Below are 144,179 nucleotides of genomic sequence, written 5' to 3'. Positions count from 1 at the left end.
GTCACTAGCTCATGGACTCTTGACAATTACATGAAAGAAAACATAATTTATGTAAGAACTTACCTGATAAATTAATTTGGCAAGAGTCCATGAGGCCCGCCCTTTTTTATGGCGGTTATGATTTTTTTGTATGAAGCACAATTATTTCCAAATTCCTTTGTTGATGCTTTTTACTCCTTTCTTTATCACCTCACTACTTGGCTATTCGTTAAACTGAATTGTGGGTCAGGTGACGGGTGTATTTATAGGCATTTTGAGGTTTGGGAAACTTTGCCCCTCCTGGTAGGATTGTATATCCCATACGTCACTAGCTTATGGACTCTTGCCAATATCAAAGAAATGAATTTATCAGGTAAGTTCTTACATAAATTATGTTTTTTTATGTGTAAAATTCCCTGAATGTTATCTAAACGTGTATGTTTTGAGCACTTATGTACGTGCTCAAATGGTATGCAACCATTGGTCAGAGTTGCTTATTTATTTGTACATATTTAAATCTTTTATTGTAAATTATCGGTACTAGAATAGTTGTACATAGTTAATTCTTTGCCCTTAATGGACAGAAATATATTCCTAGATATTTAACCAACGATCATTATGCCACTTATATATAGAATTGAATTGTATGTATGGTTTTCAATGCTACTCAATATTATTTGTTTTAACAGTTTCCACTGATTTTCTACACATTTTGCAAGTCCAAGTGTGCAACCGTTAGTCAAAGTTGCTTGTTTACTTGTACATAATTAAATCTTATAGTGTAAATTATCAGTATTTGTATGTCCTCAGTGTTTATACAAGTCCTTATTCAATATGCAAACGTTAGTCACAATTGCTTATCTAGTTGTACATAATTAAATCTTTGCCCTTAATGGACAGAAATGCATTTCTAGATATTTGACAAACGATCCTTATGCCACTTATATATAGAGTTGAATTGTAGTTGCGGTTTTTAATGCTACTCAATATTGTAAGTTATAGCAGTTTCCGCTAATTTTCTATGTATTTGCAATCTAGATAAATATATATCCCACCAGGTATATTAGCCTTAGATGCATAAACAAATAAACATTCAGTCTCCTATTAATACTTGTGTTTGTTTCTTATCGATTGTAACGTTATTTGTGCATATGCTTCTTGTGTCTAACTTGTCAGCCTCATTATGGATATTATATTTTGCAACATATGTTGCTGTTCAAATTTAAACAAGTTACTACCAAGCTAGCTTCCGGTGTTATTCGCTTGTGGCGCTCTCTCTTAAATAGTTGCGGCAATTCTTATTTTGACAGCACAATTATTCTAATAATTAAAATAATGAACATTGGGACCCCATCGTCCCACACAACCCCCCTGACACGTTTCGCCAAAAAAAACTTGGCTTTATCAAGTGCTCAAGTATTTGAGGAGCAAAGTAAAAATTAAATTAAACCAATGCTAGAATTAAGGAATGAAAGACACAAATTCCATATTTAAGTTTATCCAATCTGAAGTATTTATACCCTTACTATGAGTGAATAAACATAAGAGTGTACACAAATGCCTAATTTGTGCTCATATTATAAACTATAAAGGATAAAAGAGAAGAATACACACCAATATCTCACTCATGCTTCATCACAAAATAAGACAAAAAGAAAAAACACCTGATAAGGGCCACTTGATACTATTGGAATTTAACCCATAAGTCAATTTGGAAATTTATGAGTATTATAATATACAGAACCCAAATCCCAAAAGTCCAGAGACCAGAGATAAGCCTGGGCTTGTACCCGATAAGTAAATATAGCGACTATTCTAAAATAATCAATCATAGTGTTTCAGAAATATTACAAAAATAGAAGAAGACGGCAAAAAGGAAGTCCCCGAACGAAGGTGCATATATAAAATCTTCAATCCATTATTACATCGTAAAAACATCAATTCTCAGTAAAACAAACAAGTGTGTTCAGGCCACATCGTCTTACGCGTTTCAGCTATTACAGCCATACTCACAGACATAATCTGTGTCTGACTAAAACCATTCATTTATGTCATACATCATTAGAAAAACACCTGAACATCATTAGTATTTTAACTCCTAGTTTTACTCTTGTATCATACTATTTGGTAACGTGTTATATCTAGCAATTGCAAAAGTTATCCATAATATAGAGAACCGCTGTTACACTGACAATGAGCATGTGTTAAATAGTGCTGTTTCTATTTCCCTAAATCTTATGTAAATATATCACATAATTTCTAAATGTTTTTATTTCTTCACATATTAATATAAATATAATGCTGGTAAAAAAAAAAATATAAATATTTTTTACCGATGTGAATAGATTATTTTACATGATATTTTGTTTATGTCTTCTAAATTTCTCTCCTGCATAAACTAAAGCCCTTAAAGCAGCCCTTTACCGACTGTCCACATTGAGCCTATGAAGATTAAATGTGACTATACCTTATAACTAGTGATGTCGCAAACTTAAAATTTTCGGTTCGCGAACGGCGGACTCGAACTTCCGGTATTATTCACGAACCCGCGAACCGCCATTGAATTCAATAGGCAGGCGAATTTTAAAACCTACAAGGACTCTTTCTGGCCACAATAGTGATGTAAAAGTTGTTTCAAGGTTACTAACACCTGGACTGTGGCATGCTGGAGGGGAATCCCTGGCAAAACTCCCATGTAAAATTACATAGTTTATGCAGAGTCTGCTTTTAACCCATAAAGGGCCTAAATCACCTAACATTCCCAAATTGTTTGCAATAACGTGCTTTAAAACATCAGTAATGATGTTGTATCTATCAGGTAGTGTAAGGGTTACGGCCGCATCACAGTGACAGAGCAAACTCCAAGTGTAACGCACCGCAATCAACCGCAAACAGTCCACTTGTAGAACCACGTAGGGCAGCAATTAACAACAGTATGCTGTGTAAGTCAGATAGACAGTTAGACACAGGCCTGATAGAAAATAAAATTAGATTACACTAGCATAATGATTTAGACTTTTTTTTGGGAATTTAAAGAAAAAGGTTAAGCACATACATATGAGTCGTGGCTGATAGCCTTGGAAGGGCAGCTATTAAAAACAGTAGGCTCTGTAAGTCAGATACACACACGCCTGATAGAAAATACTATTAGATTACACAAAAAAAATGATTTAAATTATTTTTTTGGGGGGGAAATTAAAAAAAGGTTAAACACATATGAGTCGTGGCTCATAGACTAGGGAGGGTAGAAAGTAAACACAGTAGGCTCTGTATGTAAGCAAAACACACAGGCCTGATAGAAAATGATATTAGATTACACTATCAAAAAAATTTAAACTTTTTTTTTTTGATATTTAAATTATGGTGAAGAAAATATATGTGGTGGCTGCCTGGCACAGACCGATTAACCAAAAGACTGAAAAAAAAGAGGTATATTAATGCTGTGTGAGCCTGACAGACACAGGCCTGATAGAAAATATAATTAGATTACACTAGCAAAATTATTATTATTTTTTTTTTTAAATTTAAAATAACGTTATAAACGGATATTAACACTGGTGGCTGGCACAGAGCAATGAACCAGAGTATATGCTGTGTGACACAGGCCTGATAGAAAATGAAACAAAATTACACTAGCAAAATAATTAAAAATATTGGTTAGTTAAATTTAAACTAATGTTGTTAGGGAGATATCAGTGGTGGCAGTAATCACAGTATATGCTGTGAGCCTTAAACACACAGGCTGAAAGCCAGGCAAATGCTAATAAAAATACGAAGAAAAAAAAACGGCACGAAATATAGCGCTAAAAAGGGCTTTTTGGGGTGCTGTCCTTGCAGCAGAGATGAGTGGAGTCCTTCTGGACTGTAGTGGACACTAAATACACTAGCCTAGCTATGTATTTCCCTATAATGTCAGCAGCGCAAACACAACACGTCCTCTCACTAAGAAAGCAAGGTCGTTATGAGTATAAAATGGCGGCTTCCGAGTAGCTGGGAGGGTCTGTGAGGGAGTGTCTGATGTTGATTGGCTCTAATGTGTCAGACGACTGTGACATACAGGGTCAAAGTTTCCTCAATGATGACACATAGGGGGCGGATCGAACATCACCATGTGTTCGCCCGCAGCCGCGAACGTGAACAAGCTATGTTCGCTGTGAACCGTTCGCGGGCGAACAGTTCGGGACATCACTACTTATAACATAGGAATGAGTATTTACTTGTTTACCATTGCATGACTGACTACGGATATTCAGGATTTTGGAACTTTTTTGTTTAATTTACAAATAGAAGAAGGCCACATTGTATTAATCAGTGAGACACCATTGGAATAACAGCACAGTTATTTCTGATAGGGATTTTAATTTTGTATGTGGTGTCCCATCTTTTAAAATAAAACAATAAAAGTTATATTTTATTTATATAAGTTCCTGCCTCTACACCAGTCTGGGCATAGAGTGCTACCCAAGCATTTTCTTTCTGGGGAACACTGTTCCAACAGTTTTTTGCATGGTTTATGTTTAATATTTATTTTTATTTACTTAGATTATTTTTTGATAACTTAGGGTGTTTAGTTTAGAGAGGGGTAGATGTTAGGTTAGTTTGTGTTTGGGGTCTATGGCGGCATAGGGGTTAATAGTTAGATATTTGCAGTGGGTATATGAGAGCATAGAGGTTAATAGATACTTGCCGTGGATATGTGGTGGCATAGGGGGGTTAATAGTCAGATACTTGCGGTGGGTATGTGGCAGCATAGGGGTTTATAGTTAGCGACATCGACATTAATAGTTAGTTTATTGCAGTGGGTTTATGGCAGCATAGGGGTTAGTAGTTAGAGTTTTGCGGTGGGTATGTGGTGGTTTAGATTTTTATTAGTGTAGTGTTAGATTGTGATCGTGGGTTACTTCGGTTTTGGGGTATAAGGATTAGTGGTTAGGTATACAATGGCATGTATAGTAAATGCCTCTCGGCAATACCGCTTTGTCAGGAACTTGAAATACTTCAACAGGCTAACTCGACATAGCAACGGATCCCTTTCAATATTTCGCTGCCTTGTAGCACTTTTGATCATCAGAGCCAGAATGAGCTGAAAGAGTTTTCAATACCAGCTTAATACTTGATCCATTTTACCCATCTAGCTAATGTTGTAGAAAAGACAGGTTTGTAAGGAGTAACAGAGGAAATCAAGAGTTGATGCCTAAGAGAGACAGTTCTGAAAGACAATTAACTACACATAAATTAGGATGTTTGGGAAAATAAGGATAAGGGATAGAAGAAGAAAACATTTTAGTCCTCCTGGAAAGAATAAAAGTAATCCCTTGAGGAGAAAACATTTTGGAATTAAAATCAATTGGTCTGACATCAGATACTTATCTAAAAGATAAAAGACAAAGTAGTGTGGCTAATTTAGTAGACAGCTGTTTAACAGAAAGATGACTATAAGAAGGCCAATTCAGAAATAAGGATAAAACCAAATTAACATCCCAAAAAGATGAATATCTAGTAGTAGGGGGTTTATTAATATGTTTTCCCTTGAGAAGTCTGCAAACTTAAAAATATTGGCCGACAGGAAAATTATTCATTGGTTCATGACCAATACAGAACAAGCTAGACCAATAGCCCAGGCCAGATTCAAATAAATGAGTAAGATAATCTAAATTGCTAAAGATGTTGAAAAGGGATTAAAATCTATTAGAAGACATCAGATATTCGATTTTAACCAAGCTGAGGAATTATTTTTTTTTAGTTCCAGGTGTCCAAGAGTCTTGGAGGAGACTCCATGAACCCCTGAAATTGACCAAGCCACTAGTGAAAGTGACTGAAATTCTGTTAGATGGTGAGGATTGCCCAGTGGGTCTGAAAGAAGAGTGAAAAGAGGGGTATCTTGAAGTAAAAATTCTAGAAGGGAAGGATACCAAGGCTGGATCGACAAGAGGGGTGTTATTAGAAGCAGAGATACTTGATTTCTTTGAAGAAAGGCTATGGCCTTGGAAATAATAGAAAAGAGAGGGAATCATACCCATCCTGAAGAGGCCAAGTTTGAAAATGGGAATCTACAGCTAAAGCTAAGGGGTCTGGTCTCCAACTGAAGAATGTAAGAAGGCCCTTGAAATTTCCTTCTTGATACTTTTTATTTTGTCTGGGGGAACTCCAGATAGAGGAGATGAATGGGAACTGTCAAATAAGCATATGTAATGTTCGATCCGCCCCCTATTCATCATCATTGAGTAATACATTGACCCCCTACCTCACAGTCAGAAGACACATTCCAGCCAATCAGCAGCAGACACTCCCTCCCAGACCCTCCTACCTCCTGGACAGCATCCATTTTAGATTCATTTGGAAGCTGCATTCTTAGTGAGAGGAGGGACAGTGTAGCTGCTGCTGATTTATTAGGGAAATTGAAAGCTAGGCTAGTGTATTCAGTGTCCACTACAGTCCTGAAGGACTCATCTGATCTCTGCTGTAAGGACAGCACCCCAAAAAGCCCTTTTTAGGGCTAGAACATCAGTCTGCTTTTTTTTCCCCCTGTGTAATCTAATTGCAGTTGCCTGCCTGCCTGCCAAGCCACTTGCCCAGTGCCACCACTCATATCTGGTGTAACAGTAGTGTAAATTATAAAAAAAAAACTTTTTTGACTGTGAAACATCAGTCTGCTAGTGTAATCTAATTGCAGTTGCCTGCCTGCCAGCGTGTGTGCCAGGCCCACTTGCCCAGTGCCACCACTCATATCTGGTGTAACAGTAGTGTAAATTTAAAAAAAAAAAACTTTTTTGACTGTGAAACATCAGTCTGCTAGTGTAATCTAATTGCAGTTGCCTGCCTGCCTGCCAGCGTGTGTGCCAGGCCCACTTGCCCAGTGCCATCACTCATATCTGGTGTAACAGTAGTGTAAATTTAAAAAAAAAACTTTTTTGACTGTGAAACATCAGTCTGCTAGTGTAATCTAATTGCAGTTGCCTGCCTGCCTGCCAGCGTGTGTGCCAGGCCCACTTGCCCAGTGCCACCACTCATATCTGGTGTAACAGTAGTGTAAATTAAAAAAACAAACAACTTTTTTGACTGTGAAACATCAGTCTGCTTGTGTAATCTAATTGCAGTTGCTTGCCTGCCAGCGTGTGTGCAAGGCCCACTTGCCCAGTGTCACCACTCATATCTGGTGTAACAGTAGTGTAAATTTAAAAAAACAAAACTTTTTTGACTGTGAAACATCAGTCTGCTAGTGTAATCTAATTGCAGTTGCCAGCCTGCCAGCGTGTGTGCCAGGCTCACAGCGTATACTGTGCCCACTTGCCCAGTGCCACCACTCATATCTGGTGTAACAGTAGTGTAAATTAAAAAAAAAAAAAATTGACTGTGAAACATCAGTCTGCTTGTGTAATCTAATTGCAGTTGCCTGCCAGCGTGTGTGCCAGGCTCACGGCGTATACTGTGCCCACTTGCCCAGTGCCACCACTCATATCTTGTTTAATAGTAGTGTAAGTGTACATTTAAAAAAAAAAAACTTTTTGGACTGTGAAACATCAGTCTGCTTTTTTGTGTCAGGCTCACAGCGTATACTGTGCCCACTTGCCCAGTGGCACCACTCATATCTTGTTTAATAGTAGTGTAAGTGTACATTTAAAAAAAACAAAAACTTTTTGGACTGGGAAACATCAGTCTGCTTTTTTGTGTCAGGCTCACAGCGTATACTGTGCCCACTTGCCCAGTGCCACCACTCATATCTTGTTTAATAGTAGTGTAAGTGTACATTTAAAAAAATAAAAACTTTTTGGACTGTGAAACATCAGTCCGTTTTTTTGTGTCAGGCTCACAGCGTATACTGTGCCCACTTGCCCAGTGCCACCACTCATATCTTGTTTAATAGTAGTGTAAGTGTACATTTAAAAAAATAAAAACTTTTTGGACTGTGAAACATCAGTCTGCTTTTTTGTGTCAGGCTCACAGCGTATACTGTGCCCAGTGCCACCACTCATATCTTGTTTAATAGTAGTGTAAGTGTACATTTAAAAAAATAAAAACTTTTTGGACTGTGAAACATCAGTCTGCTTTTTTGTGTCAGGCTCACAGCGTATACTGTGCCCACTTGCCCAGTGCCACCACTCATATCTTGTTAAATAGTAGTGTAAGTGTACATTTAAAAAAATAAAAACTTTTTGGACTGTGAAACATCAGTCTGCTTTTTTGTGTCAGGCTCACAGCGTATACTGTGCCCACTTGCCCAGTGGCACCACTCATATTTTGTTTAATAGTAGTGTAAGTGTACATTTAAAAAAAAAATGACAGGCAGAGGCAGGCCACCCCGCAGGTGCCGTCGTGGTCGTGGTGCTGTGATTCCCTTTGGCCCTAGAATAATGCCCAGTGTTCAGAGGCCACGTACCATGAACTCGAAAGGTTCTGAGGACATAGTTGACTTTTTAACACAGGACACCCAATCTTCTATAGCTTCCGCTCCGAACCTTGACGCACCATCCTCCTCCAGCTTTTCTTCAGGCAGCACCTCTCAAGTTACCACTCGCCCGCCTGCCGCCACCACCACCAACACTAGCACCACAGCCGCTTCACTTGATCTGTCAGAGGAGTTATTTACACATCAGTTGGAAGAAATGAGTGATGCACAACCATTATTGCCAGAGGATGTAGATAACAGGGATATGTCTCAGTCAGGCAGCATTACACACATGGACGTACGGTGTGATGATGATGATGATGATGTTGTACACGCTGCGGGAGTTTGGTCTGTCACTGTGAAGCGGGCGTAATCCTTACACTACCTGATCGATACAACATCATACCTGATGTTTTAAAGCACGTTATTCCAAACAATTTAGGAATGTTAGGTGATTTATGCACTTTATGGATTAAAACCAGATTCTGCTTCAACTATGTAATTTTCCGTAGGAGTTTTGCCATGGATCCCCCTCCGGCATGCCACAGTCCAGGTGTTAGTACCCTTGAAACAACTTTCCCATCACTATTGTGGCCAGAAAGAGTCCCTGTGGGTTTTAAAATTCGCCTGCCCATTAAAGTCAAAGGGGATTCGCCCACTTTTGCGGGAAATTTTTAGGTTCACAACATCACTAGCTACCAACAGGAGAGCCAATGAATTTAATTATATTAGGATCAATCATAGGTGTAATAGTAGCATTATAAGGCAGGCAAGGGCGAGGGTACTCGGCTTTAAGTGTAAAGCGAGTATACTTAGGTAGAGGGTATCAAATATAATAATCTACGTAATCTGCAATTTCTTTAGAGGAATTCCACTCAGTAGAACTGGGATGTTCGATGTAATTAGATTTAAATAAAGGTTTACCCAAAGAGTCTTTAAAACAAGGTGTAAGGGAATCTGGTAAATCTGAATTGGACTATCTTCCATTAACATATACTTGTGCTAAATGGGCTAATACATGTAATCTCACACATCAAACGTAAACCACTGGAAATGCAGAAAAACAATAAATATAAGAGCAACACTTTGAAAACATATTTGCAGAACAGTGTTTATAAATGTGTGTAAATCTAGTCTTGTTGGATAGAATGGTATTTGTCTCAACAATCTCACAGAAGCCAAAAAGGATTGATGGTGGGCGTTCCAGGACGATCTTCAAGTGTGGTAAGGATTTTTCACCTAAACTGCTTCTCAGCATGCAGGATTTAAAAAGATGTAATTGCACAAATGAAATATCTTATCTCGCAGTCTTACTATATCAAATTTGCTAAGGTTGTCTCTTTTTTTTTTATATAGTGGCTGATGTTTTGTGTTTTTTGTTTTGTTTCATTTTTATTTATTTGCTTAGCAATCTTTTAAAAAATTTTTTGTGATGCCACTATCTTTTATGGTGAAAGTTGTTTTATGCAATGGGAGGCGAACAATTGTGAAATAAAAGCAACTTCCTTGATTTCATCGGTTCTGATCTTGCCACTCGCTGCTCTGACAAGAGGAGAACAAAAATCTCCTTGATTCTCACCATTATCCACAGGTGAGGATGCAGCAAGTTTCAAAAGTTTTATTGAATGTAGATGAATTTTCTTGTAGATTCAGCTGTGTTTTCCTTTTTCAAGATATTATTGTCTGATCTTTTGTATGTGTTTCTGTTGTGGAGTTAGCTCTACTGCTAGTCAGCTCCTTTACTTGAATCATGCTGTTCTGACTTACGGCCCGATGATCTAAACCAGTGTTTCCCAAATCCAGTCCTCAGGACAGATATTCACTGATGGGTGAGCTGATTGTTTCACCTGTGCTCTATTTAAGATATAATGAATATCTGGCCTGAGTAAGTAAGGTTCCTGAGGACTGGGTTTGGGAAACGCTGATCTAAACCTTGAAGTTAAGACATGGTTTTCCATGCAAACCCTTGCAGGGGCTGCCCTAGTGGAATTATTGTATTAAAGGGGCAGTCCTTGCGAGTGGCGAGATGTCTCCTATTGAAAGCAATAGTGCCCACTGTAAATGGACATTGCACACCGTGGAGCAAAGTTAGCAGTGAGCAGGGGACGCACATTAAAAATTAAATCCAGCAGCCAATAAAAAATCAAATTACGCTGCTTTCTGCGTATAGCATCTTACAAATGCCTATATTTTTGTGTACATACAGTATGTATTTTTCTATTTAAATATGATCTCGTCTGAACAAAAAGACTCCTCAGCATTACGAACGTTTATAAATTTAACCCAAAATTTCTATAATCCTTACAAACAGATAAACGGAATCTCAAGAACTGTCTTGCTTCCATCTTAGTCTCTTTATGGAATGGGCATGGCTCAACCTGGAAAGATTCCTCTGAAACAGTCACAAGTGTAAATGGACTGCTGAAAATACATTGTAGATGGGGTTCCACTTAGACTTACTGTCCACAATAAGGGAAGGTGAGCCTTAATAACGGAAGCTGACTCAGGGTCCACTGTTTCCTGGCACAGCATACAATTATGTATAGGAAAAAGCAGTGAATAAAGTCTGTAGGAACAAAAACATAAATTATGCTTACCAGATAATTTACTTTCCTTCTGTACAGGGAGAGTCCACAGCTGCATTCCTTACTAGTGGGAAATACTGAACCTGGCCACCAGGAGGAGACAAAGACACCCCAGCGAAAGGCTTAAATACCTCCCCCACTTCCCTCATCCCCCAGTCATTCTGCCGAGGGAACAAGGAGCAGTAGGAGAAATATCAGGGTGAAAAAGGTACCAGAAGAACAAGTGAAAATTTAGGGCCGCCCATTGGAGAACACGGGCGGGAACTGTGGACTCTCCCTGTACAGAAGGAAAGGAAATTATCTGGTAAGCAACATTTATGTTTTCCTTCTTAATACAGGGAGAGTCCACAGCTGCATTCCTTACTTGTGGGAAATTATAACCAAGCTCTAGAGGACACTGAATGCTAACGGGAGGACAAAAAGGAGAGGAGGCCACAATCTGAGGGCACCACAGCCTGCAAAACCCTTTCTCCCGAAGGCTGCTTCAACAGAAGCAAAAACGTAATAAAAATTTTTGGAAAAAGAATGTAAGGAAGACCAGGTAGGCGCCCTACAAATTCGATCCATAGAGGCCTCATTTTAAAAGACCCAAAAGGACGTCACTGCTCTCATAGAAAGAGCCGTAATCCTCTGAGGAGGCTTGTGTCCCGCTGTCTCATAAACGGAAGATACTCCTCAACTAAAAGATAAGGAAGTCGAAGATGCCTTCTGACCTTTACACCTCCCAAATAGATAACGAACAGAGAAAAAAAATCTGTCTATTCCTATGTAGCCTGAAGATAGAATTTCAAGGCATGACTCCATATTATATAGTAAATTTTCCTTCAAGAAGAAGGAATGGAACCACAATTTCTTAATTGAAGTTGCTATCTGACACAAACCTTAGGAAGAAATCCTAACTAGGTTTGCAGAATAGCCCTTTTATTGTGGAACACCAGATAAGGAGGGTTGCATTGCAAGACCGCAATCTCAGAGACTTCTGCATGCAGAAGCAATATTTAGACGGAAAGGAATCTCCCAAGATAACAACTTAATGTCAACCTTATGCATATGTACAAAAGAAACCTTAAGAACAAGATCTAAGCACCAAGGAGGAGCATCAGATCGACACCGGCCTGATTGTAGTCAGAGACCTAATAAAAAAAACTATACGACCGGAAGCTCAATGAGCCTCTGTGTAGTAAAAACAGACAGGGCCAAAACTGTCCCACCAAGGAACTAGCTAAGAGTCCCTTCTCCAGACATCTTGGAGGAAGAAAGGGATCTTGGCAGACTAGAATAGTGTGCCAGGATGAACCACGCTCTTCACAGAGGAAGGGGGTCCTCCACACATGACAGATGGCGAGGAACCGTCTTACGAGCTTGAAGGAGAGGACCATATTCTCTCAGAAAACCCTCTCTTGGCTAAGACTAAGCGTCATCTCGCAGTCCGCCTAAGCAAAATAAGATTTGATGAAGCAAATGGGCCTTGTTCCAGCAGATCCCTGCAACAAGGTAACTTTCCTGGAGGGGAAGACAACATCCCCACGAACCCCTAAGTCACAATTTTCCCGGCCGCAATGGAGCAATCAGTATCCCTGACGCCTGCTCGGTTCAAGCCACCACTCGAGGAAGGAGTGATACAACAAAAAATAAATATTGTATTGAACCTCCAAGGCACCGCTAATGCATCCATTAGCTCCATCTGAGGATCCCTGAACCACGACCCATCTGTGGGTAACTTGGTATTGAGACGGGACACTGAGACTCTCATCCAGGGTCCCCACCCAGATACAAATATCCAAAAACCCCTTTGGATGGAGACCTTATCCCCAGATAAAGGGAATGTCTGTAGAAAACATCCGTCCCGGATGACCACACCCGGAGAGTGGATCGCTGACAGCGAGCAGTAGTAGGTCTCCGCCCTCTACCAAACCCAAGATACTACCCTCATCGCTAGGTAGTCTTTTGTTCTGACTAGACTGTATAAAATGGGACTAACCTTGGCTAAGACTAAGCGTCATCTCGCAGTCCGCCTAAGCAAAATAAGATTTGATGAAGCAAATGGGCCTTGTTCCAGCAGATCCCTGCAACAAGGTAACTTTCCTGGAGGGGAAGACAACATCCCCACGAACCCCTAAGTCACAATTTTCCCGGCCGCAATGGAGCAATCAGTATCCCTGACGCCTGCTCGGTTCAAGCCACCACTCGAGGAAGGAGTGATACAACAAAAAATAAATATTGTATTGAACCTCCAAGGCACCGCTAATGCATCCATTAGCTCCATCTGAGGATCACTGAACCACGACCCATCTGTGGGTAACTTGGTATTGAAACGGGACACTGAGACTCTCATCCAGGGTCCCCACCCAGATACAAATATCCAAAAACCCCTTTGGATGGAGACCTTATCCCCAGATAAAGGGAATGTCTGTAGAAAACATCCGTCCCGGATGACCACACCCGGAGAGTGGATCGCTGACAGCGAGCAGTAGTAGGTCTCCGCCCTCTACCAAACCCAAGATACTACCCTCATCGCTAGGTAGTCTTTTGTTCTGACTAGACTGTATAAAATGGGACTAACCCAGTAGTCAAAGCCCGCAGAGCAAAAGATTGCCTGAAGATCCAAAAAGTTTATTGGAAGGGAAACTTCTTGAGACCACGGGCCCCATGCCCTCTTGGCACGCCCTCACCATCCTCTCTCTGTCTGAAAGACAGGAACAAGAGAAGGAAAATTGTCCTGGAAGGCTGAGATTTGAAGCCTAGCTATGACCTATAGGACCCATGGATCCTGTACATCCCTGAATCAAGCGTCTGAAAAGAGCGAAGGTCAGTCCCCAATGCGATCCAAAATAGGACCTGGAACTGGTCCCTCTTGACAACCTAGGTTAGGCAGGCCTCTGCTCTGCTTAGACTTATTCTATGACTGAGTCGGCTTCCAGAAACACTTGGAATGTTCAGGTTTAGCGGAGATCTCAGACGCTGGGCTTTAACCGCATTAAAAGAACAAGAGAAAAAAAAACCTCTCTCTCATTAAACGGTAAAAACCGCAGAATAGCGGAACCAAAGGAAAACTTTCTCTCAAGCAGAAGAAAGATTAGATTCAGAAGTCATATCTGTCAGAGCGATTCAAAGCCTGAACAAAACAAACCTGAAGCCCTAGCTTTGGGGTTAGTAATCTGCGAAACTCACAGATAAAAGAATTATAAGCTCCAAGGCCTTATTTTCTAAAATATTGAGGGATCATCACCTCAAATCAAGAATTATAAGCTCCAAGGCCTTATTTTCTAAAATATTGAGGGATCATCACCTCAAATCAAAACTAAGAAGCTTCATTAGGAAGTCTCCAGAAACTGCGACAATCTAAGTCGACAGTACATAAATATTCCACATGACGAAACATCTTCAGAAAAAGTTTCCTTTTATACCCAAGAATAAACTATCCTTAAACGGAACAGTAAAACGAAAGGCAAGCGCACAAAAAGTGATAGCCATGTAGGGATGGGCAACGACACAAACCCCCTATAGAGCCTGGAACTGAGAATCAGAAAAAGAATAGACGAAAAGAGGATCCCCATCCTTCCCTACCTGCCTTATCAAAATCGCCATCTGATTTAGTGTTCTGAGATTCGACTGGAAGATCAGTACTAGGAATCTCTATTATCACCAAAACTTCTCTTAGAAGCAAGCGCAGGCGTGCTTCTCTAAATCTAAAGGCGAAATCCTCCGCCGGAGTAGAAGCAGCAGGCTCCGACCCAGGTCCGTACTCTGAAGCCTCAGAGAGAACCGCATCCCCAGATGACTGATCGAATACAACCTTCATCTTACACAACGCTCACTGGGCAGGAGTGCATGGATTAACCCTTCATTTGCGAGTAGCAGTACGAGGTAAATCGGCTAAGGCCGCAGACATTGTCACAAGAAACTGCGCAGTAACGTCTGGTGGAAAAAGGCCCCCTCCAGGTGAAGGAATAGAGGTGCAAGGGGAAGCTGCATGTGTAGGATCAGATGACTGTAGGGAACACACCTCACGGGAAAGAGTCCTCAGAGGTGGAAGGCTCAGTGGCGTCTAACATCTCAACATTGTTTGATGAAAACACTCTGTTGCGGCATATGGAACATAATTGAGAGGGCTGGACTACCCGGGCCTCCTCACAATATACACAGGTATCAAATTCTGTCGTAGAAGGATCCCCCCAAAAAATCAGAATCCGCCATAACTAGGTAACATTATTGAAATCAAAGAAACAACCGGCACCTATACCTCAAATGGCTGGGACACTCACCACCTCCTATGACCCAGACAGTAAATAGAAAACTTGCTCCTCTCCGTAGTCACTCAGTCAGGAATAGGAAATGGAAACCGTGACCACTCCCGGTCACATGGTGTGCATTGCCGGCCCGCCCCTGATAAAGGAAAGCACGCCAAACTGTGCAGCTCCATAAAAAAGCAACTTGTACGTTCCATATTAGCCTATGAGCCCAAAACATCTCACACATATAAAGCAGCAGAAATCACATAAACAAATATGATTAAAGTGAAGGTCAATTTTGATGAATTAGTGCCCGGTTTTTAATAATCCTATTAAAAACAAGGGCACTTTAATTCATCAAAATTGACATTTTACCCGTTTTCTTCAAAAAATTACCTTTTAATCCTGGCAGCCGCTCCAGCACTTTCTCCGCCCATCGCAAGCCGTCTTCGTGAGTCCAAAATGACGAATCCGGCTTCCTCCAATCACGGCATTGCATCAGGCCAAGGGGGGGGAAGCCGTGATTGGAGGGAGCCGGATTCGTCATTTCTGACGTCTGCAGAGGCTTCCGACGGCTGTGGGAATAGCTGGAGCGGCTGCCAGAATGAAAAGGTTTTTGAAGAAAAAGAGTGAAATGTCAATTTTGATGAATTAAAGTGCCCTTGTTTATAATAAGATTATTAAAAACCAGGCACAAATTAATCAAAATTGACTGTTCAACAATCCCCCTCAGGAGATATTAACCCTTGATTCCATAATGATAAAGGAGTCCCACTGTGACCCTGTCTTCCAGCGTTAACATATGTATAAAAAATTAAACAATTTTACCGGAATCTATGCCGTAGAACAGAAACATCGCTTCTGACATGGACTTGAGTGATGAAAAACATAATTTATGTAAGAACTTACCTGATAAATTCATTTCTTTCATATTAGCAAGAGTCCATGAGCTAGTGACGTATGGGATATACATTCCTACCAGGAGGGGCAAAGTTTCCCAAACCTCAAAATGCCTATAAAACATAATTTATGCTTACCTGATAAATTTATTTCTCTTGTAGTGTGTTCAGTCCACGGGTCATCCATTACTTATGGGATATATTCTCCTTCCCAACAGGAAGTTGCAAGAGGATCACCCAAGCAGAGCTGCTATATAGCTCCTCCCCTCACATGTCATATCCAGTCATTCGACCGAAACAAGACGAGAAAGGAGAAACTATAGGGTGCAGTGGTGACTGGAGTTATAATTTAAAATTTAGAACCTGCCTCAAAAAGACAGGGCGGGCCGTGGACTGAACACACTACAAGAGAAATAAATTTATCAGGTAAGCATAAATTATGTTTTCTCTTGTTAAGTGTGTTCAGTCCACGGGTCATCCATTACTTATGGGATACCAATACCAAAGCTAAAGTACACGGATGATGGGAGGGACAAGGCAGGAACATTAAACAGAAGGAACCACTGCCTGTAGAACCTTTCTCCCAAAAACAGCCTCCGAAGAAGCAAAAGTGTAAAATTTGTAAAATTTGGAAAAAGTATGAAGTGAAGACCAAGTTGCAGCCTTGCAAATCTGTTCAACAGAGACCTCATTCTTAAAGGCCCAGGTGGAAGCCACAGCTCTAGTGGAATGAGCTGTAATTCTTTCAGGAGGCTGCTGTCCAGCAGTCTCATAGGCTAAGCGTATTATGCTACGAAGCCAAAAAGAGAGAGAGGTAGCCGAAGCCTTTTGACCTCTCCTCTGTCCAGAGTAAACGACAAACAGAGAAGAAGTTTGTTGAAAATCTTTAGTTGCCTGTAAGTAGAACTTCAGGGCACGGACCACGTCTAGATTATGCAAAAGACGTTCCTTCTTTGAAGAAGGATTAGGACATAACGATGGAACAACAATCTCTTGATTGATATTCCTGTTAGAAACAACCTTAGGTAAAAACCCAGGTTTAGTACGCAGGACTACCTTGTCTGAATGAAAGATCAGATAAGGAGAATCACAATGTAAGGCAGATAACTCACAGAGTCTTCGAGCCGAGGAAATAGCCATCAAAAACAGAACTTTCCAAGATAAAAGCTTAATATCAATGGAATGAAGGGGTTCAAACGGAACACCCTGAAGAACTTTAAGAACCAAGTTTAAGCTCCACGGAGGAGCAACAGTTTTAAACACAGGCTTAATCCTAGCCAAAGCCTGACAAAAAGCCTGGACGTCTGGATTCTCTGCCAGACGCTTGTGTAAAAGAATAGACAGAGCAGAAATCTGTCCCTTTAGTGAACTAGCGGATAAGCCCTTTTCTAAACCCTCTTGTAGAAAAGACAATATCCTAGGAATCCTAACCTTACTCCATGAGTAACTCTTGGATTCACACCAATATAAATATTTACGCCATATCTTGTGGTAAATTTTTCTGGTAACAGGTTTCCGAGCCTGTATTAATGTATCAATAACCGAATCCGAAAACCCACGCTTTGATAGAATCAAGCGTTCAATTTCCAAGCAGTCAGCCTCAGAGAAATTAGGTTTGGATGGTTGAAAGGACCCTGGATTAGAAGGTCCTGCCTCAGGGGTAGAGACCATGGTGGACAGGACGACATGTCCACTAGGTCTGCATACCAGGTCCTGCGTGGCCACGCAGGCGCTATCAGAATCACTGATGCTCTCTCCTGTTTGATCCTGGCAATCAGTCGAGGTAGCAACGGAAAAGGTAGAAACACACAAGCTATGTTGAAAACCCAAGGGGCTGCTAGTGCATCTACCAGCACCGCACCCGGGTCCCTGGACCTGGATTCCTAACAAGGAAGCTTGGCGTTCTAGCGAGATGCCATGAGATCCAGATCCGGTTTGCCCCAACGACGAATCAGTTGAGCAAATACCTCCGGGTGAAGTTCGCACTCCCCCGGATGAAAGGTCTGTCGACTTAGAAAATCCGCCTCCCAGTTCTCCACGCCTGGGATGTAGATCGCTGACAGGTGGCAAGAGTGAGACTCTGCCCAGCGAATTATCTTCGAGACTTCCAACATCGCTAGGGAACTCCTGGTTCCCCCTTGATGATTGATGTAAGCCACAGTCGTGATGTTGTCTGACTGAAATCTGATGAACCTCAGTGTTGCTAACTGAGGCCAAGTTAGAAGAGCATTGAATATTGCTCTTAATTATAGAATGTTTATCGGGAGGAGTCTCTCCTCCTGAGTCCACGATCCCTGAGCCTTCAGGGAGTTCCAGACTGCTCCCCAGCCTAGTAGGCTGGCATCTGTTGTTACAATCGTCCAATCTGGTCTGCGAAAAGTCATTCCTTTGGACAGATGAACCCGTGACAACCACCAGAGAAGAGAATCTCTGGTCTCCTGGTCCAGATTTAGCAAAGGGGACAGATCTAAGTAATCCCCGTTCCATTGACTTAGCATGCATAGTTGCAGCGGTCTAAGATGTAGGCGCGCAAATGGCACTATGTCCATTGCCGCGACCATTAAGCCGATTACTTCCATGCACTGAGCTACTGATGGGCTTGGAATGGAGTGAAGGACACGGCAAGCATTGAGAATCTTTGATAACCTGGACTCCGTCAGGTAAATCTTCATCTCTACAGAATCTATAAGAGTCCTTAGAAAAGGGACCCTTGTGAGTGGTAACAGAGAACTCTTCTCCACGTTCACTTTCCACCCATGCGACCTCAGAAATGCTAGAACTATCTCTGTATGAGACTTTGCATTTTGAAAACTTGACGCTTGTATCAGAATGTCGTCTAGGTACAGAGCCACCGCTATGCCTCGTGGTCTTAGTACCGCCAGAAGTGAGCCCAGAACCTTTGTAAAAATTCTTGGAGCCGTAGCTAACCCGAAGGGAAGAGCTACAAACTGGTAATGCCTGTCTAGAAAGGCAAACCTTAGGTACCGATAATGATCTTTGTGAATCGGTATGTGAAGGTAGGCATCCTTTAAGTCCACTGTGGTCATATATTGACCCTCTTGGATCATGGGTAGGATGGTCCGAATGGTTTCCATCTTGAACGACGGAACCCTTAGGAATTTGTTTAAGATCTTTAAGTCTAAGATTGGTCTGAAAGTTCCCTCTTTCTTGGGAACCACAAACAGATTTGAATAAAACCCTTGCCCCTGTTCCGTTTGCGGAACTGGGTGGATCACTCCCATCACTAAGAGGTCTTGTACACATTGTAGAAATGCCTCTTTCTTTACTAGGTTTGTTGATAACCTTGACAGATGAAACCTCCCTTGTGGAGGAGAAGTTTTGAAATCCAGAAGGTATCCCTGAGATATAATCTCCAACGTCCAGGGATCCTGTACATCTCTTGCCCAAGCCTGGGCGAAGAGAGAAAGTCTGCCCCCCACTAGATCCGTCTCCGGAAAGGGGGCCCTGTCTTCATGCTGTCTTAGGGGCGGAAGTAGGCTTTCTGGCCTGCTTGCCCTTGTTCCATGACTGGTTGCCTTTCCAACCCTGTCTGTAACGAGCAGTAGTTCCTTCCTGTTTTGGAGCGGAGGAAGTTGATGCTGCTCCTGCCTTGAAATTACGAAAGGCACGAAAATTAGACTGTTTGGCCTTTGATTTTGGCCCTGTCCTGAGGAAGGGTGTGGCCCTTACCTCCAGTAATGTCAGCAATAATTTCCTTCAAGCCGGGCCCGAATAAGGTCTGCCCTTTGAAAGGAATGTTTAGTAGTTTAGACTTAGAAGTTACATCTGACCAGGATTTAAGCCATAGCGCTCTGCGCGCCTGTATGGCGAATCCGGAATTCTTAGCCGTAAGTTTGGTTAAATGCACTACGGCATCCGAAACAAACGCATTAGCCAGCTTAAGGGTTCTAATCTTGCTCAAAGATTCATCCAATGGTGCTGTGCGAATAGCCTCTTCCAGAGACTCAAACCAGAATGCCGCTGCAGCAGTGACAGGCGCAATGCATGCAAGAGGCTGTAATATAAAACTGTAAGGTGTATAATCCCACGGGGGGGTGTCAGCGCAGGCCAAAGCCTGGGGCCTAGTGTACCACCTGAGGCATATGTAGATTATCTGATAAGGGCCCCTTAGAATGACTCAGACCACGCAGCATTATGATCGAAAGCCAATTCTGTTTATTGCACAGTGCAAGCCTTTCTTATAGTGACATACAGGGTTAAGGGGATGACACGTTAGGACCGCGTCATCTTACACAGTTATACAGAGCAATTTACAAGGAAAAACTGGAGCATGAGTTTCTCATAACAATATTTACAGAGTCATAACAAACTACCATCTGCAGAGACAACCGAGTGTCTGAAGCCTCTTGTTTACATTATCTTATTCTATCTTACTTCTAGGCATTAGGCCAGGGTACATTGGCAAGGCCGAATAGCTAAAGAAACTCATAACATGCATATAATTCTCACTGCATAATACCCCAGTATAATAAAGTCTATTCATTACAAAATGGCTGCGAGGAACAAGATGGCTGCGAAGAACAAGATGTCTGCCATCAGGTTCATATTACCCCTAACATACCATCCTTTTATTCTAACAGAATAACATAAAAATAGACAGGCATAGAAAATTAGTAAAGCCTTATATTATGGTAACAGAACTCTATAAGAATACTAAAGAGAAAAATATTCGCATGTCGTGATATACTTTTATAGGCTAATTGTTACTGCATATAGGTACAGTCCCTCCAATACCTTCCATCTATCCTCCAGCCCTCCCAAAACTACCGGTCTACCAGCACAGAGACCCAACCAGCCCCCATCTACCCCCAAACAACGCTGCATCTTCTATCTCTCCACCTGCATTGCTAGCACCCCCCAATATGTCCAACAGTTCCTTTTCCACAGTAAAGCATGACATAGCAACAGCACAACTGTCTCTAGGTGGCCTCTGATCACTTTAAGAACAGTCTTTGTCCATTTGAGAGCGCTGCACCTTGACACTTTGCTATAATACAGTTCTCCAACAGTTCATTTGCAGTAGGGGTGCTTATCCACGGTTCTTCCGCAGGGAGATACTGGAAATCTGATGGTTTGTTCATGGGGTAGACAAGGCAACCAGTGGATACCCATGGCAAGCAGACACTCGAGTCACAGGGAGCCTAGGAAGCAAACAGAAACAGTACAGGATGAGTACACACCGCAATACAATCACAATTATGTCCAAATAAAACGTCACTTTCATCCTATGTCATTTAAAATCAAACAAAACATTGTTGATATATAATACATTGACATTTCTCAGAGAATAATTTACAACTTCTCTATACACTTTTAAATGATACTTCATGAATACTACGCAAGTGAAAACCTGTCAGACTTCCTCAAGGGCCTGAATGTTTATGCTAAAACTTATGCTAAGGCCTGCCCTGTAGTAAGAATGGAAAAAAAAAAACAGTCAATGAAAATAAATGAATTTCTTTACAATATCACTTTGAACTTCTAAAAAATAAAAGAACCTTGTGTTGCTTTATTCTGGATGGCTGCTATCTATAATGCTTATAATTCTCCAACCATGATCCTAATATTCAACAATCTCATCTGATATAAACACTACTAGTTTACTAATTATTTTATGCAACCTAAATTCTCTCACACTCCTATATGAGGAAAGCATACAAACAGAACATCATTTAAAACTACAAGCTCTTTTAAAGGTAAACACATCTTTATGGTAAGAATTACTCTCTTTGACAAACATCAGGAATGACCAAATTCACTTTGCAGATACCATACTAATTAATAAAAGGGAAAAATACATTTGCTTTCATAAACTATAATTATGCTATTCCCTGAACAAACATTTCTCTGTATATTTACTATAAACTTCACGATGTGTCCTCCTTATGTTCTAAAGGGTGAAGGGTCTAAAATATTATTCTATGTTGCAGCATTTTCCTTAAACCTATTTTCTATACTCAGTGGGCCATTCAATAGAGTACAATACTGCGAAGTTCACAGTTACACTTATCTAAAGGGTTACTTTGTTACGCACATAAACTACCATGTGCACTAATACCAATGAAGCATATGATTTCTTAGACCAAATATGATCAATAAAAATAAAACAAATACAAGAAAATACAAAACAAGCAATATAAGGAATGGAGTTAAAACAATACTCCCCTAATTTAATTGGTTGATCCTGTAACAGCATAACAGGACTTCCATATCGAGCGGTAAGGCACAGTCCAGAGAAGGATAGTCTTTATGTCCTGAAGACACACATCAGAGAAAACAGTCATGGATTACCCAGAGTCCAGTTCTGGGGCTGGTACCAGCATGCAAAGCTAAGAATGGATCCAAAGATAGTTCAGTAACTTTTTTTTTTACTGCAGTATGATGGTTAAAACAAGCTTGATAAAAGGTCTTTCATCTTTATCTTTTCTTTCTTTAAAGGTTTACTTGCTTTCAATCTTTAATCTTTTGAAGAGTGCACTTATGGAATTTTGCCTGTACAGATTTTACCTAAATATGGAAACTCAAAAATAATTCAGTTAGTGTGTTTCAATCTCTGAAGACAGCATACTCTCATCCTGCAAATACAAATATAGTGTTAAGAACCACATAGAAAAATAAAACATTTTAGGCATCTGAAATTAACACAATAACATTGTACGAGGAGATTCAAAACGTTTTAGGTTCACCTCCTAAAAATAATCTCCTCCATTACATAAAGATATTCATCAATACTCATCAATACTTCCCCCATGTTTGCGTAAAACATCTCATGTGACACGCAAACACAAGATAACAAGAAACTAAACGATAAATCATGCACTCCACTCATGCAGAGACAATTCTCAATAGCAAGCAAAATGAAATACACTTCACAATTCAATATGCTGTCCACAAAAGAGAAAAACATAACAAACAATGAAAACCAATCGTTCTTGTCTTACACAAAATGCAACATTAGCTGCTGACACAAATTTCAAACAACCACAATTAACTTAGAATGCAACACATATTCTGACATTCGCTGAAATGCAACACACTCAGAACATGACAAACAATTAAAAACATCCACTATGTACAAAACTTTAATATCACACAAAGAAAGCAATCACAGCAGATGCCCAAGAAACTTAAGTTGCAGATTGCACAAATAAAATTGCGCTTATTTGGGAAAGATCAGATAACCACAGTAGCCACTGTTAAAGGGACATTCTAGGATAAATGAAAATTCATTATTCAGATAGGACTTTTAATTTTAACCAACCTTCCTAGATTAAACCAAACATAGGTAGGCTTATATGCTAATTTTTTTAAACCTTTGAGGACTGCCTCTTATCACCGGCTGTATAAATCTCATTACAACACCAAGAGACAAAATACACGTAAGCCATATAAATAAAACCAAAACTGTGAACAGATAAATTAGCTAGTTATATAAATGCAGTAGAATCAGATAAACTGTGCATCATTTGTTTTCGGGGTGTTTAATTCTAGACACCTTATAGACCACGGCTTAACTGTTAAGCAGCAATCAAAGTCATTGCAATAATAGTGGTAGACTATTTAATAACCAAATAACTATATATATTTTAAAGTGTCACTGAAATCACTTCATTAAATAATATCTCATTTATTTATTGAACGCAGTGGGGGTTATTTTAAATAACAAAGAGTTATATCTGTGAGATACAGTTTGACAGCCACAGAAATAAAATTATCATTTTTTAAGCTATATTCTATGACAGAATATAATATAAATACTTGTTTCTTTGTAGTGAGCAATTTATAGTTATCATTTTTTATAACATAGAACACCAGTACTGCCGCTTTAAATGTACAGTGCAAATTGTTCTCTCTGTAACAAAGCCAAACACAAGAGAGAAACTTCTTTTCTTTTTTTTTTTAAAGAAAACCAAAACATGCACAGTGTTATCAGTCTTTCTCAAGGATAGTGAGGCAAGCTCAAAGTTTCATTTCTACTTAAAGGAGAAACACTGTTTACTGCTTAAAAATATAAAATTCACACTAAAACTTGATAAATGCTAATTAGTTTAACCACAACAAAATTATTGGATTTAACGTTGTATATAATTTGATATTCCCCATTCTGCAGCTCTCCAGCCAAATATAACAACCGCATATAACACAAAAAAAAAATAAGCTTTCTGAAAAAGAAATACTAATACAATTTCCCCTTTAAATTAATCCCAATGATCCTTATAATAAAAAAAAATGTATACTGACGTTCATTAAATAGCCTAAACAAGCATAAGCAGCATAAGAACGCACTCACAGTGGGATGCAGGCTAATTAAAGGGACATTTTAACCAAATTAAAAATAATCTTTAATTGAAACTGCTAACACAGTGAAATATACTAGTGTTAGGCTTACAGTAAACCTCATCGTCTTTTATGTAAATATTCCCTTAAATTCTCAGATGTTATACCAGTTTTCCTGTATCCCTTTAAATATTTTCACTCCTCTGTTTTTTCTCGTTTTTTTTTTCTTTTCTGTCCGCTAGTCTCACGGATCCCTACACTAAAATTGTAGACAACTTATCACTTCAGTTTGCATTACAGAGAGAATTAAGTTATGCTGCAAAAAAAATATCTGCTATCTGAACAGCAACTTTAAAATAAATATATACAAAGAAAGGTCTCTAAAAATATATTTAGCAAACTACTAATACAGGGTTATTGCACTGGTTCTTTAACTAATAAAATGACAATTTTCTATTGCTCCGTCTACGTACTGAGCTCTGATTTTCCAGACAAATATAAGATAATATGCCGCTTGTATAACAAGTCATGGACAATACATTAATAGCAACACCTTGTTACAGTGAACCGTCCCTTTAAGGACTAACCATTCATCACGCAAATTACATATGTATATCCTAACCACAATCTAGGCTGCTTGTATGATTTACCACACCAATTTCACCTCTGTACTGTAGCATGACCTGCAGATTAATTTACTTGCAACAAAAACAGACGCCCTTTTAGAAAAACTTTCAATTACAGCCTATAAATATATTTCATTGTGTGCACCCACGCCGTGCACAGACCTTACAAATACAACATACGTTAACCCATTAATCATACCAGAAACAATTTCATATTTACCAGAGCGTGACAAAAAATCCCATACCATCGCACTTTCAAAGCCGTTACTTCCGAACAACAATTATCACTTAAAACTAAAACTGCATATGAATACCACATACTTAAAACATGCTGGTGACTTTAAAATACAGGTATATAAAATAACATGACCAAATATCTTCTAAAAACGTCTGATTTCCCAGCAGAGAAACAGAAAGAAACATTATTACGATACAGACACACAAGTTCATTTCATCTCGCATACCAAAGATTCACTCCCTTTTTCCTTTCTCAGAAAAACATCTAATTTATAGCGTACGACATACATATAAAATTTACCAGATTACCCTATCACCAAATCCAAAATGCATTCTTTATTTTTCCGAAACCCCACAAAATGGCCACTTTTGCAGGGTTTGAGACAATCATTTTCAAATAATACATTCTGTTCCTGGTCCAAAGTAAATCTGTTACACGCATACCACAGTGAGAACCTACAGACCATCACACATTATGCATCTCAATATACAAAATTTCAGTTTTGTTACTGCAAGCAAACAAAAAAAATCTTACAAACGGAGACAGGATTTCTTTTCTCTCTTTTTTTTTTTTTCTGAGCTATGTGCGCGCTCAGTGGTGGCCCCCCTTCTTTGCCTGCTACATTCTTTAACACAGAGATTTCTCTATTTATCAAACAGCAGTACTTACTGACAGTGTTTTAAAAAAATATTTCTGTCTTTTGCAGAAACTATTAACTCTTCTTTTCTTTTACCTTATACATGTAATTTTCTCTGTGCAATCTTATCTATGAGCAGTTCCCCTTTCTCAATACAATAATAGCCACAATAATAACATGCACAGCCACTTAATATTTTCTACGCACAGCATCATTTTATATAGCAGCAAAAGCAAGCATCAGATATCAACATGAGCTTCAGGTGGGTAACAAAACTCTATTATGGGAATGAATATGGGAAACTTCAACACACATGAGACTTACTCACTTCACTGCCAAGTTCGCCCGGAGTAACTTATCTTAAAAGCTCCCCGTCAACTGGCATTCATATATTACTTGCGCGCTTATCACAGACAGGACTCACAATACCTGTCGTGTCCCAGCACAGGACTGATTACCTGTCTGGAGGGGTATCACAACTGCCGGCAGGACTCTAACCTCCGCAAACCTGTGCTTCAACCACAGGAACCCCTTTAACCTTATATCATTATCATATATTACACCTTTTTTTTTTTTTTTTTTTTTTTAAAAAAACACAAACAACTAAATTTAGGTTCAGATTCACAGAAGGAAAGCATGGTAAAAGCACTCATACTTACGCACTGTGAATCCCACAAACTGCCACCAAGAATTGTAAGGTGTATAATCCCACGGGGGGGTGTCAGCGCAGGCCAAAGCCTGGGGCCTAGTGTACCACCTGAGGCATATGTAGATTATCTGATAAGGGCCCCTTAGAATGACTCAGACCACGCAGCATTATGATCGAAAGCCAATTCTGTTTATTGCACAGTGCAAGCCTTTCTTATAGTGACATACAGGGTTAAGGGGATGACACGTTAGGACCGCGTCATCTTACACAGTTATACAGAGCAATTTACAAGGAAAAACTGGAACATGAGTTTCTCATAACAATATTTACAGAGTCATAACAAACTACCATCTGCAGAGACAACCGAGTGTCTGAAGCCTCTTGTTTACATTATCTTATTCTATCTTACTTCTAGGCATTAGGCCAGGGTACATTGGCAAGGCCGAATAGCTAAAGAAACTCATAACATGCATATAATTCTCACTGCATAATACCCCAGTATAATAAAGTCTATTCATTACAAAATGGCTGCGAGGAACAAGATGGCTGCGAAGAACAAGATGGCTGCCATCAGGTTCATATTACCCCTAACAAAAACCTTGTTGAACAAACATTTTCTTAAGGTAACCCTCTAATTTTTTATCCATTGGATCTGAGAAAGCACAGCTATCCTCCACCGGAATAGTGGTACGCTTGGCTAAAGTAGAAAACTGCTCCCTCCACCTTAGGGACCGTCTGCCATAAGTCTCGTGTGGTGGCGTCTATAGGGAACATTTTTCTAAATATCGGAGGAGGGGAAAAAGGCACACCGGGTCTATCCCACTCCTTGCTAATAATCTCTGTAAGCCTCTTTGGTATAGGAAAAGCGTCAGTACACACCGGTACTGCATAGTATTTATCCAGCCTACATAATTTCTCTGGGATTGCCACCGTGTCACAATCATTCAGAGCCGCTAACACCTCCCCTAGCAACACGCGGAGGTTCTCAAGCTTAAATTTAAAATTTGAAATTTCTGAATCTGGTCTCCCCGAATCAGAACCGTCACCCACAGAATGAAGCTCTCCGTCCTCATGTTCTGCAAATTGTGACGCAGTATCAGACATGGCTCTCGTGTCATCGGCGCGCTCTGTCCTTAACCCAGAGCTGTCGCGCTTGCCTCTTAACTCGGGCATATTGTATAATACTTCTTTCATAACATTAGCCATATCATGTAAAGTGATTTGTAAGGGCCTTGATGTACTTGGCGCCTCAATCTTACGCACCTCCCGAGCGGGAGACAAAGGTACTGACACGTGAGGAGAGTTAGACGGCATAACTTCCCCCTCGTTGTCTGGTGATAATTTCTTTATCGGTACAGATTGACTTTTATTCAAAGTAATATCAATACAATTGGTACACATATTTCTATTGGGCTCCACATCGGCTTTTAAACATAATGAACAAGCAGATTCCTCTGTATCAGACATGTTTAAACAGACTAGTAATGAAGCTAGCAAGCTTGGAAATTACTTCAATAAGTTTACAAGCAATATAAAAAACGCTGCAGCGCTTTTTTAAAAAACACAATTGAATAACAAAGAACTAGTTCAGTTATAGTCAACAATTCTTTAAATGTATTAATTAGCAGAGGATTGCACCCATTAGCAAAAGGATGATTAACCCCTCAGTACCCAAAAAACGGATATCAAATTAAGATTTAACGCTTTTATCACAGTCAAACACACTGTCACAGGTCTGCTGTGACTGATTACCTCCCTCAAAAACGAATTTTGAAGATCCCTGAGCTCTCTGGAGACGTCCTGGATCAAAGAGGAAGAAGCAGGAAGACTGTGCTAGAATTTTAACTGCGCAACAAGGCGCTAAAAAAGGTCCCTCCCACTCCTATTACAACAGTGGGAGACCTGATATAACGGTTTCTATGCAGACATATACGTTAGCCGTGTGGAAAAAAATCATGCCCAAAAAGATTTATCACCAAAGTACCTCACAAAACGATTAACATGCCAGTAAACGTTTTAAAAAACAAAATTTCAGATGCTGTGTAAAGTTATTACTAAGCCTGCTACCAGTCGCTTCTACTGCAGTTAAGGCTCACACATTATATCAGTATTAACAGTATTTTTTCAGTCAAATTCTAGTCCCTAGAAAATAACTCTACTGTGCATACATTTATCAGCCTGATACCAGTCACTACTACTGCATTTAAGGCTGTACTTACATCATACGGGTAACAGCAGTGTTTTCTTAGTCAATTCCATTCCCAGAAAATATTGTACTGCACATACCTCATTTGCGGGAGACCCCGCATGCTATTCCCATTTTCTGAAGTTACCCCACTCCTCAGAATGTCGAGAACAGCCAGCGGATCTTAGTTACGCCTGCTAAGATCATAGAAAACGCAGGCAGTTTCTTCTTCCAAATACTGCCTGAGATAGAAAAACAGCACTTTTGATTGAAGAATAATTAAGTAAAAACTCCAGCTCCTCTCGCGACCTCCTTCTTTGTTGAGGGTTGCAAGAGAATGACTGGGTATGACATGTGAGAGGAGGAGCTATATAGCAGCTCTGCTTGGGTGATCCTCTTGCAACTTCCTGTTGGGAAGGAGAATATATCCCATAAGTAATGGATGACCCGTGGACTGAACACACTTAACAAGAGAAATACACCCCTCACCACACCCACAAATCAGTTTAACGAATAGCCAAGAAGTGGGGTGATAAGAAAAAAGTGTGAAAGCATAAAAAATAAGGAATTGGAATAATTGTGCTTTATACAAAAAAATCATAACCACCACAAAAAGGGCGGGCCTCATGGACTCTTGCTAATATGAAAGAAATGAATTTATCAGGTAAGTTCTTACATAAATTATGTTTTCTTTCATGTAATTAGCAAGAGTCCATGAGCTAGTGACGTATGGGATAATGACTACCCAAGATATGGATCTTTCCACGCAAGAGTCACTAGAGAGGGAGGGATAAATAAAGACAGCCAATTCCGCTGAAAAATAATCCACACCCAAAATAAAGTTTAAATTTTATAATGAAAAAAACTGAAATTATAAGCAGAAGAATCAAACTGAAACAGCTGCCTGAAGTACTTTTCTACCAAAAACTGCTTCAGAAGAAGAAAACACATCAAAATGGTAGAATTTAGTAAAAGTATGCAAAGAAGACCAAGTTGCTGCTTTGCAAATCTGATCAACCGAAGCTTCATTCCTAAATGCCCAGGAAGTAGACACTGACCTAGTAGAATGAGCTGTAATCCTTTGAGGCAGAGTTTTACCCGACTCGACATAAGCATGATGAATTAACGATTTCAACCAAGATGCCAAAGAAATGGCAGAAGCCTTCTGACCTTTCCTAGAACCGGAAAAGATAACAAATAGACTAGAAGTCTTTCGGAAAATCTTAGTAGCTTCAACATAATATTTCAAAGCTCTAACTACATCCAAAGAATGCAATGATCTCTCCTTAGAATTCTTAGGATTAGGACATAATGAAGGAACCACAATTTCTCTACTAATGCTGTTAGAATTCACAACCTTAGGTAAAAATTTAAAAGAGGTTCGCAACACCGCCTTATCCTGATGAAAAATCAGAAAAGTAGACTCACAAGAAAGAGCAGATAATTCAGAAACTCTTCTAGCAGAAGAGATGGCCAAAAGAAACAAAACTTTCCAAGAAAGTAATTTAATGTCTAATGAATGCATAGGTTCAAACGGAGGAGCTTGAAGAGCCCCCAGAACCAAATTCAAACTCCAAGGAGGAGAAATTGACTTAATGACAGGTTTTATACGAACCAAAGCTTGTACAAAACAATGAATATCAGGAAGATTAGCAATCTTTCTGTGAAAAAGAACAGAAAGAGCAGAGATTTGTCCTTTCAAGGAACTTGCCGACAAACCTTTATCCAAACCATCCTGAAGAAACTGTAAAATTCTCGGAATTCTAAAAGAATGCCAGGAAAAATGATGAGAAAGACACCAAGAAATGTAAGTCTTCCAAACTCGATAATATATCTTTCTAGATACAGATTTACGAGCCTGTAACATAGTATTAATCACAGAGTCAGAGAAACCTCTTTGACTAAGAATCAAGCGTTCAATCTCCATACCTTTAAATTTAAGGATTTGAGATCCTGATGGAAAAAAGGACCTTGTGACAGAAGGTCTGGTCTTAACGGAAGAGTCCACGGTTGGCAAGAGGCCATTCGGACAAGATACGCATACCAAAACCTGTGAGGCCAAGCTGGAGCCACCAGCAGAACAAACGAGCATTCCTTCAGAATCTTGGAGATTACTCTTGGAAGAAGAACTAGAGGCGGAAAGATATAGGCAGGATGATACTTCCAAGGAAGTGACAATGCATCCACTGCTTCCGCTTGAGGATCCCTGGATCTGGACAGATACCTGGGAAGTTTCTTGTTTAGATGAGAAGCCATCAGATCTATTTCTGGAAGTCCCCACATTTGAACAATCTGAAGAAATACCTCTGGGTGAAGAGACCATTCGCCCGGATGTAACGTTTGGCGACTGAGATAATCCGCTTCCCAATTGTCTATACCTGGGATATGAACCGCAGAAATTAGACAGGAGCTGGATTCCGCCCATACCAGTATTCGAGATACTTCTTTCATAGCCAGAGGACTGTGAGTCCCTCCTTGATGATTGATGTATGCCACAGTTGTGACATTGTCCGTCTGAAAACAAATGAACGATTCTCTCTTTAGAAGAGGCCATGACTGAAGAGCTCTGAAAATTGCACGGAGTTCCAAAATATTGATTGGTAATCTCACCTCCTGAGATTCCCAAACCCCTTGTGCTGTCAGAGACCCCCAAACCGCTCCCCAACCTGTCAGACTTGCATCTGTTGAAATTACAGTCCAGGTCGGAAGAACAAAAGAAGCCCCCTGAACTAAACGATGGTGATCTGTCCACCACGTCAGAGAGTGTCGTACAATCGGTTTTAAGGATATCAATTGAGATATCTTTGTGTAATCCCTGCACCACTGGTTCAGCATACAGAGCTGAAGAGGTCGCATGTGAAAACGAGCAAAGGGGATCGCGTCCGATGCAGCAGTCATAAGACCTAGAATTTCCATGCATAAAGCTACCGAAGGGAATGATTGTGACTGAAGGTTTCGACAAGCTGAGATCAATTTTAGACGTCTCTTGTCTGTCAGAGACAGAGTCATGGACACTGAATCTATCTGGAAACCTAAAAAGGTTACCCTTGTCTGAGGAATCAACAAACTTTTTGGTAAATTGATCCTCCAACCATGATCTTGAAGAAACAACACAAGTCGATTCGTATGAGATTCTGCTAAATGTGAAGACTGAGCAAGTACCAAGATATCGTCCAAATAAGGAAATACCACAGTAGCCTGTTCTCTGATTACAGACAGAAGGGCACCGAGAACCTTTGTAAAAATTCTTGGAGCTGTTGCTAAGCCAAACGGCAGAGCCACAAACTGGTAATGCTTGTCTAGGAAAGAGAATCTCAGAAACTGATAGTGATCTGGATGAATCGGAATATGCAGATATGCATCCTGTAAATCTATTGTGGACATATAATGCCCTTGCTGAACAAAAGGCAGGATAGTCCTTACAGTTACCATTTTGAATGTTGGTATCCTTACATAACGATTCAATATTTTTAGATCCAGAACTGGTCTGAAGGACTTCTCCTTCTTTGGTACAATGAAGAGATTTGAATAAAACCCCAGCCCCTGTTCCAGAACTGGAACTGGCATAATTACTCCAGCCAACTCTAGATCTGAAACACATTTCAGAAATGCTCGAGCCTTCGCTGGATTTACTGGGACACGGGAAAGAAAAAATCTCTTTGCAGGAGGCCTTATCTAGAAGCCAATTCTGTACCCTTCTGAAACAATGTTCTGAATCCAAAGATTGTGAATTGAATTGATCCAAATTTCTTTGAAAAAACGTAATCTGCCCCCTACCAGCTGAGCTGGAATGAGGGCCGCACCTTCATGTGGACTTGGGAGCTGGCTTTGGTTTTCTAAAAGGCTTGGATTTATTCCAGACTGGAGATGGTTTCCAAACTGATACCCCTCCTGTGGATGAAGGATCAGGCTTTTGTTCCTTATTGTGACGAAAGGAACGAAAACGATTATTAGACCTAAATTTAGCTTTAGATTTTTTATCCTGTGGTAAAAAAGTTCCTTTCCCTCCAGTAACAGTTGAGATAATAGAATCCAACTGAGAACAAAATAATTTATTACCCTGGAAAGAAAGGGAAAGCAATGTTGACTTAGAAGACATATCAGCATTCCAAGTTTTAAGCCATAAAGCTCTTCTAGCTAAAATAGCTAGAGACATATACCTGACATCAACTCTAATGATATCAAAGATGGCATCACAAATAAAGTTATTAGCATGTTGAAGAAGATTAACAATGCTATGAGAATTATGATCTGTTACTTGTTGCGCTAAAGCTTCTAGCCAAAAGGTAGAAGCTGCAGCAACATCCGCTAAAGATATAGCAGGTCTAAGAAGATTACCTGAACATAAGTAAGCTTTTCTTAGAAAGGATTCAATCTTCCTATCTAAAGGATCCTTAAAGGAAGTACTATCTGCCGTAGGAATAGTAGTACGCTTAGCAAGAGTAGAGACAGCCCCATCAACCTTAGGGATTTTGTCCCAAAACTCTAATCTGTCAGATGGCACAGGATATAATTGCTTAAAATGTTTAGAAGGAGTAAAAAGAATTACCCAAATTATTCCATTCCCTGGAGATCACTTCAGAAATAGCATCAGGGACAGGAAAAACTTCTGGAATAACTACAGGAGATTTAAAAACCTTATTTAAACGTTTAGATTTAGTATCAAGAGGACCAGAATCCTCTATTTCTAATGCAATTAAGACTTCTTTAAGTAAAGAACGAATAAATTCCATTTTGAATAAATATGAAGATTTATCAGCATCAACCTCTGATACAGAATCCTCTGAACCAGAGGAACCATTATCAGAATCAGAATGATGATGTTCATTTAAAAATTCATCTGAAAAATGAGAAGTTTTATAAGACCTTTTACGTTTACTAGAAGGAGGAATAACAGACATAGCCTTCTTAATGGATTCAGAAACAAAATCTCTTAAATTAACAGGAACACTCTGAGTATTAGATGTTGACGGAACAGCAACAGGTAATGTAACATTACTAAAGGAAATATTATCTGCATTAACAAGTTTGCCATGACATTCAATACAAACAACAGCTGGAGGAACAGCTACCAAAAGTTTACAGCAGATACACTTAGCTTTGGTAGATCCAGCACCAGACAGCGATTTTCCAGTAGTATCTTCTGACTCAGTGTCAATCTGGGACATCTTGCAATATGTAATAGAAAAAACAACATATAAAGCAAAATTGATCAAATTCCTTAAATGACAGTTTCAGGAATGGGAAAAAATGCCAGTGAACAAGCTTCTAGCAACCAGAAGCAATAAATAATGAGACTTAAATAATGTGGAGACAATAGTGACGCCCATATTTTTTTAGCGCCAAAAAAGACCCCCACATTATTGGGCGCCTAAATGCTTTAGCGCCAAAAAATGACGCCATATCCGGAACGCAAACACTTTTGGCGCAAAAAAAACGTCAAAAATGACGCAACTTCCGGCGACACGTATGACGCCGGAAACAGAAAAAAAAATTTGCGCCAAAAAAGTCTGCGCCAAGAATTACGCAATAAAATGAAGCATTTTCAACCCCCGCGAGCCTAACAGCCCACAGGGAAAAAAGTCAAATTTCAAGGTAAGAAAAAAAAATTGATTATTCATATGCATTATCCCAAATATGAAACTGACTGTCTGAAATAAGGAACGTTGAACATCCTGAATCAAGGCAAATAAATGTTTGAATACATATATTTAGAACTTTATATAAAAGTGCCCAACCATAGCTTAGAGTGTCACAGAAAATAAGACTTACTTACCCCAGGACACTCATCTACATATAGTAGAAAGCCAAACCAGTACTGAAACGAGAATCAGTAGAGGTAATGGTATATATAAGAGTATATCGTCGATCTGAAAAGGGAGGTAAGAGATGAATCTCTACGACCGATAACAGAGAACCTATGAAATAGACCCCGTAGAAGGAGATCATTGAATTCAAATAGGCAATACTCTCTTCACATCCCTCTGACATTCACTGCACGCTGAGAGGAAAACCGGGCTCCAACCTGCTGCGGAGTGCATATCAACATAGAATCTAGCACAAACTTACTTCACCACCTCCATAGGAGGCAAAGTTTGTAAAACTGATTTGTGGGTGTGGTGAGGGGTGTATTTATAGGCATTTTGAGGTTTGGGAAACTTTGCCCCTCCTGGTAGGAATGTATATCCCATACGTCACTAGCTCATGGACTCTTGCTAATTACATGAAAGAAAGCAGGCAGTGAAACTTGTCAACACTGATTGTCAACACTGATTGCTTAGGACCAGTTAATATGAGTCTGGATGGTTTTGCAGAAAGACTCTCCCTGCATCTCCAGACTCTAACTTTCATCAATGCTCTCACTGAGAGGCTGACAAGATTACTTAAAACTCCAGTCCCATATCGAAGGGTAGATACCCTTCCTAAAGAACTACTTCAAAATCTTCTGACACTTCTCTGCCAACCTCCTATGACAAAAGGCAAAGAATGACTGGGGGATGAGGGAAGTGGGGGAGGTATTTAAGCCTTTGGCTGGGGTGTCTTTGCCTCCTCCTGGTGGCCAGGTTCAGTATTTCCATCAAGTAAGGAATGCATCTGTGGACTCATCTTGTATTAAGAAGGAAATAGATATTAAAAACAAATTCAGAGATACGCAAGTAATAAACTAACACATAAAGCCCCTTACCTAATGCCAAATTAGGTAAATGGAGACAGGAACATGACCAATTAGTACACAAAATAACATAGAACATACAACCTGAGGCACAGAACGGTGGTATCAGAGACAGGAATGGACTGCTAAAACACAAAGTATATGAGGCCAGCAAACAGTGCAAGTTACCCATTTATTTATTAAAAAGGGATTTGAATCTACGATACTTACAATTGGATTTAGCTGCTCTATCCTTTAAAGGGACAGTCAACCTAAAAAAACCAACTTATTTAGATAATGTTTGCAACGATTAGTACTGCAAACATGATCCCAATGTGGATAGATATGTAGTGTGAAAGTAAAAATAGTTACCAGTTCATCTTTGGCTGTTTTGAGATGTCCGCCTGAGCCCTCCTACCCCAAGCGTCATCCTGATTATGTACTAATCTCCACCATGAAACTACTCAATCCTGCGTGGTCCCATGATTTGCGCATGCGCCGTTTATGCTGAAGGGGGATAATTCTGTAAGTAACTAAAAATGGGACTAAATCAAACTAAAATCTGTGGCGCTTTAAGCAGCTAAACTATGTGGCTAAACCAATTATAAGATGCCAAGTATATATAAGGCTAGAGATTATGTACTATATACGGATAAGTGAATTATCCAATTCTAATATTTTAAAATGGATGATATTCAAAAAAATAATATTTTAATTAGCCAAAAGTAAAAAACACCTATGTGATCGTCAAATTAAAAAATTACAACACTCAAAAGTAAAAAAATCACATATCACAAAAACATAATTTATGCTTACCTGATAAATTTATTTCTCTTGTAGTGTATTCAGTCCACGGGTCATCCATTACTTATGGGATATATTCTCCTTCCCAACAGGAAGTTGCAAGAGGATCACCCAAGCAGAGCTGCTATATAGCTCCTCCCCTCACATGTCATATCCAGTCATTCGACCGAAACAAGACGAGAAAGGAGAAACTATAGGGTGCAGTGGTGACTGGAGTTATAATTTTAAAATTTAGAACCTGCCTCAAAAAAGACAGGGCGGGCCGTGGACTGAACACACTACAAGAGAAATAAATTTATCAGGTAAGCATAAATTATGTTTTCTCTTGTTAAGTGTGTTCAGTCCACGGGTCATCCATTACTTATGGGATACCAATACCAAAGCTACAGTACACGGATGATGGGAGGGATAAGGCAGGAACTTTAAACAGAAGGAACCACTGCCTGTAGAACCTTTCTCCCAAAAACAGCCTCCGAAGAAGCAAAAGTGTCAAATTTGTAAAATTTTTAAAAGGTATGAAGTGAAGACCAAGTTGCAGCCTTGCAAATCTGTTCAACAGAGGCCTCATTCTTAAAGGCCCAAGTGGAAGCCACAGCTCTAGTGGAATGAGCTGTAATTCTTTCAGGAGGCTGCTGTCCAGCAGTCTCATAGGCTAAACGTATTATGCTACGAAGCCAAAAGGAGAGAGAGGTAGCCGAAGCCTTTTGACCTCTCCTCTGTCCAGAGTAAACGACAAACAGAGAATAAGTTTGCCGAAAATCTTTAGTTGCCTGTAAGTAGAACTTCAGGGCATGGACCACGTCTAGATTATGCAAAAGACGTTCCTTCTTTGAAGAAGGATTAGGACATAATGATGGAACAACAATCTCTTGATTGATATTCCTGTTAGAAACAACCTTAGGTAAAAACCCAGGTTTAGTACGCAGGACTACCTTGTCTGAATGAAAGATCAGATAAGGGGAATCACAATGTAAGGCAGATAACTCAGAGACTCTTCGAGCTGAGGAAATAGCCATCAAAAACAGAACTTTCCAAGATAAAAATTTAATATCAATGGAATGAAGGGGTTCAAACGGAACACCCTGAAGAACTTTAAGAACCAAGTTTAAGCTCCAAGGAGGAGCAACAGCTTTAAACACAGGCTTAATTCTAGCCAAAGCCTGACAAAAGGCCTGGACGTCTGGATTCTCTGCCAGACGCTTGTGTAAAAGAATAGACAGAGCAGAAATCTGTCCCTTTAGCGAACTAGCGGATAAGCCCTTTTCTAAACCCTCTTGTAGAAAAGACAATATCCTAGGAATCCTAACTTTACTCCATGAGTAACTCTTGGATTCACACCAATATAAATATTTACGCCATATCTTATGGTAAATTTTTCTGGTAACAGGTTTCCGAGCCTGTATTAATGTATCAATAACCGAATCCGAAAACCCACGCTTTGATAAAATCAAGCGTTCAATTTCCAAGCAGTCAGCCTCAGAGAAATTAGGTTTGGATGGATGAAAGGACCCTGAATTAGAAGGTCCTGCCTCAGGGGTAGAGACCATGGTGGACAGGACGACATGTCCACTAGGTCTGCATACCAGGTCCTGCGTGGCCACGCAGGCGCTATCAGAATCACTGATGCTCTCTCCTGTTTGATCCTGGCAATCAGTTGAGGTAGCAACGGAAAAGGTGGAAACACATAAGCTATGTTGAAAACCCAAGGGGCTGCTAGTGCATCTACCAGCACCGCTCCCGGGTCCCTGGACCTGGATCCGTAACAAGGAAGCTTGGCGTTCTGGCGAGATGCCATGAGATCCAGTTCCGGTTCGCCCCAACGACGAATCAGTTGAGCAATTACCTCCGGGTGAAGTTCCCACTCCCCCGGATGAAAAGTCTGGCGACTTAGAAAATCCGCCTCCCAGTTCTCTCATGCCCAAAAAGGATTTATCACCAAAGTACCTCACAAAACGAATAACATGCCAGTAAACGTTTTAAAAACAAACTTTTTCAATGTCATGCAAAGTTATCACTAAGCCTGCTACCAGTCGCTTCTACTGCAGATAAGGCTTAAGCATTATTTCAGTATTAACAGTATTTTCTCAGTCAAATTCTAGTCCCTAGAAAATAACTCAACTGTGCATACATTTATCAGCCTGATACCAGTCGTTACTACTGCATTTAAGGCTGTACTTACATCATATGGGTAACAGCAGTGTTTTCTTAGTCAATTCCATTCCCAGAAAAAATTGTACTGCACATACCTCATTTGCGGGGGACCCCGCATGCTATTCCCCTTTTCTGAAGTTACCCCACTCCTCAGAATGTCGAGAACAGCCAGTGGATCTTAGTTACGCCTGCTAAGATCATAGAAAACGCAGGCAGATTCTTCTTCCAAATACTGCCTGAGATAGAAAAAACAGCACACTCCAGTGCTATTTAAAATAACAAACTTTTGATTGAAGAATAATTAAGTAAAAACTCCAACTCCTCTCGCGACCTCCTTCTTTGTTGAGGGTTGCAAGAGAATGACTGGATATGACATGTGAGGGGAGGAGCTATATAGCAGCTCTGCTTGGGTGATCCTCTTGCAACTTCCTGTTGGGAAGGAGAATATATCCCATAAGTAATGGATGACCCGTGGACTGAACACACTTAACAAGAGAAAACATAATTTATGCTTACCTGATAAATTCCTTTCTCCTGTAGTGTAGTCAGTCCACGGGTCATCCATTACTTATGGGATTATATCTCCTCCCTAACAGGAAGTGCAAGAGGATCACCCAAGCAGAGCTGCTATATAGCTCCTCCCCTCTACGTCATACCCAGTCATTCGACCGAAAACCAAACGAGAAAGGAGAAACTATAGGGTGCAGTGGTGACTGGAGTTTAATTTAAAATTTAGGCCTGCCGTAAAAACAGGGCGGGCCGTGGACTGACTACACTACAGGAGAAAGGAATTTATCAGGTAAGCATAAATTATGTTTTCTCCTGTTAAGTGTAGTCAGTCCACGGGTCACCCATTACTTATGGGATACCAATACCAAAGCTAAAAGTACACGGATGACGGGAGGGACAGGCAGGACCTCTACACGGAAGGAACCACTGCCTGAAGAACCTTTCTCCCAAAAACAGCCTCCGAAGAAGCAAAAGTGTCAAATTTGTAAAATTTTGAAAAGGTGTGAAGTGAAGACCAAGTTGCAGCCTTGCAAATCTGTTCAACAGAGGCCTCATTTTTAAAGGCCCAAGTGGAAGCCACAGCTCTGGTAGAATGAGCTGTAATTCTTTCAGGAGGCTGCTGTCCAGCAGTCTCATAGGCTAAACGTATTATGCTACGAAGCCAGAAGGAGAGAGAGGTAGCCGAAGCCTTTTGACCTCTCCTCTGTCCAGAATAAACGACAAACAGGGAAGAAGTTTGTCGAAAATCTTTAGTTGCCTGTAAATAGAATTTCAGGGCACGGACAACGTCCAGATTGTGCAGAAGTCGTTCCTTCTTTGAGGAAGGATTAGGGCACAATGAAGGAACAACAATCTCTTGATTGATATTCTTGTTAGTGACTACCTTAGGTAAGAACCCAGGTTTAGTATGCAGAACTACCTTGTCTGAATGAAAAATCAGATAAGGAGAATCACAAAGTAAGGCTGATAACTCAGAGACTCTTCGAGCCGAGGAAATAGCCATTAGGAACAGAACCTTCCAAGATAACAGCTTGATATCAATGGAATGAAGGGGTTCAAACGGAACACCCTGTAAAACGTTAAGAACTAAGTTTAAGCTCCATGGCGGAGCAACAGTTTTAAACACAGGCTTAATCCTGGCCAAAGCCTGACAAAAAGCCTGAACGTCTGGAACTTCTGACAGATGCTTGTGTAAAAGAATGGACAGAGCTGAGATCTGTCCCTTTAACGAACTAGCAGATAAACCCTTTTCTAAGCCTTCTTGTAGAAAAGACAATATCCTAGGAATCCTAACCTTACTCCATGAGTAACTCTTGGATTCGCACCAATGTAAGTATTTACGCCATATTTTATGATAAATTTTCCTAGTAACAGGTTTCCTAGCCTGTATTAAGGTATCAATCACTGACTCCGAGAATCCACGCTTTGATAGAATCAAGCGTTCAATCTCCATGCAGTCAGCCTCAGAGAAATTAGATTTGGATGTTTGAAAGGACCCTGAACCAGAAGGTCCTGTCTCAGAGGCAGAGACCATGGTGGACAGGACGACATGTCCACTAGATCTGCATACCAGGTCCTGCGTGGCCACGCAGGCGCTATTAGAATCACCGATGCTCTCTCCTGTTTGATCCTGGCAATCAGTCGAGGAAGTATCGGGAAGGGTGGAAACACATAAGCCATGTTGAAGACCCAAGGTGCTGTCAGAGCATCTATCAGAACCGCTCCCGGGTCCCTGGACCTTGACCCGTAACAAGGAAGCTTGGCGTTCTGGCGAGACGCCATGAGGTCCAGATCTGGTTTGCCCCAACGCCGAAGCAGTTGTGCAAATACCTCCGGGTGAAGTTCCCACTCCCCCGGATGAAAAGTCTGGCAACTTAGGAAATCCGCCTCCCAGTTCTCCACGCCTGGGATGTGGATCGCTGACAGGTGGCAAGAGTGAGACTCTGCCCAGCGAATTATCTTTGAGACTTCCATCATCGCTAGGGAACTCCTTGTCCCTCCCTGATGGTTGATATGAGCCACAGTCGTGATGTTGTCCGACAGGAACCTGATGAACCTCAGAGTTGCTAGCTGAGGCCAAGCCAGAAGAGCATTGAGAACTGCTCTTAATTCCAGAATGTTTATTGGAAGGAGACTCTCCTCCTGAGTCCATGATCCCTGAGCCTTCAGGGAATTCCAGACAGCGCCCCAACCTAGTAGGCTGGCGTCTGTTGTTACAATTGTCCAATCTGGCCTGCTGAAGGGCATCCCCCTGGACAGATGTGGCCGAGAAAACCACCATAGAAGAGAATCTCTGGTCTCTTGATCCAGATTCAGCATAGGGGACAAATCTGAGTAATCCCCATTCCACTGACTTAGCATGCACAATTGTAGTGGTCTGAGATGCAGGCGTGCAAAAGGTACTATGTCCATTTCCGCTACCATTAAGCCGATTACCTCCATGCATTGAGCCACTGACGGGTGTTGAATGTAATAAAGGACACAGCAAGCATTTTGAAGTTTTGTTAACCTGTCTTCTGTCAGGTAAATTTTCATTTCTACAGAATCTATAAGAGTCCCCAAGAAGGGAACTCTTGTGAGTGGCAATAGAGAACTCTTTTCTACGTTCACCTTCCACCCGTGCAACCTTAGAAATGCCAGAACCAACTCTGTATGAGACTTGGCAGTCTGGAAACTTGACGCTTGTATCAGAATGTCGTCTAGGTACGGAGCTACCGAAATTCCTCGCGGTCTTAGTACCGCCAGAAGAGAGCCCAGAACCTTTGTAAAGATTCTTGGAGCCGTGGCTAACCCGAAGGGAAGGGCTACAAACTGGTAATGCCTGTCTAGGAAGGCAAACCTTAGATACCGATAATGATCCTTGTGAATCGGTATGTGAAGGTAGGCATCCTTTAAATCCACTGTGGTCATGTATTGACCCCTTTGGATCATAGGTAAGATTGTCCGAATAGTTTCCATTTTGAACGATGGAACTCTTAGGAATTTGTTTAGGATCTTTAAGTCCAAAATTGGTCTGAAGGTTCCCTCTTTTTTGGGAACCACAAACAGATTTGAGTAAAACCCTTGTCCGTGTTCCGACCGCGGAACTGGATGGATCACTCCCATTAGTAAAAGGTCTTGTACACAGCGTAGAAACGCTTCTCTCTTTATCTGGTTTGCTGACAGCCTTGAAAGATGAAATCTCCCTTTTGGAGGAGAAGTTTTGAAGTCCAGAAGATATCCCTGAGATATGATCTCTAACGCCCAGGGATCCTGGACATCTCTTGCCCAAGCCTGGGCGAAGAGAGAAAGTCTGCCCCCCACTAGATCCGTTTCCGGATCGGGGGCCCTCACTTCATGCTGTCTTAGGGGCAGCAGCAGGTTTTCTGGCCTGCTTGCCCTTGTTCCAGGACTGGTTAGGTTTCCAGCCCTGTCTGTAGCGAGCAACAGTTCCTTCCTGCTTTGGAGCTGAGGAAGTTGATGCTGCTCCTGCCTTGAAGTTACGAAAGGCACGAAAATTAGACTGTCTAGCCCTTGGTTTGGCTCTGTCTTGAGGCAGGGCATGACCCTTACCTCCAGTAATGTCAGCGATAATTTCTTTCAAACCGGGCCCGAATAATGTCTGCCCTTTGAAAGGTATGTTAAGCAATTTAGATTTAGAAGTCACATCGGCTGACCAAGATTTAAGCCACAGCGCTCTGCGCGCTTGAATGGCGAATCCTGAATTCTTAGCCGTAAGTTTAATTAAGTGTACTACGGCATCGGAAATAAATGAATTGGCTAGCTTAAGCACTCTAAGCTTGTCTGTAATCTCATCCAATGTAACTGAGTTAATGGTCTCCTCCAGAGACTCAAACCAGAATGCCGCCGCAGCCGTGACAGGCGCAATGCATGCAAGGGGTTGTAATATAAAACCTTGTTGAAGAAACATTTTCTTAAGGTAACCCTCTAACTTTTTATCCATTGGATCTGAAAAAGCACAGCTATCCTCCACCGGGATAGTGGTGCGTTTAGCCAGAGTAGAAACTGCTCCCTCCACCTTAGGGACCGTCTGCCATAAGTCCTGTGTGGTGGCGTCTATTGGAAACATTTGTCTAAATATAGGAGGGGGAGAAAAGGGCACACCAGGCCTATCCCACTCCTTGTTAATAATTTCTGTAAGCCTTTTAGGAATAGGAAAAACGTCAGTACACGTCGGTACCGCAAAATATTTATCCAGCCTACACATCTTCTCTGGAATTGCAACCGTGTTACAATCATTCAGAGCCGCTAATACCTCCCCTAGCAATACACGGAGGTTCTCAAGCTTAAATTTAAAATTTGAAATGTCTGAATCCAGCTTACTTGGATCAGATCCGTCACCCACAGAATGAAGCTCTCCGTCCTCATGTTCTGCAAAATGTGACGCAGTATCAGACATGGCTCTAATATTATCAGCGCACTCTGTTCTCACCCCAGAGTGGTCGCGTTTACCCCTAATTTCTGGCAATTTAGATAATACTTCAGTCATAACATTAGCCATGTCTTGCAAAGTGATTTGTATGGGCCGCCCTGATGTACTTGGCGCCACAATATCACGCACCTCCTGAGCGGGAGACGAAGGTACTGACACGTGAGGAGAGTTAGTCGGCATAACTTCCCCCTCGTTGTCTGGTGAAATTTTCTTTACATGTACACTTTTATTTAAAGTAGCATCAATGCAATTAGTACACAAATTTCTATTGGGCTCCACATTGGCCTTTAAACATATTGCACAAAGAGTTTCCTCTGTGTCAGACATGTTTAACAGACTAGCAATGAAAATAGCAAGCTTGGAAAATACTTTTGAAATAAATTTACAAGCAATATAAAAAACGTTACTGTGCCTTTAAGAAGCACCAATAAACTGTCACAGTTGAAATCACAATGAACCAAATTTGTTATAGCAACCAAATTTTCACAGTAAATGCATTAAGTTAGCCAAGGATTGCAGCCAAGGATTGCAAATGGATGATTAACCCCTTAATACCCAAAAAACGGATAACAGAATATAAACGTTTTAACACAGTCAAAAGCACAGTCTCACAGGTCTGCTGTGAGTGATTACCTCCCTCAAAACTAGTTTTGGAGACCCCTGGGCTCTGTAGAGACGTCCTGGATCATGGAGGAAGGAATAGGAAGACTGTGAGTGAATTCTTACTGCGCAAGAAAGCGCCAAAATAGGCCCCTCCCACTCAAATTGTAACAGTGGGGAAGCTCAGTAAACTGAATTTATTCATAAATAAACGACAGCCATGTGGAAAAATAATGCCCAAAATTTTTTATCACCAAGTACCTCAGAGAAAAACGATTAACATGCCAGTAAAACGTTTTAAAATAAAATTATGAAATAATACTAATAAGCCTGCTGCTAGTCGCTTTCACTGCAGTGGGGGCTCAAATATAAGTTAATGTATACAGTATTTTCTTAGTGAAGTTCCATTCCCCAGAAATACCTCAGTGTAACATACATACATATCAGCCTGATACCAGTCGCTACTACTGCATTTAAGGCTGCACTTACATTATATGGGTATTAGCAGTATTTTCTCAGTCAATTCCATTCCTTAGAAAATAATATACTGCAACATACCTCCTTGCAGGTGAACCCTGCCCGCTGTCCCCTGTTCTGAAGTTACCTCACTCCTCAGAATGGCCGAGAACAGCAAATGGATCTTTGTTACGACCGCTAAGATCATACACAAACTCAGGTAGATTCTTCTTCTAATGCTGCCTGAGAAAAAACAACACACTCCGGTGCTGTTTAAAATAACAAACTTTTGATTGAAGATATAACAACTAATTTTAATAACCACAGTCCTCTCACACGTCCTATCTATTAGTTAGGTGCAAGAGAATGACTGGGTATGACGTAGAGGGGAGGAGCTATATAGCAGCTCTGCTTGGGTGATCCTCTTGCACTTCCTGTTAGGGAGGAGATATAATCCCATAAGTAATGGATGACCCGTGGACTGACTACACTTAACAGGAGAAATGCAATTTATAAAAAGTGATACATAAAAAGCAATTCATAAACAAATTTCAAACAATAAAATATTTCATAAAAAAACACATACAATAATAGCCCAAACACTGGGTTACAGATAATGAGAGGAGTGCCGTAAGTTGGACACCCTACACTAATGAAGTGCAATAAACAAAAAAGCAGTCTGAACTGACCATTTGCGCTTACTTGAAAGAGGCAAGGCCGTCAACATTTCAGATACTGTAGAATGAATAAAGTCCTTCACAGGAGCAAAATCTGAATAATTCTCCTGTAAAGAACAAACAGAGGGAACAGTAACACCTTTAGAAGCAAGAGCAGCATTAGACTGGTCAGAATGCATTAAAACATTAATTATATAAGTTTGCTGGAAGTAAAACCTCAGCCTGCTTACAATACAAACACTTAGCACTGGTAGGAATGTGTTCAGATGACCCAGCTTCTAAGGTAGATTTATGGACAGAATCAGAAGGCTCCATAACTGCAGAAAACTAATATGTATAAGTTAAATGTAGAAAAAAAAAAACATACATATGAATGGTAATATCCCCATTAATGAGCTCTTGAGGAAAGTAGCTTTAAAAAAAAAAAAATTACAAACAGAGGCGGTAGGACTCAGGACACCTGAAAACCAAATAGCATACAATAGAGGGAGTGCATGCCAAACTGACATCATATAAAGGAAAAAGTGCACCAAGACTACATACGCTATGATGCCGACATACGCAGGCTCAAAAAAAGAAGTGCATTAAAAAACGTATGCGCACGAAACCTGGTATGTGTTTAAGAATATACGCACAAACCCCCCCCCCCCCCAATGAGCAGTCAAAATAATATATGAATGTGAAAACTTGACTAGCGTTAAAAATGCATAAAAAATACTTTTTAACAGGGAATTACCAAAATATATAAAACTGTTGCAAGGTTATATACATATATAATAACTATAATAAAATAACCTAAGAGGCTTACAGAGTGACAAACAATAAAAAAATATATTACTAACCAATAGGCACCCTACTACTGGAGAAAACCAGTAGAAAGCCAAACCAGCGCTGAAACATAACAGCAGAGTATCTGGAATAGGTGTATATCAACAACCCAACAGGAGGAGGCAAAGGACAAGTACCTGCAACACTCATGGAAGGATTGTGACTAAATTCCAACAGGTGAAAAATATGCCACTGCCCATATTCCAAATACATCCCTTCGCTAAAACTGTACTCTGATGATAAATGGGCCTCAACTCAATCTGGGAACCCCTCTAACTGAAGAATTAAACTGCACATCTTCACCTTCCTCCAGTGGAGGCAAAAACGGAGTTACCAGTAAAGTGGGAGGGGTTTTATAGAGCTCTCAGGGATTGGGAATCTTTGCCTCATTCTAGTGGCAGGGAAGAATAATTCTCTGGAGTAATGAATCAAGGACTCTCACCACCTGTATGAAAGAAAATGTATGCTCTATCCAAATCATGAAAGAAAAATTTTGAGTTTCATGTCCCTTTAATGAGATACCTGTCACTGCTTTTATTTTTATAGTGAATGAAGCAAGCATTAACAAATGTATTGATTTACGTTCTCACTGAAATACAATCGTCATTAATACCATTTGTTTGGGGTATATACATTTGTTTATTTTTACCCAATTCACCCACACTAAAGCATATGCAATAGAAAACCAACAAAATGCTTTCTGGAATAAAAGGGCAAATATGAAAAGGACATTCTAGTGTAAAAATAAAATACTAAACTTTTCCTCTTCCTACACAATCTGTTTACCATATCAGTGTTCTCCACACAAACTTTTGCCAGCTGGGTGAGGGTAGTGTAATACTTTCTAATTTTATAAGATTTGCTGCTACCCAAAGCACAAATTAATTGCATAATTTAACATATATTTATGAAATGTAACTTTAGCTAATTTTAGCTTAATATTGGCTAAAGTTTCAGTGGTTAGCACTCCACTCCATCAGCATTTGCATGCTAATTGCCACTCATAGATTTCCTGGGGTTTGCAAATAAGAACCCATTTCAATCCATTTGAGAAACTTAAAGCAATGTTTTAAGGATTTTTGGACTTTTCAAAAAAACATTTTTATCTCTTTTTCAAGCAGCACTCTTTTACATTTACTTTTTCAGTTATGTTTAGCTCATGCTTAGTTCAAGCAAAAACCGAAGGTGCAAAATGAAAAAACAAAATTTTTAAAAAGTAAATTTATGCTTACCTGATAAATTTATTTCTTCTACGATATGACAAGTCCACGGATTTCATCCTTACTTGTGGGATTTATCCTCCTGCTAACAGGAAGTGGCAAAGAGCACCACAGCAGAGCTGTATACATAGCTCCTCCCTTCCCTCCACCCCCAGTCATTCGCCGAAGTAAGGAAGAGAAAGGAGAAGCCAAAGGTGTAGAAGTGACTGAAGTTTATAAAAAATATAATATAATATAAACCTGTCTTAAAAATAACAGGGAGGGCCGTGGACTCGTCATATCGTAGAAGAAATAAATTTATCAGGTAAGCATAAATTTCCTTTTCTTCTACAAGATATGACGAGTCCACGGATTTCATCCTTACTTGTGGGATACAATACCAAATGAAAAACAAGTTTAGAGTGAGTGCACCTGGTGAGTGTTAATATTAAGGAAATTGGTTTATATAACCACGCTCTAAACCCTACAAGTGTGACAGTCGTTCCTTCAAACGACTGTCAAAGAATGAAGTGCAATAACCAAGGTGAGGGGAGCTAAAGGTATAATTTGTGGTGTTTGTATGTTGCTGTGTAACCTAAATAAGAGTTTATGCTTATACGTTTTGATTGAAAAAATAATATATTTATTTTAAAACACTTTAAAACATTTTAAAACATGTGCATAATAAAAGTATAGAGCTCTATTACTTTAAGACATATAAAACAATATACCATATATAATTTGTAATAACAATAATGGAGGATAGAAAATAGTTGCTATAATATTGTACACTTTTTGCTTGCTTCTGTGGTCTAGATAGTCTCTTTTGAGGCTTTAAAAGTTTCGTATTATTGTTATTCTGGTACTCACGATTTTGTCTTGAGTGTAAAAAGGCTTTTTAGCTTTATGGGGTCATAAAAAACCGTTTGGAGTGATTACAGCCTTTAATTTGACAATCTTGCTTTTTTGTTTTTTGTGGCTTTGGAGATTAATAGGAACAAGTAGAAGATTTGTTTCTGTTTCCTTTGTTAGGAGTTACAAAGTTTTAAAAGAGGGTGATACAATGTATATCTCCATTGGCTGTGCTAAAGAAAAATCTTAGCCGTTTTATCGTTGTTTTGGTGCTTGAAAGTTCCTCGATGTTTAGCGGGAGTTCAATTTGAAATATCCGTTGGTCTCTGAGACTGTATACCCTATTTTTGCTAGTATGGTGTTCAGGGTTTGCAGGAGTCTCTAAGAGGCTTATAGCGTTTGAAAATTCCTCGATCTTTAGCAGGAGTTTAATTAGGAATATCCGTTGGTCTCTGTGACTGTTTACCCTTATAATTTTGCTGGTAGGTGTTCAGGGTTTGCAGGAGTCTCTAAGAGGCAGTTCTGTCTGTAGTCCGGTGTTTTGTTTTGCTTCTTTTGCGCTTATTATTTCAAGCGCTAGATAGAGTTGAATCCGTTGAAGGGAAGATAGTTCTTATCCCACAGTGTGGGCATAAACTGTCAAAGAGGATGCACACTCAGGTGGGCAGATCTACGCGTTTCGGCGGGTTCCTTTATCAAGATGCCTCTGAGAGTGTTCGCGGTCCTATTTAAAAAGAGGTAGGTAGGTCCTGATTGGTTAATTAGAGATTCTTTGTTGACCAATCTTTGTGCAGATATTTGAGCAGTGTGTTCGGTTACATTTTTAGCTGTAGTACAGATTTGTGAAATGATATGATAACGTCAGCTTGATTAAAAATTTTAACATATAAAGCTACTCTTAATTTTCTAAACATAGTTGATCTGATTGTGTGTTTAGTTTGTGTGTGCGCCCTCTATAAGACATTATAAAGTTGTAGGAAATAAACTATATAAATTTGTGAATAGGAAAAAATAAACTATATATAATTGTGAGTTGGAAAGAAGGGGGGGGTGTGTTTGGACATATGTGATAACTTTGAATTTTTGCATCAGCATAACAATGCTTTAATTATTTTGCAGTTTTGTAGCTGAATGCTGTTAAAAGTTGCGACAAATTTCGAAACGATGATGTAATATGATATATTCCTCTTTGAATATATGTAATTATAGGATTGTTTAAGTTTAAAAGTATTAGATCAGAAAGTTTAAATCAAACTCCATATTTAATCCATGTGGATATAAAGTTTTAAAGGAGTAAATATATTCCGCTTCTTTTCTAAGTAGGAGGTTTTCTAGATTTCCCCCTCTGGGATTAAGGAAAACTTTTTTGACTCCCCAATATTTCAGGTGGTGGATATTGCCATTATGATATTCAGTAAAATGTTTATATAGATTGGTGTTAGTTGATTTATGTTCGATATGGTGAAGGTGTTCTCTTATGCGGTCTCTGAGCATACGGCTAGTTTGGCCAAAGTATTGGTAACCACATAAACATTGTAAACAATAGATGACATTCTTATCAGAACATCGTATGATTTCTTTGATATTGATATATTGATTGTTATTATTAGATTTCAGGGTTTTGATCTTGCTACTATGTTTGCATGATTTACAGGATATACAAGGAAAGAAACCTTCAACTTTTTCTTTGTTAAGATCGAATGTATTGGGGTTGTGGATTTCCTTATTTTTAAATTCACTTGGTGATAGTATGTTTTTCAGATTTTTTGCTTTCTTAAAAATGATGTCTGGATTATTTTTCAATCTATGTCCCAAAATTTGGTCATGTTTTATATAGTGCCAGTGTTTGTTTAAAATCTTTTTGATTTCATGATGTTGTGAGTTGTATTGCGTTATAAAAGGTATAAATAAGGGATCGTTTCTGTTTTGGTTAGGTTCTGATTTTTGTTTTGGTGCGAGTATCAAGTTCCTATCCATTTCTTTTACCTCTAATTGTGTTTTCTCCAAAGTGTGGATGTTATATCTTTTTTCAATGAATCTTTGTTTTAAGGTTTCTGATTGGGTGGAGTATTGGTTAATATCTGAACAATTTTTCCTGATTCTGGTGAATTGATTTTTGGGGATATTTGTTTTCCATTTATTTAGGTGGCAGCTTTTATTGTGTATGTAGTTATTGGCATCTGTTTTTTTAAAAAAGGTTTTGGTTGTAATCATCATATTTTTAATTTCTATTTCTAAGTCCAAATAGTGAATTGAGTTTGTACTGAATTCATGAGTGAAATTAAGGCCTAGTATGTTGTTATTTAAGTCTTCTAGAAATAATTCTAGAAGTTCAGGTTCGCCTCTCCAAATTATAAATAGGTCATCTATATAGCGGTAATATAGCACAAGGTTCGCCCCCCATGGGCTAGAATTGATGTAATTATGTTCAAAATAACCCATTAATAGATTAGCATAACTGGGGGCGAACCTTGTGCCCATAGCAGTCCCCTTGTGTTGTAGAAAAATCTCTTAATTAAATAAAAAAGAGTTGTTATATAGTATAAAATGGATACAATCAATTAGGAATTTATTTTGTTCTTTATTTAAATTTGGATCCTTGTCTAAGAAGAATTTTATAGCTTTAAGCCCTTTTTGGTGATCTATGTTAGTGTATAGGGAATTTACATCACATGTTACTAGAAGGAAGTTTTCTTCCCAAGATATATCTTTTAGGATGTTGAGTAATTGAGTGGAATCTTTTAGATAGGAGGGTAACTGGGAAACGTATGACTGTAAGAAGAAATCGACATATTGCGAAAGATTTGATGTGAGGGATCCTATGCCTGATATGATAGGTCGTCCAGGGGGTTTAGTTAAGTTTTTATGGATTTTGGGAAGTATGTAAAAAGTAGGTGAAATAGGGTTAACAATGTTTATAAAATCAAATTCATTTTTTGTAAGTACTCCTGAGTTTAATGCTTTTATGAGAAGATCTTGTAGTTTTTTTGTTTGGTTTTTTAAGGGGTTAGATCTTAATTTTTTATATGTTGTTTGGTCATTTAGAAGTCTGTAAGATTCCTCTAAATAAAAAGATGTGTCCATAAGGACTATTCCTCCGCCCTTGTCAGCTTGCTTAATAGTGATTTCGTTATTATTTTTTAGATCTTTTATTATTTTTAGTTCCTTTTGAGTCATATTCCACTCTATGAATTTGTTTTGATCTAGTTTGTCTATATCTTGTTTGACCATTTTCTCAAAGAGTTTAATGTCTTCGCTTTTTTCATTTGTGGGATAGAACGTTGAGGGGGCTTTTAGATTTGTGTGTTTAAATTTTTGTTCATTTTCTTTGAGGGTTTTGTTCTCGAGAGGGTTCTTTATGAAATATCTTTTTAAGGTGAGTTTACGTATGTATTGGTTTATGTTTATGAGGGTTTCAAATTTATTTAATTTGCATGATGGGGCAAATGATAAGCCTTTACTTAGAACTGATTTTTGAAGAGGATTTAATTGGTATTTACTTATATTGAATATTCCTGTATGTTTTATTTCTGTCTTTTCGGGATTTTGTCTAGGTTTTCTTCCATTTCTCCTACCTCTAATCCTCGTTTGTTTCTTACGATTCTTTTTGGGAGGATGCGGTGTGTGTTTGTTTTTGATGTTCCTTCCCCTAAAGGGGCCTGTTCTAAAAAAACTTTCTGTTGTTCTGCAATATGAGGTGCGGGGGACCTTGTGTCTTGTTCTAATGGTTGATATCTATTTCTTGTTTGAATTCTCCAATCTGAGTTGGAGTCAAAATGGTTTCTTTTGTGATTAGTGTAATAAGAGTTCTTATTTTTATTCTTGTATGTGTAGTGATCAGATTGGTCATAATTGTATCTATAAGGATATTGGTTATCTGGTTTGTAATTCCATTCTCGGTTATCCCATCTATGTTCATAGTTATTTCTTTGATTATAATTATTTCTGTTATGGTTTGAATTGTGTTGGTATTCTCTATATGAGTAATTTCTCCTCGGGGTATAGCCCCAATCTATGTTTGAATCGTTATTCGACAAATCATAATTGTTATGTGAATATTGGTTTGAAAAAGAATGTTGGTTTGAAAAAGAATTTTTGGGTGTTCTTGTGTCATATCTATTTTGACTGACAAATTTTTCTTCTGTTTGTACTTTTGTGTGGTATTGGTCATCAGGGTAGTTAGTGTATTGTCTTCTATGATAGTTTTGTTGTTTATTAGATCCTTCTATATTTCGTATGTCTGATGGAATTTGATTCCTAAATGTCGTGTGATTCGATTGTGGGGGTTTATTTTGGTTTATATTTGTATGGTTAGATTTCCCAAATAAATATGATTTGTCTAAAGTTTTTGGAATTGGAGAGGCGACTATTTCAGCTGTATTCTCGTTAGTGGAATCTATTTCTATTGGAATATCAATATCTAGAGTTTCAGAGTAGTCTTCCAGATCTCTATTATATTTAGATGATTTCGTTGCTAGAATATTTTCTTTAAAACTTGAAATGGTGTTAAAAATTTCTTTTTGATTGTTTAGGAACTCGGTATTGTTTTTATAAATTTTTAAAATGTTTTTTTGTTGGTCTATTTCCTTTTTAGTCTCACTTAATGTGATGTTTCTAGACTTGATTATTATTTTCATTAATGTTAGAGAAGCGTTTTCAAGGGTCTCAAACCATTCATTAGATAGTTCATCGTTTAGGTTGAATGTACAATTTTTCTTTAATCTAAGTCCTCTTGGGACCATGTTATTCTCAATATATTTTTCTGTGTATTTGATTTCTATGGTATTTTTTAGTTCTTTAATCAGAAGTTTTTCCAAGTTATCACATAGTTCTGTCAAATTTTTAGGAGTATTTGTGTGGGGATTAATATCTTGGTTTTGGTGTTCTATAGAAATACCTTGTAATATTTCTTCTCTTTGTGCAAATATATCCATATTGGTAGTAAAGTGGAAATATAAAAAGTGGAAATATAAAAAGAAAAGAAAAAGACAAAAATATGAAAAAAGATATAAGTATGATAATGTGTTTTGGGGCCCGAAAATCTTTTCGAAGTTAAACTTTGTCTTTAAGATAACAATTTATAGATAATATTATATATTCTTTGTATATTCTTTTTGAAAAAACGGTGTGTCTCAAACTCAAATAGAAGGAAGTGATTAATGAAAAACAAGTTTAGAGTGAGTGCACCTGGTGAGTGTTAATATTAAGGAAATTGGTTTATATAACCACGCTCTAAACCCTACAAGTGTGACAGTCGTTCCTTCAAACGACTGTCAAAGAATGAAGTGCAATAACCAAGGTGAGGGGAGCTAAAGGTATAATTTGTGGTGTTTGTATGTTGCTGTGTAACCTAAATAAGAGTTTATGCTTATACGTTTTGATTGAAAAAATAATATATTTATTTTAAAACACTTTAAAACATTTTAAAACATGTGCATAATAAAAGTATAGAGCTCTATTACTTTAAGACATATAAAACAATATACCATATATAATTTGTAATAACAATAATGGAGGATAGAAAATAGTTGCTATAATATTGTACACTTTTTGCTTGCTTCTGTGGTCTAGATAGTCTCTTTTGAGGCTTTAAAAGTTTCGTATTATTGTTATTCTGGTACTCACGATTTTGTCTTGAGTGTAAAAAGGCTTTTTAGCTTTATGGGGTCATAAAAAACCGTTTGGAGTGATTACAGCCTTTAATTTGACAATCTTGCTTTTTTGTTTTTTGTGGCTTTGGAGATTAATAGGAACAAGTAGTAGATTTGTTTCTGTTTCCTTTGTTAGGAGTTACAAAGTTTTAAAAGAGGGTGATACAATGTATATCTCCATTGGCTGTGCTAAAGAAAAATCTTAGCCGTTTTATCGTTGTTTTGGTGCTTGAAAGTTCCTCGATGTTTAGCGGGAGTTCAATTTGAAATATCCGTTGGTCTCTGAGACTGTATACCCTATTTTTGCTAGTATGGTGTTCAGGGTTTGCAGGAGTCTCTAAGAGGCTTATAGCGTTTGAAAATTCCTCGATCTTTAGCAGGAGTTTAATTAGGAATATCCGTTGGTCTCTGTGACTGTTTACCCTTATAATTTTGCTGGTAGGTGTTCAGGGTTTGCAGGAGTCTCTAAGAGGCAGTTCTGTCTGTAGTCCGGTGTTTTGTTTTGCTTCTTTTGCGCTTATTATTTCAAGCGCTAGATAGAGTTGAATCCGTTGAAGGGAAGATAGTTCTTATCCCACAGTGTGGGCATAAACTGTCAAAGAGGGTGCACACTCAGGTGGGCAGATCTACGCGTTTCGGCGGGTGCCTTTATCAAGATGCCTCTGAGAGTGTTCGCGGTCCTATTTAAAAAGGGGTAGGTAGGTCCTGATTGGTTAATTAGAGATTCTTTGTTGACCAATCTTTGTGCAGATATTTGAGCAGTGTGTTCGGTTACATTTTTAGCTGTAGTACAGATTTGTGAAATGATATGATAACGTCAGCTTGATTAAAAATTTTAACATATAAAGCTACTCTTAATTTTCTAAACATAGTTGATCTGATTGTGTGTTTAGTTTGTGTGTGCGCCCTCTATAAGACATTATAAAGTTGTAGGAAATAAACTATATAAATTTGTGAATAGGAAAAAATAAACTATATATAATTGTGAGTTGGAAAGAAGGGGGGGTGTGTTTGGACATATGTGATAACTTTGAATTTTTGCATCAGCATAACAATGCTTTAATTATTTTGCAGTTTTGTAGCTGAATGCTGTTAAAAGTTGCGACAAATTTCGAAACGATGATGTAATATGATATATTCCTCTTTGAATATATGTAATTATAGGATTGTTTAAGTTTAAAAGTATTAGATCAGAAAGTTTAAATCAAACTCCATATTTAATCCATGTGGATATAAAGTTTTAAAGGAGTAAATATATTCCGCTTCTTTTCTAAGTAGGAGGTTTTCTAGATTTCCCCCTCTGGGATTAAGGAAAACTTTTTTGACTCCCCAATATTTCAGGTGGTGGATATTGCCATTATGATATTCAGTAAAATGTTTATATAGATTGGTGTTAGTTGATTTATGTTCGATATGGTGAAGGTGTTCTCTTATGCGGTCTCTGAGCATACGGCTAGTTTGGCCAAAGTATTGGTAACCACATAAACATTGTAAACAATAGATGACATTCTTATCAGAACATCGTATGATTTCTTTGATGTTGATATATTGATTGTTATTATTAGATTTCAGGGTTTTGATCTTGCTACTATGTTTGCATGATTTACAGGATATACAAGGAAAGAAACCTTCAACTTTTTCTTTGTTAAGATCGAATGTATTGGGGTTGTGGATTTCCTTATTTTTAAATTCACTTGGTGATAGTATGTTTTTCAGATTTTTTGCTTTCTTAAAAATGATGTCTGGATTATTTTTCAATCTATGTCCCAAAATTTGGTCATGTTTTATATAGTGCCAGTGTTTGTTTAAAATCTTTTTGATTTCATGATGTTGTGAGTTGTATTGCGTTATAAAAGGTATAAGTAAGGGATCGTTTCTGTTTTGGTTAGGTTCTGATTTTTGTTTTGGTGCGAGTATCAAGTTCCTATCCATTTCTTTTACCTCTAATTGTGTTTTCTCCAAAGTGTGGATGTTATATCTTTTTTCAATGAATCTTTGTTTTAAGGTTTCTGATTGGGTGGAGTATTGGTTAATATCTGAACAATTTTTCCTGATTCTGGTGAATTGATTTTTGGGGATATTTGTTTTCCATTTATTTAGGTGGCAGCTTTTATTGTGTATGTAGTTATTGGCATCTGTTTTTTAAAAAAAGGTTTTGGTTGTAATCATCATATTTTTAATTTCTATTTCTAAGTCCAAATAGTGAATTGAGTTTGTACTGAATTCATGAGTGAAATTAAGGCCTAGTATGTTGTTATTTAAGTCTTCTAGAAATAATTCTAGAAGTTCAGGTTCGCCTCTCCAAATTATAAATAGGTCATCTATATAGCGGTAATATAGCACAAGGTTCGCCCCCCATGGGCTAGAATTGATGTAATTATGTTCAAAATAACCCATGAATAGATTAGCATAACTGGGGGCGAACCTTGTGCCCATAGCAGTCCCCTTGTGTTGTAGAAAAATCTCTTCATTAAATAAAAAAAGAGTTGTTATATAGTATAAAATGGATACAATCAATTAGGAATTTATTTTGTTCTTTATTTAAATCTGGATCCTTGTCTAAGAAGAATTTTATAGCTTTAAGCCCTTTTTGGTGATCTATGTTAGTGTATAGGGAATTTACATCACATGTTACTAGAAGGAAGTTTTCTTCCCAAGATATATCTTTTAGGATGTTGAGTAATTGAGTGGAATCTTTTAGATAGGAGGGTAACTGGGAAACGTATGACTGTAAGAAGAAATCGACATATTGCGAAAGATTTGATGTGAGGGATCCTATGCCTGATATGATAGGTCGTCCAGGGGGTTTAGTTAAGTTTTTATGGATTTTGGGAAGTATGTAAAAAGTAGGTGAAATAGGGTTAACAATGTTTATAAAATCAAATTCATTTTTTGTAAGTACTCCTGAGTTTAATGCTTTTATGAGAAGATCTTGTAGTTTTTTTGTTTGGTTTTTTAAGGGGTTAGATCTTAATTTTTTATATGTTGTTTGGTCATTTAGAAGTCTGTAAGATTCCTCTAAATAAAAAGATGTGTCCATAAGGACTATTCCTCCGCCCTTGTCAGCTTGCTTAATAGTGATTTCGTTATTATTTTTTAGATTTTTTATTATTTTTAGTTCCTTTTGAGTCATATTCCACTCTATGAATTTGTTTTGATCTAGTTTGTCTATATCTTGTTTGACCATTTTCTCAAAGAGTTTAATGTCTTCGCTTTTTTCATTTGTGGGATAGAACGTTGAGGGGGCTTTTAGATTTGTGTGTTTAAATTTTTGTTCATTTTCTTTGAGGGTTTTGTTCTCGAGAGGGTTCTTTATGAAATATCTTTTTAAGGTGAGTTTACGTATGTATTGGTTTATGTTTATGAGGGTTTCAAATTTATTTAATTTGCATGATGGGGCAAATGATAAGCCTTTACTTAGAACTGATTTTTGAAGAGGATTTAATTGGTATTTACTTATATTGAATATTCCTGTATGTTTTATTTCTGTCTTTTCGGGATTTTGTCTAGGTTTTCTTCCGTTTCTCCTACCTCTAATCCTCGTTTGTTTCTTACGATTCTTTTTGGGAGGATGCGGTGTGTGTTGGTTTTTGATGTTCCTTCCCCTAAAGGGGCCTGTTCTAAAAAAACTTTCTGTTGTTCTGCAATATGAGGTGCGGGGGACCTTGTGTCTAACACCAATCTATATAAACATTTTACTGAATATCATAATGGCAATATCCACCACCTGAAATATTGGGGAGTCAAAAAAGTTTTCCTTAATCCCAGAGGGGGAAATCTAGAAAACCTCCTACTTAGAAAAGAAGCGGAATATATTTACTCCTTTAACCCCTTAATGACCGGACCATTTTTCAATTTTCTTACCCTTAATGACAATGGCTATTTTTACATTTCTGCAGTGTTTGTGTTTAGCTGTAATTTTCCTCTTACTCATTTACTGTACCCATACATATTATATACCGTTTTTCTCGCCATTAAATGGACTTTCTAAGGATACCATTATTTTCATCATATCTTATAATTTCCTATAAAAAAAAATATAAAATATGAGGAAAAAATTGAAAAAAACACACTTTTTCTAACTTTGACCCCCAAAATCTGTTACACATCTACAATCACCAAAAAACACCTATGCTAAATAGTTTCTAAATTTTGTCCTGAGTTTAGAAATACCCAATGTTCACATGTTCTTTACTTTTTTTGCAAGTTATAGGGCCATAAATACAAGTAGCACTTTGCTATTTCCAAACAACTTTTTTTCAAAATTAGCGCTAGTTACATTGGAACCCTGATATCTGTCAGGAATACCTGAATATCCCTTGACATGTATATATTTTTTTTTAGAAGACAACCCAAAGTATTGATCTAGGCCCATTTTGGTATATTTCATGCCACCATTTCACCGCCAAATGTCATCAAATAAAAAAAAAGTTCACTTTTTCACAAATTTTGTCACAAACTTTAGGTTTCCCACTGAAATTATTTACAAACAGCTTCTGCAATTAAGGCACAAATGGTTGTAAATGCTTCTTTGGGATCCCCTTTGTTCAGAAATAGCAGACTTATATGGCTTTGTGGTTGCTTTTTGGTAAGTAGAAGGCCGCTAAATGCTGCTGCGCACCACACGTAAATTATGCCCAGCAGTTAAGGGGTTAAATTAGGTAGCTTGTAGGGAGCTTGCAGGGTTAATTTTAGCTTTAGGGTAGAGATCAGCCTCCCACCTGACACATCCCACCCCCTGATCCCTCCCAAACAGTTCTCTTCCCTCCCCCACCCCACAATTGTCCCCGCCATCTTAAGTACTGGCAGAAAGTCTGCCAGTACTAAATAAAAGGAGTTTTTATTTTTTTTAATAAAAAAAAATAAAATGTTTTAGCTGTGATGGACTCCTGCCTTAGCCCCAACCTCCATGATCCCCCCCCCCAGCAATCTAACCCTCTCCCCTACCTAATTGCCGCCATCTTGGGTACTGGCAGCTGTCTGCCAGTACCCAATTTGCCCCCCAAAAAAGTGTTTTTAATTATTTTTTATTACTAATTTATTTTTTTCTGTAGTGTAGCAGCCCCCCACAATACCCCAACCCCCTCCCCCTCCCAGATCCGCATATATATATATTTCCCCCCCTCTTCCCACTCATTGGTGTCAGTGTGGGTAGGTGATCGCGGGCGTGCGCGCGCACCCGCGCGCGCATGCGCGCCCCCGCACGCTCCCGGCACCCGGCGTGCACATTGCACTAACAGGAGCCGGATGCCGGGTAGCGATGGGCCGCCCACCCGCCTCCCAGTTGCGCTCCCACCCACCAACGAACCGGCCGCATCGCTACCGGTGCAGAGAGGGCCACAGAGTGGCTCTCTCTGCATCGGATGCTTTCTAAGGGTATTGCAGGATGCCTCAATATCGAGGCATCACTGCAATACCCTGAGAGCTGCTGGAAGCGATTGCGATCGCTTCCAGCACTCTCTTAGACAAGTGACGTACCAGGTACGTCCATTGTCACTAACTGCAAGTTTTTGCAGGACGTACCTGGTACGTCACTTGTCATTAAGGGGTTAAAACTTTATATCCACATGGATTAAATATGGAGTTTGATTTAAACTTTCTGATCTAATACTTTTAAACTTAAACAATCCTATAATTACATATATTCAAAGAGGAATATATCATATTACATCATCGTTTCGAAATTTGTCGCAACTTTTAACAGCATTCAGCTACAAAACTGCAAAATAATTAAAGCATTGTTATGCTGATGCAAAAATTCAAAGTTATCACATATGTCCAAACACCCCCCCCCTTCTTTCCAACTCACAATTATATATAGTTTATTTTTTCCTATTCACAAATTTATATAGTTTATTTCCTACAACTTTATAATGTCTTATAGAGGGCGCACACACAAAATAAACACACAATCAGATCAACTATGTTTAGAAAATTAAGAGTAGCTTTATATGTTAAAATTTTTAATCAAGCTGACGTTATCATATCATTTCACAAATCTGTACTACAGCTAAAAATGTAACCGAACACACTGCTCAAATATCTGCACAAAGATTGGTCAACAAAGAATCTCTAATTAACCAATCAGGACCTACCTACCCCTTTTTAAATAGGACCGCGGATACAATACCAAAGCAACAGGACACGGATGAAAGGGAGGGACAAGACAGGAACCTAAACGGAAGACACCACTGGCTTGAAGAACCTTTCTCCCAAAACCAGCCTCAGAAGAAGCAAAAGTATCAAATTTGTAAAAAGTGTGAAGAGACGACCAAGTCACAGCCTTGCAAATCTGTTCAACAGAAGCATCATTTTTAAATGCCAATGAGGAAGCCACAGCCCTAGTAGAATGAGCCGTAATTCTTTCAGGAGGCTGCTGTCCAGCAGTCTCATACGCCAGATGTATGATACTCTTCAGCCAAAAAGAGAGGTAGCCGTAGCTTTCGGACCCCTATGCTTTCCAGAAAAAACAACCAGAAACAAAAAGACTGAACATACCTCAAAGTTGCTTGTAGCAACACACCGGTCTCTACCCTGAAGATTTTCTTACACTATCTTCCAGCAGCTGTGGGAACCATCATGGATCTTAGAAAATGCTTGCTAAGATCATCAACATCAGGGCAGGAAGCATCCTCACTTTCCCTGAGAAAAAAATAGTACTCACTGGCACCATTTGAAAATAAAAAAACTTCTTGATTGAAGAAACTAAACTAACACCTCACTTTACCTCTTCCTATTACTATACAGGCAACCTCTTCCTATTACTATACAGGCAAAGAGAATGACTGGGGGTGGAGGGAAGGGAGGAGCTATATATACAGCACTGCTGTGGTGCTCTTTGCCACTTCCTGTTAGCAGGAGGATAAATCCCACAAGTAAGGATGAAATCCGTGGACTCGTCATATCTTGTAGAAGAAACACTATTTTTTCAATAGAATGCCCATTTAAGTTTGTGAAAAAGCAAAAAAATAAAATATAAATTGTATTTTTTTTAAAAGAAATAGAACTTGTGGAAATTATTTAAATGTATGCCTTATAAATTTGAAAAGAAAATCAAAAGGTTGACAATTTGCCAGTTACGCTTCCCTTTGAGTGATCTGTTTTAGATTACAAATTTACCACAAACATTTTAACTTCAAGACTTATTTTAGCCAACAAAGTGATGAATAGTGAGATGGCAATATACAGGAAACAGACAGAAATGGCTCTGGATTTTCCTCAATGATAAAGAAATAAATTAATTTTAATAGCTTTTGAAGACAATATGAAGATATTTTTTGCTCCATCAACACAAAACAAATACTATTTTATAAACAGCTTTAAACATCTAGTTTGGAATATGTATTTTATAATAACTACTAAAATATTTGCTGTAGGCAATGTATTCTATAATACTTCAGAAGAAGCATTATTATTTTTTAAGGTATGCAGTTTAAATTGGTCTCTATTTTTTCCTAGAACGGTTCTCTAGAATTCTAGGCTTTGATGACTATACCTAGCACTAACTTCTGTGATACATTGACAAGTCTCTTTAAAGGCACAACATAGTAATCTATGACGGTGCAATTCATTTCTATAGTTCAACCACAACGTACAATATATCTAGAATACAACAGTTTATTTCCATTCCCATTTCATTTGTCTTTGTGTATTTTAAGGCCTGAATATGAGATATGTTAGGTAAACTGTGCAAATCCATAATTTTCCATTCATTTTTATAGCCTAAAATAGAATAAAGTGCAGTCTGAGTATGATTAACAAAAAAACCTATACAAGACTAGCCATTTGTTGAGGTCTACAAAGTCATTTAATCTCCCTTTGTGTTATTATACAAAATTCAATACATTTTTTGAGATTTATCAATCTCTGAAGTTAGTGTGTGTGAATACTCTGTTAACGATTAAAACATATAACAGTTTAAAAGGATAGAATAATTATTTCAATAACCATAATGGATGAGTGGACTTTGCTGTGATAAAGGAGATAAAACCTTTTAAACTCTGTAGACATTTTTCTTCTAAATCATATTGTTGTATGACTAATGTGATTATATGTCTCCTACATTAGTATTTACTAAAAAGGTTGCATCAAATAACATTGCAGATAAAAAGGAAGAATTATGTTCTGAAGAAACTAGAATACTGGAATGTGTGTAACATTGTACGTATCATTGTGAAACTGTGTTGTAATCTGGCGTTACAATTGTATAGCTGCATTATATGAGCGCTTCATTTCTGTATCTCACAACAATAGCATTTAATAGATTGCAGTTAAATATTTCCTAACAATGATATTCTAATTAATCAGCAATACTTGAGCTGGATAAATACACGGTAAATGTTCAGCCATGGACACAACCTTTATATTGGGCATTTGCCACAGCTTTGGAGTGACGGCATCTCTAATTAACTGTTTGTCCATTACATAAGTTAGAGCAAGGGGTCTATTCAGTCTTATTATGATCCAGCACTTTATAAGGAGGAGAAGATGACGCTTCTTCTGGAACAACAGGAAGAGTGGCTGGAGCATATATTTCCGATAAGCTGTCATTGCTCTCTAGAGCCCCATACGAAAATGAGGTTCCAAAATCTGGCTGTATCGCTGAGCCATTGTCATGCATGCTATGTAGTCCTATAAAAATATATATGCATAAGTTAAAAACATATGATATGCACATTTTAGTATATCAGCATAATGAGATAAATATGTTTTAAAATAATTATGCTACCTGGCATAGAATTCATTGCAACGTAGGGTTCAAAAGATTTAGATTTCTTCCTGTTCCTCGTAATTAAGAAGACTCCAAGAAAAGCAATAAGGCATCTAAGAAATTAGAAATGATTGGTTATAGTACTGATATTTTACCTAGAAATGTTCATTAGTTATCTGATAAGTGCTACAATCGTTAAAGTTTTCACAATCCTTAAATCATCTCGAGGCTTTTTAAATATTATTAATATGTCCCGACATATGACATGAAACCATACTTAAATACCCTAACCTGGAATGTACATAACCCTTTAAATGCTGATCCATTTCTAACCACCTATATGGGATTTATTTTTAAGAGGGGCTTCTGGACTTTAAAACAAGTGGTCATGGGGGACCTGTTATAAGTATCAAAGAGCAAAGTGGCAGACCAGCACATATACTGGTATGTCAGGGAAACACCAAGAGCCACTGCCAAGCTCAAATCCAATATTGAAAACAAAACAAGAGGTGTTCCCATATAGTAAAAATCGCTTTATTAACTCATAAGTAGGGATCCAGAAAACCCCCCACAAAGCTTCGGGGGCATTACCCTTAATCATGTGATACAGGTTACACATACTCTGCCACATTATATAGCCCATTCAATCAAACAATTTGTCTTAATTGACCATACTTTTCTTGTAACACAAGAGGGCATTAGAGTACATAAATAACAGGTATAAAAAGAAACCACACTATTAAAAACAATGTTGGAAAGCATCTTGATTTTAAAGTAGCACACAGTCACAGTCAACGTGGATTACCTAGAAAGTCATACATATCTTTATGTACCAAATTGCATTAAATACGAAAAATTGCATTTAATAAAAAATGTGATTCCCTATTCATGCCTTTGGGTTCCATGGTGTCTAACTTGAAAATCCAATAAACCTCACATTGCTTAAATAGGAGTTCTCTATTGCCTCCCCATCTCAGGGTATTAACCCTTTCAATCACCTGGAACCTTAGCTGATTTATTTGGTGTCCTGCTTCTATGAAATGAGCAGATATCGGGGAAGTTCCTACCTTACAGCAAATGTTACTTTTATGTTCATTTATGCGGTCTCTAACCCGCCTGGTGGTCTCCCCCACATAGCCCCGCCCACACAGGCATTTTATAAAATAAATAGCATAAGATGTCTCACAAGTATAATGTGTATGATAATAGAATTTATAACGAGTTTGTGGATGTGTAAAATAGGGACTCCTAATGATAGAACTAAAATTAATACACCCTAGGCAGGGAAAACATCCTACATTCTTCTTAGAGATAAACGTTTGTTTCAAAGACTTTTTAGAGCCTATATCAGCCTTGATTAAAGTGTAATGTATATTACGACTCTTTTTAAAAGCAGGCATGGAAACATTTCTAAATTCCTCAACATCAGAGATACAGTCTCCTATTAAGTGCCTAAGCTTATGTATGGTTTTCAAAATCTGTTTGCTCTGTGTGGAAAATTCTGAGACAAAGGTCATTGTATTAAATTCTATCTTGGTTTTTTTGGGGCTCTATTAAACTCCTTTTAGGAATATTACTAACTTCTGCAGTTACTTGTTGAATTAATTCCCCTGGATAACATATCTCCCTAAATTTCTGACATATTTATTTAAGTCTTACTGGAACAGTTTCCTCATCAGTTACAATTTTTTAACCCTCAGTTATTGGCTCCAGGGTAGAGATTTAATTAGAGAAAGATGATGTGCATTGTCAAATTGCAGGATACCTGTTATTTATGTACTCTAATGGCCTCTAGTGTTGAAAAAAAAGTATGGTAAATTAAAGGGACAGTCTAGGCCAAAATAAACTTTCATGATTGAGATAGAGCATGCAATTTTAAACAATTTTCCAATTTACTTTTATCATCAATTTTGCTTTGTTCTCTTGATATTCTTAGTTAAAAGCTTAACCTAGGAGGTTCATATGCTAATTTCTTAGACCTTGAAGCCCACCTCTTTCAGAATGCATTTTAACAGTTTTTCACCACTAGAGGGTGTTAGTTCACATATTTCATATAGATAACACTGTGCTCGTGCACGTGAAGTAATCTGGGAGCAGGTACTGATTGGCTAGACTGCAAGTCTGTCAAAAGAACTGAAAAAAGGGGCAGTTTGCAGAGGCTTAGATACAAGATAATCACAGAGGTTAAAAGTATATTATTATAACTGTGTTGGTTATGCAAAACTGGGGAATGGGTAATAAAGCGATTATCTATCTTTTAAAACAATAAAAATTCTGGTGTAGACTGTCCCTTTAAGACAAATTGTTTAATTGAATGGGCCATATAATGTGGCAGAGTATGTGTAACCTGTATCACATGATTAAGGGGAACGCCCCTGAAAAGTTGTGTCTTTCTGGATCCCCACGTATGAGTTAATAAAGGGATTTTAACTATATGGGAACACCTCTTGCTTTGCTTTCAAAATTGGACCTGTTATAAGTGCCTAGAGACTCCGCAGCATGGAAACAGTGTGGGTAAGTGTAGTTAGTTTTTTGAAAAATAAGCGTTTAAACATTATAGCCCCAAGACACCAACTTCTTTAAAGAACAGGAGATTGCCTTTCAAGCGATTGGGGGTTTCTAGGACTTAAAGGGACATTGTACACTAGATTTTGCTTTGCATAAATGTTTTGTAGATGATCCATTTATATAGCCCATCTGGTAGTGTTTTTATAAAAATATAGTTTTCAACAAATTAGGGAGCGCCACAGCTAAAATACAATGCTTGTAACATTCAATTAGCGCAATACGTATAGCAGCAATACATGTGACCGGATAATGAAAAAGTCCATCAATAGTAACTAAACTTAGATAAAAATATTCAGTCCTTCAAAAAGGGTTATACTTAGTCTTTTTTTGAATCTGTGATCCCTGTGTTACTAATATGCAGCTCCTTCTTGGCTCACTGGTGTGTACTCCGTGGCTGAACAATGACAACTTCCAAACAATCAGAAAAAACAGAACAAATGGAGCGCAACAAAGTGCACAGACGATCTAAGTGTAGATGTGCAGAATAACAATTTATTATAAAACAGATAAAAGGTGTACACTCACAAGGATAACCTCAAACATGTGAGGTATGTATCAGCAATGGTTAAAAGTTGATCCACAACGAGTCGTATATCCCAAGTAAACCTTTTCTTTCGTCTGGCATCTACTTAAGTGTGTTCTGGTTTAAACAGCCTACCGTCTCTGTAAGAAACCCCAAACACTTGTGGCACCTCAGATTCAAGGTAATCGACCCCACAGAATAAAAGTTCTAGTCTTAAAAACGGAGATAGTGCAGCCCAGGTAGTGGTCGCTCTGTAAAAAGCCGGCTTCAGATCTGCCGCTACAGAGAGCATACTCGCGTCCTCCGTAACGTATTATGGGTGTGGCCTACCGAGTTTTGCAGGGCCCCTCCCTGCTTCGTCAGAGGAAATGCCCATCCTCTATCTCATCGTTCTCTTTATAGTAGCCATACCCCGGGATCTCCCACATTTATTGGAGCGATCTTATTTGGTCATAGGGTATAGGCAGGTACAAATGAACTTCATATTATTTGACAGTAGCGCAACTCAAATTAACTACATATTGTAATTCTCATTGTATGGTACACATAGTCAAACTTCCAGCTCATAAACATAGCTGTAGTATGAACATATCATATAAACATTAATGTCATCTTCCTACAAACTTAATTATAATTAAAATAAAAATGGATATAAAAGGGAAAGTAGAACCGTTTCCTGCACGGACATTTAAATGTCTGTCCACACTTAAGTGGATGCCAGACGAAAGAAAAGGTTTACTTGGTATATACGACTCGATGTGTATCACCTTTTAACCATTGCTGATACATACCTCACATGTTTGAGGTTATCCTTGTGAGTGTACACCTTTTATCTGTTTTATAATAAATTGTTATTTTGTACATCTACACTTAGATCATCTGTGCACTTTGTAGCTCTACATTTGCTCTGTTTTTTTTTAGATCGTTTGGAAGTTGTTAAAAAATATAGTTTTGCCTATTTTGTAAGAACATTGTGCTGATTTTCAGACTCCTAACCAAGCCCCACAGTGACAGATGTACCGGGTATACACTTGTTTACAGACTCCTGTTTATGTTATCTGTCTTTTCATATGCAGGAAATTGGTGGAGTGTCTGCTCTTTTTGTTTACCCAGCCCATTTCAGTGGGTGTTCCAGACTACCTCATCAACAATGCTAAACTGGGAGCTTCTAAGTAAGTTTTTAAAAGGTTTTATGCTGGATTTTTAGATCAGTATCTGTGCATATTCCTCTTTATAGTAGTGTCTATTACATGCAGTTATATGAAAATTGATGGATACTGTCCTTTTAAGGGAGCTGAGAGGTTAACTTACTAGCTAGCTCCCTTAACCCCTTAATGACCGGACCATTTTTCAATTTTCTTACCCTTAATGACAATGGCTATTTTTACATTTCTGCAGTGTTAACGTTTAGCTGTAATTTTCCTCTTACTCGTTTACTGTACCCACACATATTATATACTGTTTTTCTCGTCATTAAATGGACTTTATAAAGATACCATTATTTTCATCATATCTTATAATTTACTAAAAAAAAATGATAAAATATGAGGAAAAAATGGAAAAACACACACTTTTTCTAACTTTGACCCCCAAAATCTGTTACACATCTACAATCACCAAAAAACACCCATGCTAAATAGTTTATAAATTTTGTCCTGAGTTTATAAATACCCAATGTTAACATGTTGTTTGCTTTTTTTGCAATTTATGGGGCAATAAATACAAGTAGCACTTTGCTATTTCCAAACCACTTTTTTTCAAAATTAGCGCTAGTTACTTTGGAACCCTGATATCTGTCATGAATACCTGAATATCCCTTGACATGTATATATTTTGTTTTAGAAGACATCCCAAAGTATTGATCTAGGCCCATTTTGGTATATTTCATGCAACCATTTCACTGCCAAATGCGATAAAAAAAAAAAAGTTCACTTTTTCACAAATTTTATCACAAACTTTAGGTTTCCCACTGAAATTATTTACAAACAGCTTCTGCAATTATGGCACAAATGGTTGTAAATGCTTCTCTGGGATCCCCTTTTTCAGAAATAACAGACTTATATGGCTTTGTGGTTGCTTTTTGGTAATTAGAAGGCCGCTAAATGCCGCTGCGCACCACATGTGTTTTATGCCCAGGAGTGAAGGGGTTAATTAGGGAGCTTGTAGGGAGCTTGTAGGGTTAATTTTAGCTTTAGTGTAGTGTAGTAGACAACCCCAAGTATTGATCTAGGCCCATTTTGGTATATTTTATACCACCATTTCACCGCCAAATGCGAGCAAATAAAAAAAAACTTTACATTTTTAACAATTTTAGGTTTCTCACTGAAATTATTTACAAACAGCTTGTGCTATTATGGCAGAAATTGTTGTAAAAGCTTCTCTGGTATCCCCTTTGTTCAGAAATAGCAGACTTATATGGCTTTGGCGTTACTTTTTGGTAATTAGAAGGCCGCTAAATGCTGCTGCACACCACACGTGAATTATGCCCAGCAGTGAAGGGGTTAAATTAGGTAGCTTGTAGGGAGCTTGCAGGGTTAATTTTAGAGATCAGCCTCCCACCTGACACATCCCACCCCCTGATCCCTCCCAAACAGCTCTCTTCCCTCCCCCACCCCACAATTGTTCCCGCCATCTTAAGTACTGGCAGAAAGTCTGCCAGTACTAAATAAAAGTTTTTTTTTTTTTAAATAAAAATAATAAAATAATTTAGTTGTGATGGACCCCTGCCTTAGCACCAACGTCCCTGATCCCCCCCCCTCCAGATCTCTAACCCTGTCCCCTACCTAATTACCGCCATCTTGGGTACTGGCAGCTGTCTGCCAGTACCCAGTTTGGCCCCACAAACCAAATTATTTTAAATTTTATTTATAAATATTTTTTTATTTTTTTATTATTTCTGTAGTGTAGCAGCCCGCCCACAATACCCCCACCCCCCCCCCCTCCCAGATCCTTTTATATGTAAAAAAAAAAAAAAAAAAAAAAAAAAAAACTTTTTTTCCCCCTTCCTGCCTTCATTGGTGTCAGTGTGGCTAATGCACGCACGTGCATCGTGCACACGTGCGCCACGTGCGCATCGTGCACGCGCGCGCACGCTCCCTCCTCCCACCCGGACAACGGCACCATTGGCACCATTGCTACCGGTGCAGAGAGGGCCACAGAGTGGCTCTCTCTGCATCGGAGGCTTGTAAAGTGGTATTGCAGGATGCCTCCATATCGAGGCATCACTGCAATACCCTCAGAGCTGCTGGAAGCGATTGTGATCACTTCCAGCACTCTGTTAGACAACTGACGTACCAGGTACGTCTATTGTCATTAACAGTTAGTTTTTGCATGACGTACCTGGTACGTCAGTTGTCATTAAGGGGTTAAAGAGACATAAAACTATTTTTGTCTTTCATAATTCAGATAGAGAATACAATTTTAAACAACATTCTAATTTACTTCTATTACCTAAATTGCTTCCTTCTTTAGCTATCCTTTGCTGAAGAAATAGCAATTCACATGGGTGAGCCAATCACACGAGGCACCTATGAGCAGCCCCCAATCAGCAGTTACTGAGGCTATTTAGATATGATTTTCAACAAAGGATATAAAGAGAATGAAGCAAATCAGATAATAGAAGTAAACTGGAAAGTTGATTAAAACTGTATGATCTACCTGAATCATGAAAGAAAAAACAATGTTTTTTTATGATCCTTTTAAGTATGGTGCAGCTGCCCAGAAATTCTGGAGGTTTCCAGCGCTTGTTAAAGGAATAGTCTAATCAAAATTAAACTTATGTGATTCAGATAGAGCAGACAATGTTAAGCAACTTTCTAATTAACTACTATTATCAATTTTTCTTCGTTCTCTTGGTATTTTTATTTCAATGTAAGCTTAGAAGCCAGCCCATTTTTGATTCAGCACCTGGGTAGTGCTTGCTGATTAGTGGCTACATTTAGACACCAATCAGCAAGCGCTACCAGGTGAAGAACCAAAAATGGTCCGGCTCCTATGTTTACATTCTTGCTTTTTCAAATATAGATACAAAGAGAATGGAGAAAAAATAATAATAGGAGTAAATTAGAAAGCTGCTTAAAATTACATTCTCTATCTGAATCATGAAAGTTTAATTTTGACTTGACTATCATTTTAACATCACTACGCCCCAGCATCCCCCAAATTCCTTTGGCGATGCTGGTCCACTTCTGGCCACTGGGAATGCAGAGTTAAGAGTTCAGGGGGATAACGGCACATGGTTGTCATCCACAGTTAATACATTGTGTGAATGATGACCACTTGTCATCATGAACACTTAAAGGGTTAAATGGCACAAATAACTGCCTCAGTTCTACAACCAAGTCAATGTATCATTCCAATATATCCACTCCCACTTGATTTTTTCTTAATTTGCAGACCTAATGAGAATGCCCTACACGGAAAAAAACAGATAAAGACAAGTGGTTTATTTGGTGGTTACAGCATCTAAATAGTTTCTGCTTTAAAAATGACATGAAATGTATGTGTGGAGGTAGTGTTAAAGTGTTTTTACATAAAAATGAAAATATATATAAGAACATAGTCCATAGATTACTGAGTGCATTTAACCCACATCTCTCATTGATCTTATATAAGGCACCTACTGTATATTGATATATTTGTTAGGATTTCGGCATCAATATCTGTCTGAATCATGAAAGAAAAATATTGGGTTTGCTGTCCATTTAAAGAAAAAAAGGGCTGTTTTTCAGAAAAATTCCATTGACTTATAATTGGGATTTTTGGTCATTACTACAGCCGAAATGGCTAAATGTATTTTCATAAACTTAGCATACTAATATCTTCTAACTTGATCTAATATTCTTTTGTAGATTGATTTTTTTTTTAAGTTATTGAATTCACATTAGCTTTTGTATTGGAACAGTGCAGATTTCACAGTTATGTCGCGACCTGAGAAGCTCAGTAGAGAGCTTTTTCTTCAGCACATTATCAATCTAGATGCAGTGTAGAAGTCTGTTAGCAGGGGAAGCCTGCAATCAGCAGCATCGGTGCTAACTTCACACTTTGCTTTGCTCTGATCTTATGGGATTTTACTGAAATCTTGAAAGATTTTATTGAGAAGTTCCTTAAACTGAGGAGGGAAATAAGAGTCCTAGTGCATCCTGATCGGAGGCTTTTTAAAGCCCTTTTACAATGGGATGTGGCTACTGAGGAAATTTTGAGGTAAAATATCTTTTTTTACATAGAGATGTTCAGGTGATAACATCTAGTGAGCTTTTTACAGATATACTGCATTACTTTCTAGTGCAAAAGACAAAAGGGCAGGCATTGGAAGCCCTAGAGAGTGGAGAGCAAAGTCCCATAGAAAGTAATGAAGCCATCTAGGATACAAAATCTTGCAGGGGAGAGCGAGGTTAACACAGAAGGACCCAGCACTGATATAAATTCTCAGTTTGCAGCAAACACAAATTAACTTGAAATCTTTTCACTAAAGTTTAACTTGTGTTTGCCTCTAGTTTTGGTGCATTACTTTTCTGTCAGTTAAATAATTGCATTGTGAGGTGTGAAGATAAGTTGTGTTTGAGGAAAGAGGGCTAAGATGATGTACAGATGCTGGTGTGTGAGGAATAGTAGGATTGAGAGGTTGAGATGGGTGAGAGGGAGAGGTTGCTGAAAAGATGAGTTAGAGGAAGTAAGAGGTAAAAAAACATGTTGTGTAGGGGAAATAGAGGTGGAAGTGTGACGAGGAGATTGTGTGTGAAATGGGAGGATAAGGAGGTGGTCGCATGTAAGGGAGAGGGGGGATGAAAAGGTAAGCAGTAGCTTATGTAAGGTTATGTCATGTCATTAGTGTGGTCATTGATGATGTCATGCAAAGCTCACAAGGGGTTAAAAAACAGGTACACTCTCTGCTCTGGTGTTTACAGAAGAATAATTCTAAAAACCAAACTCTAAATATACCGCAATTCTCCCAAATACGGTTAGTATGAATCAAAAGAGAAAAAAAGCAGGGTGCTATATCATAACTCTATAGCACCAGTTCGGAGCACCTCTGCTTTTTTTTCTGTTTTAAAACTCCCAAGGGGGGGAAGTGATGGAAGTTTAAGTTAGGAAGTTCAATTCTTTTAAACGTTTGATAAAAATTAAACACACAACAAAAACATAATTTATGTAAGAACTTACCTGATAAATTCATTTCTTTCATATTAGCAAGAGTCCATGAGCTAGTGACGTATGGGATATACATTCCTACCAGGAGGGGCAAAGTTTCCCAAACCTCAAAATGCCTATAAATACACCCCTCACCACACCCACAAATCAGTTTAACGAATAGCCAAGAAGTGGGGTGATAAGAAAAAAGTGCGAAAGCATAAAAAATAAGGAATTGGAATAATTGTGCTTTATACAAAAAAATCATAACCACTATAAAAAGGGTGGGCCTCATGGACTCTTGCTAATATGAAAGAAATGAATTTATCAGGTAAGTTCTTACATAAATTATGTTTTCTTTCATGTAATTAGCAAGAGTCCATGAGCTAGTGACGTATGGGATAATGAATACCCAAGATGTGAAACTTCCACGCAAGAGTCACTAGAGAGGGAGGGATAAAAATAAAGACAGCCAATTCCGCTGAAAAACCATCCACACCCCAAAATAAAGTTTCAATCTTATAATGAAAAAAAACCCTGAAAATATAAGCAGAAGAATCAAACTGAAACAGCTGCCTGAAGTACTTTTCTACCAAAAACTGCTTCAGAAGAAGAAAACACATCAAAATGGTAGAATTTAGTAAAAGTATGCAAAGAAGACCAAGTTGCTGATTTGCAAATCTGATCAACCGAAGCTTCATTCCTAAACGCCCAGGAAGTAGAAACTGACCTAGTAGAATGAGCTGTAATCCTTTGAGGCGGAGTTTTACCCGACTCAACATAAGCATGATGAATCAAAGACTTTAACCAAGATGCCAAAGAAATGGCAGAAGCCTTCTGGCCTTTCCTGGAACCGGAAAAGATAACAAATAGACGAGAAGTCTTTCGGAAATCTTTAGTAGCTTCAACATAATATTTCAAAGCTCTAACTACATCCAAAGAATGCAACGATCTTTCCTTAGAATTCTTAGGATTAGGACACAATGAAGGAACCACAATTTCTCTACTAATGTTGTTAGAATTCACAACCTTAGGTAAAAATTTAAATGAAGTTCGCAACACCGCCTTATCCTGATGAAAAATCAGAAAAGGAGACTCACAAGAAAGAGCAGATAATTCAGAAACTCTTCTAGCAGAAGAGATGGCCAAAAGAAACAAAACTTTCCAAGAAAGTAATTTAATATCCAGCGAATGCATAGGTTCAAACGGAGGAGCTTGAAGAGCCCCCAGAACCAAATTCAAACTCCAAGGAGGAGAAATTAACTTAATGACAGATTTTATACGAACCAAAGCCTGTACAAAACAATGAATATCAGGAAGATTAGCAATTTTTCTGTGAAACAGCACAGAAAGAGCAGAAATTTGTCCTTTCAAGGAACTTGCAGACAAACCTTTATCCAGACCATCCTGAAGAAACTGTAAAATTCTAGGAATTCTAAAAGAATGCCAAGAAAATGATGAGAACACCAAGAAATGTAAGTCTTCCAGACTCGATAATATATCTTCCTAGACACAGATTTACGAGCCTGTAACATAGTATTAATTACGGAGTCAGAGAAACCTCTATGACTGAGAATCAAGCGTTCAATCTCCATACCTTCAAATTTAAGGATTTGAGATCCTGATGGAAAAATGGGCCTTGAGATAGAAGGTCTCGTCTTAACGGAAGAGTCCAAGGTTGGCAACTGGCCATCCGAACAAGATCCGCATACCAAAACCTGTGAGGCCATGCTGGAGCATCCAGCAGTACAAACGAACGCTCCTTTAGAATCTTGGAAATCACTCTTGGAAGAAGAACTAGAGGCGGAAAGATATAGGCAGGATGATACTTCCAGGGAAGTGACACTGCATCCACTGCTTCCGCCTGAGGATCCCTGGATCTGGACCGATACCTGGGAAGCTTCTTGTTTAGATGAGAAGCCATCAGATCTATTTCTGGAAGTCCCCACATTTGAACAATCTGAAGAAATACCTCTGGGTGAAGAGACCATTCGCCCGGATGTAAAGTCTGGCGACTGAGATAATCCGCTTCCCAATTGTCTATACCTGGGATGTGAACCGCAGAAATTAGACAGGAGCTGGATTCCGCCAATGCAAGTATTCGAGATACTTCTTTCATAGCCAGAGGACTGTGAGTCCTTCCTTGATGATTGACATATGCCACGGTTGTGACATTGTCCGTCTGAAAACAAATGAACGACTCTCTCTTTAGAAGAGGCCACGACTGAAGAGCTCTGAAAATCGCACGGAGTTCCAAAATGTTGATTGGTAATCTCGCCTCCTGAGATTCCCAAACCCCCTGTGCTGTCAGAGACCCCCATACAGCTCCCCAACCTGTCAGACTTGCATCTGTTGAGATCACAGTCCAGGTCGGAAGAACAAAAGAAGCCCCCTGAACTAAACGATGGTGGTCTGTCCACCACGTCAGAGAGTGTCGTACAATCAGTTTTAAAGATATTAATTGTGATATCTTTGTATAATCCCTGCACCACTGGTTCAGCATACAGAGCTGAAGAGGTCGCATGTGAAAACGAGCAAAGGGGATCGCGTCCGATGCAGCAGTCATAAGACCTAGAATTTCCATGCATAAGGCTACCGAAGGGAATGATTGAGACTGAAGGTTTCGACAAGCTGAAACCAATTTCAGACGTCTCTTGTCCGTCAAAGACAGAGTCATAGACACTGAATCTATCTGGAAACCTAAAAAGGTTACCCTTGTCTGAGGAATCAATGAACTCTTTGGTAAATTGATCCTCCAACCATGTTCTTGAAGAAACGATACAAGTCGATTCGTATGAGATTCTGCTAAATGTGAAGACTGAGCAAGTACCAAGATATCGTCCAAATAAGGAAATACCACAATACCCTGTTCTCTGATTACAGATAGAAGGGCACCGAGAACCTTTGTAAAAATCCTTGGAGCTGTTGCTAGGCCAAACGGCAGAGCCACAAACTGGTAATGCTTGTCTAGAAAAGAGAATCTCAGAAACTGAAAATGATCTGGATGAATCGGAATGTGCAGATATGCATCTAGTAAATCTATTGTGGACATATAATGCCCTTGCTGAACAAAAGGCAGAATATTCCTTATAGTTACCATTTTGAATGTTGGTATTCTTACATAACAATTCAATATTTTTAAATCCAGAACTGGTCTGAAGGAATTCTCCTTCTTTGGTACAATGAATAGATTTGAGTAAAACCCCAGACCCTGTTCCAGAACTGGAACTGGCACAATTACTCCAGCCAACTCTAGATCTGAAACACATTTCAGAAACGCTTGAGCCTTCACTGGATTTATTGGAACGCGAGAAAGAAAAAATCTTCTTGCAGGAGGCCTTATCTTGAAACCTATTCTGTACCCTTGTGAAACAATGTTCTGAATCCAAAGACTGTGAATCGAATTGATCCAAATTTCTTTGAAAAATCGTAATCTGCCCCCTACCAGCTGGGCTGGAATGAGGGCCGCACCTTCATGTGGACTTGGGAGCTGGCTTTGGCTTTCTAAAAGGCTTGGATTTATTCCAGACTGGAGATGGTTTCCAAACAGAAACCGTTCCTGTAGGGGAAGGATCAGGCTTTTGTTCCTTATTCTGACGTAAGGAACGAAAACGATTAGCAGCCCTATATTTACCTTTAGATTTTTTATCCTGTGGTAAAAAAGTTCCTTTCCCCCCCAGTAACAGTTGAAATAATAAAATCCAACTGTGAACCAAACAATTTATTACCTTGGAAAGAAAGGGAAAGCAAAGTTGATTTAGAAGACATATCAGCATTCCAAGTTTTAAGCCATAAAGCTCTTCTAGCTAAAATAGCTAAAGACATATACCTGACATCAACCATAATGATATCAAAGATGGCATCACAAATAAAGTTATTAGCATGTTGAAGAAGATTAACAATGCTATGAGTATTATGATCTGTTACTTGTTGTGCTAAAGCCTCCAACCAGAAAGTTGAAGCTGCAGCAACATCCGCCAAAGATATAGCAGGTCTAAGAAGATTCCCTGAACATAAATAAGCTTTTCTAAGAAAGGATTCAATTTTCCTATCTAAAGGATCCTTAAAGGAAGTACTATCTGCCGTAGGAATAGTAGTACGTTTAGCAAGAGTAGAGATAGCCCCATCAACTTTAGGGATTTTGTCCCAAAACTCTAATCTGTCAGCTGGCACAGGATACAATTTCTTAAACCTTTTAGAAGGAGTAAATGAATTACCCAGATTATTCCATTCCCTGGAAATTACTTCAGAAATAGCATCAGGGACGGGAAAAACTTCCGGAATAACTACAGGAGGTTTAAAAACCGTATTTAAACGTTTAGATTTAGTATCAAGAGGACCAGATTCCTCTATTTCTAATGCAATTAAGACTTCTTTAAGTAAAGAACGAATAAATTCCATTTTAAATAAATATGAAGATTTATCAGTGTCAATCTCTGAAACAGAATCCTCTGAACCAGAAAAGTCATCATCAGAAACAGAATCCTCTGAACCAGAAAAATCATCATCAGAAACAGAATCAGAATGATGATGTTCATTTAAAAATTCATCTGAAAAATGAGAAGCTTTAAAAGACCTCTTACTGGAAGGAGGAATAACAGCCATAGCCTTCCTAATAGACTTAGAAACAAAATCTCTTATGTTAACAGGAACACCCTGAGTATTAGATGTTGATGGAACAGCAACAGGTAATGGAACATTACTAAAGGAAATATTATCTGCATTAGCAAGTTTATCATGACATTCATCACAAACAGATGGAGGGACAGTTACCACAAGTTTACAACAAATGCACTTAACTTTGGTAGATCCAGCATCAGGCAGCGATTTTCCAGAAGTAGCTTCTGATCCAGGGTCAATCTGAGACATCTTGCAATATGTAATAGAAAAAAACAACATATAAAGCAAAATTTATCAAATTCCTTAAATGACAGTTTCAGGAATGGGAAAAAATGCCAATGAACAAGCTTCTAGCAACCAGAAGCAAATAAACAACGAGACTTAAATAATGTGGAGACAATAATGACGCCCATATTTTTTAGCGCCAAAAAAGACGCCCACATTATTTGGCGCCTAAATGCTTTTGGCGCCAAAAATAACGCCACATCCGGCGACGCCGACATCTTTGGTGCAAAAACGTCAAAAAAATTACGCAAACACAAACAACTTCCGGCGACAAGTATGACGCCGGAAATGACTAAGAAAATTTTTTGCGCCAAAAAAGTCTGCGCCAAGAATGACGCAATAAAATGAAGCATTTTCAGCCCCCGCGAGCCTAACAGCCCACAGGAAAAAAGTCAAATTTTAAGGTAAGAAAAATGTATTATTCATATGCATTATCCCAAATAATGAAACTGACTGTCTGAAATAAGGAATATTGAACATCCTGAATCAAGGCAAATAAATGTTTAAACACATATATTTAGAACTTTATATAAAAGTGCCCAACCATAGCTTAGAGTGTCAAAAAAAATAAGACTTACTTACCCCAGGACACTCATCTACATGTAGTAGAAAGCCAAACCAGTACTGAAACGAGAATCAGTAGAGGTAATGGTATATATAAGAGTATATTGTCGATCTGAAAAGGGAGGTAAGAGATGAATCTCTACGACCGATAACAGAGAACCTATGAAATAGATCCCGTAGAAAGAGATCATTGAATTCAAATAGGCAATACTCTCTTCACATCCCTCTGACATTCACTGCACACTGAGAGGAAAACCGGGCTCCAGCCTGCTGCGAAGCGCATATCAACGTAGAATCTAGCACAAACTTACTTCACCACCTCCATGGGAGGCAAAGTTTGTAAAACTGATTTGTGGGTGTGGTGAGGGGTGTATTTATAGGCATTTTGAGGTTTGGGAAACTTTGCCCCTCCTGGTAGGAATGTATATCCCATACGTCACTAGCTGATGCTCATGGACTCTTGCTAATTACATGAAAGAAACCAACATTTAGATGTAGCTCTCTCTCAAATAAAGATAACTTACCCTAGTGCAAACATGGAAACATGAAGTATATTCTCTCCCCGGAAGTCTAAGTAAAATACTGCACCTATGATAATTACAGTAGAAACATTAAAACAAATTAAATACAGTTTATCTCCTCATCAGTACATATTACTTTTTTAAACCAGTTATATATGTTTTTATTATACCATGAATTTACATAGTGCTGACAGATTAAACTTTACTATAGATTTTATTTTTGATGCAAAAGTCAACACAATTAGTTCAAAAGTGTTTTTTTATCAGTTTGTTTCAATTGTTTTATATAGAAGCATGAATAAAAACAAAATACTTTAAGAAACTATTTTCCATAAGTAACATGGATCAGCATAGCACTATTACACATACAAGTGAACAAGAATTATTTAGGTAATTGGATAACAGTTTTTTATGTGACAATCAAATGCTTCTTTAGAATACTTTGAATAATTCAGTGAAACAGACCAAGAACCATTTTGTAGCTGAATTAATGTATATATTTTCTATTGGAAACTTACCTGCAGATATAGCTATAGTTGTGGACAGGATGTAATTCACACTTGCAATCAGAGCAGAATCATATAGCTGAGAAGCTTGGGTCAAAAATCTATGTTAGATATGAAAAGAAACTGAAATTATTTAAGAAGTTATAAAAAGTTATGTTAGGTATACGTTGTTTAGCTAGACCAATATTTTAAATGATGGTAATATGTGTATAAAGGCAAAGCATTCTTGTATATAAACAAACAGTGTATTAATACAAGTGAAAAGGGCCAGTACGCTCTCCAAAAAAAGTAAATAAACATATTAAAAAAGTTTGTATGTAAAAGGACAGTAAATTCAAAATTAAATTTTCATGATCCAGACAGAGTATGCAGTTTTAACCAACATTTCAAATTACTTCCATTACCAAATCTGCTTTGTTCCCTTGGTATCCTTTGTTAAATAGTATACATAGGTATGCTCAGAAGAAGAAATGCACTGCCAGGAGCTAGCTGCTGATTGGTGGCTGCTCATATATGACTCTTGTCACTGACTCACCAGATTGTGTTCAGCTAGCTCCCAGTAGTGCATTGCTGCTCCTGAGCCTATCTAGGTATGCTTTTCAACAACGGACACAAATAAATTGCTTTGATTTTACTGTCCCTTTAATATCTTTATGAAGTGGTTGTACTTTTGCTTAAAGGGACAGTCTACACCAGAATTTTTATTGTTTTAAAAGATAGATAATCCCTTTATTACCCATTCCCCAGTTTTGCATAACCAACACAGTTATATTAATATACTTTTAACATCTGTGATTATCTTGTATCTAAGCCTCTGCAAACTGACCCTTTATTTCAGTTCTTTTGACAGACTTGCAGTTTAGCCAATCAGTGCCTGCTCCCAGATAACTTCACGTGCACAAGCACAGTGTTATCTATATGAAACACATGAACTAACACCCTCTAGTGGTGAAAAACTGTTAAAATTCATTCTGAAAAGAGGTGGCCTTCAAGGTCTAAGAAATTAGCATATGAACCTCCTAGGTTAAGCTTTCAACTAAGAATACCAAGAGAACAAAGCAAAATTGGTGATAAAAGTAAATTGGAAAATTGTTTAAAATTACATGCTCTATCTGAATCATGAAAGTTTATTTTGGCCTAGACTGTCCCTTTAACTTTCCAATAGTGTAGTCGACTAATGGGAAAGTACGTAAGTGGCTGACAGTTTTGTTTTCTGGAGCATCATAAATATGGACTTACGATGCTTGGGCAACAGCTGTAGCCACCATGCACACAACCATGATGTAGAAGATTGGATACCCCAACTGCATAGTGCCACGAATGGAGACAAAGATCATGCCAGCTAGTGCTTTGACAGTCACAACGGTTGTTGATCCTACATAAAAACAAAAAATAGCACAACCATATTTGCAATGGATCACATATAATATCAAATAATACATTGAAAAATGTATACTACACATCTGTACGTTGTTTGAAAGACAAGTTACATTTATTTTTTTAATGTGCTCAGTTTATATAACAGTATGCAGTGCTAATTCACATTGTGCACTGATATTTATGGAACAGACAGTATCTTTAAAACGAACACCTAAGTAAAGGTAATACATCGGCACAGAATATCTTTACATAGCAAACAGTGCAGTTTTTATTTGACAGCCTTATTTAGTTTAGAAACTTGCAGAACCTTTCATTTGTACTTATGTATAATGTACCCTATGAATTTGATACTGGTGGGTTTGATATAGGCTTTCCTTTAAGGCTGAAAATAATAATAAAAAGCTATTTGTAAAATAGTACAATATACAATATAGTACAACAGACACCTTTGTTTATGTAACAGGAAATTCAATGTAAAGCAAAAAAAATGACACAGTAAAACACAAATGAAATCTGTGTATTTCTCACATTAGTGTAATAACAACAACATGCTCTAACATATAAGAACATATACTTTTTACATTTTATGTCCCATTAAATTAGAATTTGGAAACTAACAGGGAGTGAATGTTTTTTTCCCAAATGATTTTGTGGGATAGGAGCTCACTGACTAACAGTGACAACTTCCAGAATGTTATTGGTAAACTGACACACCATAAGCCTAATTTTTCAGCTCTGAAACATCTGCTAAAAAGTAATAACAAAAACTGAAATATATTTTAGCATCTCCCATTTATAAGCATAAAATATGACAGTAACGTCCATTTAACTTTAAATAAACAATGTTCTCTAACCTTTAAAGGATATGAAACATTTTCTTTAATGATTCAGATAGAGCATGCGATTTAAAACAACTTTCCAATTTCCTTCTATTATCAATTTTTCTTCATTCTCCTGGTATCTTTTGCTGAAAAGCAGGGATATAAGCTAGGGGCCAGCCCATTTCTAGAGCATTATATGGCAGCAGTTTTGCAAGAATGTTATCCATTTGCAAGAGCACTAGATGATGGCAGCCCTATTTCCTGCCATATAGTGCTCTAGATGCCTACCCAGGTATCTCTTCAACACAGAATATTAAGGGGATGAAACAAAATTTGATAATAGAAGTAAATTGAAAACTTGTTTAAATGCTCTGTCTGAATCACAAAAGATTAAATATCCCTTTAAGCAGAATTTATCAAGCAAAGATTAAAAAATATAAAACAAGAATCAAGAGCAATGTAGATATAAGTGCAAACACTTTATGAATCCAAAGGTCATATATGGAAGAAAGTAAAATGAAAGCATTGCTGGGATGCATTCACTTACCTAATAGAGCAACCAACAAGAGGATAACAATCATGTAATTGGCATTCTTCTCTTTGTAGAAATACAGAAGGAAACAGAATGCTAAGATCTCCACCAACTAAAAAACAGGATGAATCATTAACATGTACAGTTTATAAACACAAACCTATCATTTGCAAATATAAATTATAATAAGGAATGCCAACAGGAAATACATTTTAAGATGTAGTAACAATTTTGAAAGTGATATAAAAAACACTCAGCTCGATCAAGTGCTCTTCTGTTTTTGCGCTCCAAGGTAATTTTTTTTTAATTGCTCAAGCGACAGTCTAGGGGGCGCTAACATCTGCATGTCGGATAGCATGGGTGCGCTAAACCGCTCACTAATAGACTTTTTTAGCATGCTTTATACTTTTAATGGGTAGTGAAGGGACCAATATCAGCGTGCGCATTGCGCTTGTATTACAAGTAATGAGTTAAGTGCTATCCTTGAGCACAATCGAAAATACTGCTGTAAAATGTACTGTTCTTTAAAACCAGAAATACTGTAAATCATTAATAGTATGGAACAGAACTACATAAACTACTTCACTACTTGCTCTTAGCGATTGAACGATACCCAACATTCAGACAGTTTAGCAGTAGTGTGGATGGAAACGGATTGCAATAGGTTCTTAAGTCACTATAGCAGAATCCTGTTTTAAACCGATTTATGAACACAACAGTGCAAGTGTGACTTATGTGTAGATATTAGGGTTTGATTTTACTATGGAAGTATGCCCATCATGCCAAAATACATATGGCATTTATATAGTTAATCAGTGATGAGGATGGATTCTGATTACAATAGGTTAACGGGACAGTAAAGTCAAGTGTGGTGAATTTCTGAGGTATGGTGTGCAGCTGCAATTAGTGGCATTCTAATTACCAAAAACCAAAGGCAAAGCCATACATGCCTGCTATTTACAATCGTTTGTGTCATGATTGAACAAGTGGTATGTACATAATTTTAGTGAGAAACCCAAAGTTTGTTGAAAAGTTAACAATTTTATAAATAAGACCGCATTTGGCAGTGAAATGGTGGCATGAAATATACCAAAATGTTTTTTTGTATCTTTGTCATTGTATACATCTATATCTAAACCCAGTGCTACATAATTTTGCAGTGCTCTACAAATAAATGATACTAATAACAACAACAGGTGGAAGAAGACTGGAAGAGATGTGAATATATACACATATCTCACTTTCTTGCTGCTAGTCTGATAATGTCCCCTATGGTCTCTGAAACACGTTTCATGTTACAGCATAGTAAATAAAAATTAAAGGGAAATGATACCCAAATGTTAAAACACTTAAAAGTGATTCAGCATAGCTGTAAAAAGCTGACTACAAAATATCACCTGAACATCTCTATGTAAAAAAGGAAGATATTTTACCTCAAAATGTCCTAAGTATTCACACCTCATTGTAAAGGACTTTAAGCAGCCAGTCAGTATGCCTGTCCCAGGACTTGCAAGGGAGCGTGCCTCATGCACAATCATGTTATTTCCTTATCCTGTTTAAGGAAGTTTACTATGAAATCTCATGAGATCACAGTTCATGACCTCAGCACTGCTGATGCTGATTGGCTGCTGTTCATTTACCTACAGCTGGGCAGTAACTGAAAGATACATTTTTACACAGCACTTACTCTGGTGAGCTGAGGAAATTGTGAGGTAAAATATCTTCCTTTTTTACATAGAGATGTTCAGGTGATATTTACCTGTCAGCTTTTTACAGTTATACTATATCCCTTTCAAGTGATTTAACATATACGTATTATGTCCCTTTAAACATGAATCCAGGAGTGCTGTTTTTTTCACCTCTGTTATGTTAACTGCTTACCTGTAATTCCATGCAACAACAGCAGCACAATATTGCCACTATCAGCTGGTATATGTGTATGTACATGATGCATGTGTAAGGTGAAAACTATTACAGGATCAATTATTTGACAAGGAGAATTCTGCCGGTCTGTAGATGAGCTGCTAGATGCAAAACTTACCATGTAAAGCAAAAAAGGCCAGCTAACTAAATGCTTGACAATATTCTCCCCAGTCATCTTCTCGTGACTGTTGGGCCCAAACGTGATCAGCAAATAAGTTCCAGCAACAGCCAAACCGCAGCCTATAAAGGACAAGATGTAACGTCCTTTGGGGCACGGAAAGAGAAGACACATACATACATATGAGAGGAAGTTTGGTTAGTGATCATGCAGGTGAAAGCGTTAGTGGATGGATTTATGTAATGGCAAAATCACAGAGGAAAGAAATTTCTCATGCATGGTGTGGTTAGAGAGAGGAGAATGATTTGGATAACATAAACTAAAGAGACATTAAAATAATGTTCCAAATATGCATAATATATATAAGTGATTTAAGAGAAATATTGGAAAAGATTTGCATCCAAAATAAATGTGTAAAAATCATTTAAAACTATCCTTTTATTAGCATGCGATTTGCGATCCTTGAATAGGCATTTCAGAATTATCTCATATTATTCGCTAGGCTGGGTAGGGTATAAATATACACTGACTACTGATAAAAGAATCACTATGTAGCATGTTGGTAGGTCAGTTTTTTGGATCCTACAAAATGTAGCTCAGAGGGTAGAGGGAAAAAAACCCTATTTTTTTTAGAGATAAACTGCAGAAAAATCATTAAGTAAATTATTTCATACACTGCAATTAAATGCAATGTCCCTTTAACTCCTTAACTGCTGAGCCATATCCATCCATGTGCAGAAGTGTTTTTGAGTTTTTAGATGCCCTACTGTAGGTAATTTTTCAGTGAGAAACCCACACACAGATCAAAATGTGTGAAAAAAATGCATATTATTATTATTAAAATTTAATAAACAAGACTGTAAACAATTGTGTGTGGGTTTTTTCTAAACAAAATAGTAAAACGAAAAAGGGGTTGCCCTCATATAAATAAGAGCTTTTGGGTATAGTTACATAACTTTGATATGCACGTAGGGGGCTTCACTTGAGCCTCTACCTAAATAAACGCACATTTATTCATGACAGGGGATCACTGGATCACCTGGTTATTAAAGCTATTATAAGGGCTTTATGTCAAAGAGGGGCTTCTTAGCTTTAAAACAAGCGGTCTCTAGGCCTTTTTGCATTTTGATGGCCTTTTATAAGCACCCCCTTATTAATTATATTATATTATATGTATGTATATATATATATATATATATATATATATATATATATACATATACATACACATACATACATATTCACACACACACACACACACAGATATATATATATAAAAATAAATAAACATTTTAACCCTTTAAGGACACAGCTTTCAGTTTGCTCAATTGTTTTATGACGGAATAATTCCGTCATATGTCCTTAAGAGGTTAAATAAACATGGTTGTAAACAATGGTGTTTTGTTTTTCTTCTAAACTCAATAGTTAAGGGAATGAGGGGTTATCCTTCTATAAATTAGGGCCTTTGGGAACTTTCATATCATGTTGATGTGCACGTAGGGCTCCCATGAGCCTCTATTCAAATGAGCACACATTTATTTACGTCAGGTGATCACTATTACCACATTGATTTCCTAGAGATTAAAACTTATATAGGTGTATTATTTTTAAGAGGGGCTAATGGGCTTTTATGATAAGGGGTGATGGCAGTCTCTAGTCCTTTTTGAAGGCCTATAATAAGTGTAAATATATTTGAATGTGTATGTTTTCACTTAACATGCCCAAGACTCACTTAAAATTCAGGTAATTGTCTTTCAAAAGGTGGGTCTTGGGTGTTTCTAGGGCTTAAAGGGATAGTAAACCCACATTTTTTTCCTTCACAATTCAGATAGAGCATTTAATTTTAAGCAACTTTCTAATTTACTTCTATTATCAATTTTTCTTTGTTTTCTTGCTATCTTTATTTGAAAAGGCAGCAATGAAAGCTTTGGAGCTGGCCTATTTTTCGTTCAGTACCCTGGATAGGGCTTGCTGATTGGTCCCTGCATTTAGCCATCCAATCAGCAGAAGTAACCCAGGTTTTCAACCTAAAATGGGGCGGCTCCAAAGCTTTTATTTATGCTTTTTTAAATAAAGATAGCAAGAGAACAAAGAAAAATTGATAACAGAAGAATAATAGAAAGCTGCGTAAAATTGCATGCTCAATCTGAATTATTAAGGAAAAAAATGGTTTTATTATCCCTTTAAGGGAGCTGAGATAGAGGGGTTTGAATACTTACCTCTAAATCCAGCTCCCTTAAGCTTCTAACTGAATTCCAGCACTTCCCGGTCTCTAGGGCTGGTGATATCACCACCTCCATGTGGGGAAATGATAAACGAAATGTACCTTTAATTTTGTAATATAGTAATGCTGGAAGCTAGCTGGGGATTGGTGGCAACACACATTCCTCTTGTCATAGGCTCGCCAGATGTGTTTAGCTAGCTCACAGTAACCTAACTAGGGATATATACACACATTACAAAATCAGTAAATGTGTAAGTAAAAACTCACATTAATGTCAGAGTTTATATTTTCATTCAAATTTCTCAAAGCCAAATATCAATCCTAATTTACCCCAGGAGGTATTTTGTGACATTTTTGACAAAATGGCATCAATTCTCATAAACCACATCTATAATATCATCAGCATTACATGACATATAATATCATCAGCATTACATGACATATAATATCATCAGCATTACATGACATATAATATCATCAGCATTACATGACATATAATATCATCAGCATTACATGACATATAATATCATCAGCATTACATGACATATAATATCATCAGCATTACATGACATATAATATCATCAGCATTACATGACATATAATATCATCAGCATTACATGACATATAATATCATCAGCATTACATGACATATAATATCATCACATTTAAAAAATAAATAATGATTTAAATGTTAAATACTAGTAAATTAGTAACACTACTAAAATGTATTAACTTGACAAAGACAATCGTATATTTTAAAAGTTAGTTTAGAATTCAAGCTATATTATTCTTTTCTATATTATTTCTATTTACACAAAGATGATTTGGAATGAAGGCAAATGTTATCTTTTTCAGTAAAATTCCCCTCTAATTGCACATTCATTACCTTTGTGCTTAAATTTATAAAGGAACCTTATTATTTCATTGCTGGTAATTTCCTGACTGAATTAATTTAAAATGAAAACAAAGACGACTGCCTTGAATTGCAAATGATAGAAAATGATATTTAGCATTTAAGATTTAGGGTAATTTTATACTCACTTAAGAATTCCTTAGGTTTCCATTTCTCCTTAATAAATATAATTCCTATGATTGAGCTGGCTGCAAAAGCAAAAAAACAAAACAAAACCACAACTTGACATTGCACATTTAGCTATTTTTTTAATTTGCACATTTTGGCTCATGTCACATACTCACAGGTGACACGTGTAAGCCAAATATTTATTTCATGACAGAGAATGCAATAAAAAAAAAGTTTCCAATGTACTTCTATTATCAATTTTTTTTTTCTCATGGTATTCTTTGTTAACCCCTTAACGACTGAGGACGTGCAGGGTACGTCCTCAGAAAAAAGGCAGTTAATGCCTGAGAACGTACCCTGCACGTCCTCAGTGTGGAAAGCAGCTGGAAGCGATCCTGCTCGCTTCCAGCTGCTTTCCGGTTATTGCAGTGATGCCTCGATATGGAGGCATCCTGCAATAACGTTTGTAAGCCATCCGGTGCAGAGAGAGCCACTCTGTGGCCCTCTCTGCACCGGAGATCGGTGGCTACCGGCGTTGGTGGGTGGGAGCCGGACCGGGAGGCGGGTGGCGGCCATCGATGGCCATGTGGATCTGAAGGGGGGCGGGATCGTGGGCGGGGGTGGCTGGGGGCGCGCACGGGCGCGCGCGCGCGTGCACGGGAGGGTGGGGGGGGGCGCGTGCACGGGGAGGGAGCGGGTGGGAACCGCTACACTGCAGAAAATGGGGAAATAAAAAATATAATCAAAATAAAATATATACAATCAGCAAGGTGGTGGGGGTTTGTTTGTGGGGGGTGGGGGGTTGGGGGAAGCTACACTACAGAAAAAAACAAAAAACCCCAAAAAAAAGCACTTTTTATTGTAAACTGGGTACTGGCAGACAGCTGCCAGTACCCAAGATGGCCCCCAATAAGGCAGAGGGGAGGGTTAGAGAGCGGTTTTGGGGGGGATCAGGGAGGTTGGGGGCTAAGGGGGGGATCCTACACAGTAGCATATGTAAATATGCTAAAAAAAAATTCATTTTTTTTTAAAAACTCTTTTATTTTAGTACTGGCAGACTTTCTGCCAGTACTTAAGATGGCGGGGACAATTGTGGGGTGGGGGAGGGAAGGGAGCTGTTTGGGAGGGATCAGGGGGTGGGATGTGTCAGATGGGAGGCTGATCTCTACACTAAAGCTAAAATTAACCCTGCAAGCTCACTACAAACTCCCTAATTAACCCTTTCACTGCTAGCCATAATACACGTGTGAGGCGCAACAGGATTTAGTGGCCTTCTAATTACCAGAAAGCAACGCCAAAGTCATATATGTCTGCTATTTCTGAACAAAGGGGATCCCAGACAAGCATTTACAACCATTTGTGCCATAATTGCACAAGCTGTTTGTAAATGATTTCAGTGAGAAACCTAAAATTGTGAAAAATTTTACGTTTTTTTTAATTTGATCGCATTTGGCGGTGAAATGGTGGCATGAAATATACCAAAATGTGCCTAGATCAATACTTGGGGTTGTCTACTACACTACACTAAAGCTAAAATTAACCCTACAAGCTCCCTAAAAGCTCCCTAATTAACCCCTTAACTGCTGGGCATGATACACTTGTGGTGCGCAGTGGCATTTAGCGGCCTTCTAATTACCAAAAAGCAACGCCAAAGCCATATATGTGTGCTATTTCTGAACAAAGGGGATCCCAGAGAAGAATTTACAACCATTTATGCCATAATTGCACAAGCTGTTTGTAAATGATTTCAGTGAGAAACCTAAAGTTTGTGAAAAAATTCGTGAAAAAGTGAACAATTTTTTGTATTTGATCGCATTTGGCGGTGAAATGGTGGTATGAAATATACCAAAATTGGCCTAGATCAATACTTTGGGATGTCTACTAAAAAAAAATATATACATGTCAAGGGATATTCAGGGATTCCTGAAAGATATCAGTGTTCTAATGTAACTAGCGCTAATTTTGGAAAAAAATGGTTTGGAAATAGCAAAGTGCTACTTGTATTTATGGCCCTATAACTTGCAAAAAAAGCAAAGAACATGTAAACATTGGGTATTTCTAAACTCAGGACAAAATTTAGAAACTATTTAGCATGGGTGTTTTTTGGTGGTTTTAGATATGTAACAGATTTTGGGGGTCAAAGTTAGAAAAAGTGTGTTTTTTTCCATTTTTTCCTCATATTTTATAATTTTTTTTATAGTAAATTATAAGATATGATGAAAATAATGGTATCTTTAGAAAGTCCATTTAATGGCGAGAAAAACGGTATATAATATGTGTGGGTACAGTAAATGAGTAAGAAGAAAATTACAGCTAAACACAAACACTGCAAAAATGTAAAAATAGCCTTGGTCCCAAACGGACAGAAAATGGAAAAGTGCTCTGGTCACTAAGGGGTTAAAGAGAACATCTAGGTAGATAGTGTGCACGTGTCTGTACCACTCTATGGCAGCAGTGTTTGAACAATGTGAAAGAAACATTTTCACAAACGTTTTGCCATATAGTCTCCACACTTCAATGTGCCTGAGGCTACCTACCTGCTTTTCAACAAAGGATACCAAGATAATTAAGTAAATTTGATCATATATTTAAATTAGTTTGTTTTTTAAATATAATATACTATCTGAATTATGAAAGAAACACTTTGGGTTTCATGTTCCTTCAAGAAAAGACAGAAAACCCAAGGCCTGGAATCCTCCTTCTAGATGGGTATAACACTTCGCTTCCTGCAACCATCATTTTATCTTATAATACAGTAGGACAAGGTAAGACAGGAATACTGATGAGTGCTATGTAGGGATATGAGGCAAGATAATGAAATTAACAGCAACTTTGATTTATTGCCACGTATCTTACCTCACCTTAATAGGATTTGCCAACAAAGATTAATAAACCCGTAAAACATGAGGATAAAATATTCATAAACATTAAAGAGACACAAAATATTAAATAAATGCTAGACAGAATGAAGCATTGAAAGAAAAGATTAGTCTGAGAATAACATGTAGATGTATTTTTTAAAGTTTCATTAGCGGTTTAAAAATGTAACAAAATAAGTGTAAAGTTTTAGTGTATATAAAACAATGGGAGCTGCCATGTTGTAACTTAGGTTACCTTCTCTGCTGTGGCCAATTAGGCTTTGAATTGTTGTCCATATGGCACTTTTGTTGTAGCTAGAGTGCTGATTGAAAAACAATTCAAACGTTTAGCTCACAGAAAAAAAATACTTTTAAAGTAGGCGGCAGTGCACAGGGAATTTAAATATAAATTAAATATATATCTATATTAAAATATCACTAATATTCCGGATCTGATTTTAAAAAGGGGAGAGTTCATCATCACTTTGATTTAAGAACACATGGGATGAATTCTTAGAACAGTAAATCACAGACTGGCATTCTGTGGGGGAGTGAAGTGAGGAAAACAATACAAGATGGAGCTACCATGTTTTCATTCACAAACTAGATTGGTGGTCTTCACCCCCAGATGTAAAAACTGACTATCCATATCATTTTATATCTGAAACAGGCACATAAATGTCATTAAAGGGACACTGAACCCAAATTTTTTCTTTCATGATTCATATAGAGCATGCAATCTTAAGCAACGTTCTAATTTACTCCTTTTATAAAATGTTCTTCATTCTCTTGGTATCTTTATTTGAAAAGCAAGAATGTAAGTTTAGATGCCGGGCCATTTTCCATGAACAACCTGGGTTGTCCTTGCTGATTGGACAGCACCAATAAACAAGTGCTGTCCAGGGTCCTGACCAAAAAATTGGCTGGCTCCTTAGCTTAGATGCATTCTTTTTCAAATAAAGATAGCAAAACAGCAAAGAAAAATTGATAATAGGAGTAAATTAGAAAGTTGCTTAAAATTGCATGCTCTATCTGAATCATGAAAGAAAAAATTGGGGTTTAGTGTCCCTTTAAGCTTTAAGAAAGAAATAGAAAAAAACCCCATTATTAATAATATAATCAAAGACTGATGTTTCTGTCCATCTTGTTTGGCGGGCAGAAAAAAAGTGTGATGGTGACCGGAAGATTTAAACCCACTTGAAAGGAGGAGTTCCTGTCTTGGGTTTATTGCTTTGTTCCCTTAATAAAGGGACATTAAACATTAAATACATATCATGCACCCCCTTTAATAACAGGTGTTGCTATATTGGAACCCAGGTTTCACTACAGGTATGTGAAGGAGAGTTGCTCACTGGAATAAACTGAAAGCTAAATTTCAACATGGTGACACCAAAGCCAAGAGGGAGGTGGGAATAACCTGTTTATTAAGCATATTTAGTGTTTATTATTTATTTAGAGGACATCTGTGTTGGAGAGTGCTACCAAAACAAACCAAGATAACATATGTTTGATAAAAAAAGATGCTAAAAAATGTACTGTGACTAATGTCATAAAATGTACTGTACAGAGCTACCACAATGCTTATGACAAACATCGTGGATTCTTACGAAACGAAAATTATATAAAAACAGAATTTATGCTTACCTGATAAATTACTTTCTCCAACGGTGTGTCCGGTCCACGGCGTCATCCATTACTTGTGGGATATTCTCTTCCCCAACAGGAAATGGCAAAGAGCACAGCAAAAGCTGTCCATATAGCCCCTCCTCAGGCTCCGCCCCCCCCGTCATTCGCCCGACGGTTAGGAGAAAAAAAGGAGAAACTATAGGGTGCCGTAGTGACTGTAGTGTATAGAGAAATAAATTTTTTAAACCTGATTAAAAAACCAGGGCGGGCCGTGGACCGGACACACCGTTGGAGAAAGTAATTTATCAGGTAAGCATAAATTCTGTTTTCTCCAACATTGGTGTGTCCGGTCCACGGCGTCATCCATTACTTGTGGGAACCAATACCAAAGCTTTAGGACACGGATGAAGGGAGGGAGCAAATCAGGTTACCTAAACGGAAGGCACCACGGCTTGCAAAACCTTTCTCCCAAAAACAGCCTCCGAAGAAGCAAAAGTATCAAATTTGTAAAATTTGGCAAAAGTGTGCAGAGAAGACCAAGTCGCTGCCTTACATATCTGATCAACAGAAGCCTCGTTCTTGAAGGCCCATGTGGAAGCCACAGCTCTAGTGGAGTGAGCTGTGACTCGTTCAGGAGGCTGCCGTCCGGCAGTCTCATAAGCCAATCGGATAATGCTTTTCAGCCAGAAAGAAAGAGAGGTAGCCGTAGCTTTTTGTCCTCTCCTCTTACCAGAGTAAACGACAAACAAAGATGAGGTTTGTCTAAAATCCTTAGTTGCTTCTAAATAGAACTTTAAAGCACGAACTACATCTAAATTGTGTAACAAACGTTCCTTCTTTGAAACTGGATTCGGACACAGAGAAGGAACAACTATTTCCTGGTTAATATTCCTGTTGGAAACAACCTTCAGAAGAAAACCAGGCTTAGTATGCAAAACGACCTTATCTGAATGGAACACCAGATAGGGTGGATTACACTGCAAAGCAGATAATTCAGAAACTCTTCTTGCAGAAGAAATAGCAACCAAAAACAGAATGTAAGGGTTCAAACGGAACCCCTTGAAGAACTGAAAGAACTAAATTTAGACTCCAAGGAGGAGTCAAGGGTCTGTAAACAGGCTTGATTCTGACCAAAGCCTGTACAAAAGCTTGTACATCTGGCACAGCTGTCAGTCGTTTGTGTAACAAGACAGATAAAGCAGAAATCTGTCCTTTTAGAGAACTCGCTGACAATCCCTTATCCAAACCTTCTTGGAGAAAGGAGAGGATCTTAGGAATTTTAATCTTACTCCAGGAGAATCCCTTGGATTCAGACCAACAGATACATTTTTTCCATATTTTATGGTAAATCTTTCTAGTCACAGGTTTTCTGGCTTGGACCAGAGTATCTATCACTGAATCTGAAAACCCACGCTTGGATAAAATCAAACATTCAATTTCCAAGCAGTCAGCTGCAGAGAAACTAGATTTGGATGTTCGAATGGACCTTGTACTAGAAGATCCTGTCTCAAAGGTAGCTTCCATGGTGGAGCCGATGACATATTCACCAGGTCTGCATACCAAGTCCTGCGTGGCCACGCAGGAGCTATCAGAATCACCAAGGCCCTCTCCTGTTTGATCCTGGCTACAAGCCTGGGAAGGAGAGGGAACGGTGGAAACGCATAAGCTAGGTTGAACGACCAAGGCGCCACTAATGCATCCACTAGAGTCGCCTTGGGATCCCTGGATCTGGACCCGTAGCAAGGAACCTTGAAGTTCTGACGAGATGCCATCAGATCCATGTCTGGAATGCCCCATAATTGAGTCAACTGGGCAAAAACCTGCGGGTGGAGTTCCCACTCCCCGGATGGAAAGTCTGACGACTCAGATAATCCGCCTCCCAGTTGTCTACTCCTGGGATGTGAATTGCAGATAGGTGGCAGGAGTGATCCTCCGCCCATTTGATGATTTTGGATACCTCTCTCATCGCCAAGGAACTCCTTGTTCCCCCCTGATGGTTGATGTAAGCTACAGTCGTCATGTTGTCTGACTGGAATCTTATGAATCCGGCCTTCGCTAGTTGAGGCCAAGCCCGGAGAGCATTGAATATCGCTCTCAGTTCCAGGATGTTTATCGGGAGAAGGGACTCTTCCCGAGACCATAGACCCTGAGCTTTCAGGTAATCCCAGACCGCGCCCCAGCCTAATAGACTGGCGTCGGTCGTGACAATGACCCACTCTGGTCTGCGGAAACTCATTCCCTGAGACAGGTGATCCTGGGACAACCACCAACGGAGTGAGTCTCTGGTCATCTGGTCTACTTGAATCTTTGGAGACAAGTCTGCATAGTCCCCATTCCACTGATTGAGCATGCACAGTTGTAATGGTCTTAGATGAATTCGAGCAAAAGGAACTATGTCCATTGCTGCAACCATCAACCCTACTACTTCCATGCACTGAGCTATGGAAGGCTGCAGAATAGAGTGAAGAACTTGACAAGCGTTTAGAAGCTTTGACTTTCTGACTTCTGTCAGGAAGATCTTCATTTCTAAAGAATCTATTATTGTTCCCAAAAAGGGAACTCTTGTCGACGGAGACAGGGAACTCTTTTCTACGTTCACCTTCCACCCGTGAGATCTGAGAAAGGCTAGAACAATGTCTGTATGAGCCTTTGCCTTGGAAAGAGACGACGCTTGAATTAGAATGTCGTCCAGATAAGGTGCCACTGCAACGCCCCTTGGTCTTAGAACCGCCAGAAGGGACCCAAGCACCTTTGTGAAAATTCTGGGAGCAGTGGCTAGTCCGAATGGGAGAGCCACGAACTGATAATGTTTGTCCAGAAAGGCGAACCTTAGGAACTGATGATGATCATTGTGGATAGGAATATGTAGATACGCATCCTTTAAATCCACGGTAGTCATATATTGACCCTCTCGGATTGTAGGTAAAATTGTTCGAATGGTTTCCATTTTGAACGATGGAACTCTGAGAAATTTGTTTAGAATTTTTAAATCCAGAATTGGTCTGAAAGTTCCCTCTTTTTTGGGAACTACAAACAGGTTTGAGTAAAACCCCTGACCTTGTTCCACAGCTGGAACTGGGTGTATCACTCCCATCTTTAACAGGTCTTCTACACAATGTAAGAATGCCTGTCTCTTTATTTGGTTTGAAGATAAGTGAGACATGTGGAACCTTCCCCTTGGGGGTAGTTCCTTGAATTCTAGAAGATAACCCTGAGAGACTATTTCTAGTGCCCAGGGATCCTGAACATCTCTTGCCCAAGCCTGAGCAAAGAGAGAGAGTCTGCCCCCTACTAGATCCGGTCTCGGATCGGGGGCTACCCCTTCATGCTGTCTTGGTAGCAGCAGCAGGCTTCTTGGCCTGTTTACCCTTGTTCCAGCCTTGCATTGGTTTCCAAGCTGGTTTAGTCTGGGAAGCGTTACCCTCTTGTCTAGAGGCTGCAGAGTTGGAAGCCGGTCCGTTCCTGAAATTGCGAAAGGAACGAAAATTGGACTTATTCTTAGCCTTGAAAGGCCTATCTTGTGGGAGGGCATGGCCCTTTCCCCCAGTGATGTCTGAAATAATTTCTTTCAATTCTGGCCCAAAAAGGGTCTTACCTTTGAAAGGGATATTAAGCAATTTTGTCTTGGAAGATACATCCTCCGACCAAGACTTTAGCCAGAGTGCTCTGCGCGCCACAATTGCAAACCCTGAATTTTTCGCCGCTAATCTCGCTAACTGCAAAGCGGCATCTAAAATAAAGGCATTAGCTAACTTAAGTGCGTGAATTCTGTCCATGACCTCCTCATATGGAGTCTCCTTACTGAGCGACTTTTCCAGTTCCTCGAACCAGAAACACGCCGCTGTAGTGACAGGAATAATGCACGAAATTGGTTGAAGGAGGTAACCTTGCTGTACAAAAATCTTTTTAAGCAAAACCTCCAATTTTTTATCCATAGGATCTTTGAAAGCACAATTGTCCTCAATGGGAATAGTCGTGCGTTTGGCTAGTGTAGAAACCGCCCCCTCGACCTTAGGGACTGTTTGCCATGTGTCCTTCCTGGGGTCGACCATGGGGAACAATTTCTTAAATATAGGAAGAGGGACAAAAGGTATGCCTGGCTTCTCCCACTCCTTATTCACTATGTCCGCCACCCTTTTAGGTATCGGAAAGGCATCAGGGTGCACCGGGACCTCTAGGAATTTGTCCATCTTGCACAATTTTTCTGGGATGACCAAATTGTCACAATCATCCAGAGTAGATAGCACCTCCTTAAAGGGACAGTCAAGGCCCAAAAAAACTTTTATTTTTCAAATAGGGCATGTAATTTTAAACAACTTTCCAATTTACTTTTATCAACAATTTTGCTTTGTTCTCTTGGTATTCTAGTTGAGAGCAAACCTAGAAAGGCTCATATGATAATTTCTAAGCCCTTGAAGGCCGCCTCTAATCACATGCTTTTGTATTTGCTTTTCACAGCAGGGGAGAGTAGTTCAGGTAAACCATATAGATAGCATTGTGATCACGCCCGTGAGTTGTGGCAGACACTGCACTAATTGGCTAAACTGCAAGTCAATAGATAATAACTAAAAGTCATGTGATTAGGGGCGGTCAGAAGATGCTTAGATACAAGATAGTCACAACAGTAAAAAGTGTATTAATATAACAGTGTTGGTTATGCAAAACTGGGGAATGGGTAATAAAGGGATTATCTATCTTTTTAAACAACAAAAATTCTGGTGTTGACTGTCCCTTTAAGTAATGCGCGGAGATGCTCTAATTTAAATTTAAATGTCACAACATCAGGTTCTGCCTGCTGAGAAATTCTTCCTGTATCAGAAATTTCTCCATCTGACAAACCCTCCCTCACTGCCACTTCAGACTGGTGTGAGGGTATGACAGATAAATTATCATCAGCGCCCTCCTGCTCTACAGTGTTTAAAACAGAACAATCACGCTTTCTCTGAAATGCTGGCATTTTGGATAAAATATTAGCTATGGAGTTATCCATTACTGCCGTCAATTATTGCATAGTAACAAGCATTGGCGCGCTAGAAGTACTAGGGGTCGCCTGCGCGGGCATAACTGGTATGGACACAGAAGGAGAGGATGCAGAACTATCCCTACTTCCTTCATTTGAGGAATCATCCTGGGCAACCTTACTAAATGTGACAGTACTGTCCTTACTTTGTTTGGAAGCCATGGCACAATTATCACATACATTTGAAGGGGGAACCACCTTGGCCTCCATACATACAGAACATGATCTATCTGAAGGTACAGACATGTTAGACAGGCTTAAACGGGTTAATAAAGCACAAAAACCGTTTTTAAACAAAACCGTTACTGTCTCTTTAAATGTTAAACAGAGCACACTTTATTACTGAATATGTGAAAAACTATGAAGGAATTATCCAATCCTTACCAAATTTTCACCACAGTGTCTTAATGCATTCAAAGTATTGCACCCCAATTTTCAAGCTTTTAACCCTTAAAATGCGGAAAACTGAGCCATTTGCAATTTTAACCCCACTACAGTCCCAGCCACAGCGTTTGTTGTGACTTCACCTATCCCGGGGGGGTATACGATACCAATTCAAGCCTTCCAGGAACGTTTTCAGTAGATACCAGACCCTCTCACATGCAGCTGCATGCACTGCACTCAAACGAAACTGCGCAATAATGGCGCGAAAATGAGGCTCCTACAGTGAAAGGCCCTTCCTGCCTGGAAAGGTGTCTTAACTAGTGCCTGGTGTTAAAAACGTTCCCCAAATAATAAAAAGTGTGAAATCCACTTCAAACTGTAAATAATACCTAAATAAGCAATCGATTTAGCCCTTAAGAGTGTCCACCAGTTAATAGCCCATAATAAGCCCTTTATTCTTTCTGAGTCTAAGAAAATGGCTTACCGATCCACATGAGGGAAAATGACAGCCTTCCAGCATTACACAGTCTTGTTAGAAAAATGGCTAGTCATACCTTGAGCAGAAAAGTCTGCAAACTGTCCCCCCCAACTGAAGTTCTCTGGGCTCAACAGTCCTGCGTGGGAACAGCAATTGATTTTAGTTACTGCTGCTATAATCATACTCCTCTTTTAAACAGAACTCTTCATCTCTTTCTGTTTCAGAGTAAATAGCACAACCAGTACTATTTCAAAATAACAAACTTTTGATAGAAGAATAAAAAACTACAACTAAACACCACATACTCTTCACCATCTCCGTGGAGATGCTACTTGTTCAGAGCGGCAAAGAGAATGACTGGGGGGCGGAGCCTGAGGAGGTGCTATATGGACAGCTTTTGCTGTGCTCTTTGCCATTTCCTGTTGGGGAAGAGAATATCCCACAAGTAATGGATGACGCCGTGGACCGGACACACCAATGTTGGAGAAACAAGCCACAAAGAACATTTTTGTACTCAGTTTGTCAGCATTGCTGTTGATACCTAAGAACTGGCACATGCTTTCATTTATGGGGAGTTGGCTGTAAGTGAAAATACAAAAATTCCAATATGCATTAGTAGATAGCTCTAGAGCTATGTATGACTGTGATGACATCATTATGCATGCACACATTAAGCAGAACTTATGTACACATTAACATCAGTGCTCCGCTGCATGCATGTAATAAAATAAAATATGCAGCACTATCACTGGAACATTCAGAATAGGTATGTAATATCTTTAAGCCTAGGGTCAAATAGATTGCGATCAAACTGGATAGTTCAGTGTTTGAACCAACTGTCCAGTAAAAATAAAAATTTATTTTTATTTTTACATCCCTGTTGTGGTGCATGGCAAAGAAGTGCCACAGCTTTTTGGTAATGCTCCTCTATACAGCATCATTTAGTAAGCAGCTTGTCACATTCCTGTATAGCTGTAAAGTGCAGCAGACCCATTATTCTCCTCCTCAAAATGGCTTTTGCATTGAACCCCCACATGTATGGTGCTTGAAAGACAGCACATCATTGAGCATGGAAACAGTTACCAGAGAAAGCAGCAATGTTAAGGTAAGGGCTTAAGGGCTAGCACAGTAAAGCTGGTATGTGGCTGACAAATAGACTGCTGGTCAATAGATAAGACAGGAGGCCTAGTGTGGTCATGTGACTGAAAGAGGGGCTTGTAGGGTGTGGGTATGATCTGACGACTGAAGTGGGCATGATGCTGACATGGGCAGAGCCAGTGGTCTGATCTGAGGTTTGATGTGGTTGACAGAAGTTAAAGGGTCTTGGCATCGTATCTGAGGTATATATTTGTCTCTTGCTGCAGGACCAGGGGTATAATTTGAGGTCTCTTGTAGGAATGTGGCGGAGAGTGTGACTAGAGTGTCAGGGACTGCTCAGAGGTGCTGTAAGTGGCTAAAAGTGGGACTTCAGGAGTATGAGTGTGAACTTATGAAAGAGAGGACCAGGACTCTGAATCAAGATCTCATGTGGACATACTGCTGAGATGGGCTGCAGGGCAAAGGGTCTGATCTGAGGTTTGATGTGGTAATGTGGCTTAAAACAGAAACAAGTAAATTAAGGCTAGCACTGCTGTCCCTTGGACAAGTATTTATGCTGCATCACATTTAAGTGCTTTAACATTTGGGTATCATGTCCCTTTAACAGAGCATTACCTTGTTCAGTCAATCAATTTACAGAGTATTTCAAGAATCATTGTGATCCCAACAATAGCTTATTTTAGACCAAAATGTATTATGTATTAAATAGTCCCTTATGAAATACAGTTATAAATGATATATTGTGCAAGTCAACTACATTCCTTGTTCTTTTAGATGATCACCATGTATCTACAAGTGAGTGAAGAAACCTTCCAGATAATATCTTCATATATTTCTATGACTGGATTAATCTTGAAAGATAAAGGACAACTTCAAAAGTATATGGTTATTTTTTTACACTCACCTATAAGTGAGACAGCACTGAGAGGTGCAATAAGCGATAGGGGAGCAAAGGCGTAAGATGAGAACACTCCTAATTCTCCCACAAGCAGCAGGAACAGCCCAAGCCACCATGTCTTTGTTTTGAAGTATGAACGAGGATCTTTGGAACCCGTTAGCCGGATATGACTGTATTTCTACGTAAAGAAAATATGCATATTAAAGTGGCAATGTTCATGGTCATATATTTAACCCCTTACCCCAATAGGATGTAGATTTATGTGAAAAGTCCAGAATACAGCATAACGTAGATCTACATTGGACATGGTGGAAGCCCAAGCAGCCTCGGTTGTCAAGCAATCAGTGCTCTGTTACCATATGAAGTCAGATTGTTACAGACAGTGACACTGTTTGTAACGATCATCCGTAGGTGCCGGTGAAAGGTGTGGGAGGGATGGCGTGTGGTTTGCCCAGCAGGGTAGGGGGATAAAGGGGTGGAAATACATTTTGAAGGCAGAGGTAAGGATGGGTCACTACAATACAAAAATAAAAAAGGGTCCCTATAATAACGATTGCAGAGAGGGGGGGGAGGGTGAGGGGGACCCCTACACTACAGAAAAATAACTAAATCAATTAAATTAAAAATACCTATAAACCTGGGTACTGGTAGACAGCTAAGATGGCTAGTGCGAGGGGGGAAGGTAAGAGAGCTGTTTGGGAGAAGTCAGGGAGGTGGGAGGAATCCCTACACTACAGGAAAAAAAAAACATAATAAAAAAAATAAATCTCTAAACTGCATACTGGCATACAGTCTGCCAGTACTTAAGATGGTGGCGAGGAGAGCTGTTTGGGAGGGATTAGGCAGGAATCAGGGAGGTGTCAGGGCAATCCCTACACTACAATACTATTACCCTTACCAGCTAACTAATTAACTCCTGAAATTCCCAGCAGTGAAGAAGTTTGGTGCAATTAGGGGAGTTCTAATTACCAAAATGAAATGGCAAAGCCAAGAACTTTTGTCATTTCTGAACAAAAAGGATCCCATCCCTGAGAAGCTTTTACAACCATTTGTGTTATTACTGCACAAACGGTGTGTAGATCATTTTAGTGAGAAACCCAAAGTTTGTGAAAACGTAAATTAATTTTTGAATCGCATTTCACGGTAAAATGGCGGCATAAAAAATTCTGAAATAGGCCTAGCCTAATACCTTAAGTTGTCTACATAAAGGTTTGTTGTAATCTAAAAATGACATGCTTGAATCCGTTAGAGCATCTAAACAGCAGCGTTAGATGTACATCTAAGTCGTGCAACTAGCGCTGCTTATTGGCTCAGTGGTGCGATCAGCTTGGGACCAGCAGTGCACTAAGGGTCCCATGCAGAACATCTGTGTGTTTAACCCATTTGTGGGGGTTAAATACACATTTAACCAGGGTTGATTACTAGAATTTTACATGCTCTTACAGATTAGAGCATGGAATTTTTAGACTTTAATGGCCCTGGGTCTTGTAAATAAAAAAAAACAAGACTATTTCTGTTTAAATGAAGTGATAGCAAAAATGCTAAAAATTCTCCAGTATGTTGGTCAAGTTTTTCTCTGAAATTTCCGGTAGTAGAGGTTTAATGACGTATGCAAAAAGAAATGTAATTAATTTTGAAATACCCTCTGTTACATGACACAAATAAATAATTTACTTTAATCTACCTTTCCCTGCTTTTATCAACAAAAAATAAATAAATAAAAATAAATATATATCATATTTAATTTCTGCTTTTAGGAACTGCATGATAAAAACAAAACATTGCAGGTAAAACTTTCTTAGCGACTAGGTGGCATGATTTTTTTTTTTACCTGTAGGTTAAGAGCAATGCTGATTATAAGATGTCCAAATATGGCCAGTAGGGCACCAATCAGATTGTCCTGCAAGAAAAATAACCAAAAATAAGAAATTATTTGTCCCTATAATGAGTCAAAAGCAGATACAAGACACATGCTAATAAAATGTAAGTACTATATTATGTGAGATAGAATCACTAATTACCTCCAATAAGGACGAGGCATTATGTGATTGTGATAACAATGACAAATAAGCCTGAAGCATAGAAATATACCATAACCCTTATCCCCACCCATTTGTGCAAGCGGGTCAAGAAACCCCTCCAATGAAAGGGTAGAAAGACTAATATAATTAGTATAGTAGAATAATAAATGTTTCATGTGAAAGAATATATTCTCCTCTTAATGAATGAGAGATCTCGTCCGCCCTTTTAATTTTCAGATGATCACCATGATGCCACAAAACATTTTATAGGAATAGTAATTAATAGCAAACAGTTATCATTATGTCATAGGGATTGGCTAAAAGTGACATACGGTGTTACAAAGCATAGCGCTTACAGAATTAGCCTTCCTACGCATCATGTTTTTTGTTTTTTTTCTTCAAATGTACAAAAAAAAATGATAAAAAGTAATGCAGACCTATTCACAAAAGATAAAAGTAACAGACAAAATGGACAAGGTTTTGCAAAAGTTTTGATCAAATTTTAGTAAACACAATCACGTCTATTGAAATAAAAAGGATGAGTGAAGAGATAACATTTTTCAACCAATAAAAAAATATACTTAGTTGTTATGTTTCACTTTAGTATTGACTACTTAGTTTTTGCTTCCGTGCGGGACTCTGACAACCTATTTGAAAACCATGAAAAAAGCCTAAGAAACGCCAATACGTTTCCATGAAGGAAGGAAAGGTAGTAATGCAATTTCCTAAATACAGATGCTGTGGAAATAATGCATTCAAAACCCATGAGTTTTAACCATTTACAAACATCGGTGTTTAATTGAATTAGAAGAACAATGAATATGAAGTCAAAACCTTCCTAAATTGAATTCACGGTTTTTGCATTGAAAATAAGAATGGACTGGAATAGGCCAAATTATTTGTTATTCCACAGACACAAAAACATTTAGCAGGTGTGTAAATCTGGATTAATTAATTACATTGTCTCTGCATAAATGTCAACTTAAAGTGACATGATACTCAGAAAATGGCTCTGTTCTATCTAAAATTGAATATTTCAAAATGTAGTTCAGGCCTTTGTTTTGTTCTGTTTGTTAATTATTTTTTTTAATTGGATGTTCCTCTGCTGAATAAACCACTATTATTGTGTGGGAGTGGCCCCTGTCAGCCAGTGAGCAGTATAGCATTTCCTGATAGTTTGTCCTTTAATTATAATAGCTTTTACTTAACCCCTTTTTTATAACTAAAAAAAAATGGCTGAAAAATAAAATCCGGGAGAAGCAGTTTTATGTGCCAATTTAATAATGTATCAGTACTGATCAAGTATGACGTCTTCCGTGACCCATAGAGAAAGCACTCTGACAAGATTCTATTTGGCTGTATCACACATCTAATCTTACGTGAAACAAATAAACATTTAGAACAGGGAAGGCTGGTTCTACTGCAGGTAATTAAACACCAGAGGCGGTGCTGAAATGCTATTAAAGTGACAGTAAACAGTAAAGTTTAATTATGTGTAATTGTATTAAAGGACAACTCAATGCAGTAGAATTGCATAACTAACAAGTGCAGAATAAAAAGACAAGACAATAACACTGAATTTCAAATAAGCAGCAGATTTTTTTTCTGACAAATTAATTTTTTCTCCCATTTTCCAGCCCCCTTTATCATGTGATAGATATCAGCCATTCACAGACTAGTATATGTATACCCTGTGAGCTTGTGCATATGCTCAGTAGGATCTTGTTCCACAGAAAGTGGGAATATAACAAGATTGTGCATCATTTGATAATGGAAGTAAATTAGTAAAGTATCTTAAGTTTATCCTGACTTGAAAGTCCCTTTAAATAGGGTGGCCAAATTGTCGCTTTAAAACAGGACACATAGGAAAAATACATATGTCAGGGCTGTTTTGAATAATGTTCCATTATCTGAAAACCTATTTTTCAGATGTGTCCTGTTTTAAAGCAGCAACCTACTATTAAAGCAAATTAGCAATAAACTTGCATTATTTATTTTGCCTCCATTCCTCTATTTAAGCCTTATTAAGAGTTTTTCCGATTCTAAGAACCCCTAATGCCCCTGGAAGGCTTCACAAACCTAACCCTACCAAATATTTGTCCCTAATTGGCTTCAGCAGAGATGATAAAAGTTAAGAACGACAAAACAATAGAGATTAAGTAACTGTGACTTGATGTGTACACCAAAATAAAATGTCCCTATTGGCTCCTCCAATTAAAGCAAGTGGTGGGCGGGAATTGGCTATCAAAAAACAACTGCAGCAAACACAGCGATAAGGCAATTCCAAACATTTTAAAATGGAAAAAACATAATTTATGTAAGAACTTACCTGATAAATTAATTTTTTTCATATTGGCAAAAGTCCATGAGCTAGTGATATATGGGATATACAATCCTACCAGGAGGGGCAAAGTTTCCCAAACCTCAAAATGCCTATAAATACACCCCTCACCACACCCACAATTCAGTTTAACGAATAGCCAAGTAGTGGGGTGATAAAGAAAGGAGTAAAAAGCATCAACAAAGGAATTTGGAAATAATTGTGCTTCATACAAAAAAAAATCATAACCACCATAAAAAAGGGTGGGCCTCATGGACTCTTGCCAATATGAAAGAAATTAATTTATCAGGTAAATTCTTACATAAATTATGTTTTCTTTCATGTTGGCAAGAGTCCATGAACTAGTGACATATGGGATAGCAATACCCAAGATGTGGAACTCCACGCAAGAGTCACTAGAGAGGGAGGGATAAAACAAAAACAGCCATTTTTCGCTGAAAAAAATTCATCCACAACCCAAAATATAAGTTTATTCTCATAAATGAAAAGAAAAACTTAAAACATAAGCAGAAGAATCAAACTGAAACAGCTGCCTGAAGAACTTTTCTACCAAAAATTGCTTCCGAAGAAGAAAATACATAAAAACAGTAGAATTTAGTAAATGTATGCAAAAAAGACCAAGTTGCTGCTTTGCAAATCTGATCAACTGAAGCTTCATTCTTAAAAGCCCACAAAGTGGAGACTGATCTAGTAGAATGAGCTGTAATTCTCTGAGGCGGGGCATGACCCGAATCCAAATAAGCTTGATAAATCAAAAGCTTTAACCACGAAGCCAAAGAAACAGCAGAAGCCTTCTGACCTTTCCTAGAACCAGAAAAGATAACAAATAGACTAGAAGTCTTCCTGAAATCTCTAGTAGCTTCAACGTAATATTTCAAAGCTATTACCACATCCAAAGAATGTAAGGATCTCTCCAAAGAATTCTTAGGATTAGGACACAAGGAAGGGACAACAATTTCTCTATTAATGTTGTTAGAATTCACAACCTTAGGTAAGCATTTAAATGAAGTCCGCAAAACCCCCTTATCCTGATGAAAAATCAGAAAAAGGAGATTCACAAGAGAGCGGATAATTCAGAAACTCTTCTAGCAGAAGAGATGGCCAAAAGAAACAAAACTTTCCAAGAAAGTAGTTTAATGTTCAAAGAATGCATAGGCTCAAACGGAGGAGCCTGTAAAGCCTTCAAAACTAAATTAAGACTCCAAGGAGGAGAGATTGATTTAATGACAGCCTTGATACGAACCAAAGCCTGCACAAAACAATGAATATCAGGAAGTTTTGCAATTTTTCTGTGAAATAAAACAGAAAGAGCAGAGATTTGTCCTTTCAAGGAACTTGCAGACAAACCTTTATCCAAACCATCTTGAAGAAACTGTAAAATTCTAGGAATTCTAAAAGAATGCCAAGAGAATTTATGAGAACACCATCAAATGTAAGTATTCCAAACTCGATAATAAATCTTTCTAGAAACAGATTTACGAGACTGTAACATAGTATTAATCACTGAGTCAGAGAAACCTCTATGACTAAGCACTAAGCGTTCAATTTCCATACCTTCAAATTTAATGATTTGAGATCCTGATGGAAAAACAGACCTTGAGATAAAAAAGGTCTGGCCTTAATGGAAGTGGCCAAGGTTGGCAACTGGACATCCGAACAAGATCCGCATACCAAAACCTGTGAGGCCATGCTGGAGCCACCAGCAGCACAAACGATTGTTCCGTGATGATTTTGGAGATCACTCTTGGAAGAAGAACTAGAGGCGGGAAAATATAAGCAGGTTGGGAACACCAAGGAAGTGTCAATGCATCCACTGCTTCTGCCTGAGGATCCCTGGACCTGGACAGGTACCTGGGAAGTTTTTTGTTTATATGAGATGCCATCAGATCTATTTCTGGAGGTCCCCACATCTGAACAATTTGAGTAAACACATCTGGGTGGAGAGGCCAATCCGCTTCCCAATTGTCTATACCTGGGATATGAACCGCAGAAATTAGACAGGAGCTGGATTCCGCCCAAACAACTATCCAAGATACTTCTTTCATAGCTTGAGGACTGTTAGTTCCACCATGATGATTGACATATGCCACAGTTGTGATATTGTCTGTCTGAAAACAAATGAACGGTTCTCTCTTCAACAGAGGCCAAAACTGAAGAGCCCTGAGAATCGCACAGAGTTCCAAAATATTGATTGGTAATCTCGCCTCTTGAGATTTCCAAACCCCTTGTGCTGTCAGAGATCCCCAAACAGCTCCCCAACCTGAAAGACTCGCATCTGTTGTGATCACAGTCCAGGTTGGCCGAACGAAAGAGGCCCCTAAAATTATACAATGGTGATCTAACCACCAAGTTAGAGAAAGTCGAACATTGGGATTTAAGGATATTAATTGTGATATCCTTGTATAATCCCTGCACCATTGGTTCAGCATTCAAAGCTGGAGAGGTCTCATATGAAAACGAGCAAAGGGGATCGCGTCCGATGCTGCAGTCATAAGACCTAAAACTTCCATGCACATAGCTACTAAAGGGAATGACTGAGACTGAAGGTTCCGAAAGGCTGCAACCAATTTCAAATGTCTCTTGTCTGTTAGAGACAAAGTCATTGACACTGAATCTATCTGGAAACCTAAAAAGGTTACCTTTGTCTGAGGAATCAAATAACTTTTTGGTAAATTGATCCTCCAACCATGTCTTTGAAGAAACAACACTAGTTGATTTGTGTGAGATTCTGCAGAACGTAAAGACTGAGCGAGTACCAAGATATCGTCCAAATAAGGAAATACCGCAATACCCCACTCTCTGATTACAGAGAGTAGGGCACCTAGAACCTTTGAAAAGATTCTTGGAGCCGTTGCTAGGCCAAAAGGAAGAGAAACAAATTGGTAATGCTTGTTTAGAAAAGAGAATCTCAGGAACTGATCGTGATCTGGATGAATCGGAATATGAAGATATGCATCCTGTAAGTCTATTGTGGACGTATAATGCCCTTGCTGAACAAAAGGCAGAATAGTCCTTATAGTTACCATTTTGAAAGTTGGTACTCTTACATATCGATTCAAAATCTTTAGATCCAAAACTGGTCTGAATGAATTTTCTTTCTTTCTTTGGGACAATGAATAGATTTGAATAAAACCCCAGACCCTGTTCCTGAAACGGAACTGGCATGATTACCCCTGATAACTCCAGGTCTGAAACACACTTCAGGAAAGCCTGAGCCTTTACTGGGTTTGCCGGAATGCGTGAGAGAAAAAATCTTCTCACAGGCGGTCTTACTCTGAATTGATCCAAACATCTTTGAAAAATTTTAATCTGACCCCTACAAACTGAGCTGGAATGAGGGCCGCACCTTCATGCGGACTTGGGGGCTGGTTTTGATCTCTTAAATGGCTTGGATTTATTCCAATTTAAAGAAGGCTTCCAACTGGAAGCAGATTCCTTGGGGGAAGGATTAGGTTTCTGTTCCTTATTTTGTCGAAAGGAACGAAAACGGTTGGAAGCTTTAGATTTACCCTTAGGTCTTTTATCCTGCGGCAAAAAAACCTCCCTTCCCCCTAGTGACAGTTGAAATTATTGAATCCAACTGAGAACCAAATAATTTATTACCTTGGAAAAAAATAGATAGCATACTGGACTTAGAAGTCATATCAGCATTCCAAGATTTGAGCCACAAAGCTCTTTTAGCTGAAATAGCTAAAGACATAGATCTAACATCAATTTTGATAATATCAAAAATGGCATCACAAATGAAATTATTAGCATGTTGAATCAATTTAACAAATGCTAGACAAATCATGATCCGATACTTGCTGCGCTAAAGTTTCCAACCAAAAAGTTGAAGCAGCAGCAACATCAGCCAAAGAAATTGCAGGCCTAAGAAGATGACCTGAATATAAATAAGATTTTCTTAGATAATATTCAAGTTTCTAAAGGATCTTTAAAAGAAGTACTATCTTCCGTAGGAATAATAGTACGTTTAGCAAGAGTAGAGATAGCCCCATCAACTTTGGGGATCTTTTCCCAAAACTCCAATCTAACTGCTGGCAAAGGATACAATTTTTTAAACTTGAAGAAGGAATAAAAGAAGTACCAGGCCTATTCCATTCCTTAGAAATCATATCAGAAATAGCACCAGGAACTGGAAAAACCTCTGGAATAACCACAGGAGGTTTATAAACAGAATTTTTAATATCAAGAGGATTAGTTTCCTCCATATCTAATGTAATCAACACTTCTTTTAACAAATAATGAATATACTCCATTTTAAATAAATAAGAGGATTTGTCAGTGTCAATATCTGAGGCAGGATCTTTTGAATCAGATAGATCCTCATCAGAGAAGGATAATTCAGTATGTTGCTGGTCATTTGAAATTTCATCAACCTTATGAGAAATTTTAAAAGACCTTTTATGTTTATTAGAAGGCAGAATGGCAGACAAAGCCTTCTGAATAGAATCAGAAATAAATTCTTTTAAATTTACAGGTATATCGTGTGCATTAGATGTTGAGGGAACAGCAACAGGTAATAAACTACTACTGATGGATACATTCTCTGCATATAAAAGTTTATCATGACAACTATTACAAACCACAGCTGGAGGTATAACCTTCACAAATGTACAACAAATGCACTTAGCTTTGGTAGAACTGTTATCAGGCAGCAGGGATCCAACAGTGATTTCTGAGACAGGATCAGATTGAGACATCTTGCAAATGTAAGAGAAAAAAACAACATATAAAGCAAAATTATCAATTTCCTTATATGGCAGTTTCAGGAATGGGAAAAAATGCAAACAGCATAGCCCTCTGACATAGAAAAGAGGCAGGAGGAAAAAAAGAATGGGGACTTAAATAATGAAAATATTTGGCGCCAAGTATGACGCACAACAAACAGAAAAAATATTTTTTATCGTCAAAAATGTCCGGAAACGACACACTCGCGTCATAGATGACGCAACCTTGTGAAAGGACCCGGCGTCAACTAAGATGCTGGAAATGGCGAATTTGCGTCAACGAACGTAACTTCGTGACAAAAAAAAATCTTGCAATTAACTTTAGCATTTTGCGCCCTCGTAAGCCTAATTCTGCCCGCGAATTTGAAAATGACAGTCAATTGAAAAAAGACTATACACCAGGTAAGAAATACATTTTCCTAAAAAATGCATTTCCCAGATATGAAACTGACAGCCTGCAAAAGGAAATATACTGAAACCTGAATCATGGCAAATATACGTACAATACATAATTTTAGAACTTTATATAAATACATAAAGTGCCAAACCATAGCTGAGAGTGTCTTAAGTAATGAAAACATACTTACCAGAAGACACCCATATACATATAGCAGATAGCCAAACCAGTACTGAAACAGTTATCAGTAGGGGTAATGGAATATGAGAGTATATCGTCAATCTGAAAAAGGAGGTAGGAGATGAATCTCTACGACCGATAACAGAGAACCTATGAAATATATCCCCATGAGGAAAATCATTGCATTCAATAGGTGATACTCCCTTCACGTCCCTCTGACATTCGCTGTACTCTGAGAGGAAACGGGCTTCAAAATGCTGAGAAGCGCATATCAACGTAGAAATCTTAGCACAAACTTACTTCACCACCTCCATAGGAGGCAAACTTTGTAAAACTGAATTGTGGGTGTGGTGAGCGGTGTATTTATAGGCATTTTAAGGTTTGGGAAACTTTGCCCCTCCTGGTAGGATTGTATATCCCATACGTCACTAGCTCATGGACTTTTGCCAATTACATGAAAGAAATATTATAATTCAAAGGTGTTTTTGTCTCCTTAAAAAAAAAAAAACTTTTTAAAAAAATGCTGGTATTATTAATTCATTTGATCATTTTTTAATATGCATGGTCTAAAGTTTTTGCATTTAGTGTTAATTTATTTCTGTTATCTAATATGCTTAGTTCTCTTGGTATCCTTTGTTGAAATTACATACCTAAGGAGGCTCAGAAGCTGTAATGCACTACTGGGAGATAGCTGTTGATTAGTGGCTGTACATAAATACCTCTTGTCATTAGTTCACCCTATTTGTTCAGTTAGCAACCAATAGAAATTGCTGCTCCTTCAATAAAGGATGCCAAGACAATGAAGAACATTTGATAATAGAAGTACATTGGAAAGCTGTTTAAAATTGTATGCTCCATGCAAATCATGAAAGAAAAAATTTGAGTTTCATCTCCCTTTAATGACAGGGTTAATTTGTCTACATTGAAACAACGTTATGATGTAAACAAATTGAAATCCTTCAAGACAGCCAAATGGCTAAGATGTGCTATTCCGTCCTAACAGCGCTAAAGCCTGGCGCGGTTAGGACAGAATAGAAAGTCAGAATGGCGTTAAAAGGTCAAGATGCACTTTTATGGGTCAATAATATAAACATCTACAGTTTTATATTACATCTATAATTTATCACTTGAGTTCCAAAGCCCTCATCATGCAGTATTACCAAGTGGCTTGAAAAATCCAAGGAAACAGATCAGCCTTGACTCCAGAACTAGCATTTCTGGTTTTTTTCTGTTGTCCAGTTATTTTTCATATATTGTATCTACACACATAATATTGCTTTCTAGGCTCCTGGAGTCTTACTGCCCAAGTCTAATATACTATTATAACTCCTTGCCTTACCTTATATGAAAAAAAATTATCAGCAGGTGCTGCTGCCGTGGTGACAGCGATCTCCTGTAACTGCAGGCTCTGATCATTCTCCATCTTCTTCCCTTTGCTCTCCTTCTATATCATTTTTCAAAGATGTTTTAGACATGGAGTTTAGACCTAACAATTGGAGAAATAAATCTCTTTTGTACCCATCTTCTTGCAGTCCTTGGTCAAGGTAATTGCTAAATCTAATAATATTATTTCCAGGAAGACAATCTTCAAAACAGTTCCACTTCCAGTTATCAAAATGATGCTGATTTCCTAAACATCATACAACAAAACAAGAAAGGTGCGTGAGCATCAAATTCACTTAATATCATATCACTGCTGCATTGCATTAAAAGGGACAGTCAACTCCAAAAATGGTATTGTTTAAAAAGATAGATAATTCCTTTATTACCCATTGCTAAGTTTTGCACAGCTAACATGGTTATATTAATATACTTTTTACCTCTGTGATTACCTTGTATCTAAGCCTCTTTTGACAGCCCCCTGATCACATGACTATTTATTTATTATCTATTAACTTGCATTTTAGCCAATTAGTGCAGTGTCAGCCACAACTCCACGGGAGAGAGCACACTGTTATTATCTATATGGCCCACATGAACTAGCACTCCCTTGTTGTGAAAAGTTAATAAAAAAGCATGGGGTAAGAGGCTGTCTATAGTGGCTTAGAAACAGTCAGAAATTTAAATTTAGTTTAAATGTTATAAAGTATATTAATATAACAATGTTGGTTGTGCAAAGCTGAGAAATGGGTAGTAAAGGTGCTATCTATCTTTTTAAACAATAACAATTTTATTAAAAATATATATATATATATATATATATATATATATATATAAATCAGTCAAATTATATTAATTTGTGGACCAGATTTTTTTTTTAATTGAGGTTTTAATAGATACAGAGCACAACTGGTAGATCAAAATTACATAAATAAAAAAGATCCATGATGTGGGCATTCAGGGGCCAGAATTAACAACAGAAAAGTACAATATTTGTAGATAATACTATGTCATAGATACATGATAAGCATTACCCAAATATACTATTAGGAGATAAACCTCATTTTTTCTAAAGCATTATATCCCCTTAAAACTTTGGTGAACTGTAGTGTCATATGTATTCCCCTAATGATAAGTAGAGGCCTCTCTTGGACCTGTGAAAAGGACTTTTGTACAACAGGGAACTTCAAGGAGAGAAAGGAAAATAGAGAACAAAAGGGCCACACTTTGACCCAAAGTATAGTATGAAGGAACAGACTGTAACAACAAGAAAACGTAAAAATTTAGACATTGAACTAGTCTCAAAGTGAGAGATAAATGCAATATAGTTAAAAGTACTAATAAGTCTACTGCGAATAAGTATTGCAGTGAACTTCACAAATGGCAGCATTCATTCGTATTGGAGTTAGGATTACAGGAGACTAATATAGCAGAGGGCTAATAACATTTAGGCGAATGAGGAAAAAGGAATGCTGAGACTTGAGGTAGATGAAATGAAGTTTTATTCAGGAGCAGGCTTATCATCAGACACAGGGTAAGCTCCTATCTTACGCGTTTCGCGCATGGGCACATGCGCTTCATCAGAGATAACATTTAGGGCAAGTAAAGGATTACATTCAGGGTATACCTCATGGCATGCATGCCCGATATATAACATTTCCATCTATAGTGCCTATCGCCTGTGATATAATTAGAACAAGAAGCAATATAGATAGCAATGTATAGTATATGTGAGAACAACACAGAAGAACCAACATCAAATAAAACCAAACAAATATAGTACGGGCCCTCTTCTTCCTGTACTAGATTTGTTTAGTTTTATGTTTTGTATTTTTAGCAAAAATGTTGTCATTGTATACCCCTATCATTGTACCCAGCGCTGTATACAAATACATTATAATAATAATAATATTCAAATGGGCAATAACAGTTGTGGCGTGTATAGTAAGAATAGACAGAAACGCAGCATAATAAACCGAACATGGGAGCTGCAGGATGCTAGCAAGTAATAGTAATACAATTAAAGGTCAATAGTCCCACATCCATAAATAGAAAAAGATTTAAAAAAAACCCATATAAATAAGATGATCTAGGTTCTGTACTTACTAAACTATCTTACAAAGTCAATAAACTCTTAATATATTTGGGGGATCTATACATATGGGAATGTCAATGATTATGAGAATGTGAGATTAGGCCTCAAACTTCAGGCTTGCCGTCCGTCATTGCAAGGCCTCCTCAATAAGAACCACCATTATGATAAACATAGGATGACTCATAATATAAAAATCCCAAGGAGATGGAAAGTTATAGCAGGCAGATCAGTTGTCTCAAATGATTTCATCCGATGCCGTCTATTAGCAAAACAGGACTGTGGACTAACCTCTCCCTGCCAATTCAGCTGAGAGCAGGGCCATCACTTCTGGGGAGCGCAGCTGTCGCAACTACCAGCCTCACCAGACTTGAAATCCCCTAACAGTGCGCCATGGAATAGAGACTGGCATGACGGTAATCTCTGTCACAGCTGCAGTGTAGTGAGATGCAGTTCACTTTTTCCATCTGGTAAGGATGTTTGCTTTGTGTTAGTAGGTGCGGACCGTGCAGTAGTAAGAGCAGTATTTTACTGGTTCTCATAAGGAATCGCCCATTGATTCTCTCGCTCCCATGTTGTTTTAGTGTTAGCAGATGCTGTATCCTGTTGTGTCTCGCTAGTGATTGCCCACTAATTCTCTAGTTCCCATACTGTTTTAGCTTTAATAAATGCAGTATCCTGTTGGGTCTCACAAACAATCTCCCACTGATTCTCTTGCTCCCATACCGTTGTCGAATCACCAGGGTCTGTTCCTGTAAAAGAGGGAACGGGATGCGTGTTGTTTAATTTCCACTCTGTATTAATTACTGGGACCTCAACATTACAGATTTTAGTGGGGATCCCATTGGTGATCGACTGTATTGTCTAGCAGAAATCCTCCTCAAAGCGAGTAAGGTACATACATAATCATAGTAGGTTCTCCAGTTCCTGAAGTCTCCACTTCTCCATATTTAGTTTTGTTCCCCTTACAGCAGGTGCCTTCTGTAGATATTGCTTAGTCAGTCGTATGTTAAATAACACGTCTTACAGCTTCAATTATGAATACAGCTTGAGCGGCTGTACAAAGTTCGGTAGCAGGTTTACAACACTGCTCAGTAACCCAGATATCCTGGGGGGGGGGGGGTAGTATGCGGCAGCCTAAACCAATGATTCATTAGCCACAATACATGAATGTAATAGGATGTCAACTTCCATAGGCCTTTTCCCTCATGGTTTTGCCAAAGAGCATAGGTAGGTAACACAGTCCCAGAAAGTCCTTTCAAACTCTAATCAAATTCTATAGCGTATTCTAGATAGCCAAAGAAGAAGCTATATGTTGGGAAATGAGCAAAAGAACCCCAATAACTATGCCAGAATCAGGAGCCTTTCCAAGATGCATCCAACCGCTTTGGCAGTCAGCTCCGCCCCTGAAAAGTGCCCCTATTTTTAATAGTACTTTTAAAAAACGGGCACTTATTCATTTAAATTCACTTTAAGTCTTTCCTCTCTCTACCAGGGATCAACTGAGGTTGAGTGTTCAGGAGAGTTGAGAGTCTGCAGAAAAAGTACCCCCGTGAAATAAGAAAGAGGTTTACAACGCTAACAAGGTGGATGTATACCGGAATGGACTTAGATATTGTAGAAACAGATCTTTAAAAAAGGGACATGAAACCCTAATTTGCTTCGTTCTCTTGGTATCCTTTAATGAAAAGGATTCCTAGGTAAGCTCAGTTGCAGTAATGCACTACTGGGAGCTAGGTGCTAATTGGTGGCTGCACATATATGCCTCTTCTCATTGGCTCACTAGATGTGTTCAACTAGCTACTATTGCTGCTCCTTCAACAAATGATTCCAAGAGAATTAAGCACATTTGATAATAGAAGAAAATTGGAAAGTTGTTTAAAATGATATGCTCTATCTGAATAATGAAAGAAAAAATGTGGGTTTCATGTTCCTTTATGTAAGCCTCTCCCCTTTTCACTCTTAAATTCAGGTCTGGTACCTCTATTGCACACTTTAAGCACTGGTTTGCTTTTCACGGATACCAGGCTGCCAAGGTTAAACCCCACCCCTACTACCTATCCCCCTCCAATTTCTCAACGGATTTAAAGCTTTGAGAGCATTCGCTATCTCCCAGACATTTGGTTTTACTTGTTTTGTGTTCTTTCATCCTCACGGAAGATCTGACCGCCCAGCCCCTCTCCGGCCGGATGGGCTCCTGGAACTGCCGGCCAGCTGCTCCTCCCCGAATAATTGCTAACATTCACACCAGGTCGCTCCAGCAGCCCTTCACCCCAGAACTCCGCTCTTTTAGGGATTGGTACCACCTAAGGAGGGCAAGAGGTGGGGTAATTGCCGGAAGGGAGCTCCCTTGGGAACTGGTTTCTGACCCCTCTACAACACCTACTTCCCCTTGGCCTTCTCAGATTACTTTTGATCACCCGTAGCTCCGGCCCCCAGCCATGGATCAAGTCACTTTTTGGACTGTGACATATGGGGCCGAGGGCTTTCCAACGACACCCTGGAAGTGCCGCCGTTCCCCCCCCGGGATCATCCATCTCTGTACCACCGAGACTCTATAAGACAATGGACAATATGGGGGGTGCCAGTCTGTTTGGAGGGGCGGGAATGGCGGGAGATCTGGGGGTCTGATAAGACTCCTTATCAAGATGAGTTGGTGTATAAAAAGTAGTGTGTTTCCACAATAATGTTGTTCTTTGTTTCACCCGAATACTGGTTCTGTCTGGTTATTTGGGTGGGCTCCGCTATAATTACTTTTCTCCGTTACACAGTGGCATGTTCCAACTATAGGAAGGACCCCAGTTGGGGTAGCCGGAGTCCATCACATTTATAATTTGGACTATCCGGTTCATACATAACAATATTGGAAATTCTGGGAACATATTTCCTTTTTTTTTTGGACCCATCTTCACTATTTGCTTTTGCCTCTGCCTGGGGGGGGGGGTGCCCTGATGATCCTCTGGCATCCACCCCAAGTGAACCTTGGAGTATGAGGTTTACAAATGGGGCTTTGTCAAATGGAATATACCAAAATGGGAGAGAGAGAGAGAGAGAGAGAGAGAGAGAGAGAGAGAGAGAGAGAGAGACAGAGAGAGTTCAGTGTCCCTTTAAGGGCTCTTGAGCTGGGCTTTCAATATGTGTTTAGCTCTTGCAAAGTTCCACAGCAAGTAGTGCAAAAATGCCATGTTATAATGATTTGGAACATGTCATTTTCCCACTACAAATGTTTTTTGTTTCTTATAAATTAAACCGGGTCCACTAAAAATGCAAACAAAAATGATATACTAAAAACTTTACAAAAAGACTTCTATTTTTAAATAACCTATTGTGTCTTCAAAAGGAACTTCCATTTTTTTTCTGCTGAAACATGGTAATATTATCACTCACTGGGTAATGGAGTGTAGGTGCTGACATTTGCACACTGGTAAATCTAGTTTTCACTTGATTTTTCGCCCCTGGGGCTGTAAACAACAACTGCCCAAGTCTTATTGAACAGTCTAAAAATAATGATGATGAATGGTGCAGTTTTAAAAATTGCCTATAAAGGTGAAAATGGCAAAGAAAATAAAAAACATGCTGTTATGGGGTATTTAAAAATGAATCAATTTAGAAAGACATGAAAGTGCCATAACAGTCAGAATATTACATTTATTAGAGCATGCAATTTTAAAGGGACAGTATACACCAATGTTCATATAACTGCATGTAATAGACACTACTATAAAGTATATGCACAGATACTGATATAAAAATCCAGTATAAAACCATTTAAAAACTTACTTAGAAGCTCCCAGTTTAGCTGGAACACCCACTGAAAGTGGCTGTATAGTAAAAAGAGCAGACACTCTCCCCCTGCCTCTGCATATGAAAAGACCCTTTACACAAACAGGAGCAAGCTGGAGTAGGTAGACAACAATATACTTCTAAATCATAGGGGCTTGATTAGGAGTATGAAAATCAGCGCAATGTTATTTAAAAATAAGCAAAACTATACCTTTTTTTTAACTAAAACCTGTATGGGCTATATAAATGGCTCATCTACAAAACATTTATGCAAAGAAAAATCTAGTGTACAATGTCCCTTTAAGACTTTCGACCCTACAATACCGTGTTTAACCCCTGCAAAGGGGTTAAACACGGTAGAAGTGCCATTTGAGACCCCCAGAGCACTGCAGGTCCCGAGTGGAAACCGAAGCTGATCCAATAAGCAGTGCTAGTTGCACATCTGAGTCGTGCTGATTGGGTCAGCAGCGGTTTCCGCTCGGGACCTGTAGTGCTAACCACAGGTACCGAGCGGCACTTCTACTGTGTGTTTGACCGCTTTGCTAGTAGTTAAACAAACGGTAGTGCAGGGTCAATAGTCATAAAATCACATGATCTAACAAATTAGAGCATTTTTTTTTTTTACTATTATGGCCCTTTAATAAAATAGCTATAATAATAATGACAGGATATATGGAAGCAGGTGTTTGGAGGAAACACTGACCTCAGTGACCCAAAAGTCCAACCCCCTCTAGAGGTAAATATTACATACCACTGGAAAGTGAGGAAGGCTGCACAATATATTTCTAACTAAAGCAACACAAAACCTAAATATGCAACTAAAAGTATAATAAAAATCAGGCATGTATCTTGATGTCAGAAACTAATAAAAATACTTAGCCATACTCATATAATGTAATAAAATTTTTATTTTTTTCATAACTTAATGCCTATCCAAGGAATTGTAAGGGGATTAGTGCATTTCTTACTGCTCTATTTCTTACCTACATAGCACAAAGCAAGTACTAAGCAGCACACATATGATGACTGTGTACCACTCCTTATTGGTTTGCTGGCTGTATACAATATTTTGCTGTTTGCGGGGGTGTTACAAACACACAATAGTATACAAGGAGAGCTAGTTTTAAAATAAAATTATCTAACGAATTAAAATGTCTCTTTAAATATCTCCCTTTTGAATAAGTATTTAGATAAAATCAACTCTTAACAAAATAGAAACTATACATTGACATATCCATATTTCAGAAATTACGTAAAATGATCTACACAAATAATAATAATAATCTCCTACATTGATTAAAACATCACACACAGACCCAAAATTCACCTGTTCTGTTCCCGTAGTAGCAGCCAGAAAGTACAGTATGGTTAACCAGAATAGTAGTCGGAAATAAGTCTGGCTCTCAGATTGGATGAGGCTGCTGTCAATCACAGTATTTTTAGTCAGATTGCATTCTTATTGGCCCAGATTGCATGACTTGTATGTTATTGGTGGTTAGGGCAGTGCAATATTGACAAGGAAGCAACAAGCAGGAAGTGATTGTCAACATTTGGAAAAAAATAGTGATGTGCTCTCTGCCGACAAAGTTTATAATTGCAGGGCACAAATGTATTATTGTCATTAAAAAATACAAGTAAGAAAATTAATGAGAAGTGTCACACAATATATCTTTAAGGTCTGCCATTTTCCTTTTGTAAATATTCAAACATGAATAACCAGATCTATACTAGTTAAAAAATAAACTGGTTAATAATTTAAACTAGAATATAAATTAAAGTATTTGTATATACGCTAATATATTAGTGCTGATATTTATATTAAACCCAAACTTTATGTATCTTTGAAAAATGCGTTATTTATCGAAGCCTAGACTGATAAAGTGAGCGCGGTTTTTATTTCACAACTGCAGATCTGTTTTGCCCAATTTCTGTACAGAAAATCACGGTAACTACTTTGAAGGTAACATATCCGATTGCCATTATCCTAGCTGACAACAACGTTTTTGGAGGCGTAAGATGGCCGTGATAGAACGTGCCCTTTTCACGCTCGTGCGTTTGTATTTGGGAGTACCAATATGGTCGATGTAACTTGCACAAATCAATGACTTCTGCATTACCCATATGACTTCTGCATGGCCCAGCGATTCGCGCATGCGCATAATAAATTGTCCATGTAAATGCACTTCTCTAATACGTATAGAGCGGGTGGGACCGCTCTATACGCAAACACTGCAAAAAAGTAGGAAGAAGTAGATGGGAGGAGTCAGCAGCATATCGGTATAAAAATAAGGTATTAAAAAAAAAGGCATAAATCAATACATTTATTAGAAAAAAAAGCGATTTGCTTATTATAGTTAGGCAATGCAGTACTTTGTTCAAATGGGATCACATTTACTTTCACTTTAAATCTCGGAGTTGCTATGCAACCAATGTACACAACTCATCTGTGTTTTTTTTTTGCTGCTTTGGAAAGCGAGTAACTGTACAGTATATAAAACTTAAGCACAATGTTTTCAGTACTACATGTTTAAGGTAGGTGTGCTTTTATGTGTAAATATTAATCTACGAAATATGGGCTTAATGCTCATACCCCAAGTGGCATGTTAATATGATACTTATACAGCTTTGTGTGTGTTAAGAAAATCTAGTCCCACAGGATTCATGTGTTCTTAGAGATGCAAGCGTATCAGTAATTACTCAAGAGGTGTTTGTATCATCTGCTGTCAGACACTGAATGTTAATGTCGGTGTATAGAGAAAGTAGGACCAGCACACGCTACCAAATGTCCAGTGTAATTATGTCCAATCGAGTGTGGTGCCCACCTGGAGGACCTCCCTTCCCAGGGTCCTGATAAATATATAGTACAAAAAGAACACACAGGTGTCTGTGTGTGTTAGGGGTTTAATATAATTTTTATGCATACCTAAAGTGTATATTGATTCAATAATTGAGCCAAAAGTGGAAGCTAAAAATCCAATTTATAGTGTAATATTTGTTATGCAAGTAATAATTGTAATATATGCACACAGTAAATTCATTCACATACCAAGAACATAGTGTATATTTAGCACATTTACTAAAGTGATGGTAAACGTTCCCTTTTGTATAAACAGACCCAGAATGTTAGCAATATTTTAGATGGAGTTTAATTAATAAGTTGTAATGAAGATGCTCTATAACTAACTTTGTAAAGTAGATATGAAACTCAAATACCCTCCACCACCCACTTCAAAAGTTATTATTTTTGTGATATAGCAGTTTGAATCAGCAGTCTAGACGTACAACACTTTTTTTTTGTAGCTACAGCGTAGATTGAGAAAAGTTTAAACCGTTAGCTTGAACAAAAAAAAAAAAAACACGTTTGAAATGGGTCGCCGGAGTGCAGGGTAAATGAATTTCAGTGCTACTTTTAAAGCGCATCTTCATTACAACTGATTAATTAAACTCCATCTAAAATATCACTAACATTCCAGGTCTGTTTATACAAAGGGGAAAGTTTTCCATTACTTTAATGAATCTGTTAAATATGTAATATACACCACAAAAATGTATGATATTTAACAAAATTATAGATTGCTATTTAATAAATGTGTTAAAAATACAATATACACCCCAGAATGTATGATTTTTAATAAACAAACAAAAAAACAGATGTTTAATAAATGTTCTTGGTATATTAATTAATTTACCATGGGGCCTCGTTATCAAGCCGTCAACCTCAAATACGCTGGAATTCCGCAGCGTATTTGTGGCGAGGCTGATTTGCCTTAGTTATCAAGCCCTAGATACCGGCAAAAGTAGAATTTTGTGACGTAAGCTTCGATCCGCCGGACTCAGTCCAACACAGATCGATTCTTACGTCACTCCAGATGTTCCGCACACAAGTGCGGCACAATCTGACTACTTTTGCTAGTTATCAAAAAACTAGCAGGTACGCTCGGCACTTTTCTGGCCCAGCGTACCTGGTTTTCAAACTGCCGCCCTGGAGGCGGCGGATCCCATAGGAATCAATGGGAGTCTGACCATATCGAAAGTTCATGTTCGCTGCTGCCAGATATCCCATTGATTCCTATAGGAGCTGTCTACACCTAACACCCTAACATGTACCCCGAGTCTAAACACCCCTAATCTGTCCCCCCTACACCGCCGCAACGAAATAAAGTTATTACCCCCTAAACCGCCGCTCCCGGAGCCCACCGCAAGCTATACTAAATATGTTAACCCCTAAACCGCCGCTCCCGGTCCCCGCCGCAACTATAATATATGCATTAACCCCTAAACCGCCGCTCCCGGTCCCCGCCGCAACTATAATATATGTATTAACCCCTAAACCGCTGCTCCCAGACCCCGCCGCAACTATAATATATGTATTAACCCCCAAACCGCCGCTCCCAGACCCCTCCACCACCTACATGATACCTATTAACCCCTATCCTGCCCCCCCATACCGTCGCCACCTATAATAAAGTTATTAACCCCTATCCTGCCGATCCCGGACCCCGCCGCAACCCATATTAAACTTATTAACCCCTAATCTGCCCCCCCTACACCGTCGCCACCTATAATAAGTTTATTAACCCCTATCCTGCCCCCCCTACACCGTCGCCACCTATAATAAAGTTATTAACCCCTATCCTGCCGATCCCGGACCCCGCCGCAACCCATATTAAACTTATTAACCCCTAAACCGCCGCTCCCGGACCCCGCCGCAACCTATATTAAACTTATTAACCCCTATCCTGCCCCCCCTACACCGTCGCCACCTATAATAAATTTATTAACCCCTATCCTGCCCTCCACTACACCGCCGCCACTGTAATAAAATTATTAACCCCTAAACCTAAGTCTAACACTAACTCTAACACACCCCTAACTTAAATATTAATTAAATAAATCTAAATAATATTTCTCTTATTAACTAAATTAATCCTATTTAAAACTAAATACTTACCTTTAAAATAAACCCTAAGATAGCTACAATATAAATAATAATTATATTGTAGCTATCTTAGGATTTATTTTTATTTTACAGGCATCTTTCAATTTATTTGAACTAGGTACAATAGCTATTAAATAGTTATTAACTATTTAATAGCTACCTAGCTAAAATAAAGAGAAATTAACCTGTAAAATAAAAACTAACCTAAGTTACAATTACACCTAACACTACACTATACTTTAATAAATTATTCCTATTTAAAACTAAATACTTACCTGTAATATAAACCCTAAGATAGCTACAATGTAATTAATAATTACATTGTAGCTATTTTAGCATTTATATTTATTTTACAGGTAACTTTGTATTTATTTTAGCTAGTTAGAATAGTTATTAAATACAGTAGTTATTAACTATTTAATAACTACCTAGCTAAAAGAAATACAAAATTACCTGTAAAATAAATCCTAACCTAAGTTACAATTAAACCTAACACTACACTATCATTAAATTAAATAAATTAGCTACAAATAACTACAATTAAATACAATTAAATAAACTAACTAAAGTACAAAAAATAAAAAAAGCTAAGTTACAAAAAATAAAAAAAATAAGTTACAAACATTTAAAAAATATTACAACAATTTTAAGCTACTTACACCTAATCTAAGCCCCCTAATAAAATAACAAAGCCCACCAAAATAAAAAAATGCCCTACCCTATTCTAAATTAAAAAAGTTCAAAGCTCTTTTACCTTACCAGCCCTTAAAAGGGCCTTTTGCGGGGCATGCCCCAAAGAATTCTGCTCTTTTGCCTGTAAAAGAAAAATACAACCCCCCCAACATTAAAACCCACCACCCACATACCCCTAATCTAACCCAAACCCCCCTTAAATAAACCTAACACTACCCCCTTGAAGATCATCCTACCTTGAGTCGTCTTCAGCCAGCCGACCACCGATGGAACCGTAGAGGAGATCCGGAGCGGCAGAAGTCATCAGCCAATAGAATGCGAGCTCAATCTGATTGGCTGATTGGATCAGCCAATCGGATTGAACTTCAATCAGCCAATCAGATTTTTCCTACCCTAATTCCGATTGGCTGATAGAATCCTATCAGCCAATCGGAATTGAAGGGACGCCATCTTGGATGATGTCCCTTAAAGGAGCCTTCATTCAGTCGTCGGCCGTCGGGGAAGAAGGATGTTCCGCGCCTGCGGGATGAAGATGGATCCGGAAGAAAGAAGATTGAAGACGCCGCTTGGAAGATGACATCGCCCGGATGGAAGACTTCTTCAGCGCCGCCTGGATGATGACTTCATCGGATGGAAGACTTCTTCAGCGCGCCTTGGATGATGACTTCTGCCGCTCCGGATCTCCTCTTCGGTTCCATCGGTGGTCGGCTGGCTGAAGACGACTCAAGGTAGGATGATCTTCAGGGGGGTAGTGTTAGGTTTATTTAAGGGGGGTTTGGGTTAGATTAGGGTATGTGGGTGGTGGGTTTTAATGTTGGGGGGGTTGTATTTTTCTTTTACAGGCAAAAGAGCAGAATTCTTTGGGGCATGCCCTGCAAAAGGCCCTTTTAAGGGCTGGTAAGGTAAAAGAGCTTTGAACTTTTTTAATTTAGAATAGGGTAGGACATTTTTTTTATTTTGGGGGGCTTTGTTATTTTATTAGGGGGCTTAGATTAGGTGTAAGTAGCTTAAAATTGTTGTAATATTTTTTAAATGTTTGTAACTTATTTTTTTTATTTTTTGTAACTTAGCTTTTTTTATTTTTTGTACTTTAGTTAGTTTATTTAATTGTATTTAATTGTAGTTATTTATAGGTAATTTATTTAATTAATTTAATGATAGTGTAGTGTTACCTGTAAAATAAATATAAATCCTAAAATAGCTACAATGTAATTATTAATTACATTGTAGCTATCTTAGGGTTTATTTTACAGGTAAGTATTTAGTTTTAAATAGGAATAATTTATTAAAGTGTAGTGTTAGGTGTAATTGTAACTTAGGTTAGTTTTTATTTTACAGGTTAATTTCTCTTTATTTTAGCTAGGTAGCTATTAAATACAGTAGTTAATAACTATTTAATAGCTATTGTACCTAGTTAAAATAAATTGAAAGATGCCTGTAAAATAAAAATAAATCCTAAGATAGCTACAATATAATTATTATTTATATTGTAGCTATATTAGGGTTTATTTTAAAGGTAAGTATTTAGTTTTAAATAGGATTAATTTAGTTAATAAGAGAAATATTATTTAGATTTATTTAATTAATATTTAAGTTAGGGGTGTGTTAGAGTTAGTGTTAGACTTAGGTTTAGGGGTTAATAATTTTATTACAGTGGCGGCGGTGTAGTGGAGGGCAGGATAGGGGTTAATAAATTTATTATAGGTGGCGACGGTGTAGGGGGGGCAGGATAGGGGTTAATAAGTTTAATATAGGTTGCGGCGGGGTCCGGGAGCGGCGGTTTAGGGGTTAAGCTATTTATTTAGTTGCGGCGAGGTCCGGGATCAGCAGGATAGGGGTTAATAACTTTATTATAGAGGGTGGCGGTATAGGGGGGGCAGGATAGGGGTTACTAGGTATAATGTAGGTGGCGCCGGTGTCCGGGAGCGGCAGTTTAGGGGTTAATACATTTATAAGAGTTGCGGCGGGGTCTAGGAGCGGCGGTTTAGGGGTTAATAACTTTATTGAGTTGCGGGGGGGCTCCGGGGGCGCCGGTATAGGGGGTAGAACAGTGTAGTTAGTGTGGGTGCTTAGTGACAGGCTAGCAATAAAGCTGTCAAAAAGCCGAAGAGCAGTAAGATCGGATGAGTGATAACTTTCACAGTCCGCTGCTCATCGCCCCGTACTTGGTGCGCGGCTTTTGACAGCTTTTTTGATAACTTAGGCGAAATTTTTCAGGTCCGCGGCGGCGATGGTAGGCGAGATTAGGCGGGCGTATTGAACCGGCGAAGGCAGGTAAAGTAGACGGCTTGATAACTACCCCCCCATGAGTTTACCATCACTTTAAAGGATACTAAAACCCACATTTTTTTCTTTCATGATTCATATAGAGCAGAGCTTTCCAAACTTTTCATGTTGGTGACACACTGTTTAAACCTACATAATTTCGCGACACAGTAATTCAGTTGTACTAGCAAAAAGGAGGTTAAACTAACTTGTTTTAAGCGATACGGACACATACATAAATTATATAATAACAAAATGTATTTACAAGTAACAGTATGTGCAAGAATTAAAAAACATGTTTAATAACACCAATAGCTACTTACTATTTTAATGGGATGTATGAGGTTGATGAGATGAACACAGTTTCGGAATATTTGGTGTAATATTAGATAAAGACACTTACATTTCATCATCAAGCATTTTTAAGCTTCCACTTCCTATCCATATATCAAGCGCAGGAGCAGCAATGCACTACTGGGAGCTAGTTGCAAAGAAATCCCACTGACTTCTGACTTCAGCTCAGCGTTTAAGCTGCCACCCTCAGAGCTCTGTGAGCCCGACTGACTACTGCCCGCGCTGCAAACACACTGCTGTCACACTCACTAGCTACACTTGCAGTCACGAGCCAATTAAGGAGACTACACGTGCAGTCAGGAGTCAATGTGCCGCCAAATCTGCCAATGGTAATAATTTCGGTTCCCACTGAGCTGTGCCAATTGGTTAAGATGATCTGTGACCCACTAGGTATCACTCACGTGTCAACCATGTGATATGCGTAGCAAGCAGGTGGAAAGTCAGAAACCAAAAAACAATTTAAAAAAAAATTATTTAAATTTAAAAAAAATTGTGCTGAAGCAGGGACACACCTACACACTGCTGCCGACACACTAGTGTGTCCCGACACACAGTTTGGAAAGCACTGATATAGAGCATGAGATTTTAAACAGCTTTCTAATTTACTCCTATTATCAGTTTTTCTTCATTCTCTTACTATCTTTATTTAAAAAGCAGGAATATAAATCTTAGGAGCTTGGTCATTTTAGGTATGGAATAAAGAAATGATAGATTCGTAACCTTAACATTGTAGATTGATTAGCTGCTCCATTATTATTCTCTTGAAGCGCCACTGTTGAATATAATACATTTAATATTATGTCCAATGTTTACTCAAATTTTTTTTTCTTGTGTCGCGGGCTTGATACCACTTGCGTTCGGCACTAATACATACTGTGTGTATATATATATATATATATATATATATATGTTTGTGGAAAACTAAATTGCTTACTAGAGATGTTATAAAAAATATTGAAGGCCTGCAGATATTGCAAAGACAGAGAATGATATAGAGTCACTTTGTTAGCTGTATAGAGAATGACCCTTGAATTTTATCTAGCCTCTTTTTCTTTCCTGGTTCTGATAGAGCATGCAATTTTAAGCAACTTTCTAATTTACTCCTACTATAGATTTTTCTTTGTTCTCTTGCTATCTTTAATTGAAAAAGAAGACATTTAAGCTTTTTTTTTTAGTTCAGCACTATGGACAGCACTTTTTTATTGGTGGATGAATTTATCCACCAATCAACAAGAACAACCCTGGTTGTTTCCAAAAAATGGACCGGCATCTAAACTTACATTCTTGCATTTCAAATAAAGATACCAAGAGAATGAAGAAAATTTGATAATAGGAGTAAATTAGAAAGTTGCTTAAAATGTCATGCTCTATCTGAATCACAAAAGAAAACATTTGGGTTCAGTGACCCTTTAACTCACATGAAGTCCACCAGTAAACAGAGAATGAACAAAATCTATAGTCATTATTCATTGATACTATTGTGTATCTATAATAGCTACAGTCTCTTAATTTTGTTGACAATTCTTTTTCACTGTTCCAACATAAAATTATTATTTTTTTGTTCTGCTATTCATATACCAAAAACAAATATAATACATAGATTCATTCTGTAGTGCAATATCTTTACATTTAGGATTTTAAAGGGACATTAAAGGGGAAGAGATTGTAATATACAATGTATAACTGTGTATAGTAAAAAAACATTTCCAACATACTCTCAGTATTTATTTTGTTTTCATTTTCCTGTAATTTTGATTTTAACATTGAATAAGTTTCTAATTCCAATTAGTTTATATAGAGTAATGGATGACACCAAGTTGAAACCTAGGTTTCCCCTTATCTCTTTTTTTTGCTGAGGACAATTAGGGGGCAGATATAAAACAGACAACAACATTTACAGACACAGTACTGTGCAAACAATAGCTGAGTGGAACCTTATTAGATAGTTACTTTAATATCATATTCTACAAAGTCATAGCTTGTCTCTAATTGCCCTCACAAAAAAAGAGATAAGGCTACATTTAGCGACCAATCAACAAGCACAACCCAGGTGCTGAACAAAAAATGGGCTGGCTCCTAAGGTTACATTCTTGCTTTTCAAATAAAGATAGCAAGAGAACAAATAAAAATAAGAGTAAATTAGAAAGTTGCTTATAATTGCATGCTCTATCTGAATCATGAAAGAAAACAAATTGGGCTTATTATCCCTTTAAAGATAAATTTGTTGTGCTCTGAGTCTGTACAGTACCTCTTAGTTTGTCTTTCAATATTAATTTGTTTTGCATTTTAGTTTACTGATTTAACTGCTTAAGGACCAGGCATTTCAGACCTAAACTTTCCCAAAAGACCAGAGCATTTTTGCCGTCACTCCATTTAAACAAAAATAGAGCCCTGTTTTTTTTATTTACCTATCAAAACTATATATATATATATATATATATATATATTTTAGTAGACAACCCAAAGTATTGATCTATGCCCATTTTGGTATATTTCATGCTACCATTTCACCGCCAAATGCGGTCAAATAAAAAAAAAAACTCTAACTGTTTCACAAATATTAGGTTCCTCACTGAAATTATTTACATACTGGTTGTGCAATCATGGCACTAATGTTTGTAAAAGCTTCTCTGGGATCCCCTTTGTTCAGAAATAGCAGACATATATGGCTTTGCCATTTTTCTTTGGTAATTAAAAGGCCGCTAATTGCAGCTGCGCATCACACTTTTATTATTCCCAGCAGTGAAGAGATTAATCAGGTAGCTTGTAAGGTTAATTTTAGCTTTAGTGTAGAGATTACCCTCCCACCTGACACTTCCCACCACCTGATCCCTCCCAAAAAACTCTCTTCCCTCACCCCCTCCACTGGTTACCCCCATCTTAGGTACTGGCAGACAGTCTGCCAGTATGCAGTTTTAGACTTTATTTATTTATTTCAGTGTAGGATTACCCCCTTACCTTCCCATCTCCCTGATCTCTCTCTAACCCCCCCCTCTAACTAATTATCGCCATCTTAGGTACTGGCAACTGTCTGCCAGTACCCAATTTTCTGTAATGTTTCCTTTTTATTTAAAAAACAAATGCTATCTCCAACTCTCTATTCCCCACTCCACTCTAGGACCCATCTCTCCCTCCTTCTCCCTCCTCCCCCCCCCTCCCTCCCGCTCTCTGCATTGATTATTTCCTTCTCAATATGAGGAGAGTCTACGGCTTCATTCATTACTTGTGGGAATACAGAACCTGGCCACCAGGAGTAGGCAAAGACACCCCAGCCAAAGGCTTAAATACCTCCCCCACTTCCCTCATATCCCAGTCATTATTTGCCTTTCGTCACAGGAGGTTGGCAGAGAAGTGTCAGAAGATACAGAGTAGTTCCTTATGGAGGGTAGTACCCTTCAGAATGAGACTGGAGTTTTAAGTAGTCTTGTCAGCCTCTCAGTGAGAGCATTGATGAATGTTAGGGTCTGGAGATGCAGGGAGAGTCTTTCTGCGAACCCATCCAGACTCGTATTAACAGCGCCTATGCCTCCTAACCTCAGTGCTGACGAATTTCACTGCCTGCTTCATAACTCAAGCCCATGTCAGGAGTGATGCTACAAGACTATCAAACATGAGAAGCTGTGTGCTTGTTCCACTGCAGAGATTCCGGTAAGATCGTTTAATTTTTTATAGCATATGATAACGCAAGAAGACAGGCTCACAGTGGGACTCCTTTTAACTGTATGGAATCGAGGGTTAATATCTCCGGAAGGGGACTATAGAAACGGGGGGGGGGGGGAATTATTGCATAATTTACTTTATTATGTTTTATGCTGCGACATGTGTGAGATGACGCTCAGGCAGATGTTGGAACGTACAGGTTTTTACTTTCGTTTTTGGTTAGCTGCGCAACCTGTAAGGTTTGAAGCGCTTTTTCCTGTAGCAGGGGCGGTCCTGCATGGCGCACCACGTGACCGAGTGGGGTCACACTGATTAATCTTTTCCTGACCGTGCAGTTTAACGGAGACAAAGCGGTTTCTCTGTGGGGCCTGGGTCATAGGAGGTGGTGAGTGCCCCAGCCATTGGGGTTATAAAGGTGCCATTTTTCTTTTTCTATAGTCCATCATGTTACAAGCGCAAGCTATGGAGGACTCTGAGACAGAGGGTACTCCCTCTTTACCTAAATCTAATACCTATCTATATTGTGAGGAGGCTACGGTATATCCGCCTGCTCAATTATGTTCCACATGCCTTGATCCTTGATAAAGTAATTTTATCTAAGAAAACAAATATGTTTAGTACCACTGAGCCGTCTACCTCTGAGGAGTCTCCGGCCTGTGAGGTGCATTCCCTGCTGTCCTCTCCTATTACACATGCAGCTTCCCATTGCACTGCTAATCCTCCTCCTGGAGGGGCCCTTTATTTTTCCATCAGACTTTACTGAACAGCTACAAACGGCAGTGTCTGCGGCCTTCAATGCTTTACTTCGCCCAGCTAAGCGCAAGCGAAAGGTCAAATATTGCTATCCTTCCCAGGGGTCATCTACTAACTTATTGGATTTATCTGATGCTAGACTATCCGATGATGAGGATGCCTCTGATACTTCAGAGGATGCTTTTTCTGGGAATCTGCTGCCTCTAAGCCTCCACCTGTGGAGGAACCAGACTTGTTTAGATTTAGGATTGCACACTTACGTTTTCTGTTAAAGGAAGTTTTGGCTACTTTAGAGGTTCTGGAACCAAAATTACCTGAGGAACCTTGTATTCCTAAACTAGATAAGATCTACGAGGACAGGGTTGTACCACAGACTTTCCCGGTTCCCGTAAAGATGGCAAATATTATTAAGAATGAATGGGAAAAGCTTGGGTCTTCCTTTCCCCCTTCTTCTTCCTTTAAGCAATTATTCCCAGTTCCGGACTCTCAATTTGAGTTGTGGGGTTCCATCCCTAAGGTGGATGGCGCTATCTCCACGCTTTCTAAATGCACTACTATCTCACAAAGAGAACACTTCACATCATCACAACTCAATGTCTCTTACAACATTTTAGGTTGAAATCCAAAGGTTCACAACTTTGTCAGATTGACAAAAAAACTTTTCCAATAAAGGATAAGTCACAATTGAAATACAAAACTTTTTTGAGAATTACTTAATAAAATCCCCCCCACCTTAATTTCTTTATCACTTTGTTACACCATTTTTATTATTTTCATACTCACTTATGCAAATAATAGTGGTAATCAATGATATAATATAGATTAGACTTATATTATTGCCACTTCACACTTACACATTAAGCACACAGTAAGGAAGTTGTTTTTCTTCAAAATGGATACCCAAGATCTATATTGCTGACATACTAGAACCGTGTCACAAGATTTAGTAAAAATTGCTTATCTTTATATATCTAATCATTAACCCAAGGAATACTTATTCATATATAGTGGAATCATAATAAGAACTGCTGTTCGCCGTTACTTGCGAAAGTAATGTCTACTAGATACATACACAGACTGATAATGCATCCAATGCCAAATACATACACAAATTGATAATCCATCCGATGGCATTTTGTTGATAATATTGCCTAGGGTTATTTGCATTTAGGTGTAATGTTTTGACAAGTGATGACATCATGAAGGGGGCGGACACTCAGCTTCTGCCACGCAATAAGAAGGCACCTTCAGCGCGACGCGCGCACAACCCCCTTTGAGAAAGCCGTTAACACGGTGAAACATGTTAGGGAACTGGTGAGGAGTCAGGGAGCTCCTGTGTTTGTTAGGGCTAGCTTTCAACCTGGGGCAATAGGTGTTATTCATTCCTTTGTTAGACCTTAGCGTTCTCGAATATAGATGAACAACCATTATCTAGAATTGTTATGAGACGCTTTTTAGGTACTACAGAATTATGATATTACAATACCTTGTTAATAATAATTGTACAGACTTATATAAATGAGGAGCACAACATAGATTACATTTGAACAGACAAATACGCTTGTCTATACTACTAGAGACTTTGACTTAGGTGTTTGTAGACACACTATGTTTCAAATAGCATGGTGACTGCAACAAATTATTCTAACAGCTAAATACCAGCAGTGCAGTTATGAACACAGGCTGTACTTGTAAAATAACTGAATACTTAATAACAGAGCAATGCTCAATTCTGGTGGGTAAGCAAAAGTTATTAGATAAATATCGCTGCAGATAATCTGCATAGAAACTTCTGAACTGCTGCACTAACCACACAGATACAAGCAACACAGCTGTGAGTTAGCAATACAATTACTCCTGCTGCAGACTCAGTTAACTGAACTCTTATAACGGTTATAACCATAGGGCTCACAACAGCAAGATAAAACTGTATACACGGTATACTTATTTAGCTGTAGCATACACTGTTAAAACCTGAGGATAAGTATAAATAATAACCTTAGATATATATATAGCAATGATTGAATTTAACTATTAACGTTAGGGATGCACCGAAATTTCGGCCGCAGAAAGTTTCGGCCGAAAATGGCATTTTTGGCTATTTCGGTTTTCGTTTTTTTAGCCTGTTATTTTCGGTAAAATTATTGTGTAGCATGTTTCAAATTTGATGCTAGCCTAGAGCTGCTGTTTAAGTTTATTACTGGACTTACTGTTCTGCATATAATGAGTTTTCTAGGACTATACTTTATTTGGATAATTAGTAAAAAAAAAACCTGTTAAATATGATTCTGTTACATAGAACTAAATGAAGAATAATACAGTATATTGATATTTATAATTGTTTTAAGTAAGGATGCACCAAAATTTTGGTCGCAGAAACATTTTGGCCGAAAATGGCATTATTGTTTGCCTGGTTTTTTTTTTCTTGGTAAAATTATTGTGTAGCATATTATTGTTTTAAGATATTTTTGTCCAATTTTAGTGTGTTACTTTCAATAATAGTGTGGGATTTTTTTATTGGCTCTAATTATGCAAAAAAAAAAAAAACTAAAAAAAAAATAATTTGAAAAAATACATTTTCGGTATCCGTTTCGGTTTTCGGTCAAGTGCACCCCGGATTTTCGGATTCGGTTTCGGTCCAGAATTTCCATTTCGGTGCATCACTAATTAACGTTATAACAGCTAAAACAAACAGCTAGAGTCAGTGTTACAATCACGCAGACAGCATACTCAGCGAACAGAAGCAGACACAAGCTTTTGTTTAAGTAATGAAACTTTATGGCAACTATAACATATATGTAATAAATTGAAGCTGTCTGCAAGACTCTTGCTGGCAAGTGCTCTGGGTGGTATATACATGAATCTATCCTGTCAGTAGTTTCAGCAGAGTTATCAATACTTACCTTACTAAACAAAGTATTACAAATGGTGAATTATTAACTCTATCTGATAATCACTGCATATGAAGAAAAAGTGATCTGAACCAATCGTCTAATAAACATAGGATCAGTTATATATACTATCCTTGGTCAAGGTATTACGTTGCAGTCTGGGTAATAATATACAGACAAAAATGAATACTCAAGTATGCATCAAGCACACTGACTGTTGAACCAACAATTCATTTCATGCCCTCAATTATATGCTCTATATTATTAAAAATTCCAAGATTCACAAGGTATTTTGGGGTAACAAACTATTCCTATTCTGCAATAAACTTGTGATTAACACAAACTAAATAATCTACTCTAGTGTGCACACAATAAGCACGGAGTAAAGGTGTTATCCTTAGAATTGCAGAGGGTCAGTATACTTTATATTTAATTGTATATACCCCATTTACACAACAACCGCGAACTGTTACATCTTGACATTATAGTGATAAAAGATATATGATTTATCACTCCCCAGGTAGCTACTGTTTTTAATTGCACATCCCTTTATTTTATCTCCTGTTTTTTTGCGTATTTAATAAAAGTTATGTTTTAATTATTCAAGCGTACTCCCCTCACCATTTGGTACTCCATCCTTCTATTAAATATACACACATAGTGTGTCACAGAGGACTACAAGAGTGCTATTTGTGTATTCTTTCATGGTCTTTGGGCCCATGTTTTTTCTGTAATACAAATAATACACAGCACCATCTACCCTATGGTTATACTAAACAGAAACCAGCAACTAAGATAGGGTGTAGTCACAAGAATTAATAAGGCAGTGCCATTGCAATCCTCTCTTGCTTCCCATTAGACTACTTGCTTGTTTTAGACAAGCTTTCCTAGCAATTGAGCACGCCATTACTGTTTAAAATTACACAAAGTAATCATAACGTAAAATGGCAACCAAATAAGAACAGGATAGAGCTACGCGAAAACAAAAAAGAGAAGCTGACCTTAATGAAGTTTTTCAAAACCCTAATACTTCTAATACAAATATTAACGACAGAATGAATGGAGCTTTAACCCCTTAACGACTGAGGACGTGCAGGGTACGTCCTCAGAAAAAAGGCAGTTAATGCCTGAGAACGTACCCTGCACGTCCTCAGTGTGGAAAGCAGCTGGAAGCGATCCTGCTCGCTTCCAGCTGCTTTCCGGTTATTTCAGTGATGCCTCGATATGGAGGCATCCTGCAATAACGTTTTTAAGTCATCCGGTGCAGAGAGAGCCACTCTGTGGCCCTCTCTGCACCGGAGATCGGTGGCTACCTGCGTTGGTGGGTGGGAGCCGGACCGGGAGGCGGGTGGCGGCCATCGATGGCCATGTGGATGTGAAGGGGGGCGGGATCGTGGGCGGGGGTGGCTGGGGGCGCGCGCGGGCGCGGGAGGGTGGGGGCGGGCGCGTGCACGGGGAGGGAGCGGGTGGGAACCGCTACACTACAGAAAATGGGAAATAAAAAATATATCAAAAATAAAATTTTAAACAATAAGCAAGGTGGTGGGGGTTAGTCTGTGGGGGGTGGGGGGGGGGAAGCTACACTACAGAAAAAAAACAAAAAAACCAAAAAAAAGCATTTTTTATTGTAAACTGGGTACTGGCAGACAGCTGCCAGTACCCAAGATGGCCCCCAATAAGGCAGAGGGGAGGGTTAGAGAGCGGTTTTGGGGGGGATCAGGGAGGTTGGGGGCTAAGGGGGGGATCCTACACAGTAGCATATGTAAATATGCTAAAAAAAATTCCTTTTTTTTTAAAAACCCTTTTATTTTAGTACTGGCAGACTTTCTGCCAGTACTTAAGATGGCGGGGACAATTGTGGGGTGGGGGAGGGAAGGGAGCTGTTTGGGAGGGATCAGGGGGTGGGATGTGTCAGATGGGAGGCTGATCTCTACACTAAAGCTAAAATTAACCCTGCAAGCTCACTACAAACTCCCTAATTAACCCTTTCACTGCTAGCCATAATACACGTGTGAGGCGCAACAGGATTTAGTGGCCTTCTAATTACCAGAAAGCAACGCCAAAGTCATATATGTCTGCTATTTCTGAACAAAGGGGATCCCAGACAAGCATTTACAACCATTTGTGCCATAATTGCACAAGCTGTTTGTAAATGATTTCAGTGAGAAACCTAAAATTGTGAAAAATTTTACGTTTTTTTTAATTTGATCGCATTTGGCGGTGAAATGGTGGCATGAAATATACCAAAATGTGCCTAGATCAATACTTGGGGTTGTCTACTACACTACACTAAAGCTAAAATTAACCCTACAAGCTCCCTAAAAGCTCCCTAATTAACCCCTTAACTGCTGGGCATGATACACTTGTGGTGCGCAGTGGCATTTAGCGGCCTTCTAATTACCAAAAAGCAACGCCAAAGCCATATATGTGTGCTATTTCTGAACAAAGGGGATCCCAGAGAAGAATTTACAACCATTTATGCCATAATTGCACAAGCAGTTTGTAAATAATTTCAGTGAGAAACCTAAAGTTTGTGAAAAAATTTGTGAAAAAGTGAACAATTTTTTGTATTTGATCGCATTTGGCGGTGAAATGGTGGTATGAAATATACCAAAATTGGCCTAGATCAATACTTTGGGATGTCTACAAAAAAAAATATATACATGTCAAGGGATATTCAGGGATTCCTGAAAGATATCAGTGTTTTAATGTAACTAGCGCTAATTTTGGAAAAAAATGGTTTGGAAATAGCAAAGTGCTACTTATATTTATGGCCCTATAACTTGCAAAAAAAGCAAAGAACATGTAAACATTGGGTATTTCTAAACTCAGGACAAAATTTAGAAACTATTTAGCATGGGTGTTTTTTGGTGGTTTTAGATATGTAACAGATTTTGGGGGTCAAAGTTAGAAAAAGTGTGTTTTTTTCCATTTTTCCTCATATTTTATCATTTTTTTTATAGTAAATTATAAGATATGATGAAAATAATGGTATCTTTAGAAAGTCCATTTAATGGCGAGAAAAACGGTATATAATATGTGTGGGTACAGTAAATGAGTAAGAAGAAAATTACAGCTAAACACAAACACTGCAAAAATGTAAAAATAGCCTTGGTCCCAAACGGACAGAAAATGGAAAAGTGCTCTGGTCACTAAGGGGTTAAGAGATATCCACAAACTTATGCACAAACAAGATAAAATCTGGTGGAATCACCACTTCTTTGAAAAATATCTAGAAAACCACATGATACCTAGAGGGTTAAGGGTACAGCTGTTCCCCGCGTTTGAGTTTAAGAATCAATCCTTGAATATAGAGTGGGAGGAGGCATTATCTGAGTGTTCTGTAAAATTAATGAAAATACTGATAAAGCACGATAAATCGGAATATGATCTGCTTGAAAATCAGATACAAGAACTAAATGAAAAATTAAAAGAATTTGAACCCTTGAGTGATTTCGAAAATGCGTATAAAAAATACCAACAAGAATTGGACAAATACGAGCAAGAAATCAAATCTATGAAACAAGGTAAACTCAGCAGAGATAAAACAGATTATGAAAATAAAAAAGTGTATAAATGGAGAAAAACCAACACTAATACCTCCAGAGATAGACCATCAAGGGTTAATCTGGTAGAAAGTGATATATCAGACACAGATATAGAAGGGACAGATAATTCTGAAACTGAAACAGAGACTCAGACACCAAGCACCTCCAATAATGAAAGAATAACAAGAAGAAAAAGGAAAGATTTTTTAGATTCAAATGCCTCTTCTCCAACAAACGCACAAGAAGAGGCAGGGGGAAAGCCAAAAAGACAAATGAAAAACAAAAACAACCAGAACAAGTCAGAGAGAAAGAATTGGAAACCATACAAGAGGGAGCCGAGCCCATTTTCTCAGATAAGACTGACCAAATGAGGATTATCAATCTATCTCATAAATTGCTGTCAGAAGAACATACCAGAGTACTTTCTAAAGGACTCTCATTTTGTCCTACTCCAAAAAATGACAAATTTGAAGTCATTAAGGATGTGCAATTGTTTATAAGGAAAATAGCATTAAAAAAGCTGTATAATGCAAGACCTAACAATAATTTAAATGAAATTGACAATGATTTCTGGACTGAGGAAGAATTATCCACCATAGAAACTATGGAAGAATTATTAAGAGAAAATGAACCCCCACAGGAATGCTCGTGGAGAAATAAAATAAAAAATAAATCCCAGTTCATGCCAAAAATGAGTAACAATCATCATTTAGAAGTATTCAATCATATGGTATGTAATGAAATTATAAATCTTAATACCTATCAAATAGACAGCAATCTATCTACAAAAGAACAACAAGCCTTATCTGACCTACAACAGTGGAAAGATGTAATAATAAGAAATTCGGATAAAGGTGGCAACGTTGTAATTTGGCCAATCTCAATGTATCTATCCGAAGCAGATAAACAACTTAAAGATAACAGCTGTTACAAGAAACTCCATTTCAATCCAACTCATGTTTTTCTGGAAAAATATCAGAATATGATTGACACTGCAAAGGCCAACTTGTAACATATCTCAGCCTAATGTCACTATCCCTTTAAGAAATCCTTCTCTGACTGCTGCATTTGGGCATTATTCACATTCAGCTTGCCTGCCTGCCTGCCTGATTAATCATTCATGCACCTGATTACCTCAGCCTCTTTTTAAGCCTTCTCAGGTCTAATGTGCCTGGCATTAACATTGAAGTGTGATCCTGAACAGAGGTCTGTGACTGTTTCCTGCATGAACTTAGCAACTATTCCAAGATACAGCATTTTCTATTACCTATGCAAAATATCATCAAACCGCAAGTATCAAAAATATCTCCATTCTGTTTCCTGGACACAGCTACTTAACAATCTCTGAACTTTATTATAAATCAACTATGCTTTTGCTTACCATCACTCTCTAATTACAACAGCATCTTACTCAGAACTTTATAACTATTTATCTGCTACAAGTTGTCATTGCTGAAATATCCTGCTGCAAATATGTTAACATATTCTGAACTCTGCATCTATGTGTTCAATTAAAAGCTTTCCTGTGATTCTCCAATATATGTTCAAACAGTAATTGATGCCTTAAACTTAACTTTCACCTGTGCTGCTCTGCTAATTACTGACATACAGCTCTTTATAATAATATGTACTGTGAACCTGCAACAAACCAAGTTTGCATCTAAATGCACAAACAGTAATTAATGCCTAAACTTGCAGCTTGTCTAAGTACCTGTGCAGCTGTGCTTTAACTCTGACATACAGCTTTATATAATATTATGTACTGTGAACCTGCAACAATCCTTAGTTTGCATCTAAGTGTCAATCTTTTACCAGATTACTCTGAAGCCTGAACATTCCACTTTGCTATATTTTTCTTTCATTGAATCCTGCAGTTACTTCTATTAACTAACTATAAGTCACAGTGAACTCAGAATATATTGTATACAAATGTTACACTCTCCATTTATTCTACAATAACTTCTAGCAACTATGAATCACAGAATATCATCTATCCACGTCCAGGATACTCTTCCCCGGGTCAGGGGTCGGTGTCTTCAAGTCCCTACCACTGCCCCGAGGGTCTGTGTCCTGAGCGCATGTACACCGGATCATGACACAACTGTACAATTACACAGAGAGAATATAAATTCCTTGAAGTGAAAAATCCAACAGTAGCAACGTTTTACATGATCCCAAAGGTACACAAAAACCAAACCCATCCTCCTGGTCGACCAATTGTCTCAGGAATAAACTGCCTCACTGAAAAAGCCAGCAAATATGTTGATTATCGATTAAGAGAATATCTATCTCAGCTATCATCATACGTTCAAGACACCTCAGATGTGTTGAAACAACTGGAACATCTTCAAATTGACAGCAACACCTGGCTTGTGACGGCAGACGTGGAATCATTGTACACAAGTATCAGTCATGATCTGGGCTTAAAAGCAGTGAAAAGTTTCTTAAAAATGGGCTCAAACGAGGATATCTCTCATGATGAATTTATATTACAACTATTAAGCTTTGTCCTTCACCACAACTACTTTACCTTCAACCATGGATTCTACTTGCAAACAAGAGGTACGGCGATGGGGACCTCATGCGCGCCTACGTACGCAAATCTGTTCCTGGGATGGTGGGAGCACAATGTAGTCTTTTCAGATTCCAATTTTAAATACATATCTCTGATCCCCTTGTGGATACGTTATATAGATGATGTGTTATTTTTATGGGAAGGCAATAAAGAAGAACTAGATCTATTTTTGTTAAACCTGAACAAAAATGATCTAAACATCAAATTGACATATGAAGCAAGCTTAACTGAAATCACATTTCTGTACCTACGGATTAACAAAGACCCCGACGGAAAAATAAGCACTGACGTTTATAGAAAAGCAACTGCAACAAACAGCATATTACACTCCTCTAGCGCTCATGCGCCAAATACAGCCAAAGCATTGCCAATAGGAGAATTCTTAAGGATGAAACACAATTGCTCAACAGCAGAAAACTACAAACACCGGGCAAAAGAAGTAACAGAAAGACTGTTACAAAAGGGCTACAGTAAGCGATCCATTAAAAAAGCTGAATATAGAGCCAGACATACACCTCGACAAAAACTGCTAACCAAGAAACAAGATGTGGAATCTAAAGAAACAATCAGGTTTGTTACTACATACAATCCACAAACCTATCAAGTAATTGAAATATTACAAAAGAACTGGCACATTTTAAAAGCAGATCCTATACTAGCAACTATTCTGGATGATAAACTATCAGTGGGCTACAAAAGAGCCAAGAATCTTAAAGACCTGATCAGCCCTAGTCATTTTGCCGGGGAAAAAACAATAACTAAACTGACCCATGGTTCCTTTAAATGTGGAACATGCAGTACATGCAATCATATGCTCAAAAGAAATTCCATCAAGGACAGATTTGGAAAAACACATAAAATAAATGCATATATAAATTGCCACACAGAAGGGGTAGTTTATGCTTTAATATGCAAATGTAACCTATTTTATGTTGGAATAACTACTAGAAAAATACGTACAAGGTTGCAAGAACATTTGAGAAACATTAAAAATGCTCAAAAAGATAGCAACTCAGGCAAAACAATCACCTCGGTCGCCAGAAATTTCCTCACAGTACACAGATCTAAACAATCAGATCTACATTGCTTTGGTTTACAGAAAATAAACCTAGGTATAAGAGGTGGGGACCAGGAAAAAGCTCTATTAAGAGCAGAAACAAAGTGGATATTTCTGTTGAATTCTGTTCATCCCCTAGGGTTAAATGAACAAAATAACTATGCCTACTTTCTATAAAAGCAAGTCTAAAAGTCATTAAATTACGTAGCAGAAAGTGAGGACAGCACAACTTCCACAAATATGAAAAGTTCACAAATATGAAAATCTAAGAATCAAGATGGACAAAACACATCAAATTTATACTAAAGAATAAACATCTATTTTATATCACTAAAGTGCCATCCATCTCCAGACACAAGAGAGTATGTCAGAATGATAATAATCCAAAAAATAAATATTCAAATTGTGAATTCATAAATAATGGAGAACATACAACTACACAACTTATGCACCTAATAAGAATAAGCAAACACTCAAACCAAATTCTTAGTATTGTTAGTCACACAGTTTTTATGTCAACTATTCATAAATATAATTTGATTATGAAATTATAGTTAATGTTACACTTCACAACAATCTCACAAAGAGAACACTTCACATCATCACAACTCAATGTCTCTTACAACATTTTAGGTTGAAATCCAAAGGTTCACAACTTTGTCAGATTGACAAAAAAACTTTTCCAATCAAGGATAAGTCACAATTGAAATACAAAACTTTTTTGAGAATTCCTTAATAAAATCCCCCCCCCACCTTAATTTCTTTATCACTTTGTTACACCATTTTTATTATTTTTATACTCACTTATGCAAATAATAGTGGTAATCAATGATATAATATAGATTAGACTTATATTATTGCCACTTCACACTTACACATTAAGCACACAGTAAGGAAGTTGTTTTTCTTCAAAATGGATACCCAAGATCTATATTGCTGACATACTAGAACCGTGTCACAAGATTTAGTAAAATTGCTTATCTTTATATATCTAATCATTAACCCAATGAATACTTATTCATATATAGTGCAATCATAATAAGAACTGCTGTTCGCCGTTACTTGCGAAAGTAATGTCTACTAGATACATACACAGACTGATAATTCATCCGATGCCAAATACATACACAAATTGATAATCCATCCGATGGCATTTTGTTGATAATATTGCCTAGGGTTATTTGCATTTAGGTGTAATGTTTTGACAAGTGATGACATCATGAAGGGGGCGGACACTCAGCTTCTGCCACGCAATAAGAAGGCACCTTCAGCGCGACGCGCGCACAACCCCCTTTGAGAAAGCCGTTAACACGGCGAAACATGTTAGGGAACTGGTGAGGAGTCAGGGAGCTCCTGTGTTTGTTAGGGCTAGCTTTCAACCTGGGGCAATAGGTGTTATTCATTCCTTTGTTAGACCTTAGCGTTCTCGAATATAGATGAACAACCATTATCTAGAATTGTTATGAGACGCTTTTTAGGTACTACAGAATTATGATATTACAATACCTTGTTAATAATAATTGTACAGACTTATATAAATGAGGAGCACAACATAGATTACATTTGAACAGACAAATACGCTTGTCTATACTACTAGAGACTTTGACTTAGGTGTTTGTAGACACACTATGTTTCAAATAGCATGGTGACTGCAACAAATTATTCTAACAGCTAAATACCAGCAGTGCAGTTATGAACACAGGCTGTACTTGTAAAATAACTGAATACTTAATAACAGAGCAATGCTCAATTCTGGTGGGTAAGCAAAAGTTATTAGATAAATATCGCTGCAGATAATCTGCATAGAAACTTCTGAACTGCTGCACTAACCACACAGATACAAGCAACACAGCTGTGAGTTAGCAATACAATTACTCCTGCTGCAGACTCAGTTAACTGAACTCTTATAACGGTTATAACCATAGGGCTCACAACAGCAAGATAAAACTGTATACACGGTATACTTATTTAGCTGTAGCATACACTGTTAAAACCTGAGGATAAGTATAAATAATAACCTTAGATATATATATAGCAATGATTGAATTTAACTATTAACGTTATAACAGCTAAAACAAACAGCTAGAGTCAGTGTTACAATCACGCAGACAGCATACTCAGCGAACAGAAGCAGACACAAGCTTTTGTTTAAGTAATGAAACTTTATGGCAACTATAACATATATGTAATAAATTGAAGCTGTCTGCAAGACTCTTGCTGGCAAGTGCTCTGGGTGGTATATACATGAATCTATCCTGTCAGTAGTTTCAGCAGAGTTATCAATACTTACCTTAGTAAACAAAGTATTACAAATGGTGAATTATTAACTCTATCTGATAATCACTGCATATGAAGAAAAAGTGATCTGAACCAATCGTCTAATAAACATAGGATCAGTTATATATACTATCCTTGGTCAAGGTATTACGTTGCAGTCTGGGTAATAATATACAGACAAAAATGAATACTCAAGTATGCATCAAGCACACTGACTGTTGAACCAACAATTCATTTCATGCCCTCAATTATATGCTCTATATTATTAAAAATTCCAAGATTCACAAGGTATTTTGGGGTAACAAACTATTCCTATTCTGCAATAAACTTGTGATTAACACAAACTAAATAATCTACTCTAGTGTGCACACAATAAGCACGGAGTAAAGGTGTTATCCTTAGAATTGCAGAGGGTCAGTATACTTTATATTTAATTGTATATACCCCATTTACACAACAACTGCGAACTGTTACATCTTGACATTATAGTGATAAAAGATATATGATTTATCACTCCCCAGGTAGCTACTGTTTTTAATTGCACATCCCTTTATTTTATCTCATGTTTTTTTGCGTATTTAATAAAAGTTATGTTTTAATTATTCAAGCGTACTCCCCTCACCATTTGGTACTCCATCCTTCTATTAAATATCCACACATAGTGTGTCACAGAGGACTACAAGAGTGCTATTTGTGTATTCTTTCATGGTCTTTGGGCCCATGTTTTTTCTGTAATACAAATAATACACAGCACCATCTACCCTATGGTTATACTAAACAGAAACCAGCATCTAAGATAGGGTGTAGTCACAAGAATTAATAAGGCAGTGCCATTGCAATCCTCTCTTGCTTCCCATTGCACTACTATCCTACTTGAGGATAGTTCCTCGTTCAAAGAAACCATGGATAAGAAGCTAGAAACTCTGTTGAGAAAGATGTTTCAGCACACGCAATAATTCTTTCAACCGGCAGGGGCGGTAGCTGGAGCCGCCACCTATTGGTGCGACTCTTTATCTGAGTTGATCGAGGTTGAAGGTCCCCTCGACACAATCCAGGAAAGAATTAAAGCCTTGAGAGTGACTAATTGTGATGCAAATATGCAAATTATTTGCCTGAATGCCAAGGCATCATGTTTTTCAGTACTAGCACGTAGGGCACTCTGGCTGAAGTTTTGATCTGCGGACATGACTTCAAAATCTAGACTTCTTTCCCTGCCATTTAAGGGGAAGATTCTTTTTGATCCAGGCCTAGACTCAATCATGTCTACGGTCACTGGAGGCAAGGGTGCCTTTTTACTGCAGGATAAGAGGCTGGCAGAGGACCATTCAAAAGCTCTTCTTTTTCTTCTTCGATCTCATGGATGGAAGATAAACTTAGAAAAGAGTTCTCTTGTTCCCCGTACCAGGGTGGAATTCCTGGGTACGATAATAGATTCCATATCCATGAGGAAATTTCTTACAGACCAGAGACGTTACAAGCTAACTTCCAGTTGTCTTGCCCTACAGACCTCCTTAAGGCCCTCTGTGGCCCGGTGTATGGAGGTAATTGGACTCATCTTGTCCAGCATAGACATCATTCCATTCGCCAGGTTTCATCTCAGGCCTCTTCAGCTGTGCATGCTGAGCCAGTGGAATGGCGACCACTCGGAACTGTCACAACAGATTTCTCTGGACAACCAGAAAAATGCTCTCTTGGTGGCTCTGTCCAGATCACCTGTCCCAAGGGACATCCTTCTTAAGACCATCCTGGGAGATTATGACTACGGACGCAAGTCTTTCTGGACGGGGAGCTGTTTGGGGTGCCAGGAAGGCACAGGGCCTGTGGACTCAAGAGTTATCTCTCCTCCCGATCAACATTCGAGCAATCTTCAATGCTCTGAAGGCTTGGCCTCTTCTGGGTTCGTCCCAGTTTATCAGATTCCAATCAGTCAACATAACCTCAGTGGCTTACATCAACCATCAGTTGAGAACAAGGAGCTCCCTAGCAATGAGGGAAGTATCTCGGAGTCTGGAATGGGCGGAGGCCCACAATTGCTCGCTGTCAGCGATCCACATTCCGGGTGTGGATAACTGGGAAGCAGACTTTCTCAGCAGACAATCCTTTCATCCGGGGGAATGGTGTCGCCATCCCGAGGTGTTTGCAGAGATATGCAACAGATGGGGGACGCCGGAGATAGATCTTATGGCATCCCGACTCAATTCCAAGCTACCCAGATATGGGTCGCGGTCCAGGGATCCTCAGGCAGAGCTGATAGATGCATTAGCAGTGCCTTGGAGGTTTAGTCTAGTGTACATCTTTCCACCGTTACCACTTCTCCCTCGTGTAGTGGCCCGCGTCAAGCAGGAGCAAGCTTCGGCAATTGTAATTGCTCCATCGTGGCCGCGAAGGATGTGGTTCGCGGACCTTGTGGGGATGTCTTCATCTCCTCCATGGAGGTCACCTTGTCACAGGGATCTGCTGGAACAGGGTCCCTTTGTTCATCAAAATCTAGATTCTCTGAGGCTGACTGTGTGGAGATTGAACGCTTAGTCCTAGCCAAGGGAGGTTTTTCTGAGAGAGTGATAGATACTCTCATTCAAGCTTGAAAGCCGGTCACTCGTCGCATCTATCATAAGGTGTGGAGGACCTACTTATTCTGGTGTGAAGAGCGTGTATTCCCCTTGCATAAGGTCTAGGTTTCCAGGATTCTTTCCTTTCTCCAGGATAGTATGGAGAAGGGCCTTAATGCGATTTCCCCAAAGGGACAGATTTCGGCTCTATCGGTGTTATTGCACAGGATGCTCGCTGAGCTTCCTGATGTACAGTCTTTTGTTCAGGCTCTGTCTAGAATCAGGCTTGTGTTTAGACCTACCGCTCCTCCTTGGAGTTTAAATCTAGTTATTAAAGTTTAGCAGAAGGCTCTGTTTGAGCCTATGCATTCGATTAACATTAAATTACTGTCTTGGAAGATTATTTTTCTACTGGCTATTGCTTCGGCACGCAGAGTCTCTGAGATCGCGGCCTTGCAATGTGAGCCTCTTTACCTAGTTTTTCATGCTGATAAGGCTGTTCTTCGTACTGGGTTGGGTTTTCTTCCTAAGGTTGTTTCTGATCGTAACATTAATCAGGAGATTGTGGTTCCTTCCTTGTGTCCTAATCCTTCTTCACGAAGAAACGGTTACTTCATCATTTGGCTGTGGTTCGGGCATTGAAATTTTATCTTCAAGCTACGAAGGATTTTAGACAGACTTCTTCCTTATTTGTTGTCTATTCTGGGAAGCATAGAGGGCAGATGGCCTCTTCCTTTTTCTTATCTTTTTGGTTGAGGAGTATTATTCGCTTGGCATATGAATCAGCGGGTCATAACCCTCTTAAAGGGACACTCAGGTTAAATTAAATTTTCATGATTCAGATGCAGCATGTAATTTTAAACAACTTTCCAATTTACTTCCATTAAAAAAAAATGTGCACAGTCTTTTATATTTACACTTTTTGAGTCACCAGATCCTACTGAGCATGTGCAAGAATTCACAGACTATACGTATATGCATTTGTGATTGGCTGATTGCTATCACATGGTGCAAGGGGAGTGGAAATATACATAACTTTGAAATTTGTTATAAAAAAATCTACTACTCATTTGAAGTTCAGACTAAATGCTATTGCATTGTCTTGTTATCTTGCATTTGTTGATTATGCAAATCTAATATGTTGACTGGTCCTTTAAGAGAATTACGGCTCATTCAGCTAGAGCTGTGGCTTTATCTTGGGCCTTTAAGAATGAGGCTTCTCTGGAGCAGATTTTAGCTTTTGTATTACATCTGGTCTGCCATATACACCTATTATCCCGAAAACGGAGTGTCTGAAATATATACCTGAATTACTTTTCATATTACATGTAGCTAAAATTATTCTCTTATATGAGATACAA

General features: G+C 38.3%; 1 protein-coding gene across 2 annotated transcripts; it reads right to left on the bottom strand.

Moving 5' to 3' along the window:
- Window positions 1-61,129: 61,129 nt before the first annotated feature.
- LOC128653728 (NIPA-like protein 3) lies at window positions 61,130-116,838 on the bottom strand. 2 transcript variants are annotated; one of them, XM_053707191.1, is made up of 12 exons: window positions 116,585-116,838; window positions 109,342-109,632; window positions 100,165-100,233; window positions 98,340-98,511; window positions 85,992-86,051; window positions 82,727-82,872; window positions 80,701-80,797; window positions 79,192-79,327; window positions 77,965-78,053; window positions 77,450-77,513; window positions 62,255-62,349; window positions 61,130-62,157 (listed from the first exon to the last, which is right to left on the bottom strand). In XM_053707191.1, exons 2-12 carry the CDS (start codon window positions 109,423-109,425, stop codon window positions 61,970-61,972), a joined length of 1,200 nt encoding a protein of 399 aa, XP_053563166.1. In that variant the 5' UTR covers window positions 109,426-109,632; window positions 116,585-116,838; the 3' UTR covers window positions 61,130-61,969. The 2 variants fall into 2 exon arrangements, with proteins under 2 accessions (XP_053563166.1, XP_053563167.1); XM_053707192.1 differs by having other exon boundaries at window positions 82,727-82,848; window positions 116,585-116,836.
- Window positions 116,839-144,179: the final 27,341 nt, after the last annotated feature.

Source organism: Bombina bombina, chromosome 3 (genome assembly GCF_027579735.1).
Source record: "Bombina bombina isolate aBomBom1 chromosome 3, aBomBom1.pri, whole genome shotgun sequence".
NCBI classification, from domain to species: Eukaryota; Metazoa; Chordata; class Amphibia; order Anura; family Bombinatoridae; genus Bombina; species Bombina bombina.
This window is presented reverse-complemented; position numbering and strand designations above follow the sequence as displayed.

What these genes read in the sequence shown, in the direction of transcription:
- LOC128653728 (XM_053707191.1), bottom strand. Translation starts at nt 109,425, where the DNA reads ATGGAGAATGATCAGAGCCTGCAGTTACAGGAGATCGCTGTCACCACG. An exon ending in CAGTGCTGTCTCACTTATAG is followed by an intron (nt 86,052 to 98,339) that starts GTGAGTGTAAAA and finishes TTGCTTTTGCAG; the next exon opens with CCAGCTCAATCATAGGAATT. An exon ending in GAAACCTAAGGAATTCTTAA is followed by an intron (nt 82,873 to 85,991) that starts GTGAGTATAAAA and finishes CGTGCCCCAAAG; the next exon opens with GACGTTACATCTTGTCCTTT.